The following is a 142,109-nucleotide window of genomic DNA, read 5'->3' as shown; positions in this document are numbered from 1 at the left end:
GCAAAGGGCATTTATTGGCTTAAAAAGCTAGTTTCTCTGCCTCTTGTGCCATCCACCCCCACGCTCCCCACCCCCCCAGGCTTCTGGCTGAGCTAGAAGTCCTTAAGTCTGGCTTTTTCAAATAGAAATCGCAGCAACACCTGAAGGGTACATTCAATTTTAGCTTTGGAGACGAGTCTGAGCTCACTCCCACTCCATCGCTTAACACTTGTACACTCTCCCGTTGTACCTGGCCTCTGGTTCCTTCATCTTTGATTTACTAAAAATAATACAGCAAGTTTTACTTGTTGCCAGGACCTGCTCTCTCAGAATTAGTCACGAAGTTAGAAGTTACCTCAGTTTACCTAGTATTCCGCAACTCAAGTTACTTGGTACTCCTCTTGCAAAGCAAGTAGCCTCAGGCCAGTGGTGTGCTGAAGCCGGCTTGTACAGACTTGTGGGAGCAGACTTAAAATTTCAAGATATTTGGCTAGCCAATTCTTTAACACTGCCATTATTACAATTTATATTACGTAAGCTTGCAATTAAATAAACTATATTAAAAAAATGAAGGTACTGTTGTCAACCCTACTGAATGGTCTGCAAGGGCCCTTCTGTCCAGTGTCCTTGGAGCCAATAGAATGAAATCTAGTTCGGTTCAGAAGCAAAGGAAAGCTTTATTCTTTGATCAAAGAATGGAGAGGTACGAGCTTGCGCTCCAGCTTAAAAGCTGCCGCAAAAGCCTTTGGCAGGACTGCTTTGTAGGGTCCTTGTCATCAGGGACGGGGAACGGGCGGGGTTCTTGCAGTCCCACGCAGGCGTGCTGCTCATGCTCCAGATCACAGTGCGGGAGGGGAGCGGGGCGGGCGGCAGAGTCTCTGCACACCTCCCGCGGCCACCATCTTGAACTGCCGTGTCCTGCGCAGCTCCTCTGCACGCCGTCCCCCAAACTGAGGTGTGGGGTGCAGCCATTGCTCACTAGAACTCCGGTCTGAACTGCTGGGTGCAGGACCTCTGCATGCGGTACCCTGTGAACGAGTGAAACTAGACTAAGCACAAAGGAAAAGAAAAAGGTTAGACTTGATTTTATTTCCCAGATTCTAGTTTTATTTCCCAGGAATTATTAATGGGCTTTGCTGGTGACAGTATTACATACTAAAATCTGTAACTGCCTAATGATTTTACTGCATTTTACTATTGTATGTGCTTTTGACTGCATTTGTATGGTGGGCACATATCTTCCCAAGTGTTTCATTCAGTCACGTCACAGTGGTAGCTTGAAATTGGCTGATTAGGAGTATACTGCAAACGAGGGCCTTTCTCTCTCCCTTTATTAAACATTTACCAATGTACCACAGTCCTAGTCTATCCTGAAGTGAAGTGTTAAGACTCTAAGGATTACTAGAATAACAGGTTACTAGAATTGCTTACCGTCAGAACATCATTAGGTAACACTTTCCCACCAACTCAGCTCTGTAACTACTCACACAGTAAAGGTGAGACTAGTGGCATCATTATTGAGAGATGTATTGGAGATAAATGGACTTGGCTTTGGGCTTGGGTCTAAGTTCAGAGAGCCCCCTTTTACTTTGTGTGTGTTCGTGTATGTGTGTGCGATTAGTATTAGATATTTTTCTTGATTACATGAACTTTTCCATCAGTTTGTCAGTAGGAAAGAATGCCTGGATATATATTAAGCCCACAATAGTAACTGGAGGAAAGATATAGCAGTCTAAGACCAAGGGAGTTTGAGAGAGAAGGCATGTAAGAGTGACTCTTAAACTGAAGATGATCAGGCCTAAGGGGTGGCTGTTGATTTTTTGTAGTTTTAGCAGACTGTAATCTCATGGCCTCCTCCATCCCCAACCCATATTCTCTCTGTCTCACTTGTCTTCTCTTCAGTATGGTATTCCAGTTCCCTGAGGTCAGGGACAGTGCCAAATTGTCTTGTTAAGTGTAGTACTCCTTTTAATAACTCACCCACATTGCTTCAATACTTGTTTGGCATCAAGAGCCCAAAGTATCTTTGGTGTCTATTGTCTTACCATGTGGTGCATGCAGATAGAGGCACATTGTAAAACAAACCCCTAAATCCAGATGATTCTGTTAATGAATAAGAAGAGCGTTTATACAGAAAACTTAAAATTGTATATATGTATGAATTACAATGTAGTTAGAGTCAATCAAAACCCATAAATAGACTACAGTCCTGCTAAGATTGTATTGTCAATTCTTCTAGGTCAATTGCATTCAGTATAACTTTCAGATTTTTCAGGTAGTGGCAATGCATCTGGCTCAGTCACCAAAACTCTCACCTATTTCCCTCACCAGATACTCATCTGAGGTAGTCATGTTAACAACACATAGAAATGCCTGGTCAAATTTTGAGGGAGATGGGGCAGGTGACAATCTAGGAATAGGACTGGAAGTCCAAAGAAGGGAAGAGTTGTTCTTTGGTGTTTGTGAGTCTTAGGCAAGGAATAAATTTTCAACCTTGTTTTTTATAGAACTATGCTTTAACTAAATATTGTAAACAGCCTTATTGAGGTATAATGGATATATAATAAATTGCATGTATTTAAAGTATATGGTTTGGTAAATTTTGATTCACATACATGCCTGTGAAACCATCACTACCATCAAGATAATGAGCAAATCTGTCACAAGCTTCCTCATGCCCTTGCTGTGTGCTGTGTAATTTCCAGGTGTTGTAAGTAATAAAACTTAATTTTTTTCAAAGTTCCCTAATGACTATCGCTGAAGGTCTTTTTGCGATCATAAGAAACCCAGGGGCTGGTCCAATTATAACATTGGTTATGGGCTGAGCTTGGCACAAAACACTGCTGAACTGTTTTTCAAAATGATTGCACCATTTTACATTCCCAATAACAGTGAATGAAGGTTTCAATTCTTGCACATCCTTGCTAACATTTTGTATGGTCAGTGTTTTTAATTTAGAGCCATTCTAACTGCAAGTGTGGGTGGCATTTTATTGTGGTTTTAACTGGCATTTTCCTAAGGACAAATACTGTTGAACATCTTTTTGAGTGCTTATTTGCCATCTGTATATCTTCTTTGGTGGAATATCTGTTCAAATATTTTGCCCACTGAAAAAATGAATTATTTGTATTCTTTTTTGGATATAGGTCCATTATTAGATACGTACTTTGCAAAATTTTTTCTCCTAGTCAGTGGCTTGACTTCATTCTATTAAGTGTCTTTCAAAGAACAAAAGTTTTAAATTTTAATCGGGTCCAATCTGTCATGTTTTTCTTTTGTGGATTGTGCTTCTGGTGTCATAGCTAAGAAATCTTGGCCTAACCCAATGTCACAAACTCCTTCTTCTGGAAGTTTTATAGACTTAGGTTTTATGTTTAGGTCTAAGATCCACCTTGAGTTAATTTTTGTATATGATATGAAGTAGGAATTGAAGAGATTTTGTTTGTCTGTTGTTGTTTTTTTACACGTGGATATCCATTTATTCCAGTACCTTTCTCAATCCAGTTGTCCTTGCGCCTGGCTAACAAACTGGTTACCCATTTTTATATATTGGTCTAGACTCTCTATTCCGAACCATGGATCTCGTTACTTTTCTTGATGCTGATATTATACTGTCTTGATTCCTGTAGCTTTGTGATCAGTTTTGAAATTATTTTCAACTTTGTTTTTCTTTTTCAAAATTGAGTTGGCTATTCTAGATATTTTGCATTTCTGTATAAATTTTAGAATAAACTTGTCAGTGTCTACAAAACCCTGCCTGGATTTTTTTTTTTTTTAAGTGATTTTTATTTTTATTTATTTATTTATTTATTTTTTTAACATTTTTTCCCTGCCTGGATTTTGAATTGACATCTTAGCAAACTGAGTCTTCTCATGAACAAGTTATATCTCGTGAACAAGTCTTCTCATAAACATGTTATATTTCTCTGCTTATTAAATCTTCTATAATTTCCCTCAGCTATGTATTGTAGTACTGGTCTTGTACATCTTTTGTCATATTTACCTTTAAGCATTTCACATGTATTGATGCTATTGTAAATAATATTTTTAATTTAAATCCCTGATTGTTCATTGCTTGCATATAGAAATACGATTACTTTTTATATATTTATCTTATAGCTGCAAACTCGCTAAACTCACTAGTTCTAGTAACTTTTAAATAGAGTCCTTAGATTTGCTACATAGACGATCATGTTAGAGTATGGTTTTACTTTTTCCTTTACTGTCTGGACAGCTTTTCTTTCCTTTTTGCCTTACTGTGTGGCTAGAGCCTCCAGTACAATGTTGAACAGTAGTGATGAAAGCAGATATCCTTGTCTTGTTGCTAGTATCTTAGGGGGAAAGTATTCAATCTTTTGCCACTGAATACAAAATTAGCTATAGATTTTTGCAGCTGCTCATAAACATGGGAGACATTCCTCCCATGCCTGTTTGCTAAGAGTTTTTATTAGGAATGGATGTTGGATTTAGTCAAATGCTTTTTATGCATCTGTTGAGATGATCGTGTGGTTTCCTTTTTAAATTGTTTAATATTTGAATTATCCTGATTGATTTTTTAAAGGGGGGAGGTAATTAGGTTTATTTATTTGTTTTTAGAGGAGGTACTTGGGATTGAATCCAGGACCTCATGCATGCTAAGCATGCGCTCTACCACTTGAGCTATACCCTCACCCCCACCCCCAACCCATTGATTTTTTTAATATGAAATTAACCTTGCTTTCCTGTGATAAACCACATGAGGGCTATTGGTCTGTACTTTTCTTGTAATACACTTTTTTGGTTGTGATATTAGAGTAATGTCGGCCTCATGGAACAAGTCAGGAAATATTACTCTCTCTTCAATTTTCTGGAAGAGTTTGTGTAGAACTGGCTTTTTCTTCTTTTTTTCCTTAAATGTTTGATAAAATTCACTAGTGAAGGTATCTGGGCATAGCGTTTGCTTTGTAGGGAGGCTTTTAACCACACATTCAATTTCTTTGATAGATGCAGGACTATTTCACTCATGTATTTCTTCTTTAGAGTTTGAACTTTAAGTTTATAGTTTAGAGTTTAATTTATGGTTGTCTACCTTCAAGTGACACTATACTATATACTATATGAACCTTGCAATAGTATACTTTCATTTCTTCCCTCCTGGCCTGTATGTTCTTTTTATCAAGCATTTTACTTTTATAATGTTAAAACCCCAAATGCATTGTTATTATTTCTGTTTAGGCAGTCATTTATCACTGAAAGAGTTTTAAATAACAAGAAAAAAATCCTGTTTAGTTACCCTTGTAGTTATCATTTCTGTGCTCCTCATTCCTTTGTGGAAATCCAGATTTCCATCTGGTATCACTTTCTTCTGCCTGAGAACTCTTAAATTTCTTGCAGCGTATGTCTATGTACGTGGTGTAGTTTCTTGTAGTGTGTAGTGTGGTAATGAATCCTTTCAGTTTTCACGTGTTTGAATATATAGTTATGTTGCTGTCACTTTTGAAAGATTTCTTGCTGAGTATGTAATTCTATGTTGACAGGTTTTTCTTTCAGTATTTCAAGGCATTGCTCGACTATATTCTCATTTGCACTGTTTCTGATGAGAAGCCTGATGGCATCCTTATTTTAATCTATACACAAGGTGTCTGTTTTTCTTCTAGATGCTTCTAAGGTCTTCTCTTCATTACTGTTTTTCTGGTTGTTGCTGTTTTTGGCTTTTTAGCTATTTGGTTATGCTGTGCCTTGGTTTTTTTTTTTTTCATATTTCTTGTATTTGGGGTTCATTGGGATTCTTGGATCTGTGGATTTATAGTTTTCTTTAAATTTGAAAAAATTTTGGTTGTTATTTCTCCAACTATATTTTCAGTTCTCTCCTTTATCCCCCCGTTTTTTAGGGACTCCGAGTACTTGTGTCTCAGGCCGCTTAATATTGTCTCGCAGCCCACTGATGCTCCTTTTTTTCTTTTTAAATTTCACTTAAAAAATTGTCTTTTCTCTGTTTCATTTTGGATAGTTTATATTGCCGTACTTTCAAGCTGACTAATCTTTTCTTCTAAATGATATAATCTGCTGTTAAATCCCATCCAGTGTGTTTTTCATCTAAGACATTGTAACTTTTACTCTAAAAGTTTGATTTGGGTCTTTTTTTATACCTACTATATCTCTACTTGACCTACTGAACTTACAGATTATCGAATACAGGTGTAATAACTGTTCTAATGTCATTTTATGCCATTTCTAACATCTGTGTCAGTTCTGGGTTGGTTTTCATTGGCTGATTTTTCTCTTCAGTATGGGTTGCATTTTCCTGAACCTCTGCGTATCTAGTAATCTTTGTTTACTTTCTTTCTTACTTCCATGGAGGTTCTGAGGATTGAATCTAGGACCTCCGGCATGCTAAGGATGTACTCTACCCCTGGGCTATACCCACCACCCTGGTAATCTGTGTTTTGATGAAGAAGAATTGAATGCCAGATGTTGTAATTTTTAATCCTCTAAATCTTGAGCTTTGCTCTGGAATGCAGTTAATTTACTTGGAAACAGTATGATCTTTTTGAGTCTTGCTTTTAAGATTTGTTAGGAAGGACCAGAGCAGGGGTGAGTCTAGAGCAAGCTTTTTCAACCTCAGTGCTGTTGACATTTTGGACCAGGTAATGCTGTTTTCAGGGGGCTGTCCTCTTGTGCACTGTGGGATATTTACTAGTGTCCCTGGCCTTCCCACTAGATGCTAGTAGCAACTTGCCCCTAGTCCTGATAAGCCAAAAACGTTTCCAGACATTACCAAATGTCCCCTGGGGGAGAGGAGCAAATTTACCACTGGTTGAGAACCATAGATCAAGGGCTAATTATTTCCCACTACTGAAGAAAGACCTTTGTGAATACTCTATCCAGTGCTGTATGAATCATGAGGTTTTCCAGTCCGAGCTGTTAGAACAGGCTCTCTTCCTGGCTCTGTGAGTGCCGGGCACGGTTTACTATCATTCTTTCAATAGTTGCCTCCCCAGCATCTGTAGGGTAGTTTTCTCTCACGCAGGCACCAAGCAGTACTCTGAATACCCTCCACAGATCTCTAGAGTTTTTCTCTGTGCAGATCTCTCCTCTCTAGCACTCTGTTCTGTGAACACTAGCCATCTTGGGCTCCCCATACTCTCAGCTGCACTTTCGCAATTCAGGGAGTCCAACGGGTTCACCTGGGTTCCCCTCAGGCTGTGTGGCAGCCTGGGAACCCCAAGTTCATTGCAGGGCTCTTTTGTCACTTGTTTCCACTCTCTCAGGAATCACTGTCCTTCATTGTTTGATGTCCAGTGTCTTGAAAATTGTTTTCTCATATATTTTGTGTGTGCGTTGTTGGTTATTTTGGGGGGTGGGGTGGGGACAGTATTCTTTGAAGTGAAAGGATGAATTTAGTCCTTGTTACTGCATCTTGGACAACAAGCAGGTCCTTTAATTTTTAACCTTAGACTGGGTGCTCTAATTCCTGGTAAACTTTTTTCCCCAGTCTGGTAAATTTTTACACTGCATTTTTTAAAATTGCAAATTTAGACTTTGTAAAACAGAAGTCAGAATAAACATGAATGAGTAAGCTATAGTGGACGTTAGATATCCTCAAGAATCAAGTTTCAAGACCTTCACTATGCAATATCTCGTAATAACCTATAATGGAAAAGAATCTGAGAAAGAGTGTGTATACACACACACACGCATGTGAATCACTTTGCCGTACACCTCAAACGACCGCAACCGTAAATTAACTATTCTTCAATGAAAAAAAAAGAGCTTCACATATCTCCAAATTTTCCAATATTACCGTTGAGGGGGAGCAGAATACATGACGCCAAAGAATACCACTTTGGCATGTGGATTATTTTGAGCTGATGACAGACAAGGCCCGAAGACCCAGGAAGAGCTGCTTACCTTCCCGTTAACTGCCTAAAAGAATTTAGGTTGTCACCAGAAGAGAGCTAGTACCAAAGATAAGTTTTATGTCAGAGAGACATATCTCCATGGCATAGAAAACATTTGTTTACCAAACATTGGCTCTTTTAACCTTCCTGAGAATCGTCTTCCTCCCCTTTGAAGCTCCAGACCCCTCCTCCTTCTCCTTAGCTGAGGGGAACATATAAGCCTCAACTGCCTGAGTATCTTAGGGTTTCATGTCTTTGTACTTTTTCAATTTAAATAATGGTGTTTTAAAAATATCTTTGTGGGGGGAAGGAGGAGGAAGTGAGGTTTGTTTGTTTGTTTGTTTATTTTAATGGAGGTCCTGGGGATTGAATGAGGGACCCTGTGCGTGCTCAGCGCGTGCTCTACTCCTGAGCTATATCCTTCCCGTTTAATAGTGTTAACATGTATCCCGCTGATCACCACTTCACTTCTGAATTTTAAGTTAACTTCTGAACTTATGCGTAACCTGTATGACAATAAGATGCTGCCTCGTGTAATATTTCTTGCTGAATTTCTCTCGGATTTCCTGTCACAGGACTCTTCCTCAGGGAGGATGTATTCTTGAATTGTTAGCCTCAGGGCAATGCAACAAAGTGAGATGCTGGATGGGTGAGGGTACGGAGTGGGAGAAGGGTGACTGAAAGGGGAGGCTGGAAAGCAGACTGCAGGCTCATTTTCAGGCAGATGCAGTTCGTTTGCATCATGACTATTTTGCGTGGTATCTAGAATTGTGTGGTTCTTGAAGTGATTTTAATCACATAGGGGAGAGGGAGAGTTCTGCCTCGGATGGCCAGGTAGGTGTTGTCATTTCCGAACCATCGTGTAGACCGTCACATAGAACTAGCCATACAGGTCCCCTTCCAGTTCCAGGGACACCCCAGGCTCTTTGCTGCCTCAGGGCCTTCGTGTATATTGTTCCTCGCCTGGCAGTTCCCTTTCACCCCGTTCTCTACCTGGCCAACTCCTGCGAATTCTTTGGTGTCAGCATAATTGTCACTTTCTTAGTGAAGCCTTCCTTGGCCAAAGTGTTCACTGTGTCAGACACTATGCTAAGTGTTTTATATACAATGTTATTTAATCTGAATTAGGTCCTCATTAAATTCTCCCATAATATCTGGAACTTTTCCTTTAACGCTCTTATCATAGTTTGTAATGACATACATAGTTGTGTGCCTCCGTCAGGAGACTGTAAGCTTTCTCCACGTCTCTTTGGCTCACCCTGCACCCCTAGTGCCTAGTGTGGTAACTGACAGGTCATAGGCGCTCAGAAAACAGTTGCTGAATGAACAAATGGATGGGAAACATTTAGAAAGAAGGCTGGGGCTTTTCTGTTCCCCTCTGTCACCCCTCTTTAGGTTATCTCATGAATTCCCATGGATTTAAACACCATCCTTACACTGATGCTCCCAACTTTTTATGTCTAATCGAAAGTTCTCTTTACTTAATCATTAGGGTAATTGTGTGAAATAACTGTTATTATCCTTAGTTTATAGATGAAATAGCTGGGGAAACGTACATGTTCCAGTGCCATCCTCACATGTAGGGCTTCACAGATGTTACAGTGCATCCCTAGGAAGGTTCTCTGGTCTTGTTCTCACTAGAGAATGCTGGATCAGTCTTTTTCAACACTGCTTTCGTTGAATTCAGAGTTAAAGACTCCCGTAAGATTTGTCATCTGGATTGGTGGATTCCACAAAACTGTTAAAGATTCTGGTAATGAGTAGGATCCTCTGCACTGGATAAACAACATTCTTTACAGAATTCTGATTCAAGAAAGCTTCTTTTGCCTTGGTAGGCTATGCGTAATTAAAATCACCATTTACAAATACTTAGAAATGCCCAATACAAATTTTAAGGCACCAACATATGACAAAAACAAATCTCCTGTAGTTGTGGGGTTACTGTAGGTCATACTTCCTTTACTCTTGGATAAAGCCATTTAGGATTAGACAGTAATCCAAATGCCTTAAGAATCTTGAAAAGGAAAGCTACAATAGATCAACAGTGACACTGTTCCCTGTGTGCGTTACTAAATCCCTGAACAGTTGAAGTCTGAGTTAAGTCTTGAGGGACAAAGAGACGTTGGACCAGAAATGAAGCAGGAGAGGACATTGCAGGTGCAGGGTATCCAGGAGTCATTCTCCAGGCCAGAGGACAGCATAGGGTCGCTCAGATTCAGGGAACTACCAACAGTTTCTGTGGGGTTTGGGCATCGGTTAGGACAGGGATGTAGGGAGAGATGAGGCTGGAGAAGCAGGCAGGGCCTTTAAGATCCTGAAGGATCATTACCGTCCGTACTTCTGTGCTGGGGGTTTACTCTGTGGGCAGCGGGAGCCAAGGAGGACTGTTAGCAGGGAGTGACATCTGATTGCTATTTCAGAAAGTTCATGATGGAAGCTCTCAAAATTGCATTGGAATCAGAGATACACTTGAGATTCTGTGAAGGTGGGTGGGAGTGAAGGGATCTGGTAATGGATGAGACCGAGGGGATGGGAGAGAGGAGGACTCAGGAAGTCACCAGGTTTCTGAGCTTGGATGGGGGATGGTGGAAGGTACCCTTCAAAGTGGGAAAAAAGAAGTATGCCTGGGGGCAGAGGGAAGAAAGGTGGACTGTGTTTTAGAGATACCTGTGGAGATGTCCAGTGAGCAAACAGAAAAGCCAGGAACTTGAGAGAGAGAGCGCCTAGAGAATACCGTTTGATTTAATGGCAACATGCTAGAGACCTCCGCAGGAGCTGTCTAGGGGAAGTGACGCTGGAGGCCAGACTGGAGGGCGCCGGGAGAAGTGAGTGGGAGGTGAGCAAACGCCTGTGGACAGAAACAGACTGACTGCTCTCCAGAAACCTTACCCCTGAGGAGAGAGGGCAGCAGCTAGGGGCGAAGAAAGGATAATTTATTTTTTTTAAATAAGGGTCCTTCTTTTTGGGTCATCTTTTTTTTTTTTTTTTTTTTTTTAATACAGAGAAAATATCGACTGTACATGCCAAGAAAATTCTACAAGACAGAAGCTATAAAAATAAAAGTAAAAACTTGTCAGCCTGCTTTTTGACCAGACTCCTGAGCTGTGGGCCTGGCATCTACCATTAAGCACTCTCCACATCTGGCCCATTTCTGTTTGTAAACCTGCTCAAGCCTCTTTCACCCAAAACAACAAGCAATAAGGATAGTGGAAACCCTCACTCCTGTGCCACTAACCCATTGCTACCCCTTCTTTTTTCTACCACAGCCAAGGTTCTCGCACCCACACACCCACACACAAACCCCACATTTTCCAACTCATTATATTCTGGCCTGAGGGACTATTGAATTGTCATTCACAACTACCAAATTCAGAGGATATTTGTCAAGCCTTAACTTTTACGATCTTTTTATGGCAGTTAACAGCATTGATCACCACTTTCCTTTAACTTCCTTTTTTCTTGATTTCTTCAACATTAACTCATCCAAGTTTAATTCCTGTGTTTCTGGAAATTTGCTTTTTTTGTGAAATCATTTACTTTCTCATTAAATTTTGGGGCATCTGTCCTTGGCCCTCTTTCCTTTTCACATGGCATGATCTGGTAACCTTAATTACTCTTTAACTACATTGTGGTAAAAGGCTTGGATTCAAATTGGACTCTGTCCCTTCCTGGGTGACTGAGTGGTTTTTTCAAACAATGACCAAGTCTCCAGTTTTCTGATACCAACTGGATATTCTATAATTTAATTCAATTATGACTCCAACTATCTGGAGTCACTATAGATCCCATGGATTAAGGGCTCAGGCCCACAAGACTGCCCCCACTTCAGATGCCAGATGCAAATAGGGTGCCCAGGTTACCTCTACTTCTGCCTGGATGACTATAAATTCAGGGATTCTCATGCCCCCCTCCCTGCACTCCCTCATACCAATTCAATAATTCACAGAACTCAGGAAAGCGTATACTTATATTATTTTAATTTTATTAAAATTTTTATTATAAAGGATACAACTCAGGGACAGCCAAGTGCAAGGTGCGGGGTGAGGGTGAGAGGGTGGTGGGGGTTGGTGCAGAGCTTTAATGCTCTCTCAGCACACTCTCCTCCCAGCACATCAATTCACCAACTTAGACTCTCCCCTAAACCTTGTCAGAGTTTTTAATCGAGGCTTCATTATGTAAGCACAGTTAATTTCACTGGCCATTGGTGATTGAAGTTAATCTCCAACACCTCTCCCCTCTCCAAGGTCAGAGGGTGTTCTGAAAGTTCCAACCCTCTAATCACATGGTTGGTTCCCAGACCTGAAGATGCCTAGGACTCTGCCCCGAGTAACTTCATTAGCATAAATTCAGGTATGGTTGAAAAGGGCTTGTTATAAATAACAAAAGACACTATCACTCAGGAAATTCCCTTTATATCTAGGGTATTAGACTCTTTTTCCATGTCTGGTTGTTCTTTCTATCTCCTTTGAAAGTTCGTCCTTTTTTATTAAGCCATTAAATGTTGGAGATCTTTAAAATGTGTTTGGTTCAGTCATTCATCTATTTCTTGAGTTTATTCAACAAAGTGTTTATAGAACCGTTACTATATGTCAGGTTCTCTTCTAAGAGCTGGGATATAGCAGTGAACAAAACATACCAAAAAATTTAAAAAGTCTTTTATGGATGTTATGGTGCACCCCTCAGAAGGTTCTGCGAATGGTTCTCATTGTAGAATGCTGGCCTGGTCTTTCTCAGGATTACTTTTGTTGAGTTCAGAGTTAGAAGATGATCAGAACCAAGGGGGAAAAATTACTAGAATGGGATTGGGTTATAATTAAATAGGTTAGTCAGAGTAAGGCCTCCCTGAAAAGATGACATTTAAACAAAGACTTGATGAAAATGAGGGAGCTAGCCATTTGGGTATTTGGGAGGACAATAAGTGCTAACGTCCTGAGGTGGGAGTATGCCTGGTTTTTCAAGGAATATCAAAGAGGCTACTATGGCTACATCAAAGTGAATGAACGGGGGAATAATATGGAAAGAGCTAATGAAGGCCAAATTACATAGAGCTTTGTGGGTCATTGTAAAGATTTTGACTCCTACTCTGAGTGAGACAGGGCACCATTGGAGGGTTTTGAGTAGAGCAGGGACATGATCTGACTTACAGGAAGTAACTTCACAGTGTTACTCAGGCCATTAGGTAAAGAAGAGGCAGAGAGGGGTCCTCTCTTCCCTCTGCCCACAAACCAATTTCTTTGCTATCTGATCTTGGAAAGCAGTTTCCACTACCCAAGCCCAGACATCTGGATGGGATCCTGACCCCTCCTTCTCTCCTGTGCCGTACATCCAGTCAGTTAACACTAATCAGGGAGGCCAGTTAGGGAGTTATTTCTGTAATCTAGATGAGAGAGGATGTTGGCTTGGACCAGGGTGGGAGTGATAGAGGTAGTGACTCCAGAGGTAGTTGAAAGTAAATGCAACAGGATCTGCTGATGAATTGCAAGTGGGATGTGAGAGCAGGAAAGAAGTTAGGATGATACCAAGGATTTTGGCCTGAGTAACTGGAATTGCCCACAACTGAGATGGGGCAGATAGTAAGAGGAGCAGGTTTAGGGAAGAAGATCAGGGATTCAATTTCAGATGCATTAGGTTTGAGACAGATAGACCCATGCAATAAAATAGAGCACAAAGACACAGACCACGTGTACATGGATACCTGATGTACAACAAAGGTGTCATTGCAATATAGCAGGGAAAATACGGCCTTTTCAACAAATGGTGCTGGATCCATTGGACGGCTGGTGGGAAAAATGAGCCTTGACTCTATTACATCCCATACACAAAAGTCAATTCCAGATGTATTGTAGATATAAGTATGAAAGGTACAAGAATAAAACTTGTAAAAAAAATAACATGGAAGAAGATCTTCATGACTTTAGAGTAGAGGCAATATTTCTTAACAAGATACAAAAATCCCTAACTATAAAGGAAATACATTGATAAATTGAACTTCATGGTAGTTACAAATTTTTTATTAATTGAAAGATACCAGTAAGAGTAAAAAGGCAAGTCTCAGAGTCAGAGCAGATATTTGCAAAAACATACATCTGATGAAGGACTTTAAGTGTATAAAGAATTCCTACATGTCAAAAAGGAAAAGTCTGCACAAGACTTGATCAGGCACATCAAAAAAGAGGGTATCCAAATGGTTAGTAAGCAAATAAAAGGACACTCAGTTTTCTTAGTCATTAGGGAAATGCAAATTAACTGGTACACATCTATCACAACAGCTACTAAAAAACCCTGACAATACCAAATTTTGGTAAGGAAGTGGAGCAGCTGGAATCCTCACGTTCAGCTAATAAGAGTTTAAATTGATAACAACCACTTTGGAAAACTGTTTGGCAGCAGCTCCAAAGACTGAACGTGTCCATTCCTTGTGACCCAGCAATTCCACTCCGAGGGAATATACCCAACAGAAGTGAGTGAAGGAGACAAGGAAAAGGCTATCCAGAGTAGCCTCTTTTACAGTAACCCTGAAGTGGAAGCAACCCAAATATCCGCCAGCAGCAGAACGGATAAATTGTGGTGAACTCACAGTTTCTTTACTGCAATGATAAAGAACGGACTTTGCCTCACACAGCAGCCTGGTCAATGTCACAAACATAATGTTGAGAGAAAAAAGCTAGACACACAAGGGTAGATTTAAGTTTCATTTATACGACCTTCAAAAACAGGCCAAGCTAATTGAAACTGATAGAACCCAAGATGGTGTTAACTTTCGGGAGGTAACATGGTTACTGATAAGGACAGGGCACAAGGGAGTCTACAAGGATGCTGGTAATGTTCCGCTTCTTGAAATGGGTGGTGGTTACGTGGATGTATCCATTTGTATAAACCCACTGAGATGCACTTTAGATTTGTATTATATTCTTAATATCTTGCAGCTCATTGCAGCTTTGATCTCTTTTGTGGGTACGTCTTTCCAGCATACTCCATTGTTTGTAGGGATGTTATTCTGTTCTTTACTCCTTTTTCTTTTTTTTTTTTTTTTAACATAACTTTATGAGGATTCAGCCTAAATCCTTTTTTTGTTGCTGATTTTTATGTCGTTTTCTTGAACGTTTAGAATGAGGCAGGAAAGCTTTTCTAACTTCACAGAGCTCCCTCTGCATTTTGGTATAATGTTAAAAATATGAAGCCTGCATTCTGAGATTTGTGGGATCTGTTCTGTACTTTGATCAGGACCTTTGTCTCCTCTCGCTTGTCCCTGTCCTGCTCAGTTTTCATTTTACTCCCTGCTTTCTTCTCTCCAGCAGGGGGCCCCGTGCTGGAAGGAAGCCCTGGGAAATGAGTTCTGAGAGTTAGTAGGGGCCAGACTGCCCCAGCCCTCACCCCTACTCCCCACGGTCTTTACTGGGGGCCCCTTGCACTCACCTAGTATTGGAGAGAGCAAACTCTTTTCCACTTTTCAGCTGCGCCTCCGTACCTGTTGCTGTTTTGGAGTTCTGTTCAGGGTCCACCAGCCACTGTCCCATTTCTTTCTTCCTTCTTACACTGATGCTGATATCGTGCAGGTTTGGTGACTGTTGATTTGTCCCCGCTTCCCTTTGTTTTGGGGTTCACGGGGATACTTTAACATCAAGGCTTCATCGTGAATGTCCACAGGGTTTGGTTTTGCTTTCTAGTTGCTTGTCTGTTTTTATGTGAGGATTCAGAGACCCTGAAAAACTGTGCTGATGCCACCATCTTCCCAGAATCTCCTATGTGTGTATTTTCCTGTGTGTGTATATGTATTAAATAGACTTGGTTTTTTAGAGACGTATTAGGGTCACAGAAAAGTTGAACAGAAAGTACAGAGAGTTCCCACATACTCCCTCTCTCCCAGCTGCCCTGCTATTAACATTGCGTTAGTGGTACATTTGTTAAAATTGACGAGCCAGTAGTGTTGCAGTAACTAAAGTCCATAATTTACATTTGACTTCACTCGTCATGTTGTATAATTATATGATATTTGACAAATGTATAATGTATGCTGTCTTTCTGGAGTAAAAAAGGAGAACCACCCTCTGCTTAGAAGCAGGTGACCTGTTTCTAGTGCTGAGACCTGAAGACATGAATTCACACAGAGGTTCTCACAGAGGGGATTCTACATAATGCCTTGAATAACATCCTCAATGACGCCCTTCTGTAAAGACAGGAAAGCCTCACAGGGCTCCCCCGTGTGACATCTCGCAGTATAAGCAATGGGACCGAAGTCCAGAGAAAGCAAGTCGAGGGGAACGGAAGAGACTCACCTGGGGACGCAAAACAGTATAGTACAGGCACACTGCTTTCTGATAATCTGGCCTAATTCAGAAGGCAACGCACACACAAACCTCGTTTTATTGTGCTTCACGGATGTTGCTTTTTTTTTTTAAACACATTGAAGGGATGTAGCAACCCTCCGCTGAGCACGTGTTAGTGTCATTTTCCCAGCAGCGTTTGTTCACTTCTTTTCTCTGTGTCACATTTTGGTAATTCATGAAATATTTCAAACCTTTGCGTTATTTAATATATTTGTTTTGGTGCTCTGCGATCCGTGATCTTTGGTGTTACTATTGCAAAAAGACTACGACTTGCTAAAGGCTCAGGTGATGGATAGCATTTTTTAGCAATAACGTATTTTCTGGTTAACGTTTTTTTTTTAGACATGACGCTGTTGCACATTGACTTGACTACAGTATAGTGTAAAATGCCTTTTATATGCACTGGGAAACCAAAAAGTTCATGGGACCCACTTCATTGTGATATTTATTTTATTGCAGTATTTTCTTTATTGTAGTGGTCTGGAGTCAAACCTGCAGAATCTCTGAGATTTTTTCTGTGACTTACATATACTTCAGATAATCCTACATAAAATTTTTAATAGATACTGAGAAGCAACACCAGCATCATAGAGCTGTTTGCTTATTAGATATTCTTTCTGCAGTGCATGACTTTGTTATTATTATTATTACTGGCTTGAGAAACTATAAGCCTGGGTTTTAAGGCTGATATTCTGTATGAGGATAGGTGGGTTCTAAGCATGGTTAATAGTCTGTCGTGTGAAACCTCCGTAGGTGAGTGCTCTGCCAAGTTTCTAGGGCTGCGAGACAAAAGCACTATGAGTTCTAAGGGGCTTCCTGGAAGACAGGGTGCGAGTCACACCGAGGAGGCTGCTTTCTCCTGAGGGGGCTGGCGGCTGCAGGAAGCATGGGCTCCACCTGAAGGATTTCGCACTGCAGCGCAGCAGCCAAGGAGACCACAATTGTCTTTAGTACGGAGGGTAGGCCAAGACACAGCCGGAGAGACAGAGACAGAGGGATAGAGGAAAATAAAGAACCTAAGACTACTATTTAAGTTTTCTTGATTTCTGGCATCACAAGGGATATAGAGCTCTTGACAATACAGGTTTGTCCTTAGAACGAGGTAATGAAAGCTCCACTTGCTGAGGGGCCCCCTGGTAGTAGATGCCGAGCGAGGGAGGCACTTTATACCCATCATACCCCATTTAAGCCTCTCGCAGGAACCCTCCAAGGCCTACTTGATATCTCCATCTTAAAGGTGAAGAAATAGCTCCTTGAGATTAATGGACTCTCCCAGGATCACACAGTTAGTTACAGAGCAGGAATTCAAACCCAAATCTTTCTGGCAAGGTTCATGCGTTTCAACCAAATCACAGCAAAGTACACTCCTGGGCTTTTATAAGTCACGCTGAAATCTCTCGTTTCACAAGTATGGAGAATGCCAAGGCATAATCTCAATATCATTCCTGGGAACATACACTTATTGAAGCCTGTAGTTGCTCTATCTCATTGCTGGACCCAGGCGTCTATGTAAAGGTTAAGTAAGGTCTGGTAAGTCCCATTAAAATAAAAGAGAAAGCAGAAGTTTGTATTCTACGTCTATGAGTCTGTTTTTGTTTTACTTGTGGTTGCCAGGGTGGGAAGGGACAGACTGAGAGTTTGAAATTTGTAGATACTGACAGGCATATGTAGAAAAGATAAACAAGATTATACTGTATAGCACAGGGAAACATATACAAGATCTTGTGGTAGCTCACAGCGAAAAAGAATGCGACAATGAATATAAGTATGTTCATGTATAACTGAAAACTTGTGCTCTACACTGGAAATTGACACAACATTGTAAACCGACTGTAACTCAATAAAAAAAGAGAGAGAGAGAGAGAGAAAGAAAAAAGACAAAGCAGGTAGCCTTGAGGGCCTGCAGGGGGCATCAGAGGCCCACTGAGCCTTAAGACTCACTTTAGCACAATTCACAACGAAGCCAAAGGGCACTGTGACCAGGGGTGTCGCTCAGTGTGGGGATGTGGGGCAGGAATAAAAAGGAAGTGAAGCTGACGGACGGACGGAAGGAGGACCAGATGTGTCAGTCTGCTCCCTGCTGTTTTCCTACCACATTTGTCTTCCTTTTCTTTTTACATTTTTTTGCTTTGTTTTCGTGTTCTTTCAGCTTCCTTCCTAATCCTGTCCACCATAATTGCATTTTGCTTCTTACTTTAACTTAGCTTCTTTATTCCTTATAATTCACTCTCCTCCCTACTCCTTTTCCCTTACCTTTGGATTATTTCTCTTAAGAACCTCAAACTTATCTTAGAATGTACTCATTTAAAATTGTCTCTATACATGTAAACTAAAGATAACATAACAGCAGCACTGATAGTGTAAATAAATACTACCAAGAGAGGAGAGTGCTACGTGCTGATAGGTGCTCACTGGGGTTTTTTTGGGGGGAGGGTGGCACTGAATTAAAATTACATGGAATTGAAAAGAACAGCAATACCTATGCCTTAGTTTGGAAAACAGGGAAAGTTTAACAAAGGTGCTTTCAACTGAGATATATTGAGATTGTGATTTTTTATGTTTTAGAGAGAACTTTTCAGTGATCTAACTTCACATAACTACTTCCTGCAATCCAAAAATATTTATGAACTCAGGCAGCCTCGCACACACATACATAAAAGGTAGTAAGCATTAAATTCTGTTTAGACTCATGGACTCATAGGTTGTTAAAGCTGAATGTGGCCTCAGAGAGCATCTAGTCACCCCCCTTTCTCCTACGGGGTGACTGGGAATCTCCTTGAGACCAAGGACAAGGTCCCATTCTTTGGCTCCGTTAAGCCCAGTCCAGACCCTCGTCAGTAGCAGGTGTTCTAGAAAGACTGGAATGAGAGCACTTGAGGCCCAGAGAGATGACCGATTCTTATAGCTTCATATAGCAAGTCTGTTGTGGAGCCGGGCCTCAGACCGGGGTCCCCTGACCCTTGCTCGCTGGTCTAGCTTGTCCATCTCAAGTCACTGCAGCACCACCTTGCACTCTTCATTTGCCCATTTGAATTTAAACCCAGCTGTGGGCTGTGTTTGTGCATCTGTCTGTATTCTGAATTTTGCTCTTTTCATTTAATAATACTTTATATTTTCAGGTGCATTGGTTGCCTATCGCAGATGATCTATTGCAGATATAACAAATACCGCAAATTTAGCAGTTTAAACAGTACAAATATATTGTTAGCTTAGAGATCTGTAGATTAGAAGTCTAACATGGGTCCCACTGGGCTAAAATCAAGCTGTCAGAAGGACTGTTTTCCTTTCTAGAGGCTCTGTGGAAAATTTTGTTTCTTTGAGCTTTCCAGCTTCTAGCAGCCACTCACATTCCGTGGCTCATGGCCCCTTTCTTCCATCTTCAAAGTCAGCAGTGTTGCATCTTTCTGTACCTTTCTTTGATAATAACATCTTCTTGACTCTCACTTTTCTGCCTCTGTCCTCCACTTTTAAGGACTCTTGTGACCACACTGGACACACCATTGAGCACACCTGGATAATTCCTAGTTTAAGGTCAGCTGATTAGTAAACTTAATTCCATCTGCAACCTTAACTCCCCTTTACTATGTTATCTAAGACACTCATAGGTTCGGGGATTAGGACGTGGACATCTTGGTCGGGGGCATTAGTCTGTCTACTACATCAAGTACCAGCGTAGTTAACATACTTATCATCTTTTTGATTAGATAAAGAATTTGTTGTTTGCATAATCTGTCAGTTAATGAATCCCCCCCCCCTTTTTTTTGGTGCAGGAAAGGTAATTAGGTTTATTTATTTAATTAAATGGAGGTACTGGGGATTGAACCCAGGACCTTGTACATGCTAGGCATGTACTCTACCATTGAGCTATACCCTCCCCTCTTTGAATTCCCTATTAATAGTGGGTTCTGTGAGTATGATCTTTCCATCGCTTATGGTCCAACATCCCCTTTCACAACAAATACTTCGTAATGCTTCCATTGCTTTCCTGAAACAAAATTCATAGATAATATAACATCTATACACATAACTTTAAAAAGCAATCTAATATCCAAAAAGTCATATAAAAGAGAAATAAAAGGGAAGTAATTTATAACAAAAAAGTCTCAATTACAATATGTAATTACTCAGGCATAGCTCCCTTAGAAGACATGGTGATGGAATAAGAATCTTGCGAGCACACTTAGCATCACTATGATCACAGTAGCCGCAGACACTGGCTGATGTGGGTGTGCTGGTGGCCCAACTTGTTGGTCATCTAATGTTACAAAATGTGAACAATTCTTAGGAAGGTTCTGAACAGCATGAAATTTAGCTTGACTTGATTTACATGATAGTTACATTCCTGGACAATTCAGTAATATTTAAGCTGTGCAAAAAATACTTTGCATTCATATGTAAAATGGAATGAGGCTCCAGGTTCAGATAATCAAAGTTTTTCACCTGCATGAAGACTGGAAGGATATGTGAAGTTGTGTAGGACCCGGGGTAGTTCATCGTTGCACGGACCCATGAATTGTAGAACATCTAGTATCTAACCCCAACCCTAACCTTAACCCACTGAGTGCTGGCAGTGCTCGCCAATCATTCTGACAACCACGTGAAACCTAACCAAACCAAAGTAAAACAGAACACCACATTTGTAAATTCCCCAGACACTTTCTAGAGGGGCCATCATCCTTGATGAGAAACCCTGTTGATGGGGTCAGCACTTTGGGTTACCAGTGATTTTCTTTCTTTTTCATTTTTTTAAAATTATTTATGTATTTATTTTTTTACCAGTGATTTTCACTGAGAGAGATAATAGTACATTTAACATTTATTGAGTACTAATTATCTGCCATCCACTGTTGTAAATATTTAATCATTTAAGCTCATTTAATCCTCACAACAACCTTATGATGTAGGGTCTAGAATTATTCCCAGTTTACTAGATGGGGGACTTGAAGCTTATCAAGTTTAGGCAATTTATTCAAGAAAACCTAGCTAGTAAGTAAAGAAATTGGAAATCAAACCTGGGCAGTCTTCTGCCAGAGCCCGTGTGAATAACCATTGCTCCCCACTGCTTTATGGTAGAAGCTGGTCAGTCTTTAATGACTTTAATAGTGGTTCCATTAAAATTTACCAGAGTGTCCTAAGCTCATCTGACCAAGCCTGCTGCTGGGAAGTTGATCAAGGTAGTCGACTCCCTTTCTAGCTGTCCCGCCTCATTTCTTACTTATATGCACACACACAGACACACCACAGTCACATTTTTCTTCCCCTCTGTGGAAGGAATGATGATATCATGGCTCCTGCAGATCTGTGGATGATGATAGTAAGGGCTGGTGACAATGAGTCAGGGTCCATTCACTGGAAAGATCATTATGTGTGTGTGTGTATTGTATTTTCACCACGGATGTAGTAACTTGGCTACAGTTGCTTGGTAACTATTCACTGTTACAAATAATTTTTAAAAATTGAAATTGGCTCTGGTAAAAGTCCACACAGACTTTTTCCACCCCTTTTGCAGTGTCTGGTTCTCACTACTGTCATGGGAAAACAAAAATCTGACAGCCCTCTGTGCTTTATCTTTCCCCTTACTCCTCCCTTGTGTTTGGCAGCCACCCTAACAGTCTTTATGTCAAATTTTGCAAGTTCAGACATTTGAATGCATGGCATGGAATTGCTTCACACTACCTATTTTTAGATATTTATCGGTAAAACTCTAACACTGCTCCTTCACTAAAGGGTAAGTATTAAATAAATTTTGTGTTTGGAGTGGTCAACATGCTACCACACTGAATTTGAATATTGTAGCACCCCTAGTCTGAGAAGTGGGCTTGATGGAATCCCAGGACTTTAGGCCCGAGGTACCAGCTGAGCCCCACCCCTCAGCTGGAGCGCTTGGCTGCCTAAGGGCAAATCCTGAGGTGTACTTGCTGTGGGACCTCGGGTAAGTTCCTCAAAGTCTTCAAGAGTCAGTTTTCTCATCTGTGGGTGGAGATAGTACTAGTCCCTACTCAGTGTTGTTCTGGGGGATGAAGTGAGGTGATGGGTGCACAACAGCCAGGCCAGTGGGCACCCAAGCGAGTAATAACGTGGAACATTAGCTTATTATTATGAGTGCTCCACGGTCACCAAACCTTCAAAGGTCAGAAGCAGGTATGCAGGGGGTGTCATCAGTGGCCAGAGGTTGTGAATTATCAGCCTGGACACATTTGGTCATCCATGCAGTCCATCCATGCATGATCTTGCTTGTTTCAGCCCATGTCTCCATCTTACTGGAGTCATAAATCCACTATCCTCCCATATCCCAAACCCCCTTACCTCGCTTAAAGCCAGTCAGAAGTCTGTTGCCCTGTCCCTTCGTGCTCACAGCCCCTTCCTCAATAAAAGACCCTGCACGTTTACACTTGGACACACAGGCACCTCTTGTCTGTGCAGGCCTGCTGTTGGCTGTAGCAGCGCACTTATTAAAACTTGTCCTTTGTTCTTAAATTTTTCCTTGCCTTTGGTAAATTCTTTTTACCAACCTGCATTACCAGCCTGCCACTAAGTGTCCCCCAGCAAACCTAGGGACAGAGAATAAAAGGTAACTTGCTCAGTCCCAGAGCTAGTAAACGGCAGAGGTGGGCTATGAGCCCAAGCAGCCCAGCTGCAGGCTCTGCATTCAGATGGTGAGACAAATTTCTGGCAGTCACATTTTGCTGACCTCTATGGGGCAGGCCTCATGTGGTGACAGGCCAGCTCACTTGCTTATCGTGGCACAGCCGTTTTGCATCATGACACAGCACAATGCTGTAAGCCCACAGGACCTTCATGTTACCGTCAAGGACCCGAATTAGAGCTAAGAAAACTGTTAGTCAACAATGACAGAATACTTAAATCAGTACCTAAAAAGTGATTAAATTTAACGCTCAGTTTGCTTTTGCATTTAGGTTCAACCAACCCTCCACTCTTGGCTGCGCAGTAAACGAATGTGTTCATTGCCTCCTTTTTCATCTTGAGTCTCAAGTAATGGCTCTGGACCCAGAGCTAATAGCCCTTTCCTGAGTTCAAGCGACTCAAGCAGCAGATGGGGGTGCCTGGCAAACGAGGGCATAAGGCTGTCCTGGGTGTCCCCGGTGGCCCTCTGTTGGTTGGCTAGTTTCTGCGAGTTGTGTTTCCCGAAATGGTGGTGGGCTTGTGCTGATCTGTCCCCAGCAGAGCCCCCCTTGTGATGAGGGCTGGGATTTGTGAGATGCCTGGCCGAAGTGGGCGGGACCTGTGGTTGTGCAAGAGTGAAGCTGCCAGGTGTAAGGAGGGGTTTAGGTGGACTGGCATCAAACACAGAGCTTTCTCTATGCATTTGTGAGTCGAACATACCCGTCCCGCTAGCCGGGTCTCTGCTATAACCACAGTGCTTGCTTACTTAGCAGTTAACTGTCAAATTAGAAGTCCATCCTGTTTCAGTCTTGAAAGCCTTCATATAATTTGACTTTAGTTGGCAAAACAAACCAACCAACAAAAACACAACCAAACAACTTGTGAGGATCCTTCGGTAGTCAGATAGAGCGGTCGTGAGTGTAGGTCCTTTGAATCAGGTGGCCTGAGTTTGAGTCCTGGCTCTGTTAACTGACTGGTTGTATAACTGTAAGCTCTGGTGTCTCAGTTTTTTCATCTGTAAAAGAGGAATAATAATAATGAGCGTCTCACAGTAAAACATCAATAATTATCATTATCTCTGCTTTCCGTCTTCCTCAGGTAGTACAGTGTTGTCTGTGACTGATGGCTCACAGCAGAGACATATTTTTGTTAACAAAATTAAGAAGTTTTTTTTGTTAACAAAAAGTTAATGTAGGCCTCTCTCCCTCTTCGGAGACGGCCCACATTCTGTCTATGGAATGTGTACCTACTTTTAATCTGAGCACCCAACCCTGACACCTTGTGGCCTTTCTCTTGCCTTTCAATGTATCTCTCTGAATAAATCTATCTTTACTCAAAAAAAAAAAAAAAAAAGTTAATTGTGCTATTTTGGGTCTCTTTCTTCACTTTTTGCCTCTTGCACTGCTGTATGACAGCTCTCTGGTACCAAATGGCCTTTTCCTATGATTAATATTTTAAATCTATAACTGGTCAAACAGATACCAAAAAAACAACAAAAAAGCGGTAGTACTTAATCTAACCACACCCAAGTGAGGGCAGATGCTGGGCTGTTGCCATGGTGATGCTGAGTATTTTGTACAACACTTGGCCTGGGGGACAGGTGATGAGTCATCCTCACAGCTGGGTGTGGGGAGGGCAACTGCTTTCAATTACAACCACAAGCCAGACCAACAGTTGAGCTGGGAGACTCCCCTGTTTCCCGCAGTAAATCAGAGACATCTCAGATCTGGGGCTTTGGCTGCACACATGGTTCATTCGTCATGTGAACATGTTCTCTTATTTTCTTCCTCTGGGTAGAAGAAACTATAGGTACCCTTTTGCTCTTCCACGTATATCAAGAAACTGCAAACTTAGTTCTTATAAAAATAAAAATAAGGTCTGTTTTCCCATGCAGTCTTGACACAGCTAAACCTAGGAAAAGGCTTCTCGTGAGCGGCTTCTCTCACTCCCTGTCTCTTCTCACGTGCTTATTGTCTGTAAGTAAAGCATGCTGAAATGTAGTATTCGGCGGTTTTTTTTAGTAGGCGTTAAGCACATGGGAGGATATTTCTCAGATAGAAATGTTTGAACCACTACAGGCATCGTAATTTCAGGATGGAAACACTGTACCAGATATGACCCCTCTGGAATTTACTAGCTGGCTGAAGTCAGTAAATCAGCATCACAGAAGCTAAGAAGCAGAGTTACAAGCTATCTATCCCCCAATAGGGATGTGCCGTGAGCCTCCACTAGTTAGTTTAAGTTACCGTTGCTCAGTCATCAGTGACCATGCATCGCACATTGGGCAGGAGCAGGGGTTACACACGCCCTCTAGGAATGACATGCTAATAAACGGCAACCTCTCAATCACCCAGCAGGTCTTGCTGAGCTGTTGCTGTGCCCAGGGCCTTCATGCTAGGCCAGAAGCAGGGATAGAAACACTCTAAAACACAGCTTTTACCTTCTGGGAGTTTCTGATCTATGTGAGAGAAGACAAAAAAGCGAGGGGGAAAAAGCAGGAAAAAATAACTAGCAATAATATGATGCACAAGGTAATACAGAATGGATCGTGTCAGCAATGGGCGATACGCGTGTGGAAGAGAGCAAGATCACCAGGGGCTGAGGCGAAGGCAGGTGAGGTCTGAGATGAGCCTTGAAGGATGGGTAGAGGAGCGGGAGAGGGCGCTCAGGAAGGGGACATGCAGCGGATGGGGCTCAGCCCTGGAACCTGGTCTAGGTAAGGATGTTAGCACAGGCCACAGGAGGGTCAGAAACTGGGGACAAGACAAGGCGTTGGTGTGCAGTGTTATTAGCATATAGTGGTGGGGGGTGGTCAGCAGCACAGAGTGGATTTTGGAGCCAAACAAAACTACGAGAGTCATGTAGAATCCAAAGAGGGCTATTTGAAAAATTGAGTGTTATGGCCCTGTCAAGCAAGGGAAAGATGAGAAGAAAACAAAATTTGGTCAACTTAAATCATGCAATAAAGTGCAAAAGTTTACAATGTAATTCCATCAAGTGCAAAAGATCTGATGAATTGGCATTATGACATTACAGCAACTTGAGAGCCAAGTGGAAGTTCTCATTAATAGAAAAAAAAGGAAAAAGAAAAGTGAAATATACCAAATCTACAAAGGCAGTTTTAAAATATTTAAGAGCATTTAATTAATTTGTGAAGGCACGCCTTAAAAGTGACTGTTGAATTGTGCTTGATTAATAACTAGAATATGATGATCTATACTAGAAATACTGGGCTTTAAAATTTAACTTTAATAAACCAAATATTAATCTTAAAAACCAAAGCATCTGTAAATAGTTTTTTTCTGTGCACAACTACTGCTTTGGAGGAAGCCAACAACCTCACTTGATGTGGGGCAGGTTTTGGGAACAGACCTTCCGGGGAGGAAGACTGTGGCTGCCACTGAAGAGCAGGGATGGCTGCAGACCCAGCATAGTGTGCAGGGGGTCCAGGGTGGGCCAAAGGTGGGGCGCACCAGGAGAGGGGAGGGACTTTAGTCCCTCGAGGCATGGAGAGGAAGAGGAACCAGTGACAGCGTAGGACCGGGGCCGGAAATGGAGTCAGCTGTCAGACGTTCTAAGTGGCAGAAATTCTTCTCTCTCAAGGTAGGTGAGCACAGGGAAAAAGAGTTTCTTTTAAGGAAGGCAATGTGGAAATCCAGCTAAATATTTTGTTTTTGCTTTGCATCCGATGAAACCCTATATAATCATGAATAAAAGTGATACTGGTCTCTTTGTTGTATTGGATGCTAATTATCACTAATCTGGATCTTGAAGTAGAATTCAGTGTGCTTTACTAAGAGCTGGCCGAAATTCAGAGACTTGGTGTAAAGCCCATGAGAACAGGAGAGCTCTGAACAGACAATACTGATTTGGGCCCCGCTGCAGACCAGTTGAGTCAGAACCCCTGGGGTGGGGACCTGGCATCATTGTTTTATGCACACCCGGGACTGGGAACCACCAGTGTGGTGGGAACCATGTCGTGAACTGGAAGCCCGAAGACCCGTTTCCGAGTCCCTGCTCTGAAATAGTTCACTGTGTATTCTCAGGGAAGTCATTTTAACTCCCGGTGTGTTTGCTTCACTAAATAAGGTCGGCCCCTAACTGGATCCCACATTCTGTGACTCAGTGAGGACAAACTACCTTCTTTTTTAGCCCAGATACTGACCTGTCCGTAACCACAACCCCGTGGCCCACTCATCCTGGAGGAATTTCATACAGGAAAGAAGAGGCTAGCAGTCACTCCAGAGACAAGCAGGGACTTTTATAGCTGATCAGGAAAACAAGTGAGAAAAGAAAAGAAATTACAGCAACCACAAAAGCAGAATCACCTCCCTTGGCTTGTCTGCATCCGTGTTTCTAAAGTGAACTCGAACAGGCGGAGAACGACTGGCTGGCAGGTGGAGGCGGATGTCTCGCACTAGTTCTCTATTGCTGCTGTTAACACATTACCACAAACTTAGCAGCGAAAACAACACAAATGCCTTACCTTACAGTTCTGCAGGTTGGAAGTGTGATATGGTCTCCTGGGGCTGATAGCCAGGTGTCCAGGCTGTGTTCCTTTCCGGAGGCTCCGGGGCGGACTTGTTTCCTTCCTCACGTGGGTGGTGGGCAGAGCTTAGCTCCTTGCTGCTGTAGGACTGTGTCCCCGAAGCCTTGCTGGCTGTCAGCTGAGGGCTGCTCTAGAGACCACTCACACTTCTGGACTCATGCCCCACTTCCTCCCTCTTCAAAGCCAGCAACGGTAGGTTGAGTCCCCCTTGCCCTTGCAATCTCTCCTCCTTCTGCCCTCTCTTCTCTCTAACCCAGCCAGGAAAGTTTCTCTGCTTCTAAGGACTGTTGTGATAAAACTAAGCCTATGCAGATAATCCAAAGTAATCTCCCTATTTTAACCTTAATCCCATCTGCAGAGTCCCAAGGGGGAGGAATAGCTCAAGTGGTAGAGCACATGCTTAGCAAGCATGAGGTCCCGAGTTCAATCCCCAGTACGTATCTCCTCTAAGAATAATAAATAAATCTAATTACCTCCTCCCACCAAAAAAAAAAAACCAAAAACCCAAAAACAAACAAACAAACAAACAAAAAACCCATCTGCAGAGTCCCTTTTGCCATGTAAAATAACATATTAACAGGTTCCAAGGATTGGGATGAGGACATGGGAGGAACATGGGAAGAGCAGGCCTTATTCTGCCCACACTATGCCTCCAGGTGAAGATTTTTTTAAAAAGATAAGAAACAGGAGTGGGAGCTCCTGGTACAGGCTAGGTCTAAGGTTTATTTTCAGAATCACTGCATATTGATCCTGCAGGGGATGGAAATATTTGTCTGATGTAAATGGTTTCCCAGAGTAGGTAGAGGGGAATCCCAGACAGTTTGAATGTTAGATCTTGTCTTTCTTTTTAGTTCAGGGATAAGAAAACAGCATGTCTAGTTCTATTAGTGTGTATTCTTTGAGAGCCGATACCAAGGGCTGAAAACACCCTCCCCTCCGGGCAGAGCTTTTCATCCCTGTCCCGCGGAATTCTCTGCTTTTCTAGGGATCCTTTTTAGAAGGGAAGTCTGGTCCTGTCGGTCATGCGTAATCTGCTTCCAGCTCATCTTCTTCAGCACTAACAAAATTAAGGATTGGAATTTGGGGCATTGACAAAAGTGAATGAAAGAAACCGCAAAAAAGATGAAAATAATTTCTCTTTTTCAGATCCTCCAAATACTTAGGATCTGAACTCTAAGTTAGGCTTTGAACTCTAATACAAGAAGGGCAAAGATGTATTCGTTCAATAAATATTTATTGGGTGCCCACTGTGTGCAAGACATGACCAGTCCAAAGATCTCTGAGAGGAAGCAGCAGGGCGTTGTTCTAATCAAAACAGGCATAGAGCCAACTCCGTGTTCCTGTGAAAGGGCTGGCCTTGTTGATTTGGAGCGTGTGCACCGCCCACAATTGTTTAATGACAGACAGGAATCTGAGTCTCTGGAGAGTTATGTCCCTTAATTATACAGTCGATTAATTATTCAAAAAGTTGTTTCCACCTTCCAGCAGGAGGAAAAAAGATACTGTCTTTGACTTTTTCTTAGCTTTCTTAGGAGCATTTTTTTCTGGCAGAGAAAGGAAACAGATTTTGTTTTGAAGAGAATGGAAATACTGCATTCCAGTGCTTTCCACTCTGCTGGTTCTGATAAGTGGAATTTGGGAAACGTTGCTGGAAAAAAAAGATTTTTCCTAGTCTTCCATTAAAACGTTGTGCGTGATTTTTCTCTATGTTAATTTAACAGTGTTTTTTATTTGAAACATTTCGGTTCCGGATATTGCAGTGTACCAGAGTGGAAAGAGCACAGACAAGAGGTACAAATGGGCCTGGATCCAAACCCAGCCTTGCCACTCCTAGGTTATATCTTATTTTGTGAGTCACTTAACCTTTCTGAAGTTTTGATTTCCGTATGAGGGAAATGAGATAATATCCACCCATATCAGCCAGGGTTCTTGGTTTATAACAACAGAAACCATCTACACATTTAATTGCACACATAAGCAGATAAGGATTTATTAAAAGGGGTATTGGATAACTCACAGAATCTTGAGAAAGAAAAATGCACAGGAACAGGGGAGGCCAGGCAGCTGCCAGGACCACAGCGGAAGGATGTTACAGAGTCATCTGGTGGAAGCAGTGATGCCCTGTAGCTACAAGGATGCTGCTGACACTGGGCACTGGATGCTGGCTGGTACTCTTGCCCTTTCTGCTCTTGGAAACTCAGGATGCTGTCCTTCTGCCCTGCCACCAATTCAGTGGATGCTCTGCAGTCTCTGACTATCATCACTAACTTCCAATTTAATGTTTGGGGCAAGGTGTGTCTGCTTGGAGAATTTAGGTCATCTGCTATTCTCTAGCAGTGAAGGAGTCTGAGAAAGCAAGTATGTAGTATTTCAGCTTCAGTAGTGAAAGGTGGGCTCTCCCTATCCACCCAAACTCCAAGACTAGAAAATTCCCAAACATAGCGGGGTGATCCAGATGCCAGGAAGCAAAAAATACCCACTCCACTGCACAGTCCTTGGAATGGAATTCCCTGTTCTGTTCATATTGGTCTGATTGCTTTGACCCTCAGATCTTCCCTTCATTGGGTTCTTTATTCCACGTGACCACAGGTAAGAATTTAATTAGCAGAGATATTCATAGTTCCTGCTTCTCTGGGTCACTAGCTTCTGATTCAAGTCTGGAGCAGTCTATCTGATAGGTGGCCCAGGTCTCCTGCTAACTCCTAGATGTAAGGGAGCCTTAGAAAGTGATTACCTGGCTTTCCAGCCTGTTAGAGGGAGCCAGACTGCCTCCAGCAAGACTCCTAAGATAGGGAATTCCTCAAATGTGTGCGGGGAGTTCCTTTGCTGAGCAACCTAAAGCCTGTCCAGGGTCTCCTACACTTCCTTATGAGGGTGTTAGGGAGATTCAAAAAGATGATATATATAAAGCATCTAAAATGGTACCCGGTACTTATTACATCTCAATCAACATTGTTTCCTAGCATCTCCCTGGTTACAAAAATTAGTAAAACTGAGCCATGAAGGATAGAACTGTGAATATATAGTTAAACTCAAGCACTGAAATTACGACATGTGATTTAGATCAAAGTTTACTAGGCAGGCTAGGGAAAGTTATATTAAGACATTGTCTTCTGATACTTAGAAAACTTCTGTTTTTAGTATAAATACTGATATTTTACTTGAGAAAAAATGTAAACATAGTTGTCCCTTGGTATCTATAGGGGAATTGGTTCCAGGACCAGAGGTACCAAAATCTGCAGTTGCTCAAGTCCTTGACATAAAATGGCATAGTACAGTCAGCCCTCCGTACCTGCAGATGGGGAACTTGCAAATACCAGAGGGCTGACTGCATTCACTTTTTTCCTAAAAGTTCTTTTTCTTTTTCTTTTTAATGGAAATGTTGGGAATTGGACTCAGGACCTCGTGATGCTAAGCATGTGCTCTGCCACTGAGATATTACTCTCCTCTCTAAAAGTTTTTTTTAATAAAACCAGTTAATCTGTTTTTATCTGGTTCTTATTTTAAAATGACGAAAAAATTAAACAAAATTTAAACCTATCTTCATCCATAGAAAGTTGTTTAGACTGGACATGGATTCTCTACTGTGTTGATTTCTCATTTGACAGAAACTCACTCCCGCTTGCTGTTCCACCTGGGGGTCTGAGTTGGTTCTACACGTTTGGTTTTAACTTATGAATATGTAATTAAAAAGTATAGCAAAAATAAGAAAATACTGTTTTGACTCCCCAGCTGAATCTGAGAAATTGTTCATGAATTTTCTAGTCATAAGGCGCATTGAAATTAGAGTTCCCAGAATCATATTTATTGGCTTGGAAATATTATCTTCCTCTTTTGGCTTCCATAGTCAGCAAAAGAATGTTACCACTCAAGATTCACTCTGCAAGACTTGTGATTCCTTCACATGTATATACATGCATTAATTCATCATCAAACATTTATTGAGTTCCTAGTACATATTGGATATTTTAGGCTCTGAAAATACAGTGATGAAAAGACTTGGTCCCTGAACTTAAGGAGTTCACAATCTAATAGGTAAGATAGATGTTTAAAGCTAGTAATTGTAGTGTAGTGTGATGGTCAATGTACGTACAAAGAAAAGTGGTAGCGCAAAGGAGGAATGGCTAACTATAGTTGGGAGTGGGGGTGGATTCACAGAGAAGGAGCGACTTGAGCTGAATCTCGAAGAGTAATATAAATATGCCCCAGGAGAAGGGCAGAGGGTATTTGAGACAGAGTCACGGCATGTGCACGGGTGTGAAGGCGCAGAGTTGCCTGATGCTTTAGGGGAAGTGCAGGTAGTTCGGAGCATAGTGTGGGAGGGGGGTGGCAGGAGATGAGGTTGGAGGGGTAGATTAAAGCCAGAGCTTGGTGGGGCTTGGATGCCATGCTGAGGAAGTTACACTTCATCCTAAATGTACTAGAGAGCCATTGATGTGATTTAAATAGGGCAGGTCTGAATTTAGAGCAGTTATTCTGAAAGGAAAGTGTATAATCAATGGGAAGTGGAGGTGGAGGCTGGAACAGAGTGAAATTGGAAGCCAGGAAATCAACAAGGGCAGAGAATATTGCTGTGGTGTTTGTGAGAGAAGCTAGCAATGGCCGTCTTTTTTTTTTTTTCTTCTTTTTTTCTTTTTGGTGAGGGGAGTTAATTGGACTTATTTATTTTTAGAGAAGGTACTGAAGAGGTACTGGGGATTGCACCCAGGACCTCGTCCATGCTAAGCGTGCTCTCTACCACTTGAGCTATACCTTCCCCCTGCAATGGCCATCTTTGATTCCATCCCCCTTCACTATGATGAAGGTCTTGTAGCTGTACTAGTAAGGGTTCAGTTTCCTTTGGCAGGATGGCAGGGGCAGTGAGCTGACCACTGAAGACCTGTGCTCCCCTGTCATGGGTAGAACAGTTGTTGGGAAGCAGATGCCCAGCCAGGAGCTCCATTAGCAAGTCCCTGACCTTGCAGCCTGGTGGGGACGTGTGACTGGTTCTCAGCAGAGGAACGTAAATGGAAGGGAACGTGTTTACATCAGGGCCAAGGCAGTTAAATATCGGATGCGAGCTCCTTTGTTTTCTCTGTCTTCCCTCTTTGCCTCCTCCCCCTTGCTGACCAAAGTCCCTGAGTTACCGCTTGAAAGAGAGCTGCCAGGCCTGATTGGACTTTATTGTGCAGTTGACTCAGCAGTTAACCTGCTCTGATACAGCCTGTCTGTTCTGTTGCCAAATTACAGAAATTTGTTATTAGACTTTGAGGACCTGCTGCTCACTTATTAGGGCTAACTGAAAATCAGTTCACGAATTGTGAATTACTTTGACAATGATACTGTCCATCGACCTACATAATTTGTGCCCTATTTATGGAATGCTATCTCCATGATATCTGGAGTTGGAGCTTGGTCCATTCTGTGTTTGACAGAATGACTCAGGCGACAACCAGAAGGAAGTTGAACAGTGTCATCTCATGCTGCTTCTCTGGACTGTGTCCTGCCAGTTTGGCTAAGTTATGCTGTAGCTTTTTGAGCCCTGCTTTAATTCTTTCCTTTTGATTTCCATAGATATTTTTTGGCAACTGTCATGTGTCAGGCCTAGTCATAAAATTTTACTTTGTACCTAGATCTGTGCTAGATTATTCTGGTGAAGTAATGAATAAGTGCTCCTGAAATTTAGTGAGTATTGGTGGAGGCAGAGAATTAAGGAAACTTTTACAAAATGATATGATAAGTGCTACATTTTAGAAGAACAGGATGCCTTGAGAGAAGATAGAAGAAACACACATTGTGAACTTGGGAATTTAGGAAGGCTTCCTGGAAGAAGTGACATTTAAGCAGATATTTCAAGGTTGAAAAGGATGAAGAGTAGGAGAAAGAGTATTCTAGAGGGGGAAGATAGTATATGCAAAGGCTTAATTAAAGGAGTGAGAGCATTATTTGGATGCACCACAGTTTATTTATCCCTTCACCTACTGAAGGACATCTTGGTTGCTTCCAAATTTTACCAGCTATAAATAAAGCTGCTATAAATATCCATGTGTAGGTTTTTGTGCAGACGTAAGTTTTTTCAACATCTTTGGGTAAATACCAAAGAGCATGATTGTTGGAGCGTATGGTTAGAGTATGCTTAGTTTTATAAGAAACCTCTAAACTGCCTTCCACTTTTGCATTCCCACCAGCAATGAATAGAGTTCCTGTTGCTCCACATTCTTGCGAGGATTTGGTGTTATCAGTGTTCCAAATTTTGGCCATTCTAATAGGCATAAAGTGGTAGCTAATCTTGGTTTTAATTTTAATTTCCCTGATGACATATGATGTGGAGCATTTTTTTCTTATGCTTATTTGCCATCTATATACTTTCTTTCGTGAGATATCTGTTAAAGTCTTTGGCCCATTTTTTAATGGGCTGTTTGTTTTCTGATTGTTGAGTTTAAGAGTTCTTTGAATATTTTGGATAACACAGTCCCTTATAAGATATGTCTTTTGCAAATATTTTTTCCCAGTCTGTGGCTTGTCTTTTTTCTCTTTTAACAGTATCTGCTTATAGAACAGAAAAATTTAATTTTAATAAAGTCCAGCTTGTCAATTCTTTTTTTCATGGATTGTACCTTTGGTGATATATGTAAAGAGTCACTGCTAAACTTAAGGTCATCTGAAATTTCTCCTACGCTATCTTCTAGGGGATTTATAGTTCTGCATATTACATTTAGATGTGTGACCCATTTTAAGTTGATTTTTGTGAAGCATGTAAGGTCTGTTTCTAGATTTCTTTTATGTATGTGGATGTTCAGTTGTTCCAGCACCATTTGTTGAAGAGACTATCTTTGCTCCGTTGTATTGACTTTGCTCCTTGGTCAAAGATCAGTTGACTATATATACATGGGGGTCTATTTCTGGGCTTTCTATTCTGTTCCGTTTATCTATTTGTCTGTTCTTTCACCAGTACCACACAGTCTTGATTAGTGTAGCTTTACAGTAATTCTTGAAGTTGGGTAGTGTCAGTCCTCCAACTTTCTTCTTCAATATTGTGCTATACTGGGTCTTTGCCTCTCCATATAAACTTTAGAATCTGTTGTTAGCCACAGAACAACTTGGCTGGGACTTTAATTAGGATTGCATTGAATCTATAGATCAAGCTGGGAAGAACTAACATCTTTTTTTTTTCCTTGAAGTATAGTTGATTTATAATATTATGTTAGTTTCAGGTGTGCAACATAGTAATTTGATTTTTTTAGATTATACTCCATACAAAGGTATTGTAAAATATTGCCTATGTTCCCTGTGCTGTACATTACAGCCTTATAACTTAATTATTTTATATCTAGTAGTTTGTTCCTTCCAATCCCCTCACCTGTTTTGCTTCTCCCTCCACTCCTCTCCCCTCTGGTAACCACTAATTTATTCTCTGTATCTGCGATTCTTTTTCTGTTTCATTTGTTCATTTGTTTTATTTTTTAGATTCCACTATAAATGAAAATATACCGAATTTGTTTTTCTCTGTCTGACTTATTTCACTAAGCATAATACCCTCCAGGTCCAGAAGAACTGACATCTTGACAGTATTGAGTCTTCCTATTCATGAATGTGGAATATTTCTCCATTTATTCTAGTTCTTCTTTGATTTCTTTTATCAAAGTTTTGTAGTTTTCCTTTTACAGATCTTGTACATATTTTGTTAGATTTGTACCTAAGTATTTCATTTTAGTGGGTTGCTATTGTAAATGGCATTGTATTTTTAATTTCAAATTCCACATGTTCATTGCTGGCATATAGGAAAGAATTTACTTTTATATATTAACCTTGTATCCTGCAACTTTGCTATAAGCAATTATTAGTTCTAGGAGGTTTTGTTGATTCTTTTGAGTTTTCTACATACATGATTATGTCATCTGCAACAGACAGTTTTATTTCTTTCTTCCCAATCTGTATACCTTTTAGTTCATTTTCTTGTTTTGTTGCATTAGCTAGGACTTCCTGTGTGAAGTTGAAAAGTGGTGGTGAGAAGGGACATCCTGCCTATTCCTGATCTCAGTGGGAAAGTTACTTAATTCTCACCATTAATTATGATGTTAATTGTAGGTTTTTTGGTAGATATTCTTTGTCAAGTTGAGAAAGTTCATATCTATTCCTAGTTTACTGATAGCTTTTATCATGATAGGTGTTGAATTTTGTCAAATGCTCTTCCTTCTTTCCTTCCTTCCTTCCTTCCTTCCTTCCTTCCTTCCTTCCTTCCTTCCTTCCTTCTTCCTTCCTTCCTTCTTCCTTCCTTCTTCTTTCTTTCTTTCTTTCTTTCTTTCTTTCTTTCTTTCTTTCTTTCTTCTTTCTTTCTTTCTTTCTTCTTTCTTTCTTTCCTTGTTAGTGGAGATATTAGGGATTCTTTTTCTAATTTCCTAAAATGGAAGCTTAAATGATTGACTTCTTTTCTTTTCTAATATATAATTCAGTGCTATAAATTTCCCTCTGAGCACCTCTTTCACTGCATCCCACAAATTTTGATAAGTTATGTTTTTATTTTCATTTATTCAAAATATTTTAAAATTTTGCTTGAGGTTTCTTTTTTGACACATGCATTATTTAGAAGCGTTTCATTTAATTTCCATGTATTTTAGGATTTTCCAGCTATCTTTCTCTTAATTGATTTCTAGTTTAATTTCACTGTGGTCTGAGAGTGGACACTGTATGATTTCTGTTCTTACAATTTGTTAAGGTGTGTTTTATGGCCCAGAATGTGGTCTATCTTGGTGAGTGTTCCACGTGAGCTTGAAAAGAATGTGTAATCTGTTGTTGGATGAAGTCGTCTATAGACGTCATTTATATTTGGTTGATTGATGGACCTGCTGAATTCAGCTATGTCCTTATTGATTTTTTTCCTGCTGCATAATTAATAACATTGTTGCTATTATTATTTTGAGCAACTTATTTTCAGGCAGATCAGTTAAGGATAAGAAAAATAAAAGCTGTAATATTATCTTTGTTTATTCCTTTTCTGTGCCCTCCCTTTCTTCCTTCCTTCCTTCCTCTCTTTCTTTCTCCTTCCTTCCTTCCTTCCTTTCTCTCTTTCTTCTTTCTTTCTTTCTTCCTTTCTTTCAATCCCAGTTTCTGACCTATGTAATTTTCCTTCTCCCTAAAGAACTTATTTCAACATTTTTTGCAAGGCAGACCTACTGGCAACAAATTCCTTTACTTTTTTATTTTCTGAGAAAATCTTTATTTCTCCTTCACTTTTGAAGGGTAATTTCATAAGGTACAGAACTCTAGGAAGGCGTGTTTTTTTTTTAATTCAGTTATAGTCATTTTACAATGTTGTAGTCAAATTCCAGTTAGAGCACAATTTTTCAGTTATACATGAACATACATATATTCACTGTCGCACTTTTTTCGCTGTGAGCTACCACAGATCTTGTATAGATTTCCCTGTGCTCTACAGTATAATCTTGTTTATCTATTCTACATATGCCTGTCAGTATCTACAAATTTTGAAAGGTGTTTTTTGAGAATCAAGTCTAGTCATTCTTCTCATTAGAGACCAGCAGTCCCTGCCTGCAAGGCAGTATCATAATTGTTTAAGAGCCCGCACTCAGGAGCCAGACTTTCTGGGTTCAAATTCCGGCTTTGCTATTTACAGGTCCTGTAACCTTGAGCAAGTTACTCAGCCTCTCTGTGCCTCCATTTTCTCCTGTGTAAAATGGAGACAAGAAGAGAATCTATCTCTAGGATTAAGTCTCTGGCACCTAGGACAATGCTTGGCATATAGTTGGCACTATATAAATATAGACTATCATTAGTCCTGCAACTCTTTCTTAATTTAAGTTTAGGAGTCTGAACGGAGAAGGAAAAAATCCTGGTAGACAGGTTATATGCCAGGGGATATTACAAAGCCTCGTAGTTCACTTTCCAACCGGCAGGTCCCCCCCTTCCCTTAAGCTACATGAAGCAACGCTTTGTTGAAGGAGCAAGAGCTTTGGAGTCAGAAGGACTTGGGCTCGGTTCTTACTTCACCACCTGCTCTGTGGCCTTGAGCAAGTTACTTGGCCTCTTTAAGCTTCAGTTTTCTCCTCTGTAACACGAACCCAATTATATCCATGTGGTGAGATTGTTAGGAGGAATAAAGGAGATGATTTTAAAAACAAGCATGTTGGTGCTCCGCAGCCACACACACACAGGCCGAAGCAAGGTTGTTTCTTCTAGCCAACTCTTGCTCAGGAAGGAAAGTCAGACCTTTGGTACCGAGTTGGCCAAACATTAACTAAGGGCAGCCTCTTTCACTAGATCTCTACCAAGTGGCACCACATATGTGTTCCTGTAAAAGCTGTTTCCGCTCTGGCTTATCAAGTCATAAAACAAGAACACTACTAAATTTCAGTCATTTTCAGGGCACTTCCTATGGGGAACTTAAGCTTTCAAAATACTGTGGGCAAATGAGCATCACAGTTTGGGTTCCAAGCAGCTAGGAGTCAGAAGACCTAGGTCCTCCTCTGTGACTGTGAGCAAGTAATCCAACTTTCCCGGGTCAGTTGGAAAGTGGGGAAAACAGTACCCATCCTGGAGAGCTTTGTTAAGTTTTAAATGGCGTAATATCTAACCTACACTGATTCTTTCTTGCTTTTCTCCTTTTAAAGTGGATTACACATCCCTCTTCCCCTCCTAGCTTAATCCCTCCTCCTGTGCTCTGGTTCTCATTCCTCCCTGACGTCTCAGAGATTTTACTCCATCAGTCATCTACTCTCTCCTAGATCTTCTTTCCATCATTTCTTCTGCCGGCTCATTCGGTTGCCAGTGTTTAGGTTCTTGCCTCATCGCAGAAAGAATTCAGAGACAAGACACGGTGGTTAAGGAAGTAAGGTGGGGATTTATTAAGGGATGGATAGTACACTCTCAAGGGGAAAGCAGGCAGGCTCAGGTGAGCGGCTGCCCTGAGTTTCTCTTGTTGATTGATTACATAGAGTGTAAAAAATGAATGGGCAGAAGATTCACTGGGGAGGGAAGGGTATGGGGAAGAACATCTTTTAATGAGCCTAGAAGATTGTCTTGGATGAGGTTATTAGTAGACTGGACATGGCTGAGGAAAGAATCTGACTTCTGATTTCTTCCCTGGCTACTCAGTAGTTATTTGGCTAAAGGCATCGACTTCAGCGTCAGACCTGGGTGGGAATCACAGCTCTACCACTTAAAAAGTTGTGTGACTTTGGACAAATTAACTTCTCTACAGCGCAGTTTCTTCATCTGTAATATGGGGAAGTAAGAATACTCAACTCGAAGAATCGCTGTGAGGATTAAATGAGATAAAGCATATTAGGAACTCTGCCAATAGAAAATGGGCAATAGATGGTACCCAGTCTTATCAATATGTCATAAAGTTGACAATAACAGGAAGGATTTAAGCACAGGTCTGCTTGACATTAACTGTTGGACCAACTACCTCCCAAGTGTCCTCATCACGGTGCTCAAAAGCCCCTCCCTCATGGTTCTGTGATGATGTCAATGGACGTCTCAATCTTCTGTCCGCTCAAGCGCTCCTTTGGCTCCTCCCTCTCCCTGTTCCCACTGTGATGAGTGGTCAGTGCTGAGAAGGCGGAACCAGGCCCAGACTGAGAGTTGGAGGCCAGTGGGGGAGGGAGAAAGAGCCCAAAACCTGGTCCGTGAAGTGTAAGTGGAGGCCACAGGAATGGACAGGGTCACACATACCTGACCCACAGTGTTGGTGGCAGGTCCCAGCAGGGAATATGCAAAATGTGTGGGCTAATGCCAGGTCCCAGTTAGGATTTGGTTTAGACAAATTCTCATATATAATGATTCACGGCAGTTGGGCTTCTTTTGGAAGTTTGCCACCCAGCCCTGAGCCCCAGGGGTTAAGCTTGCATAGATTTTAAAAGTGCATCTAATACTTCTATTTTCTATCCATTTAAATCAGGCATTGAGTCTTGTTACATTTTTGAAAGACCTTTTTTTTGGATTTTTTTGGGGGTAGTTAGGTTTATTTAATTTACTTGTTTGTTTTTAACAGAAGTACTGGAAATTGAACCCAGGACCTCATGTGTGCTAAGTACGCGCTCTACCAATGAGCCGTGCCCTCCCTCGTTCTTCAGCCTGAGAATGCGTGGCGGGAGTGCTGCCCCCTAGGAGGCTGCAGTAGTGTGAAAGGGCCTCGATTTCTCAGGGTGGTCCTGGAAAGTCTATGTTAATGAGAGAAGTCGGGATGGTTAACATGTAAAGTGCGGGTGTGCTTCAGTTGTAAAGGTAAAGTGGGGCTGTAAATAAGAGCAGGAACAAAGAGGTCGGACGCTGGGGGATGGGGGAGTGAGGAGTCCAGAGGGTTGGGGTAAGTGGTGGGGGTCAAAAGGCAGAAAGGGTGTCAGGATGCTGGAAGCTTGCCACGTGGGGCCGTTTGCATGGCATGGGCTTGCCAGTGTGGGCTTCTCAAATAGGCCCTCCAAAGTGCTGTCAGAGGAAAATGAACACCTGCGTGTGTGTGTGTGTGTGTGTGTGTGTGTGTGTGTGTGTGTGTGTGTGTGTTGGGGGATATCCAAAAAGTGCAGCCAAAAGGAACACCCTGTAGGGGGGAAGCTTTCTTAGAAGTCCTATGTTTTACACTGACCATCTATTTCAATACGAAACTCTTTTAAATGACTCCATCAAGTAAAGTGAGCGCTCCAGAAAACTGCTCCCCGCTTAGGCTGTAACTTGAGTAAACTCTGCCACTGCCCCTCACCAACCCCCTTGGCCGCAGTGTGAGAAGCACAGGCTTAGGGGACTCTGGAAATGAGATGTTTGCATCCACCTCATCCTCATATTCCTGCCTCGAGTGCTCTAGTCCAAACCTTAACTTCTCTGACTCAGATTATTATAATAGGCACATAAAACCTTTTAAAAAAAGTTAAGCTTTAATTATTAAAAACAATACATATTTACTAAAGACAGGAAAATTCTTAAAAATATTTTTTAAAGGCAACAGATTATTTTTTAAAGTATAATTTTATAAATTTTTTTGTATCTTTACATGGATTCAAACTCTAATGATACAAAAGGACACATAAATAGTCTCCTCCCAATTCCTGTTCCCCAGGGGGGCCTGTTCGTTCTAGGAAGCATCCAGTTTCATCAGCTGTTTGTATATTTTTCTGGAGGTTTTTTTTTTTTGCATATTTAAGTCATTATGCACATATATTCCCTCCTGTCATTTCCCCACAAATGGTAGTTTAATAGATGTACAGACGGACAGATGCACACTATTCTGTACTTTATTTTTCACTCTAGCACTGTGTCTTGGAGACCATTCCAGATCAGTACATTGAGATCTTCCTCAGTTTTTTCATGAATGCCCAGTTAGCAGTAGACTCTTACTTGGGTCTCTCTCTAGTCTCTCCCACATCTGTCATTTTTGTGTCACCTTAATTGTCCTGAAATACACCCCTCCTTCGCTGAAGCACCTTGATCAAACCTACCTGCAGCCCACACCCCCATTAGCTGCGGGAAGTCCATGCCCTTACCCCGCCCGACAGCCCGCCCGTCTGGGGTCCCAGCCGCCCAGGCCTCTCACAGCTCCTCCACTCGCTCCGTTCCTTCTTGCCTTTCCCACATTTTCTGTGTGTTCCTCTCTGCTTTTCCCAGCCTGCCCTGCCCAAAGTGGATCTTCCTCCCGGTCCTTTCTGGCCAACGTCCTTCCTCCATGAGCCCCCAGCCCTCAGAGCTGGCCCCACCGGAGCTGCTGCTTTACCCCACTGTTTATCCCACACGCTGTCGTGTGCTGTTGCTGCGATGCCCGCAGCTCTCACCCCGCCAGACTGTAGACCCTTTGCTGGCCAGTGACCGCATTCTCTGTGTCATTCGCTTTACTTCCTGCAGCGCTTTAAATCACACCGTTGAAAGGAAATTTCAGCTTTTGTAAAATTTGTAAGAAGGCCAAGAAAACTGGCTCTGTGTGCTGACTCACCCGGGATGGGTAGGACAGGGCAGAGTCCTCCCTGCAGAGACCAAAGCTGAATCATCTCCCTCCTCCTAGAAAAACAGGCTCGAGGCTAAGTGCTATTAATGCTCAGCAGAGCCTTGATGGATGTGCCCAGAAGAGGGTGAAAGGAACAGGCTGAACCTTTGTGGGAAGAACCTGCAATGCAGGGGCTGCTCATTGACTAGTGGCTTTGGGTGACGTGACAGATAGGATTTTGACATTGAGCAGTACAAGGTCTGTGTCCAGAGAGCTAACTGAAATATCTTTTTCCACGTTTAGTCAATCTTATTGAAAGGATGATGTATTAATGTTAAAGGAAACTTTAGTAACATGACCACAAAAAGGGATTGCCTTTTCATAACCCCTTCCAGACTTTGCCCTAAAAAAACACCGGGTAGCTACAGTCAGAGTGAACATACCATTTTGCAGCTCAGTGGGAATCTTGGTGGGAAATAAAATGAATTCGTGTTCTGTGGAGAGAGCTTTCTCAACCGGACCTTGCGGCCCGACATCTTCCTTCTCTGTTCTCAGGGCTTCTTAGAAAGATAAACAAAAATCCCCACCTGGCTTTATCTTCTGTAAGCTGGAATGCGATTGGAATGAGGGAGCTGTAGGAAAGCGAGCAGAACATTCACAGGAACACATTTTTCTGCCGATTACCTCCCCCCTACCCCACCCAGAGGCTCATCTCTGTCTCCCAAAGGAGTAGAGATAACCCAAACCTTAGATTTGTATTGTTTAATCCAGTGACCTCACCCACCGTACTTCCCTTGTCATTTACTGTTTCCCAGTTACCATTCTCTCATCACCTCCTACCTTCCCTGTCCCACCTACACGCGCTTCCTCACGTGAGCACACTCCACTCCCGCCTGCTGACCGTGCCCAGATGCTCTTTGCTCTGGATGTTCTTCTGTGCTGTCATTACCACGTCCGGAGATGCAGAAGGAAACGGTGAAAAACCTTAGAAGGTCTAGGTTCAGACTGCCTGCACAACTTACGGACTCTGTGCCCTGGGCAAATCGCCTGTACAGTAATAGCACCCACCTCGTAAGTTGCTGGGAGGAGCAATGTGTTACTGTTTGTAAAGCACTAGAACAGAACCTGGATTGCAGTAAGAGCTCAGTATGTATTAGCCATTATCCAAATTTTTTCTAATCTTCAAAGGCAAGATTCTACTTCTTACACAGAATCTTCTCTGACTAGTCTTGCCCCGCCCACAGTGATCTCTTACCCTTTTGAATGTTTAACATGTTTGATATTTAATTTACTCCTACTTTGACACAGCTGCAGAGTAGAAAGAAAGACGGTATCTGAGTTCAAATCTTGACATTGCCACTAACTTTGAGAGCATTACTTGAGTCTTAGTTTTGTCATCTTTGAATGGATATCATAATACCTTAACAGGGTTATTGTGAGGACTAAATATAATGCTTAAGAAGTATCTCATATAGGTCTTGACTCATGGTAGACCCTAAATAAATACACATGCTCTTTTTAAAAATATTATTTGGAATTTTGTTTTCTAGGTTGTAAAAGTAGAATTACTGTAGAAAATTTGGATAACATAGCAGTGTGTAGAGAAGAAAATAAAAATAACCCCATAAACCTCTTCCTGGAGACAGCTTTTTCCCCAGCTAGCAATTCTTACCTTGGAAACTGAAACACAGGTGGGTGTATTTCTTTTGGTCTTTTTCTGTGTGTCTGTGCAGACATGCATATTTAAAAAAGAAAGGAAATCCGTTATATACCAATTTTGCTGTCTGTTTTGCTTTACATAGACAAGTCCCCATCTTATTTAATATTCCTCAAAGTCATGGTTTTTGTGAGTCATACAGTATCTCATGTACATCTAGACTTACTTAACCACAACTGTATTGTTGCACAAAGAGGTTGTATTCAGGATTTAACTCTTCTAAAGAATACCGCATCAAATATCTTTGTATGTAAGGAAACCATAAACAAAAATAAAAGACAACCTATGGAATGGGGGAAAATATTTGCAAACGTTGTGCATGACAAAGGATTCATTTCCAAAATATATAAACAGCTCATATAGTTCAATATCAAAAACAAACAAAAAACCCAATCAAAAAATGAGCAGAACACCTAAATACACATTTCTCCAAAGAAGACATACAGATGCTCAACATTGCTAATTATTAGAGAAATTCAAGTCAAAACTATAATGAGGTATCACCTCACACCAGTCAGAATGGCCATCATCGAAAAGTCTACAAATAATAAATGCTGGAGAGGGTGTGAAAAAAGGAAACCCTCCTACACTGTTGGTGGGAATGTAAATTGGTGCAGCCACTATGGAAAACAATATGGAGGCTCCTTAAAAAATTAAAAATGGAGTTACCATATGATCTAGCAATCCTATCCTGGGCATATATCTAGAGAAAGTCTAATTCATGTACCCCAATGTTCAGAGCATCACTATTTATAATAGCCAAGACATGGAAGCAACCTAAGTGTCCATTGACAGATGAATGGATAAAGAAGATATGAGATATATGTGTATATATAATGGAATATTACTCAGCCATAAAAAAGAATAAAATCGTATCATTTGCAGCAACATAGACGGACCTAGAGATTATCATACTAAGTGAAATAAGTCAGACAGAAAAGACAAATACCATATGATATCACTTATATGTGGACTCTAAAAAAAAGATATAAAAATGAACTTATTTACAAAACAGAAACAGACTCACAGACATAGAAAACAAATTTAGAATTACCAGAAGGGAAAGAGTGGGGAGGGATAAATAAGGAGTTTGGGATTAGCAGATACAAACTACTATAAATGAAGTAGATAAACAACCAGGTCCTACTATATAGCACAGGAAAGTATTTAAATATCTTGTAATAACTTATAATGGAAAGGAATCTGAAAAAGAACACACACACACACACACACACTCATATATGTATAACTGAATCACTTTGCTGCATAGCTGAAACATTGTAAATCAACTATACTTCAATAAAAACAAAACCAAAAAACTAAGTATCTCTATATATGAATCTTTGTCACTATCTTTGATTATTTTGTTAAGATAAATGCCTAGGAATAGAAACACTAGATCCAAAGAAAACGTACCTACTGCCAACATTTGCCTCCTTGGAAAGCTGAATAAATTGTATTCTTACCAACAGTGACTAAGGGTGTCCATCACATCTTACCTTTGCCTCTTCTGTTGTGTTGCTGTTTAACTTTTTACTGTTTCATCTATTATCTTTCAACCAGATTGTGAGCTCCTTGAGCAGGCTCTGTTCTCTTTTTTATATCTTCCAACAGAACTTTTCTTGGTGTCATTCTCATAGTAGTCCTTGTAAATACTTGCCAAATGAATGCATTTCTGTTCACAACTATCCCTCTGTGTTTTAGAGCCGGGGAAGGTACGTGGACAGTCACTTTAAATTGGTCATATTGAGAGAGGGGTCTACATAATTGCCCTTGGTCTCGCACTGAGATGAGGTGGGTAGAAAAGTATTAAATCACAGGTAACTGGCTCATGTTCAGGGTCCAAGAGAGAAAATGAGGTTATTCAGGGTCAGCTTTGCAACGGGTTTGAAACTGACTTTCTGTACTGCTATCCATTCTTCCTTCCTAACTGGGTGCGGAGAGGGGCGGGATCTGCTTTTACAACTCAGCCATGTGGCAGAATGATTGGAATTTTCCGGTTGGTTCCTCTTGATGGCTTTTGGCATAACTGCAGCTTTGCCCCTGGGGAACCATTAGGCTTCGGCCCCTAAAGCCTAGATGGCTGTTTCAGCAGGTCAGACTGTGGGAGCCGTGTGTTTTTGTTGGCAAGAAGAGCCATGTAGGATTTCAAACCATAAATTCCCATTTTTTTTTTCCCCTTGTACCAGCTCCCTACTAAATGCTTTGAGCCATGGGGCTAAAGTGAGAAGTGTGTTATTGTTCCCTTCCCTTCCCAGCCCAACACACACAGACACACGCACACAGACACACGCACCCCCCCCCCCCCGCCAAATACAGTGACCCAGATGGTTCCCTGGCACTGGGCACCTATCTGAATGCCAGAGCGTCTGAGGCCATCTTCTGGGAAAATACATGACTTTAGAAGTGTTTTGAATCCACATACCCACTGTGAAGCTGGGCTGACACTTCCTTTCCCCTACCCTCCAGAACTCTCCTGGGATGGTTCTCTTTCTGTTTTCAGTTGAAGAGGCTTAGATATGAAAGCTTGCTATGGGTTGGGGAACATCTAAGCTCATAATGTCCCAGTGTTACAATTTCACCTGCCCATTTGTGAATTGAACATCAATTTTATAACACCTGGTAAACACAGTTTTCTCAGGAGGCAGGCTGTGTAAACTAAAAGGGCAAATCCAGGCTGATATGCGTTCTCAAGGAGAGAGACGGTTTGCCCGACCGTGATGGGGCAGCTTGCTTTTCTGTTCCCAGCAGCTGTCAGAAGTTATCTTTTAGGGCCTCTTTCCCTCAGGACAGTAGTTTCTTTAATCTATGGGTTGGAAGACTTCTCTTAGGATTGTCACTGTGGCAGATATGGTGGACCAGCATGCCAACTCCTAGTCTGCAGAGGCTGGAAAATGTGAAACTTTCATTTCCCAGACACCCTTGCAGTTAGGGTTTGATGTAATTGAGATTCTGCGAATTAGATGCACGTCTATGAGATATGGATATGGGAACCATTTTCCCCCACTTTATCCTTTTCTACTTTATTACTTCAAATTAACAACCACAATAAAGCTCAAAAGAGTCCGGTATTTACACAGGAAAAAAATACAAAATTTCCCCCCAAATTCTTCAATAATTTTTTCAGTTTTTTAAAATTACAGAGTAATAAAAAGCTTTGCTCTTTAATTTAAAAAAAAAGGAAAAGGGAAAAGGGGAAACAGGTGAATAAATTAGGAAATACACACAAGGAAAGAACAAACAAAAATAAAGATGGGTGTTAACTAGGAGGGATGGATAAATCCAGTGCCCAGCCCCAACCCCAGGCTTCTCCTCAGAGGCAGAACGCAGAGAGATGGGAACCCCAGGTGAATGTTAGGACCAGGGAATTAATTTATAACCCAGGAGCCAGATACTTTCTGGAAGCAGTCGCCAAAGATTCTGCCCTAAGTCCAGGAAAGGGGGACCCCAGGCTGATGACAGTCTCGGGGTCAGTGGTGACAAGGACCCTTTGTGCCCTTCTTGAGGGACAAGGAAGTCACCGCCCACCCCCATGCATGTCCCTGTTAGGGGGATGCGAACAGGAAGTTGGCCTGGCAAGTGGGTGGCCCACCTGCTGTCGTGGGAGGTACAGGTCAGAGATGCAGGGAAGGAGAGGCAGGGCGATGGGTGTGCTTGTTAGTGTGGACTCTGCCGTGCATTGTGTGGTTCTGGAGCTGCTAGGCTTAGCAACGGCTTCACAGTTCAGCAGGGAGCTTCCTGAGCCAGCAGCTCCCTCGGGGGCCCAGTTCTACAGCATGGATTTGGGAATCATTCCTGGAGTCCATTTTTTAGCTCCCCTCCGCCATCTAATTATCATGTAGTAATCCCTCTCTTTGTAAATCTGCTGATGTAACCCTAGAGCTGCAAAGCTATCAGCTGTCTTACGCTGTTCATTTGTTGGCTATGACAAAGCACAACGGTTGGCATTTTATTTCTGACCTTGATTTTATTACAGATATCCTTCTCCAAAGCTAGCTTTGGACTCTCCTGTTTCCCTTTGCATGCTTTTCTGTGTGATGGTGGATGACCTTACACTGAACTCTTCCCCAGAAGTATGTTGTTTCCATCTTCACTGACCAATTTAATTGGGACAATTTCATGTGCCAATTCACACATCATCTCTCCATAAAAATACAGAGTATTGTATTATTAGTAAGCCTAGCTATTATAATAACAGCAGTGGAGTGCATGTGTGCCGAAACTTGTAACAGGCGCAGAAAGGGCTGGGAGAAACATTTTGCAATTTATCAAGACATAAACACCGGCATTTCACTTGCACACAAAAGCACTACACCATTGTATGGCTCACGCCTCGCCTACTTCCTGACATCTCAATATAGTCACAGCATCTCACGACAACTCAAAAAATGTTAATGTGACAGTTACTGACGCATCACACTAGACTGTTTTTTGATTAGTTGTCTTAAATGGACTTATTTTTACCCTAGAATTTTTGCTGAAACTGCTATGAAGAATGGACTCAGACGTCTCAGGTATTCAACGTGCTGGTTAGAAAGGCGCTGATTTAACTGGGCAGGACTATGCTCAGTAATTACAGAATTAGAATAGATTCCTGAAGTGCCTTCTCTTAATCCTTGGAGATTTTTCTCTTAGCTAGACACAGCTGCAGGCAGATCCATTCAGAAGCCTGAGTGGAGAGTGCTTCCCATTTCGCGGGTTCTGCGGACGGAGCTCCGCCTCGCGCTAGGCGCCCAAGGGCGCGCGGGCCCTCTGTGAAAGGAGGCAAGGGACAAGCATTTCTGAAGAAGGAACAAACGTTCTGTCTTGAATTCAGAACTAAAAAAGGATTTGGTTTATTGAGGGCAAGAGGATGCAAGCAATATAAAAATCAAAAGCTTATCTGGCTTTAAGTGACTTTTCTCTCTCTGCTTCTCCAAGGGGAGTTGGGTTTTATTTGTACATTTTCTAAGGGTCCCAATCTGCTCAGGAAATCCTTATACAGGGGGAAGCTGTGGGGCAGATTCCTTAAGCGACCCTTTGGGAGACTTCTTATCAGGGCAGGAGCGACTGCTCAGCGCGGCCTACTTCTTTCCCTTCTGCTTCATGTGCACCACAAAGTAGTCATTGCATGCAATGGTGAGCCCGGCGATCAGCGAGAAGAAGCTCTGGAAGCCCACTTTGCCGTCCCGGCACTGGTCCAGGTCCTTCATTATCTTGTCCACGGCCAGGGGGTCTTTTTGATTCTGGAAAAAAAAAAAAAAAAAAAAAAAAGGCAAGAAATATCAGTCAGTGGTTGCAATGACAGTCTTCTTTGAGTTTCTTCTCCTAATCATTTGAATTCTTGGTTTAGGTCATAAGTGACATTTGGAGGTCTCCTAAATGTACTTTACTGCTTTGAGGGAGCATTTCAGTAAATTCATATTTAAAGCTGGGCAGGAGGTTTCCGTGGCATTCTTTCATGCACCTATAGAGACCCTGGAAACAAGCCTGTTTCCAGAAAGAGGAGATTCAGTGCCAGAGGAGGGAGACCCAGGACTCTGAGCCCTCAGTTCACTGGGAACCCAGCACGGCCTTCTGACTTGCTTTTCTTACAGTCTGTTACCACAGTTTTCAAAATCATAAGATTCTGCCTAAGAGTCACCCCAAACTCCCCCATCTTATAGTTTAAATTGACATTCTCTTAATAAGCTTTCATTCCTGATAGCGTGGTTAAGTCCTTTAAAAAGGAAACTCCTTTTGAAAGATCTCATAAGATTATTTGAGGAGTAAGTTTCAGATCATTGTCCTGTGGATTTTAAAGAGGTGCTACTGATGCCATGGGCTGTGTCAGGGTTGAAGAGGACAGGCAGGTGGTCCTCATCTCTTGGCACCGCTGAGGCCAACCTAGTGCGGCTCCACATAGTCTTGGCGAGATGACCTGTTGTAAGTCTCACCGCTGCATGAGCCTCTGTGTAGCAACTAAGAACTGAGGTTGGACTAGAATGTCTCTAAGGTCACTTCTATTCTTAATAAGTTGGTCAGTCTACGCCGTCCTGTGCTCTTTGCTGGGTGTTTTACGTTGGACGTACTTCAAAAGCAGTCTGTGTGATGGAGTCATAAACTCCCTGTGACGCTCGACGCGTGGAGCCGAGATGCGCAGGCAAGATCCTCCCCATCCCTCTTTTTCGGTCTTGCTTCCGTGGTGATTGGCTCGATCACTCCCTTTTGCAGTGATGATGCTTAGAAGTGGGAAAGTGCAGTTTCTCCTGTCGGGTCTGTGCCATCAACCAGAGGGAAATACGGCTCTTTACAGGCGTGAAAGGGCTCACGTAAAATATTTATGAATTCCATTGATTGTATATGGGTGAGGGGACTGACACTCAAGCGTCCCAAGTGTGCTGGATGTTTCTAAACTGCACTCAGAAATCCCTTAAGTAAAGGAGTGAAGAAGCAGTGGCATTTCTTATACGCCCTAAGCCATCAACTAGACCCTGTTCTGTTCAGCTACCTCTGCTTTTGGTGGGTTTCAGCTAATTCTGGCCTCAACCCCAGCTTCCTGGCTGTGGTCAGAAGGAGTGAAATTTGGATGACATAAGGGGTCAACTTTAGAAACAAAACACTCTGTCAGTGCAGAGAGTGTGGGTGTGCCTGGGATTATGAGCCCATGCTTGGAATAAATTACACTGCAGTGTTCAGTACTTGGTGCTACATACATCCTTTATGTTTCTCAAGCCACAAAGCCTTTAGGAGGAAGGGTCTGAGTCTCATGTGATAGTCATCCCGGCTTCTGTGCAGCAACACCGTTAGCAAGTGCTCAGAAGCAGACCAAGAGCACCTTTGTTTGTGTAATGGGCAGGCTCCCAGCGAGCACACTTGGTCCTTGAATTTTATGCTTGCCTCGAAGGATCACAAAAAGTAAAAGCGATCTTGGAGATAACCAGGCCCAGCCCTCTCATTTTACAGAGGAGGGAAGCTATGCCCCAGTGTCAGGGCAGAGCCAGGTCTTCTAACTCCCGGCCTGGGGCTGTGTCTCAGAACCGTACAAAAGCAGAGCAGCAGTACCCTCTAGCTCACGTGCTAGCTGCAGCCCTCAGAGACGAGTTAAGCTATTTATATGTTTATTGACTGGTATTGATGACATGTAAATCACTTGCACTACAAAGCCCTGTGTTTACTGAGGCGGCAGTTGGGGCTTGGCTAATGCTGTTCAGCACGCAGGGGACAAGAGGCAGGACCCTGCCTTTGCCCATCACCTCCTTCCCCTCTTTAGAGCCGAAAGCGTGATTCCACACTGAGCACAGTATCGATCCCTTCAGGTGACTCTGGCTGTGGCAGGGAGAGAAGGGCCTGCATTTCAGTCTGGTTATTTTTTAGGCAATGTTTCACCACCAGTGAAATGCAGCAACCACCTCCTGAGGGCTCAGGTGTAAAAGGACAGCTGTGCCTTGGGGCCTAATGTCCTGAGTGATGTGTCTGAGCAGGTGGCTGATCCTGGTCTGCTCCTCACGGCGCCCTCAGGCTGTCAGAGGTGAGGCATAAACTCAAACTGTGCTCCTGTGTTTTCACAGCGTTTTCAATGTGAAAAGCAGTTATTTCTGGAGCAATGCTTGGCTCTCATCCAACAGATACTTGACACCATTCCTTTAGATTAGAGCTGGAAAAAAATTTTCTAAAAGCCTTTATCTGGAGGTATTTAAGAAGGGAGATTCAAGTTGCTCAAAGTGGATGTGACCAGGATGTGGTACCTCCAATGCCAGGCTGGTGGACCTTGAGGGCAACCAGGCAGCCTGGTGGATTATTCTCTGGTGAAAGGCCTTCTTTCCTGCAAGTCTGCCTCAGTGGACACAGATGGCTCCAGATGGAATCTTTCTAACAAACCTCGTCTTTGGTGATTTCTGTGTAGTCTCATTTCATCTCCAAACTGTAAGCTCCTTGAGCACAGGGGCCGTGTCTTCTTTACCTTCTGTCTCCCTCCCAGTATCTTACAAACAGTAGGCACTCAGTAATGTTTACTAAGTAAATGAATGAAAACACCTTTCTAGTAGTGACTTCCAGAGGGAAGGGGTGGAAAGAGGAAGGGAGAGGAACCAGGGCCCAGAAGCATCGATCTTCATGCCTGGTTCTTTCTGAGCCTTTCCACACTTACTTCCAAAAATCCAGGGAACTCCTTTTCCATGAGTACTCGCAGGTCCTCCTTTGTTAAGTAGCCTTTATCCCCAGCAAATCTGTGAAATGTGAACATCATGGTTTCCATGGCGTGTTCCATTTGAGACGGCATTTTGGTGAGGTCTGTTGAAGCCTATTAAAGGATGTAAAGAAACGGAATTTACATTAACTTTTAAGCCACAGGCACTGCCGTTCTTTTGAGGATGGCTGGAGGAAGGGAGATGACCTCATCCATTCAATCCTTTCCAGCTGTAAACGCCCATGACTATAAGGACCGAATCACCCCAGGTTTTGGGCCTCCTGCTGATGGAAGGAGGCACCCCAGGTATTGATGTTCTGAATGAGGGATTTATCCAGGTACCTGCTAATTTTGGATAAATCACCTAATGAAGGATAAAAACTCTGATCGTTTGAAAAAGCAGGATCAGGGACCCCCCTTTTAACTGACAGAGCACCTGCTGAAAGAACGGGTGTTTCACATTCCTCTTGGCACTGGTAAATGGGACTCTATCTTAGATATGGCTGAGTACCAAGCCCCACACAGTCAGGCCTGCTTAATATGAAAACTCTGGCTCTCCAAGCTTAACCAGGTAACCTGGTTCAGTCTCACTCTAGGGTTTAGAAATCTGCTTACAAAATGAATCTTGCCTGCTGGGTACGTATTCTTTACTAAAGTTCTGAACTCGTTAGCGATTGTAACAAAGATACTTGCATATTAGGTGGTAATGTGCAGATGCCCTACCCAAATAAAAGCTTCCCCAAAGCCCATTATCTACTTCCTCGGGAAGGAACAAGTAATAGTATGCCCTAATTCTTTTGAGGACTTGATATATTCTTGGCAGCGCTTGACAGAAGAGCTACTTTTACAGACCGGGGTACAGTGGGGAGAGGAAGAGCTTTTCATTGTGAATAGTTTAAAAGAAAGGAAAGGGAACACGTCAGGTCGTTATGTTCAAGTATAATGACTGGTGGCGTACATCTCATCCAGACCCAGTGCCTGGTACTTAATAGAAGCTCAGTGAATTCTGCTTAATTGGAAGGCATGCTTTGGCCAGAACAAAGTAGCTTTGGCTAACACCACCTAAAATCACGACTGCAGAGGAAGCAGGTCAACTTGAATGGAGACTGTAACACCACTCAAAAACAAAAACAAAAACAAAAAGTCATGGCGGGGAGGGTATAGCTCAGTGGTAGAGAGCACTGTGCTTAGTATGCACAAGGTCCTGGGTTCAATCCCCAGTACCTCCACCGAGAAATAAATAAACTAATTACCCCCCACTCCCCCCAAAAGCCACAAGAATAGTCTTTGAGCCCAGGTTGGAGGAGGGGCTGGTGCCTTCTCTGAAGAGCCCCAGCAGGAACTGGAGACATGCTTTCAGTCTGGTTCTTGTTGCTGACATACACGTGCTCAACACAGATCCCTGAATGCTGTCGTTCAGAGGAGAATGTGGGATTGAGCAATTACACTGAGTCAAAAATCCCACCCCCAGAAAAGTACAGGAATCAGCACGCCAAAGAATGTGCTACTCTAGAAGAATGCAGTAAACCAGAGTCAGGCATGATTCATCTGGAAGGCAGTTCTCTTCGAGAGAGCAGCAAATTCTAGGTCCACTGTGGGATGAATTCCAGGGGAACCACACCCTTTTCCCTCTCTTCCCACACAGCCAGGATCTGGCTTCACACGGCAGTGGGCTTGGAGGGAGTCAGCCTTGCCTGGATTGGCTCTGAAGTCCAGCAACTCAAGAGAACTGGACTGAGTCACCTATGGGAGAAGGCTGTGGCATCCAACCCCAGATCTGAAGTAACTCAGGAAAGGAGGCAGCCACCACGCGAGTTTAAAAATACCTGTGTCCCCGCTCAGAGTGGCAGAGCACTTCACAACCGATGCCCAAAGATCCCAGAAACTGGAACTGGCTGTGGGCACCGAGATCACTTCCATCACAGGGCAGCGCCGAAGGAAAATGCATTGCGAAGCCAGAGAAGTAAGAAAGGGACTGCAGGACGTTAAGGACCCCTAAACGGGGAACCAGGCTAATTTAGGGGCTTCTGAGAAAGTTGTAAGGCTGAGGAGGTCCTGGCCACCCTTGAATATCTTCTTCAAGAGAGTGAGGCCAGCCTTCCCTGAGTGAGCACTCGGGTCTCGGGTCACTCCAAACCCAGCCCCAGGTTGTCCATGCCCATTGTGAAGGGCCAGGAGCGCTCCTGGGCCACCGGAACCCCCTCTGCAGCCTCCCCTCGCTGTTTATTCAGCACATGGGCTGTGGATGCAGCAGCCAGCCGGACTCCCTATTTGTCTGCAATAAGAACGCAGAACAGGGGCCAGTCAGGAGATGTGAGGTAGTGGGAGTGAAAATAGCTTTGAAAACCGGAGGAGATGACCAGTCTCATCAGGAACCAGCTGACCAGCGCTATGAGCAAGTTACTCTGTTCTGAAGGGGAAGCCAGCACACTGGTTTTAAAATAAGATGAAGGAAGAGGGGGAAACGTGATGAACACTGCTCTCCGGGCTAGCAGATGAGCTGCGCAGCTCTCCCACAGGGCTCGGAGGCCCACTGAGTCCGCCCGCCTGGCCCTCCCACCTTGGGCGGGGCCTGCCGGGCTGGGGGCAGCACTGACCGTAGGTTGCTAAATTAGCTGCACTTGAGGGTCTTGAATCCAGCATTTCCAACCCCTCTGCCACTGCCGGGCAGGGTTGGGACTTGGAAACACACACTGGATGGCGGCGGGCCTGGGGCTGAGAGACAGCAATGTCCTCTCTGTCCCCCAGACAACCTACTCCTGCACCTGAAACACTCAGTCCATGTAATCATTTACCTGTGTCTCTCCATCTTAGGTTTAAGTTCCTCTAGGTTAAGAACTGTGAATTATTCTGTCTTATCCACGAACTACTAAATAAACGTTTGCTAACGAGAGAATGAATGAATCAAACAATCCCTTTGGCTGGAGCTGAGGTGCAGGTGTGATTACCCAGGTCTGGGCTGAAACCCTTGCCGCTCAGAGCTCTGTGGGAGGAGGTGAGGGCTGGGAAGGGCCAGGAGAGCGGCGGCCTAGGAATGAACAGCAGAGTGCATTCCGAAGCAGAGGAGAACACTGTGTGTCCTGCTGAACAGGTCAGGCCACCCACAGGACTTTTCTTTCTCTTCTCACTCTTGCTGTCACCTCGAGTTTTGGTTCATCCCACTTTACCGCCCTCTCACTGGGTTTCACAGGATCTATCTACCTCATTGTTCATCTACTTTTTATTGAATCATTTTATTCTGATGTCTGTCCACAGGTCTGAAGAGTGGAAGCTCAGATGTCTTTCTCTGTGTAGTTTTCTCTACAGAAAAGAATTCTAGGCTCTACAAATTTAGTCACAGTGTTGAGAATTCAGTTTTCCATTTTTGCTTTTCCTAGACTGAGCAACTATTTTGCATCACCCAGTTATGGAGTTAAGCACACGTGCACGTGCACACATAATACACCGGCGCTCCCCACCCGCCCAGCTCCATGGTGCCTGCCTTTGGGGAGTTCACCAGCTATGTCATACTGTTTAAAATTGTATCCTGAATTCTAGTTACTGTGTTTCTGTTTCCTTCCCCACTAGATTGTGTGGGCTCCTGGAGCAGGGTCCAACTAGCTAGCACCCTGCCCTCAGAGCTTGCTCAATGAATCAGTAAAAAAGGAAATGGGAACAATATAAATTTTGATCCTCCTGGGAGTAGCAGGGAAGCAGGAGGCCTCACAAAGTGTCTACTCCTAAGCAGTACCAAATGTTTGCTCTGGACTCATGCCCAGATCCAGGCCATAATTTCAAAAAGGAGGCTTCTAAAGAGTAAGAGGTCTGATTCACTTTGCTCTTCTGTGTCATGTCCATACCGCAGTTTTCTTACAGCCCACCCAGAAAGTAACTGGCAGAGTGTCACTAAAAACAAACATCTGTTACCTAAAATGTGTTTAAGGTTTCCTTCCTTTTGCTTTGGCGATTTTAAAAAGAAAAAGAAAACTGAATTCCCTTTAGGGATCAAATTCTTTCAATGGATCTGATCCAGGCTGTCCCTCCCATCTTTCACCGGACATAAAACTCACCCACCAAAAAAGTGGGCAGCAAAAGAAAAGTTCCAGATGCAATCGAGGAGGAGAAGGAGGAGGAGGTGGAGGAGGAGGAGGAGAAGAACCTCCGAAGCCTTCTCTACCACAACAGAGTACATTCAGTTTTCCTTGAAGAATTGTCAGGCATCAGCCAGAATAGGCAAACAGCCATTGCAACAACTGCTGTTAAATCCATTGGTGGATTGGGTGGTAATTATTTAATGGAGGGCTAGGAAGTGCTGAAAATAGTTAAAAATAAGCAAATTCATTCTTTTTACATTTGATGTGCGATCCCCAATATTATTGAGTTTCCAGGAAAACGAGAAGCTTAAGAAAGATCCTAAAACTTCAGTCTAGCTTTCCCAGCACTCTGAGTGCTAATTTACACATTATAACTCTGAAAGGATTCTGTTGTTTCCCTCAGCTTTAAAACACTGGACTGTATCAAGGGCACACCAAGTGGGTAGTGCTCTAAAAGTCACATTTTTTGGAGCTGTCTGTGGAAAGCAAGAAGCCACCCAGTCTCAGCTCCACACAGCCCAAGGCCTGACCTCACTGGAGTGGCTGCTGGACAGGCAGACCTGGGAGGAAAAGGCCCATCTGATGTGTGCAGGAAAAGCCAGGGAAGAGCATCAGCTGGAAATCAAGGTGCTTTCTGCCCTGCAGACCCACAAGAAAGTTTGAAGAAATAAGAATCTCCAAATAGTGGATCAAGGACCACGATGAAGAGAGTAGTTTCTGGCTGTCAAGGAAGGACTACATCATTTGGAAGAGATGATGACATGGAAATCAGACAGGAATCTCTAGGGACAGGGCTGATGAAGAAATTTCATATGAGTTATATGAACTCATTCCTGCCCTAACCCCTGGCATTATCTTTTGCAATTTGCTGCAACACATCGGAGGCAAAGATCACTGATAGGTTTCCATGAGCCTGGTCTCACCTGAAGGGCAGGATGTAAAAATCGACTGCTGCAGGCTGAAATTCAAGCTGCAGGGGAAAAGAATCTGTAGCTACTGGGGACCTCTTAACGGGAAAAGCTATCTCCCAAGTAAAGCTGAGGCAGCCTGCCAGCAGGCATACAGGCGGATAACCCAGCAGCGGTCCTGCCATGGCCCTGCCAATCTTAATTGCAGCCCTCACCCACAGGTCAGTCAAGAAACCTGTCCTTCAGATTGCTGGCCAGTCCTGGTGTGACTCACTTCCTCTTGGAAAATGCTCTCTAAGATGGCACAGTTCCCATTTTCCTTCAGGGTGTGTTCTGCCTGAACCACCAGGCAGAGAGAAGCTGGAACCATCAGCGCCACACCCACATGGTCTCACAACTGAGTCACAGGCCTCCACTAGGTGTATCCGGGAGCCCTTTGTGCTAACCACGCCCTGCAGAAAGCTCCCAGCTCGAGGGAGGGGAAGGGGTGGGCCTAAAGTATTCCAGAGTTTGGCTTAATGTATTCCAGAGTCTGGCCCAGGACTAAGCGGTGCCCCGCCCACAGCCGGCAGCTCTGCTTCATATCCCCGCAACCTCCAGCACACCCCCCCCCCCGCCCCCCGGCCAGGGTTTCAGTTAGGTGGAGCCCGGATGAGGCTGGAGAGTGCAACATCCTGGGCTGGGGGTAGCCAAGCGCCATTCCTTTGGCCAAGCTCAAGTTGTGACCAGGTGCCAACGGCTCACTGCACTGGGCCAGCTTATTCTGGGTTGGGATATCCTTCATGAAGCCTGCTCTTCCTCTATCTCTGTATAGTTCCACTTGTTCAATTCAGATAGCAAGAAGGGAACCCTTTCTGTACAAATATCACTTCACATACCCCACTGTGCCCACCTCCACCCCGCAAAACTGCTTCGTAAAGAAAACAAATGGACCTTCTTCCATCCGTTGGCAGTAAGAACCTTCCCGTCTAGCAGACAAACAACAGGAAGCCCAATCTGAAGCATCGGGGAGTGGGCCTCAGGAGTGTCCTTTAGAAAAGGAGCCGCCAGCCCTCCCCGAGGAATCGTCCAGCTAGAAGGAGGAGGAGGCTACGAATATCTGGACAGAGGGCAGCCTGCAGCCGGAGCCCACAAAGAAACAGGCGGGCCAGAAGCGGGGGTTTGGATAACTGGGGAAATTAGTAGAAAAGTGAGCGTAAAGAAAAACAGAAAGGTAGGAGACAGCAGCGCCCAGGACACCAGCACGGAGGTACTGTAGTAAAGGACAAGTGCCCCCTCCTCCCGCCCCCGAGGATGTGGGGGGTCGCGCCGCAGTGGGACAGGCGCGCTGCTCGCCACGCCGGGGTGTGGCCCAGAGCGCGGAGCAGCGGATGCCCCCGCATCCGCAGTCGATTCCCGACCAGCACCCCGACCCCCGGCGCCGGGGACGCCGCGCGACGCCGGCCCCGCGAGCCGGAGCAGCCGATGTGGAGGTTTCCCCAGAGCGAGGGGTCTGGGGCCGCGGACGGCCCGGGACTGGCGGGCGGAACTCACCTAGGCAGGAGGCGCGGCGGGGACTCCGGGCTGGCTGGGACGCGCGGCCAGTGAGCAGATCGCCGTGGGCTGGGCGCCTTAGTACGTGGGGGCGGGGAGGGGGGAGGCAGGAGGAGCCTGTGCCGGCGTCGGGGCCTCTGCTCACCCCACCCCTTCTCCTCCCTCCTCTTCCTGCCCCCTCCCCCCGCCCCAGCGCTCACACCCCAGGCGCAGCGCACCCACCGCTCTCCCGCAGTGCAGAGGAGCTCCTTCAAGCCTCCACCCACCCCCAGTGAGAGCAACATTGTAAACGTCTCTTCCTACTCGAATGCTCTCGAATGTGTTAGGACGTCCCCACCCTCGGCCGTGCCCTTCCTCTTGGGTTTGGTTTTGGAGAGCGAGTGAATGTGGAAATCAAGGAATTCAGCCGTTTTGCGGGTGGAGTGCGCTGGCCCAGAACGAGATTTTTAGCGGCTCGTCTGTAACCTACAGGTCTAGGAATTAGTTTCTAGATGACACTGGAGGGAGGGGCACGTGGAGTCCTAAAGACCGCGAAGGCGTCAGGCTTGGTCAATCTCAGATTAGGCCTTAGGAGGCTAGTTCGGAGGGGCTCCGGGGCCTCACCCCCGGCTCGGCGGCCGGCTTGCGGAGAAGCAGAGTTCCTGCCTCGGCCTGCCCGCTGCCCGCGGTTGGGGAGGGAGGGTGCTGCCTGGCTTGGCCTCAGGGCGGTACAAACCCTTTGTTGAACTGGGGATTTACCCCTCTTAGTGTGACTGGTTTCACTTAGTCGAGAGTTCAGTTTCAACTATAGTTGCTATTGTTAACACCAGCTTCAAAATCTCCTTCTTGTCCTGAAATAGGCCTGCTTGGGTCTCAAAGCCCGTTAGAAGAAATTTGGAGAAAATGGAAGTGTTTCCTAGCTGACACTATTCCCTGCGCCCCCCCCCCCCCCCCCCCGCCTTAGACGTTTATTGTAGTTTAGGGTTAACTGCAAACTACTAGCAGCTGTTGGTGAAAAAGGGCCCAGGGCCAAGTCCTGGGTTTTCCTTTGTTCCCAGGGGAGGTCCTGGGAGGAGTGAGTGATCCCAAAGGAATGAGCAGACTTGGGGAATCCTCCAAGTGCCATCATGTGACTAATCTTGGCTCCTGCCAGGAAAACTCGGCTTGTATTGCAGCTCTCACTCTGCTGAGTTCCTACAATCCTGTTGCTACATGTTCGGGGGAGGTCCTGCGCAATCTTCCCATAGGCTCCCTAAGTTCTTCCTAGGCCCCCGGTTACAGTCAAGAGTGGAGAAAATCCTGGATCCCTTTAGTTCCAGGAAAGATGCAGCTGGATTTAGGATCGGAGCACCGGAGTTTGCATATGCTATACTGCTTATCTGATTTCTTCATTTGATTCACAAACATTTAGGGGCTCTTAGAGTATGTGTTAGGCCCTGGGGATTCGAAAATCGGAAAATCGGTCCCAACCCTCAAAGAGCTTCAAGTTATGTTGGGAGATAGGTGAACAAGCAGTGAAAATCCAGTGAGCTCAGTGAATGGTCAAGGACACTATGGGACACTGTGAGAACATTGAGGAGGGGGTCTCCAAGTTCCTGTGGAGTGATTGCCGAACAATTCCTGGAGGAGGAACATTTAATAGATATTAAAAAAAAAAAACAATAACATTTATTGTGAGTTTTAAGTCTGATTATTAAAAAAGGTTACATTCCTGCTGTGCCAGCTGCTGAGGGCGCAGCGGTCAAAGTGCAGGGTGGGCGCCGGCTCTGCCCTCCGCAGCGCTTTTCACTCTAGGTGCTGGGAGGGCCACGGAGCTCTGAGTACCTGCTGTGCCTGTGACCTCTCTCGAGGGCAAATGGTCCCAGGCAGTTCTTTCTCCAGAAAGTAGTTACATACAGTGTACAAACGCGCATACGGTGGAGCCAGCTCTGTTTTCCTAGTGACAGCTGGTCAGACCAGGGTCTAGCCCCTGAGCCAGAGCTGTCCAGCAAGGATGGGGAAGTGGCTGGGGGAGAGGGGAGATGTGGGGAGAGAAGACTGAATGTCCTTCAAAGGCATGGGGACAGAGGCTTTGGACAGTGTGGTTCCTGGAACAAAGAGGAGGCAGTGTGCGTGCTCACCACCAGGCCCACGGCGTGCTCACCACCAGGCCCACGGCGTGCTCACCACCAGGCCCACGGCGTGCTCCAGTGTACAGAACGCTGGGAGCAGGGCGCAGCGTTCTGTCTACTAATGAGGCAGTGTTGGGTATTTTCCCATTTTTCCATGCCACTAGCAAGAAAACCTCTTACCCAGTGATTCTCAATTCTTAGGTTGGTGGTTGCAGCAAAGAGGGCAGGTTGTCCACCAAAAGTGTGTGTTCTTCCCATCATAGTGTAGAGGTGTTGCTGAGAAGTGGCTGCCAGGCCAGAAATTATGTTCCTAGTGCCCCTTACATCTACGTGATACTCTGGGACCAGTCACTGGCAGAATGGGGCTGGAAGCTATGTATGTCACCTGCAGGCCAAGGGGGTTAAGAAGTGACTTTTCCACATTCTTTCTCTCCATTTGCTGGACTCTGAAACGCTAGGGGTGGAAGAGCCACAGTTGGAAGGAGCCTGGGTCCCTGAGTCACTGAGTGGAGGAAAACCACTAGCTGACCAGGAACATCTTCACTGGGCTAGTTATGTGGGTGGGAAAGAACCCAGGAACTGGAGAATTTATTTGTTACAGCATAACTCTAATGAATAGAGTGGCATTCTTTTGAATGCTAGTATTTTTGGCAGCATACTCAAAAAGACTAAGTGGCAAAACTACAACGAGGTATCACCTCACACCCGTCAGAATGGCCATCATCAAAAAGTCTAGAAATGAACAAATGCTGGAGAGGATGTGGAGAAATGGGAACCCTCCTATGTTGGTAGGAATGTAAATTGCTGCAGTCACTGTGGAAAACAGTATGGAGGGTCCTTAAAAAACTAAAGATAGACTTAACATATGACCCAGCAATCCCATTCCTGGGCATATATCTGGAGAAAAGTCTAATTTGAAAAGATGCATGCACCCCAATGTTCATAGCAGCACTATTTACAATAGGCAAGACATGGAAGCACCGTAAATGTCCATTGTCAGGTGAATGAGGGGAGGGTATATATAGCTCAGAGGTAGAGTGCATGCTTAGCATGCACAAGGTCCTGGGTTTAATCCCCAATACCCCATTTAAAAAAGAAAAAACCTAATTACTCCCCATCCCTCCCCAAAAAAAGCACTGGAAAAAAAAACCCCAGTTGAATGGATAAAGAAGATATGGTACATACACATAATGAAATACTACTGAGCCATAAAAAAGAATGAAATAATGCCATTTGCAGCAACATGGATGAACCTAGAGATTATCATACTAAGTGTGGATTCACTAACATGTGGAATCTAAAATATGTCACAAATGAAGTTATTTATGAAACAGAAACAGAAAACAAACTGATGGTTACCAAAGGGGAAAGGAAGTTGGGGAGAGATAAATTAGGAGTTTGGAATTAGCAAATACAAACTATAATATATAAAATAGATAAACAACAAGGTCCTACTGTATAGCACAGGGAGCTATATTCAATACCCTGTAATAAACCATAATGGAAAGAACATGAAAAAGAATATATGTATATATATATATATGTAAAACTGAATCACTTTGCTGTATACCAGAAACTAACACAACATTGTAAATCAACTATATTTCAATTAGAAAAAAAGATTAAATGGCACATACACTAATTACACTATTATACTGATCACACTTCAGGATCATGGTGGCACTGTTCAAGTCGAATGATCTACTGCCTTGATAACTCTCTCTTAGATACTCAAAGGGCAAAGTTCTGGCAGGTCTGGCAAGTGCACAGTTTCTTTGTTTCTTCATACTCATCAGGTTATGCCCTGCACCACACAGAAACCATGGGCAGCCAAGTTCTGTCTGCCCAGACACTGTGTTAATGGCCTGAATCATAACTGTAGCAATAGGAAACTTTATCCATCAGTTACAGAGCCCTCGTAAGGAGTCACAGAGGTCCTCTGTGGCAATTTGGTTGAGAATTACTGATTTACAGTTCCCTCGTCAAGACTTTTGCTGGCAACCCCAAAAACAAAACAGAAAAACAGACCCCCAAGTGTGGCTTTACTAGTGCAACCTAAATAGGGAAATATAATTTATTAAATTTTCCCCATATTGTTTAACATTTACAATGTTATCAGTTTCTTACTGTCACATATAATAATTATATATAAAAGGGCTGTTTTTGAATAAACATCTTTGCCCACAGGTTTATTTTCTTAGGATAGATTCTTGTCAGGGACTACCATTTTTGTTTGTTTATGTGGGTCTTAAAGGGTAAACAGGGGCTGACAGGAGGGAAAAGCACGTATCAGAGCAGGGAATTGCGAGGTATCTTATCTGTTCCACGAATTGCCCCACTTCTGCATGGGGAGAGCGCAAAGTCCCTTAGGGCCTTAGATGGCGATGAGTCCCTAGAGGTGCCTTTCTTGGGGGAACCTGGGATGCCCTGAACATGTTCCTGAACCAAACTTGGGTCTGCTTGCCTGTGAGCAGTAAAGCCAATCTACTGACATCAGTTTGTGCCGAAGGAAAGTGCAGCATTAATTGTAAGGCTGAAGACAAGGAGTCTGGGGCAGCAAATGCTCAGAAAACCCAAACCCTCTGATGGGTTTCAGGGAAGCAGTTCTAAAGGCAAAATGAGGGAGGGGAGTTACAGGGTGTGTGATCAACGCATGCACAATTCTCTGATTGGCTGGTGGAAGGTAAAAGGGTGGTGTCACAAAGGTTTACGTTGTTGTCGGTCTTCATACCCCAGTAGGTCTGGGGGCCCTGTGCTCACGGTCAGCAAGTAGTTACCGTCTCCCATTTGGTGGGGGGTTTTAGCATCTGTAAAACAACTCAGGAAATGAGCATCAGATACTGTTATCCAGGTACTTCAGGAAGGAACTCAAGATTCTGTGACTGTCATATGGCTGATCTACTGTTTAAATTCTTATTAGTTCTTCTGGCCCAACTGCTGTTTTTGTCACTACATGTTCACATCCTTTCAGTCACTTACCAACTGAGTGGCTCTGGGAAAGTCATCTCACCACGGTGAACCTGTCTCCTAAAGAGTGAAATAGGGCTAGACACCCATCTTCTGGGGTGGTGGCAGAGTGAACCAACTCCTGGCCGTGAGGAGCATCCAGCTTGGCCCCAGCACACAGCAGCTTCTGGACAGCAGGTCAGCTTCCGTGTGATCCCTGGCCGCAGAAAAGAAGATTTAAGGGGGCTAGGCTGGGCTGCCTCTGTGGCCCAAGGTCTCTGGTGTGGGATTTGTGGGTGAACACCTTTGAGCAGACCTCCTTCTGGGCACTGGGAGGGCTCCACTGAGGCTGCGTTGGCTATGCTGACTTATCTCTTTGAACAGCAGAAGCTGAAGGCCTTTTTTTTTTTTTTTTTTAAACACTGGAGGACTCTGAGCTTGGAGTGGAAACCGTCTGCTTTCTTCTGTAGGTGAGCTGCACATTCTAGTGATTACAACTTACTAAATATTTACAGAGTGCCTACTAATACCCAGAATGTTCTGGGGGCTGGAGATGTGTCAGGGACCAAGACAGACGAATTTCTGCCTTCATGGGCCTTACAGTCTAGTGGGAAAGGCAAATAAAATACAAGTAAAGCAGAAAAACAAAACTAATATAAAATTTTTGGCAAGTTGTAATGAGTGCCTTGATGGGAAAAACAAGAGTTCTGAATGAGAGAACTGAAGTAGAAAGTCAGGGAACACTACACTGATGAGGGGACGTTTAAACCTGACTTAGAGGAAGAAGAGAAACTGGCTGCAAATAAGGGAGAGGCTAGAAGGAAGCTTTCTGGGTGGAGGCAAGAGTGTGTGCAGAGGCTGGGAGGTGGTGAAGGGCTTGGTCTGAGATGGGGATTGGAAACCACCAGTGTGCCTGCAGCAGGGGAGCACGGGGGAGGGGGCTGGACATTCAGAGAGATGGTATGGCTACAGAACAGAGGGGTTAAGAGCCCAGAATTGGGAGTGACTCATATTTTCTCTACCACTCATTCGCTGTGTGATTTTTTCCCCTGATTCTTGTTGTTTATTGATCATTTTTGTCGACACCATCTTCACTGGAGACGCCCTCCACTTAACATGCACGTCTGGTCCACCCTCATTTCACATCCCAGCGCAAGTGGTCTCCCTTAGACTTCATGACTTGCCTTCTTCTTTTCCCTCTGGTATTGTCTCCCAGGTTGGCTTCTGGATGTGTTCTGGTAACTGTTCTAATTTTGTCTTTGTAACTTCCATGGCATCTCCCTCAGGTAAGTTTCGCTGAGTATATTCCAAGTAGACATCAGCTGTACTTCCAGTGAGATGTTCTAACTCTAAGCATCTGTAAAGTGTTCTCATTTCATGCTGAACTCTGTGCTTCTGGAAAATGTGCACTGATTTGAGAAGAGTAAATCGCTCTGTTTTCCTTGGAGGTTCATGTACTTTGATAGAGATATCACGTTCTTTAGCAGCAAGCATGGCAAAACATTCATAACTGTCCAATACAGCCTTATCATGGCCTGTTACTGAAACTGACAGGCGCTTATATAATGTGTCTGGTTCATCAGAAATGGTTATCATAGGCTTGGTCAAATCCTTGGGAACATCAATGTGTGAGTTTGAAAACTGTACCCGCTTCCTATTGGAACTGAGGATGAAGCCACTATTTTTGGCTGTACTGTTCCTGTACTGATTACAGGAAAATTCCTTGAATCCTGCCGGCCCAGGGCCAGCTATGTGATCTTGAACACATCACATCGACCTTTCCAAACCTCAATTTTCCCATCTGGAAAATGGACTTAAAGGAGTACCTACCTCCAGGGATGTTGTGAATATAAATGAGAAAATGCATGTAAATACTTGGCAGAGGGCCTGGCACATAGTAAGCACCCCACTCGTGTTAACTATAATTATTATTAATAAGTGGGGGGTGGGTTGGAGCCAGACAGACCTGTGTGGGGTCCTGGCTCTGCTGACGATTGTTTTATGCCACGGGCATGTGAGTCTCTGTGCCTTCTGTTTCCTCATCCATGAAGTGGGCTTCAAATGCCTGTCCTGGGGGGCAGTTATTATGGGGATTATATGAAGTGATTTATGTACAAGGCCTTTCAATTATTTTAAAGTGTTTTCCTGAATATATCCAGCCTCTTAGAAAACACTCAAAAAAAGAGACAGACAAAGCCTTGAAAATTAGTCACAAGTTTATGGGTCTGCTTGTGTTATGGACTGGGTGGCCAACAAAAAAACCCCTGGGAATTCTAAACCTCTTTTTCCATCCTTTAGTCATGAGGAACTCTGATTTTTCATGTCTTCTCAAAGAAGGAGGGGAAAATGACGCTGTACTTTGAGTTAGGTAATCATCCCAGAACAGAACACCAGTTTGTCTGGACCCCGAGAATGCTTACCGTTGGAGAGAGCTCTGCAAGATAGAGCCTGCCCATCGTGGGCTGTAGTCTGCCAGTCTCATATGCAGTTACCTTTTCTTTTCTAAAGCTTGAGAGGAAGTGGTGTTTCAGACAGAAATCCTGAGGGCTGTATGAAGGGGAAAGTTGTTTAACAGATAGATACTCTGTGTTCATGGATATTGGAATGTGGCTGGGGAGGGCTTAGACCCACAGAAATGTGACTCTGTGGGGCCCTGGTGACTCAGACTCCCTGTGACAAGCTGGCTGCTTGGTATAAAATGAAGCTTTAACAATATTAGCCAGCAAGTAGCTCTGGGGTTTCCCAGCAATCCTGTTTCAGGGCTGGAAGCTAGGAGAAGCTGCTGTGTGGGGGTGATGGGTGGTGGTTTGTACTGGGAGAGGGTGTGTCCTTGCTTCCTAGCTAATGCTGTGGGGCCCTCTGGCGGCTGCAGAGAGAATAGCTCTGCAGTGGGATTTGCTTTCTCCTGAATGGTCCTGGCTGAGTATGGAGCAGGAAGCCTTTGTCTAGAAACCCAAGGATTGAAAATGGTGCTGGGAAGTGTACTGAGCTGGCTTGAGACAGATGTTGCCATTCTCTCATGCCTTTGGTAGCATTCTCAGGGTTTCAGTAGTGGAAATGGTAATGTTCTGTGTTTACGATAAAAAAAAAAGCACGAAATTAATGAAAATAGAGACGTTAGGTTCAACATTGCTTGGTGCTGTATAGATCAAGACCTCAACTGGGGCACAGAATTTAATCAGTTTTATTGGTTAGCTTTTAAGTGAATTCAGTCTAACAGTTTTGATCACAAATATTTTGAAAGCCAAAGTGCCTGGGTATTAGAGGATATACTTGCTGTTAATCAACGGGGGCATCTTCGAGGTCTATACTAGTCATATCATGTAAGAACAAAAAGTGTATTCCAGGTCTCACTTACTAAAAATTAACACGACAATTTCATAGTCTACAAATCTCTGTCTCATGTGTTATCTCATGTGTCCCTTATAATCAGCCCAAGGAGTATTTTAGATTGATTAGTGTTATGAGTATAACATTTTATTGTGCTTTATATATATTATTCCTAAATCTCACAGAAGCCCTGTAAGACAGATGCTAAGTTTGTTTTCAGATGAGGAAGAGAGGCTCAGAGAGGTTAAATAGCTTACCTGAGGGCATATATATGGCCCTATTAGAACCCAGATAAGCCTAGGCTCAAAGCCTCTTTCTTGCCACTGCACCACTCTGCCTTTCTCTGGGGAGAGCAGTGACAAGGACAGCTGCTTAGGAACATAACCATAATCTAGGCAGGAACATGGGATGTTCACAAATAGCTCTGATAGGAGGTAGTGTGTGTGCCAGTGTTGTGCAGGTGTAGACAGTAAGATCAGTAGGAATTCAGAAGAGCGGCCCCTTCACTAAGACCCTTAAGAATAACTACACGGGAGATACAGGATTTGAAATGAGCCTTGAAGGCTGGGTCGCTATCCCTTTGATAGGCATCAGTGGGGCATGTGGAACAGGTGCTGAGGGGAGGGCAATCCAGGGGAAGGAGGAGCACAAATAAACACACAGAGGGGCGAATGGGCAGGAGAAGCAGCAAACGCAGCTAGGAAAAGGGTCTGGGTGAGGGATAAAGGTTGATTATTGATGCCTTTTTTTTTCTTTTTAGTATTTAATGAAAACAGTGGTAAGAGGATTAGAATATTGGGGTTTGATTTCAGGTTCTCCCATTTGGCCCAGGACCTGGCCCCACCCACCAGCAGGCAAACACCAGCTCCAGGACTACCAGGGCCCTGCATCCAGAGATCTTGGGATCTAGCTCTGCCCACCAGTGAGCTAGCACTAGCCCTGGGACCCCCTGGACCTCAGCCCCACCCACTAGCGGTAAGACACCAGCTCTGAGACCCCAGGGCCCTGCAGCCACAGATGCCAGGACCTGGCATTACTGGAAGTGGCCACTAGCCCTGGGACTCAGCTTCACTGATTGGTGGCTGGGCACCAGCCCTGGCATCTCCGGGATCCCCCACCCACTAGTGGGCAGACACGAGCCCCAGCCTACCTTGGCAGGACATAGCCAACATATCAGGAGGCTAGCACCAGTCCCAGGAATCCCCCAGGCCCTGGCCTTCACTGCCAACTGTCCAGCACCATCTCTGGGACATCTTGGGCCCCTCAGCTAGTGGACTGACACCAGCTTCAGGGCCCCCAGGGTTCTGTAAACAGAGAACTCAGGACATGACTCTGTCCACTGGACACCAGCTCCAAGATACCGTGGACTCCTCAGCCAGCTGCCCCTGGATCCAGCTGCACTCACCAGCACCAGCTTTGGGATACCCCAGAACCTGCAGTGATCTGTGTCAGGAACTGGACCCACCTACCAGCAGGTCGACACTAGATCCAGGAACTCTGGCCTCACAACCATCCATCCCAGAACCTGGCTTTGCCCTCCAGTGAGCCTGTACTAGCCCCAGAACCACCCCCCCCCCTTCACCGGGGTTCCAAAGCCAGCTACCTCATGGCCCAGCCCCAACAACCAGCAGTTGGCAGCCTCCACCCAAGGCAAGGCCTGGCAGCCAGCTGGACCAGGGGTCAGTCACACCAACCAGACTGCCCACAGTAGTCAGCCAACACAACAGAAAGACCCAGGCAACCATCCAAGGGGCACCCCTAGAGAATATAGCTCTCTGGTGGCCAGAGGGGAGTGCACAGCAGGGACTCATAGGACATTTTCTATAAAAGGCCACTTCTCCAAGGTTGGGAAATATAACCAACCTACCAGATACACAGAAATAAAAACAGCAAATTAGGTAAATGAGGCACCAGAAGAACATGTTCCAAACAAAAGAACAAGATAAAACCCCAGAAGAACTAGGTGAAATGGAAACAGCAATCTATCTGGTGAAGAGTTCACAGTAATGCTCATGAAGCTGATGGAAGAACTCAGGAGAATGGATGGACACAGTGAGAAGTTTTTAATAAAGATTTAGAAAATATAAAGAACCAAAAAGAGTTGAAGAATACAATAATTGAAATTAAAACAAAATACACTAGAAGGAATTGATGATAGATCAAATGATACAGAGGAGCAGATCAGTGAGCTGGAAGACAGAGGAGTGGAAATCACTGAAACTGAACAGGAAAAAAAAAAAGAAATGAGGACAGTTTAAGAGAACTCAGGGAAACATCAAGTGTACTAACACTCACATTGTAGGGATCCTAGAAAGAGAAGCGAGGGGGCAGAAGACATATTTGAAGACATAATAGCTGAAAACTTTGGGAAAGGAAACAGACACCCAGGTACAGGAAGCATGGAATCCCAAACAGGATCAACCAAAGAGGACCACACCAAGACATGTTGTAATTAAAATGGGACAAATTAAAGATAAAGAGAGAACATTAAAAGTGGCAGGGGAAAAGCAACACACCACACACAACGGAACTCTCCAAGGCTACCAGCTGACTTTTCAGCAGAAACTCTGCAGGAGAAGGGAGTGGCACGATACATTTAAAGTGATGGATGGGAAAAATCTTCAACTAAGAATACTCTACCCGGCAAGACTCTTGTTCAGATTTGATGGAGAGAGCAAATGTTTCACAGACAGGCAAAAGATAAAAGAGTTCACCACCACCAAACCAGCTTTACAAGAAATGTCAAAGGAACTTCTCTAAGCGAAAAAGAAAGGGCTACAACTAGAAACATGAAAATTACAAAAGAAAAAAAATCTCATCGGTAAAAGTAAATATTACAGTTAAGGTAGTAAATCAACCACGTACAAAGTGAGTGCGAAGGTTAAAAGATAAAAGTAGTGAAATCATCTGTATCCACAGTAAGCAGCTGAGGGACACACAAAACAAAAAGACAAAAATATCATGAGAAATGATCATCGGGGGAGGGATTGTTAGAATGCATCTGAAATTAAGAGATTAGCAACTTAAAATAATTATGCATGTACATAGATTGCTATATATAAATCCCACAGTAACCAGGTTCTCTGATGCATTAGCTTTGAGCCTTAGGGCAAGTCCCCTAACTGATACAGGAAAATGGGACATGAGAGGATGACCCTGTCCCAGGTCTCAAGCGGGTCCCTGGGACACGCCCCAGGTGAGGGTCCTTGGCTTTGCACAGGAGAGAATTCAAGAGTGAGCCGTAGGTGAGTTAAGGTAGGTTTACTTAGGGAGATGTACACTAGAGCGCAGGCTGTCTCAGAAGGCAAGAGAAAGGCCAAGAGGTGCGGGGTTGGGTGTTTAAAGTAAAAGTAGATACACACTCCATAGACAGAGTGTGGACTGTCTCAGAAAGCAAGAGAGAGAGAGCGCGAACGGGACTGCGAGGCATGGTGTTGGGCGTGGTGTTGCTAGTTCTTATATGCTAACAAGTGAGGACTGTTCGAACTGCTATGGGGAAGAGGCAGGGATTCCCAGCAATTGGGCCACCGCCCTCTCTTTGACTTTCCATGGTTAGCTTTCGGAACGTCATGGCACCTGTACTTCCCCAAGCTAGTACATTACAGTGTGTATTATGAAGCTCAAGGTTCACTGGGGGGCGAATCTTCCGCCATCTTGGGTCTCCACATCTGTTGGGAGTTGACTTTTCCACCATCTTGGTGCTAATTGCTGTGTCATTCCTTTAATGGCTGTTTCCTGCCTCCTTCCTGTCTCATCACCTCTTCGAACCTATTTTTTCATCTTCAAAGTGAGTATAACAATAACCAATATTTGGAACACCCATTGCATTTTACAAATCAGTATTCGTTCAGGTACTGAGTGCCAACTATATGCCTGGCATCATCTAGACGCTGAGGATATAGAAATAAAGACATAGTCTGTGCCTTCAGTAAACCCAGCCTAGTAGGGGAGGTGGGCAAATAAAGCAACATGTAAGGTGAAAAGTATCGTGGCCAAGGTGTCTCTGGTCGTTGCTGGAGTGCAGAGCGGAGAGCAGAGATGGGGAGTTAGGGGAGGCTTCCTGGAGGAAGAGCCACTTGAGGCTAACCTGAAGGAAGAGTAAGAGCCAGGTGAGGAAGGTGGGGGGATGAGGGAGTAAGGGAGAGGCATCCAGAGAACTGTGGATGGTTTGGAAGGTTGAGTGGACACGCGGATATGTATTCAGAGGTTTCAGAAGATCAGGACATAGAAGCCATCAAGGGCCAGATCACAAAGAGCTATTGGTGCTGAGGGAAGGAGTGTAAACTTAATTTTGAATACTGTGAGAAACATTAAAAGTTGAATACTTATATACATTTTCTGATTATAAAAGTAATCTGCATCCATTGATAGAAAAATGAAAAATACAGAAACATATAAAGAAAAAGAAAGGGAGCATCCAGAGATAACCATTGTTCATATTTTGGTAAATATACTTGACTAATGTGTACGTATAGGTCCATTACATCTTGGCTGCTTAAAATGGGGTTCATGGAGCAGCAGTGTTACTGAGCAAAAGTCCACGTGCCCAATGCACAGTGCAGGCCAAACAGACCGGAATGTAGGAGTCTGGAGCAGAGGAAGGTTTATTGCAGGGCCGAGCAAGAATGTGTGGTTCGTGCTTGAAAAACCCAAACTCCCCTATGGTTTTCAGGGAGGTTTTTAAAGGCAAAATTTGGGGTGAGGGCTGCAGGGTGTGTGACTTCTGATTGGTTGGTGGTGAGGTAACAGGGCGGTGCTCCAAGAATCTTGTGCTTGACCTGAAGTTCCCATCCTCCACCTGAGTGGGGGCCTTAGTTCCTGCAGAGGAACGCAAGCATTGTTATGTATATTCCTTAAGGAACCAGGACTCTGCCCCAAGGCTGCTCTGTTGTTTCTTGACAGTTCCTCCCTTGGCTCTGCATCCCCTCCCTTCCCAGATTAGCAACTGTTTGAATCTGCCTTTTGGAACTCAGGGAGGGCCAAGGAGGCTGAATGAAACCTATTTCCTACTAAAGAGAAATGGGGGACACGGAAAGGATTTGAGCGGCATCACCTGGGAGCTTGTGAGAAATGCAGACCCTCAGGGAATCAGAATGTGCAGCTGGAGTGCGACAAAGCTGCGTGGCAGTGCGATCTGCAAGGGGTTCAAGGAGAGGGAGAGCCAGGCTGATCAGAGTGGGAAGGAAGGCTTCTGGGAAGACAGGAGATTTGAAGTAAGTTTTGTGGAGTATGTGGAATTAGGTCCAAGAGAGGGGAGAGAAAGGACAGATGCATTAGTGGTGAGGATACGGTTTGGAAGTGTATTAGAGTTCTCCAGAGAAACATAACCAAGAGGATGCATACAGATACGTATAGGAGGAAATTTATTATAGCAGTTGGCTCATGAGGGGACAGAGGTCGTTGAGAAGTTCCATGATGCGCTGTGTGTGACCTGGAGATCCAGGAAAGCTGGTGGTATAATCTGGTTCAAGTCCAGAGGCCTGAGAATTTGGAGGACTGATGGTTCAAGTCCCCAAAGGAGTCTAAGAATCAGAGCCAGGAGAGTCCAAGTCTGAGAGCAGGAGAAGATGGATGAATTCACCCTTCCTCCGCCATGTCTGATCCCGGTAAAGCCATTGCAGCAGCGGCGGGAGAGAGCAGCCTGACTGCCGGGAGTTGAGGAGGTTCACGGGGCTGAAACGAGGTTGGGGGGTCTAGCTCTTACCAGGCTACCTCTGCTGCCCACTTGGTATTGCATGGACACCTTCCCCAACCTTCACACTTGGTTTTCTTCCTCTGCCAGAAGTTCATCTCTTTATGGGCTGGACTTGCAACGTTCCTGAATCGTCTTTGTTTTGCATCTCTACCAGAAGCCCTTGGTGACGCCACACATTATGTTTAGGGATAACGTTGACACCAGGTCGCTGTGAGGCTAAAACATGAAACTGACAGCGGCAGCACCTCTCGCCTCGGGGGCGGCCTTCCCAGCCGGGAACGGCGGGGCGGGGCGGGGGCGGCCTACCCAGCCGGGGAGGGCGGGGCGGGGCGGGCGCGGCCTTCCCAGCCGGGAACGGCGGGGCGGGGAGGGGCGGGGAGGGGCGGTGCGCGGGGCCGCTGTTCTCCCGCCCTCGCCCCCCTGGCGCCTCCAGTCTCGGCCCAGTTCCCAGCCAGTGCGGACTTCCCTTTCCCTCCCAGAGTCTCCTTTCTTGACTGTGGCCATCCAGGAATGCTTTCCTCCGGTGACTGAGGGAGATTCAGATTAGGGAGAGCAGAGAAACAAAGCGTGAGTTCCCGCCGGGGCTGCACAGGTGTGGTCCTCTCGGCGTCTCTGCCCGGATTCTCAAAACATCTCGCACCAGGTTCGCGGAGAGTACAGTAGGGTGGTTGTGAGGCTGGAGGGGGGAGGGTGGTTGAGTGAGTCACCCAGGTCCTCCTGAGGTGCGGGGGCGGGGACGGGTCCTCTCCCTCATCCCTGGAGCTGGGCCAGGAATTGGTGGTGGAACATTTAACTTCACGATCCTTTATATATTTGCGTGACTATGTAGTTCATTTCATATTTCGTTTCATTTATACATTATATAAAAAAGAGCTGTCTGCGTTAGTGTGGGCACTTTATTCTCTGCTTCTCTCCGACAGGACTACGTGGTAGCGAAATACTGGTCTCACCTTTCTACCATGTGATGAATACTCTCCAGGCTCTATTTCTAGGCTTCTCTGCCCTGCTCAGCCTTCCTGTTGGGTTATCTTATGGGGGGTGGGGGTGGCCCTGGCAGGGGATCATAAGGTGGAAGAGAGAGAAATGTGTATTTATCCCCCTGGCTCCCTCCTGCCTCTGTGCTCTGACAGTGGCTATTTCCATAAAGAAGGTCACAGCATCTGTGGGGACTCCTCTCCTTTGCCTGTAGCTCTTGATGGCTTCCAGTAACAGCTCCCTGCCTTGACCAGTCAGGCCTGGCAGGGCTAACAGCTTCCTAATTTCATTAGTCCCGGGTGCCTCGCTATCCCACGTGTTTGTCTTATGCCCGCGCACACCTTTAAGTCTCTTCATTAAACTTTCTGAGTGACCCTATGTTTCCCTTGGGGATCCAGTGTCCCAAGTCTGATTTTATAGCATTATCCACTTTTTCAGACCCGCTATATGCCAGGCACCACATTAGGTACTAGGTTCGAAGTGTGGGAAGACAGAGATGTAAAATCAGTTACAATACAGAGCGATAAGTGCTGTAACAGAGTTGAGAACAGTGCTGTGGAAGCACAGAATAAGGGCATCAAACCAGAATCCGGTAGGGGAGGGTGTAGGGAAGGCTCCCTGGGGGACGTGACACATGCTGCTCTACGGGACGAGTAGGAGGAGGTGGTAAGGGCACAGAGGGCTTTCAGGGCAGCAAGAGATCATGAAGGCACAGAGGCACAGCACTTAGTTATCAGTTCAGGAGTGCCTGGCAAGGCTGGAGAGAAGCGGAAATGTGGCTGGACAAGGGGGCGGGGACCCATCATGAAGGCCATCGGGTGCCGGAAGAATATGCATGTTACGAGGAACCAGTGCCTGGTTTTAACCATGGGAGTGACACCATCAAGTTTGCCTTTAAAACCTCTGTAAAGAGTGGAGGAAGGTGTGGGAGAGGTCAAGCTGGGGCAGGGTGTTTATTGGGAAATGGTCAAGGCTGTCTTTTCTGAAGGGTAGGGACCAGTAGTTGGCTGGTTAACTTAAAATCAGTTAAAATGGATATTCATAAGAATGATATTTTAAATATTTACATGTACGTTTACCAGTATTTTGCTTTACAGCCTTTCTTGCACAAATTATACTTGTAGTTTTAGTTCCTTTTTTTAAAATGGAGAATTTAAAGATACTTGCCAGACAATCCAAATGCAAAATGCTTCTAGATTTTTATGAGTTTTTCCCCCATTTGTTTACAGTTGTCTCAGCTCCACCTGCATCAACTACAGCGATCTTCAGTGCATTTTCCTAAACATCTTTGGAAAGAATTCACTTTGGCTTTCAGAAAGACAACTATCTTTTTGCACAGAGTCCTTTTATCCACTCATTGTTGACCCCCCACTAGAAAGTCAGCTCAATGAAGAAGGGACTTTGTGACTGTATCCTCATGACAGTGCCTGTGGTAGGGGGTGAACAGATATTTAATGAGTGAGCAGTGACAAGTTCCCCATCAGCCTGAGTAATTTAGAGGTGATTCTGGTGGTATCACTAGTCATGATCATGTATTCACTCAAGATGCATTTTTACCGTTTACTCTGCAGCTTCTGCTAACTGCTTCCATCAATCTAATATATATTCTTCCCACTCTTTTCCCTCCTTTGCACAAATTTACCAACTCTCCATTGTGGGCTTTAAAAAACAATACTATTTTATTATAACAAGCAGGAGTGGCCTGCATGGGGGGTAGGTGCACTGGGCTCAGGGTATGTGTGGGCTGTGAGGAGTGGATAATTGGGAGGCTGGAAGGAAAGAGGCTGAGTCAGGACACCAGGCCCCAAGGCTCCTCAGATTTACTTCTGGAAATGGGTGGCCTTAACGAAGGAGTCATGGCAAGCTATGGCCAGGCCACCAATAAGATTAAGAAATTCCTGGAAATCTAGCTGCCCATCACTGTTGAGATCCAGTTTCTTCATCATGCGGTCCAGGACACCAGGGTCCTTCTGGTTCTGTAAAGATAATAGTTAACAACAATGATATTAGTACCTTTATATTGCACTTTCTAAGATGCTTTCAAAAATGTTGCCACGTTTTATTCTCCTAAGAATGTGAGGTACAAGGTAGGGGGTATTAATGTTCCAGACACAGAAACAGACTGAAACAGGTGAAGTGACTTGCCTAAGAGGAAGACCTGGGACTTGACCAGCTTTTCTGGCTCCCAGTCCAGGGTTCTTTCTGTGACAATCAGGGGTTATTCAGTTTTATAAAAGCAGTGGGAAACTTTTCCCAAGTGTTGCATGCAACTCCAATTACAAAGGTACAAAACTCCAAGTACAAGAGTGGAGTGATCTGAGATGGAAAGATGCAGGCCCTGTCTAATCAGCCTCGTCCTGCGCTCATTCAAGCCCCCAACACACACACATGCTTAAATCCACTGGCTAAATATGGCGACTCGATTAATTTAGAAAGTCCTTTAGTTGGACATGTGGCTAGTGGCTACAGGTACAGAACATTATTTCCATCACTACAGAAAGTTCTACTGAACAGGGCTACCCTAGAGGCTTTGGGGCGGAGGAATAAAATTTGAAAATGCTTTTGTTATTCCATTTACCAATTACTCCATTTTATTAGCCCTTTTTAAATAAAAAAAAAATCACTGTTCCCCATGTCATGCAGTTTGATAACTTTGATCTTTCAAACACATTTGATTCAAAGAAGAGGAGAAGAGGCGGCCCTTTAATAGTCACTCAGTGCTCACGCAGCCCCAGGGGCTCAGCTGCTGCTCTCCATCCCTGGCCACTCAGCCTGGCTCTGGTTTCATGCTGTAGGTGGTTTGGGGGGGTGGGGGTGGGGCCAGTACCTTTGTGAAGGCAGCCAGTTCGGTATTCATGAATGTCAGGAACTCGGTCTTGGAGAGTTTGCAGCTGTTACCATCCCTTCCGGCATACCTTTGGAAAACAGCAATCAGAGACTCGATGCACCGCTCAGTCTCTGTGGGGCTGGATATTTTTGCCTTTGGAGAAAAAAATTCAGGCTCAGAGAAGGGCAAGATGTCAAGGGCTGGATGCTAGAGAAACACTCTAGAGGATCTCATCTCTTCATTGGGTCAAAGTTTCCTAAAAGGCTGGGTCATTTTTTAGGGGGCTAAGGGGCCCGAGATAACCACGAGAAGTCACATTCTGTTCACTTCCTTCCCTTATCTCCTCATGTTTATTCAAAGTGAAAGGGGTGAGGGTAAATACAGAGCATGCTGACACCTGCTTAGATGACATGAGGGTGTCATGGCTTATTGATGTTTCTCAAATTGGGGGTAAATATATGTATAGCTATATACCTACACATCCAGTACACAACAAGCATGTCCATAGATTAAAAAAAAAATCCCTGTTTTCCAAAAGTATATAGAGGCTACTGTGATGAATGAAGTGGCAGTTCTTTTTAAAGCAATACTGAATTCCCTGGACTCATGCATTTTCCAGAAGAAAACTGAAAGCGTAGATATTATTGTGTATGAGGTGGGAGATCTGAGAATTTTTTGCATGTTCAAAAGCAGCTTTTATATTTGAGAGTTAGGAACCATTACTTTTACATGTGAGGAGATTGAGGCATGAGAAGAGAATTGACATAGCAGAGCTACTCCTAGAATCTCAGCCTCCAGGTCGCCTTCTGCAGTCCTGGCCTTTGTTCTATTCTCAGATGCCACTAATTCCCACAGGAATGGCTGGTGGCACCTCACTGGTCACGGCAAACTAGGAAAGTTGATATGGGGGCTCCTGGGGAGCTGAGCCACAGCAGTGGTTGCACCAGAAGGACTGGGAGATTAAAATCCTGTTCTCGGCTCTGCTTTCCTTACAACGGAATTCTTCAAGGAAATTCTGTCATTCCCTGTCTGTCGATCATTCCAGCTGGCACCTGGGGCCCCAGATGTGAGAAACTGGTGGGCTCCCTCTAGTGGATAAGAGCCGCAACTGCAGGCTCTCAGGAAAACTTTCCGGGCCACACCCTTCCTTCGAAGCTTTATCTCTGCGCAGTAACAGTGATCTATATTTGGATGTTTGCAACGTAGCATTTAGCCATTTATTTGTCTTGGGATGGACTTCTTGGAGACCAGAGCTGGAGGATTTCAGGCCCCATAATTAACATGCTAAAGATTGTTACTGATCTGAGCCCTTAGTGCTGGTCCCCTTCGCTCTTTCAATCTTTCCATGTGCTTTTAACTGCCTAGCCAGGTGCCTGCTGCTCACTGCATCCTGGAGCATCTACAAAGCCCCTTCCAGAGTTGGGTTCTAAAGAACTCTTCTGGAGTGGATTCTTCCCCAACAGTCACATTGTTGAAACTTTTTCTTGAGAAAAGTATTGATAGGTTCAGGGTTTTGAGGAGAAACAAAATACCACAGCCTAGAAACAGATGTGTTTACACAACTGCTTTTCTTATCAGGACTAAAATTTCATTGTCTTACCAATGTGTCAGATGACAGGAACAAGGTTGGCTGGGAGGGCACACCATATAGGGCAGAAGTTTCCAAGGTAGGAGCAAGGGCTTTGTGACCTTTTTCTAGACCTACAGAAGTGTCCTTTCCCCTTCTTGCTTTCGGAATTCAGATAGCTTTGATTTTCCAGTGTTCTTCTGCTCCCTCCCCCTGCTTAGCGTCAGTCTTGACTGTTTTTTTTTTTCCCTTGAAAACTTGCTACCAGCCACATGGAGAAAATTAAAACCCCTGCATTTCTCCCCAGAGGTAATTTTCCAGAGCAAAAGAAAGAAACAATGATCAAATTACTTAAGTGGAACTGTAAACTTTGTAGTCCTGGAGGGGATTTTGGAGATGGTTCCCCCACAGAGAGGCCCAGAGACTGAAAAGCCTTGCCCAGGTTGGAGCAGTGGCTGAGGGGAAAAGAGAATGAGATCTCCTGCCTGGAAGCCACTGCTCCCCATTGCTGCATCTCATAGTTGTGTATGATGGGAATTCAGACAGGAAGGAGAAAACAGTATGATACATGGATGCTGTGAAAGAATTTTAAAAATGCATGCCAAACATTCAACATTAAAGAAAGAAAAAAAAAAAAAAGGGAGAGAGAGAGAAAGAGAAGTTACATCTAACAGAAAACCTGAAGTATTGCGGTTCTCACTCTTAATTAGTATGCTTTTCTTCCCAAGGAGCCCTGGTGACAAGCACCTTCCTTCAAGGCAGTCATTCCAGGTCTTCACCACCTGGTGGTGCTGGGTCTGCCTTTTCAAAGTTCCATGTGACTTCAAGTCTCCGTTTTTGCATGGAAAGAAGAGCCTGACAGACTAAAGCAGGGGCTGAAACAAGTTTTGTAAAGGGCCAGATGGTATATGTAATGTATCTCAGGCCCAAGTGGTCCATATGGTCTCTGAGCCTCTGCTTTTGCAACAGGGCTGCAACCACAGAGAAAAATCATGAATGGGCGTGGCCGTGTGCCAATAAAACTTTATTTATGAACGCTGAAGTTGATTTTCATATAATTTTCATGTGTTACAAAGGATTATTCTTCCTTTGATTTTCTTTAAACGATTTAAATATGTAAAATCCATTCCTAGCTCCACGGCGGAGCGGAACCCCCATTTGGCCCGCTGGCGGAAGTTTGCTGACTTCCTTCACGAAAGAGGGGCCAAGGAGGAGGCAGATTTTGGAGGTGGATGAATGGAAAAGACGGAGAGAATTCAAAGTGGGGGTGGCAAGAGCTGAGAGGAGAGAAACAGGTGACGGAGTGAGCGCCTAAAAAGATGGTGGGCTAAAGGAAAAGGAAAGGAGGGGGCTTCGTGGGGCCGGGCTCCTCCCACATTCCTGGCCGCCGGCCCGCCGCCTGGGACGGGCTTCAGTTTCAGCCTGGGTCTTGGGCGTCTGCGGGGAGTTTGCCGAAACTCTGATTTCCCCCAGGGCTCAGACGGCTGGTTCTGAGACGTGCTCTTTCTGGTCTCTGTTACTAGACATAACCAGCGCCGCTTCGCAGAATTCCAGCCCGCCTTTACTTGTCTCCCGGGCTCCGGGGACACCGGCGGCGAGGGGCTTCCCGCACCGGCCGGGCACCCCGGCCCCCTTCCCGGCCGAGCGAGGGCTCCGGGCGGGGCGCGGCCCGCTATGCGCTGCCTCTAACCCGGCCCTAGACTTTCGCCGGGAAAACAAAAGAACTTGCCGGTGCTACGTCGAGGCTGTTATTACAGCTATAATTTAAGGTTTCTTTCTCTCATCCTCTCTTCCCTAATTCCTTCCCATAGATTCATTTTTCCTGCTCTGTTTCCTGCCACGTCAACAGAAAAATCCAAGACCAAGCCTGGGGAAAAGTATGCTGTTGCTTTTTTCTTTTCGTGTAAAAGGAAGACAGATAAAAAGCGCGCCTTACCATGTCGGCGAGGAGCGAGGCACGGGGCTGCGAGCGGGAAGCGGCGCGGCGAGCTCTGGGCGGCGGGCCGGGCTCCTGCGTCCCCGGCGCGGCCCCACCCGGCTCCGCCCCGCGCGGCTCCCGCCTGACTCACGCGCCCCCTCCTCCGCTCCGCCCGCCGCGCGCATCTGGGCTTGTCGCCGTCGCCCTCTGCCAAACACACGGCTTCTCCTTGAAACTCACACAAAACCCTTTGTCCTCGTCGAGACTTAAACCATCTCTTTCTCCTTGTCCTGTGAAACTGGAAGATTTTGGACTTTTCTGAATTAAAAGTTTTGCATAGCGGGGTTCGGGAAGTCTGTCCAAGTCCGTGGACTTGTCGGTATACGAGCTCACGAACTCCTGCTCATTCAAGTCAGACAGGCGGAAAGACCCCTTTTAAAAACGTGCAGCGCGGCATGTGGGCCGTAATCGCAGAGTAGGGGTTCCCCGGAAGCCAGGCTGTCTATTCTTTAACACTGGAAATAGTTAACAGACTACACTGGTGATTTGTGCCGGCCGACCGGAGCCCTGTTCTCTTGAACCTCTCTCTTAAACCGACAACAGTTTAAAAAACAAAATAAAACAACCCCCTGACCCCAAACTGTTGCAATTAAAAATTGACCCGTGGGAGTAGGGCGTTTATCTGTGTGCAGTTGGCAACGGAGTTGGGAGTTGTATTAAGAATCCGAAGCTCTGGGTTCTAATCAGGGGCCTACTACTTTACTGCAGTACTTTAAGCAAAAGCCCTCACTCCGTTGAGCCTCCAGTTCCTTATCTGCAAAAGTAGGTGACGTTGCCGTTCCTATTTAGATTGTTACGATTATCAAATAAAATGATGGCTTTGAGAAAGCTTCAAAAACCGGAGTAGATTCTAATGAAAGACAGCAGCCTTCGGGGCGTTGTGTGAATGGCTCCCTGGCATCCCCTCTGCTCTTGCAGCCTCAGCTAGTGACTTCTGAGCAGATTTTCATTGCTCCTCAGCTACTCCAGACCCACTTTGTTTGTTTTTTTTTAATTGAAGTGTAGTCAGTTACAGTGTGTCAGTTTCTGGTGTACAGCACCATGTCCCAGTCATGCATATACATATACATAAATTGGTTTTCATATCAGGCCCACATTTTCAGTTGCTCTTGAATCCACTGGAAAGTTTCACCTGAGCCTCAAACTCAGTACTTGAAGAGATACTTGTTTTCTCTAAATCCGTTTCTCTCCCACCCTGCCCCCTCTGCTAACTGTACTGCCAGTCTTCTCTTCTCTGGACTTGAGAACTTTAGAGCCCGCTTTTGGCTCTGAATCCCTTTCTTACCCTCAAATCTTATCAAGGGCCAAGTACTTACTGTCAGGTTTATTTTTACACTCTCCCGAATCTGCCCCTCATATTTTCTGTTCCCACCTCCAGTGTTCTAGTTTAGGCTTTCATTTCCTCTTTCCTCCAATTTCCTAATTGGTCTCTTGCCCTCCAATCTGTTTTATTGACTATTAAAAACGTATTTTCTAATGTACAGCTCTGATCAGTTGCCTGCTTACAAACACAACAAAACGAAAGAACCAAGCAAGATGGCTCTCCAATGCCTTTTATATCAAATCCAAACTTCTTAGCCTCTGTCTGGTTTTGAAAAACCTCTTTAACCTTAATTAATGAATGAATTCTTCAGTTCACTCATTCATTCAAAAATATTTTTGGAAAACTACACTAGGTGCTAAGCCCAGTGTTAGGCACAAGAAGTACAAACATGAATGTGATACAGTGCCTGCCTTGGAGGTGATCTGTGGATAGATTTTAGACCTGTGCTGGTTTGGAGGGTGTTCTAAGGGTGGCTGCTGGGGTCCACAAATACCCTAAAGGTATTTGTGAAATTTTCTGCATAAGAGAACTTTTTCTTGGGAAGTATCCATAACTTTTATCTGATTCTCAGAAAAACTCTGATCAAAAATATTAAAGAATCTTTAGTCTAAATGATGCTATACCTGCATCATGGGACCTCCCATACCACACTTCTTTAAGGGAAGCACCTCATTTACCACCTCTGCTGAAAAGGCAGCCCAGTTGGTGAATTTTTGCATGATTTGACTCCAGGCCCACTGTCACAGCTGATTTGATTGAAGTTAGCTCTGGACTCAAGGACTGCCTGTCCATAGAAAGGTAGTGGGTGTTTCATGACATGACATGAGCTGAGCTGGGACCATTCAGCTTTTTGGGAAACTGAAGTTAGAAACACATGGTGAGTTGGGCATTTGGACGAGGTGAAGCTGTGCATGGAGAGAATCATGAGGCCATGGCAAATCAAAACCACGAAGAAGCAGACACCATGGAGTAAGTAGAAGCTATGAAGTTTGGAAAGAATGTGCAGAATAGAGGGGGAAATAAACCAATTGCTAATTGGAAATGAATAAGTAGCTACTTGGATATTAGCTGAGTTGTGTCAGTGGTGATGCCCTGAGCCGGAGGAGCCTGCATTCCAACCTTCCCAGTGTTCCTGTTCTCCCTGCACCCGGTTGTTTAGTTTTCTTGAATTCCTGTAAGGCATCTGTTCTTTCAATAACTCCCCTGTCCTATGAGGTAGCTTGAGTGAAACCAAAGAAAAGAGCTAAATCAAGTAGGCATGAATTGTCCAGAATCAGATTGGGGGATCGGCCCCGCCCGGCTAGGGCTGCCTGTGGTGGCAGCTCCCCAGGGTCATGATGAAAGGGGTTTTCAAAGGAGGAAGAGTTCCGGGAAGGTGGCAGGCAAAGTAGATTTGGCAAAGTAGGTAAACAGCGTTTCAAAGTGAAGGGCTAAAGTGGGCAAGGAGCTGAGGCTGAGTGAGGGCTGGTAAATTGATACTAAGAGACAAAAATGAGATACAGATGAGTCAATTTATTCAGGAAACAAATGTGGGGACTCCCAGGGTGCAGGGTAATTCTTACGTGAAACCTGAGCTATGTTCAGGGCTGGGCAGGTTCTCAAAAGGACACAGTAGACAAACATGAAAACAGGGTGTGACCCAGGCACAATGACAATGCTGGGAGGGAAGTGAGCAGTTAACTCTGGAGAAGCAGAGAAAGTGTTATGGAGAGAGTGATGCTTGAGTTGGGCAGTGAAGGAAGAGTAAGAATTCACCAGGTGGGTGGGCACAGTGGCGACGCAAGGTGAAGTCATTACAGCACAGGGTTTGCGACAACGGACTGGGACTAGATTGTGGGGTTCAAAATCAGTGCCACAACATATTATCTGTATGCGCTCCAGCAAATCATTTATTTGCTCTGGGCCTTGGTTTCCTCATCTATAAGGTGGAGAGAATGGTAGTACTTACTTCACATGGTTCTTGTGAGGATTAAGGCATAATCATGGGGGGAGGGTATAGCTCAAGTGGTAGCGAGCATGCTTAGCATGCATGAGGTCCTGGGTTCAATCCCCAGTATCTCCTCTAAAAATAAAGAAATAAACCTAATTACCACCCCCCCAAAACCCAAATAGACCAAAAAAAAATATATAAAAAGACATAATTATGTAAAATGCTTCAAACAGAGAGCAGTGTCTTCAGAGGTAGCCTTACGTAATGGCTTGTGCAAAAGTGAGGAAGCATGAAGCAGATGTGTGTTCAGGGGGGAGGCTGTGGATGGTCCGTAGGTTTGGGAGGGCTGCAGAGGAGCATCCTCCCTGATAACCCTGTTGGTGCATGAAGCAGGGGGCGAGGACATCTCTGATAGTGGCCACAGGGCTTGAGTAGGAGACTTGAGGAGGTTCTCAGTGGTCTCAGAGGGAACTGGAAGGGGGAGCTGCCTGGCTGAGCAGTGCAAATGCTCAGGAAGCTGTAACTTTGCTGTGACTCTAATACACACGGTGGTGTGACTGTGTGGATACTTGGCTTTCTCCAGGGGTGCTTAGAAGTCTGGTCACTGGATCCAAGAGGGAGAGTGTGGTTAGGGATTCACAAATGGGTGTGACAGAAGGATAAGGCTGTGAAAGAGTTGAGGGTGTGAGTGAGAAAATAATCCACTGGAGTGGGCATTGAGTACAGGACGAAAAAGGAAGAATCAAGGACAAGGAAGATGGGTGGGCACAAAAATTTTCTCCATGAAATCAAAGGACAAGTTAAATGGAACAGGGGGATGGAGAGAGCTGGGGATGAAAGAGGTTAGCAGTACAAGATAATCTTCCAGTGGGTTTAATAATTTGTAGATAAAGCTCTTGTGATGGCAAAATCCAGGCATGGCCAAGGGCCTCAAACTGATTGCCATTTACATGGAGTAGGCGTGAAGGAAGGAGGGCAAGAAGCTGTGAGGGCGGGGGTTTGGGTGGGGCATCCTCGCCGATGCTCAGCTGTCCAGGACGGTGGGAGGAGTTAGCCGGGAGCGCAGGACTGTGAAGCGGGTTATGATGTCTGACGTGAAACTGGTACAAGACACCGATAGGTTGTGGCAGAGGGTCTCAGAGTGTCATCTAGCCATTTCCTTTTGTGTATTCTATGCTTTAACAAACGGAGCCACTGTTTATCACCAAAAAAATCCTTTGTGTTTTCTTACCTCTTTGCCATTGCTCAAGCTTTCTCTGTTTCTGAAACATCCTTCATTTCAGTTCCCTCTGATGAAATTCTGTGGCTCCTTCAGTGAAGCTCCTCCTTCATGGAGCTTTCCTGATCTCTGCTACCCCTACGATATCCTCCAATAATATTTTCTAAAAAAAATTTGGGAGGGAGGATTTTAATATTCTGCTATATATTTAAGGGGTTTATGCTAATAAATGTTTGATCTTTTCTGATTGTGACTGAGTTCCTTGAAATTATGGATCTCTCTTGTTCATCTTTGTGTCATTCATGGCAATTTGCACACAGTGAGACCAGTGGATGTTCATGGGATTGAACAAATAGTGTAATTTCAGAGGAGGAGCTGTGTTTGGTTTAATTATCTGTGACCTAACATTCAGGACTTAATGTTAAATAACTTGTTCCAAGAATTGTTTGACTCTTTGTCTTGTTTTTTGTGTTTTTTTGGCGGGGAGGATCTCAAGCTATTACTGTTAACAGTTTTAAATGTATATAAATTAACTTATTCAACAAATATTTATTGAGTAGCAGATTCTGTGCTAGCAGATCCTGAGGATACAGAGATAAAAAGTCATGGCTACTGCCTCTGAGAATCACCAAATCGAATTCTGTGAATAAAACAGGAGTGGGATCCTTCCAGAGACAGCCGTCTGCTTCAGAAGGTGTGCACTCAGCCTCTTGAGTGGGGCTCTTCCCATTTAAGTCCTGTGCTCGGGATTTACCTCTTGCAGATAAGCACTGTGGGAGAGACCCTTCGTTTTCTCCCATCATCCACAGCTCTTGCCCAGAGCACTGGGGCCACATTTGCAATATTAAGGAATGACTCCACAATCTCTGAGGCCACCGTGGTGCAAATGGAAACGCTGGACAAGGAATCTAAAGGCCTGACTCTGAGTTCCTGCACTCTCCTGACTAGATAAGCTGTTTCTTATCCTGAGCTTCAGTTTTCTCTTGTGTGAAATGGGGACAGTAATTAAGGAGATAATAAATATAAAAGGACTCTATATGGTGGCATGTCATACAGGTGTTAATTACTACTTGCAGTATTGCTGCGTGGATTAAATGAAGGTGTGCTTTGCAGACTGCACTTGGCAGATCCTGGGCGTCATTACTGTTGTCCCTTCCGGCCCTCCCCTCCTCTCACTTCCCCTTGCCTCTGCCCTAATTGCCGGCCCTCATGAACTCCCTCTCTTGTGCTTTTGTGATGGTACCTTCGGAGCAGCCACCGGCAGGCGGTCCTGCGCAAGCTGGTGGGAGTTCACTGCTTTCCGCCATTGTCTGCCCACACCTGCACCTTCCTTCTTACTCTTCTAGACGTCTGTCATGCGGATGGCTGGAAACCATCGCAGTCCTCTGCATAGTTGTTAGCCTCCAGCTGTTGTTGGGCAGAGTTGAGAAATTCTCTTTCACAATGACCAACAGCAGACTGTTGCACATATATTAAATTTCTGCTCCAAGGAGGCCACACTGTCAGATCCACGTCTAATCCATTGTGATCTGAATGTGTCATTAGAATATTCTCAGTGGATCTGTATTGCTTGGTTTTTTAATCCAAATTCTTTATCTTGGAATTCAAGGACCTGCAGGGTCTAATCCCAGCTATTTTTTCATTATTCCCTTTCATTCACTGCAAACTCTGGTCAAGTGGAACTTGTTGCTGTTGCCCTAGGGCGGGCTGATCCTCCCGCTGATTCTCACTGGTTTGCCCACAGCAGTTAAGAGACTGCAGTTCTTCCCTACCAGTCGCTAAAAGTCATTTCTTCTTGCCTGAACCCCTGAGTGCCAGTCACCTGAAGCCCCAGGCACCCCAGTCCCGCTCCTGGGCCACGTGATCCCCATGATCCAGTACCGGAAGGGTTAACGCACGGCGTGGTGAGGGTCTCTCAGACTTGCTCTGCCTGGTCCCCTGGCCGCTGTTCTGACTGGTCAGTACTGGGTCACAGTTTGAACACCTTCCAGTCTTTGGGGACCCCAGGGTTTCCTACTTGCTGATTTTTTTTTTTTCTTGTGATACCTCCTTTCATCTGGAATGTTTTCCTCCGTCTTCTCATGGCCAAATTCTACTGACATGAAGACCTGGACCAAAGAAACCTTCCCCAGGAAGCTTTTACTCATCTCTTCCAACTAAAAAGGGTCTGTCTCTTCACGGACCTATCCTAGCCCTTTATCTGCACTTTTCTTGTGGCGTGTGCTACAGCCTGTCTTGAATTATAGCTATTTAAGTATGCACCAGTTTTTTCGTGTTAGGCTGTCAGCTTCTTGGGGGCCAGATCTAGTATAACTCCTTTTATGGGGGCACCACCCCCCAAAATTAAAGGGCATTCAGAGTCCTTCTCCTTCTCATATGCTGGGTCCAGGACAACGGTGTGATGGGTTAGTAGGAGGCATGAGGACTTTTATGTGACAAGTGAAGGATTTAAAGGTTCTTGTCTGTATTGTGGTCTTTTTTTTTTTTTCTGATGGTTTGACATTTTTGTGCAATCAGACTTCCCTCTGTTTCACCTCTCCCTGGATCCCATACCCCCAACCCCATCTCCTAGAAGGCCTTGGAGTGGGCAGGTTAGTTCTGCTGTGTTCCCAGGCTTTAGGAAGAAGATATATGAGTTAGGTCACTTTTGGGTAAAGATAATAGGAAGTTGGCTTAAGATAGTTTAAGGAATCATGAAATTATTATTATCCTTGTAACAGGAGGCTCCGCGGCAGGGGAGGCTCCCGGCTGATTGATTCAGCAGCTCTGTGGTGTCATCAGGGATGGGGTTTTTCTGTCTTTTTATCCCGTGGTCCACGTTACCATTATAATCACAGGTGGCACATCCAGGGTGTGTATTTCCTTGTTCACACCCAGGAGAGAGAAGTTGCTTCTCTTTTCCAGAAACCATGAGCAGGCTTTCTTAAATCTCATTGCCCCAAATGGCTTCGGCCTGCCCATCCCTGAACCAACAGATGGTCAAAGGGATAGAATTACCTCAGTTCGCTGAGATGAACTGTTTGGGGGTGGAGTGGGTGTTGGGGAGCTGTGTGGGGGAGACTGTATTTTCCAAAAATGGCCATAATGGTATCTGCCCTCCTACATGGCCTTCTTACAAGGTGACTTTCACAGTCTTTTCATGGAGATGTGGGATCTGTTTCCTCTCCTTGAATCTGTGTGGGCTTGTGGTGACTAATTTGGAAGTGACACTCTGTGAGCTGTGAGACTTGACGTTAAAAGGCGACGTGGAGTCTACCTGGGTTTCCCTTGGGATGCTCACGCAAGGCAGCTGGCCGCCACGCTGTGAGGAAGCCCGCACTGCTGGGGCTGGACCCACGTGCAGACGGACACAAGCCGGTGCCCAGCAGCCAGAGTGAGCCGTCCTGGAAGCGGGTCCTCCAGCCTCTGTCAGAGTGCCCAGCTGACACCGTGGGACACAGAGAAGAGCTGTTTTGTAAGCCACTAAGTTTTGGGGTGGTCTGTTAACAGCAACAGGCAGCTGGAACAGGGGCACACTATGGAAATGGTTCTGCTTCCGCAGTGTTTTCCCTGGTGTCTCACTCTTTTTGTCACTGGGTTTGTTAGATATCCGGGGCGAGGCCTAAGGTGAGGACGTTGAGAAGGTTTGAGGCCTAAAAGGAATTTTATTGTTGAGTTCAACTCATTCACTAAGTCTGAGAATTCTATATGGGATTTTGGGTTTAAGCTTTATAATAATATACAGTAATTTTGCACATCTCCCTCGAAAAGTTGTAGTGGAAGATGGCTGGTTGTATCTTGGATGTTTGGGATCCAAGGAAAGTAATCATGACTAGTATCTACTCCCTTTTTACTTAGAGTGTGGCTCGCTCTGGGAGGAGTAAGCCTTGTTAAGCTATCTTCTTAGCTGTCTTACCTACTCTAGGAACCAGGATCCTGACTCGCTGTCAGAAGGGTCCACTCAACTCAAGTAAATATCCCCCAAAGGAATTTATTTGTTTTAACTGAAGAAGAGAATGGCTGAATTCACACTTTAGGAAGTGTTTTTTCTTCTATATAGTTTTTGAAGTGTTCATTCCACCATAAATACATACATAATAGAGTAACAGTATAGGGCGTCATTTTGTCGGTAACAAATCCTGTCTCTCTTAGGGATCTGACCAAACTCCTTAACTAGGTATGGTTAAGGAATTATTGCCATCTTGACCGTCTACTTTGTCATCTCGGGTTTGCTTATTTCCCTGAACTTTCACGTACCTGCTCTTCGCCTTGCTGCCCCCGTCATACGATGCAGATCGGTCCCTTCCTCATCCTCAAAGCTCTTATTGTGAAGTCCTAGGGTTTGTCGACAATTTAGTAAAGTTCAGACCTCATGCACTGTCTTCACCAACTAATTTGCGGTTGCAGACTTGAATGTTGCCAAAACATAGGAGGTTTATCCTCTTTGCTGAGTGCACTTGGCAGCGTCTGCTGAAGTGGCCTGTTCCTGGAACTGGCTTTCCTTTCTCTGCACACCCTTTGCCCTGCAGCCTGGTAACCGCTGGGCTTCTGTAGAACATTTGAGCCTCTGGCAAGAAAGAACAAATTCCAGATTCCAGATGAGAGAGTCTCTCTTCTCTGTCCCCCACTTTGGTTGCCTCCTGAATTATAAGACCACATGTCCCTGTGGCTTTGCTCCCTCTGGGTTTTCATTATTTCAAGGTTGCTGTTGTTTCGAACACTGAGATACTCAGTAAATATTAGTTGGATGAATGAATGATTTTCTATGAAATCTTGGAGCTGACTGCATTAGATAAAGAAGCTGAAGGCGTTCCTGCTGGCCTCTGGCCCTCTCCCCATCCAGCAGAGCTGTCCACTGTCCCCACAGTACCCTGTACAGATGTCCTTGGCTGTTTCAGGCAGTTATTCATCTCTATGTACATCTCTTCCTGCTGAGAGTATAAACTCCTTGAAGACAGAGGCCATATTTTAGTTCAGTTTTTAAAAAAAATCTGTAGCATATGATGCAGTTTTGGCCTTCAATATGTAAATGAACGGATGTTTGAATGGACGATCAAGTGCATATGGTGGCTGCATGTCTTACATTTTTCTCCCATGATAGTGAATTTCAGCCTTTCTGTTCTCCTGCTTTATGATCAGACCTGTCAGATCAAGTGCTTCAATGCTTTATAATAAAGTATTTTCCTTAGACATTATGTGTATATATGCCTATATATGTACATTTTCATTTTTTCTTTTTAAACTCATAGTTATTATTAAAAAAGAAATACAGATTTATTACAAAAAAATTCCAATAAGGCAGAAGGGTTTAGAGTAAAAAGCAAAAAGCTTCTCATTCCTTCCTCTGTAATCTGTTTCTTGAGGTGCTTTCAGTATTCACTTTGTTTGATTTGCACATATGGAGTCACTCTGTGTACACTCACTCACCACTTATTTTGTTTTCACTTAATGATCTTTTTATATCAGTGCATGTATTTCCACCTTGTATTTCTTAATGACTGCATGGTATTCTATAATACAGATACAGTGTCAAAAGTCTAATAGTAAACTTTTATTGAAAGACAATTAAATGGTTTCATGTTTTTCCCTAAGAAATGTCCCAGAAATCCTGCAGCCATGCAGGCATATCTGAGGAGAACCTCTGGGAAGTAGTCAGTAGTTTCCAGGTTATAAGCATGTAAAATTTTGACAGAAGTTGCAAAATTGTCCTTCAAGGATTAGTGGTTTTTCATAGAGAAAACAAATCACTTCTTAGGTCTGTGAATCTGCAAGCCTGCTGAGACGTAAAACATCGGACGGGTACAAAAGGGTGACATGCTGTGGTGCAGCCTCCTGATCGTCCTGGATGTGAGGCATTTCTGGAGCCCATGCGGAATGCTGCTTTGGCTCTGGCTGGCTTCTTTGAGCCGCTCTTTACTCGCTTCCCGCCCAGGCCTTGGAGCTCCCTTTGCTCCACTTCAACACTTGGCAAAATCCCCCCGTTGCTTAGTTACCCCTTGATCAGGAGCCAAAGCAAAAACACGGGCCAGTCCCAGGAACAGGAATTACCCGTTTCTCCGTCAACCCCCTCCTGCCAGAGCGGTCTGCAGCTTCCCAGTTATTATCCCGAGTGTGGCCTCTTCTTGTGGCTTGTGGGTGCTGTTTAGAGGAACCGAGAGAAGCAAATGCACTTCCAGAGCAAGACAGTTTGAATTTTTAAGTGGCAAACTTAGAACACAAAGAAGGCATGTTAAGGAGGCTCACAACGTGGGGATGGGAAGGTTACTTAGTCGGGGAATATTTACTGAGCACGTACCCTGTGCCAGTTCAGTGCGCCAAGCACAACGAGGGGGTGTGTGGGAGGAGGGGTGCTGGGTGTGAGTGTGGCCGCGCGCCTGCTGGGCCGCCGGTGCTGGTTCCGTGTATCGGGGGTGCAGGGGACCCTGTCTTTAGCCTGCCCTCCCTGGGGAGAGAGGCCTGCTGCCCTGTCTCTCCCCTCCCAGCCCAGCTGGCCAGTGGGAGCTCTCACTGTGGGCAGGAAACTGTAGTGGTTTTGATGATTCAAGTGGAAAAAATTACGTTTGCTCTGGCAGGATTTGGGGCCGAGGGCAGGGTAGAGGTGCAGAGCCACTACTCAGGAAGTGACTCAGAAACATGTAATGTCTGAGCTGCAGTTTTCTTTATCTCTCTGGAGAGCCTGTGGGTGGGTCTGGGGATGGGTCCCTGAGTGGGGCCGCGGTGGGCTCAGTGGTCTGGCTCTCTTAGGCGCCCCTCGATTTCCTGACCTTGGACACCCCCGTAGCCAGAACTCTAACAGTTTAGAGAAGTGAGCACCACCTGTTGTCACAAATATTTGGTGGTTGTAAAAATGTCAGGAAAGCCCTGGCCGGAGGCTGCCGGAGAGAACTGCCGCTGTGGTACCTCAGGCCCTGTACCTCCTTCACTGCCCGCAGCCTCAGAAGGTGGCAGCCCTGTGCCTTCAAGCGGGCCCCGCAGCCAGGGCTGGCATTGCTGCGGGTCACAGAGCTGGTGGTGGGAGGGTGGGGTGGACACACCTAAGGCATTTCATGAACACACCTCATTCGTTACAGGTTTCAACTAGAAGACGTTCTCGAATTGCAGGAATCACACGAGACCTTAAATCCTTAGCATACCAGGAAAAGTAATCATTACCATTTACCATCCGGGTCCAACTGCACCCTTTTTACCTGTCTGTCTGTCTGTCTGTCTATCTTTTGAATCATTTTGTAATTTGTAGAAATAAGAATTAGTAAAAATAACTTTATTAGCAATTATAATAAGAATTTAGATTTAGAAAACGCAAATATTTCATATTTACCTGGATTTGAAGATACACATACATATGTATTTACTGATTTTGTGTGTGTGTGTTTTGGTGCATGTGTACATACGTGTACGTGGATGCGCACACACACACACACACATATTTAGGCACATATATATGTGTACCACCTTTGATCCATAACAGCAAAACAGTTTCATTTTTAGATTTATGAACACCAGATGATCCACCCAGTGACTGCTTTTATTTGTACATCACCTGTTTCTTGCCAGTTGCCTTGTTACACACACCTGTCTTCAGCACTGATACGGCATATCTAGCAAGTACATTTTGGTGCATAAACATTGTAAGAGATGAGAAGATAATGTGACTCGTCTTTTTAGCAGAATGGGGGTATTCAGGCTCATGCATAGCATCGTGTGACGCGGTTCTTCCAGCCGAAGTGCTCACTAGATGAGAACTCCGTGCTTGCTTTTGCCTGCAGGAGTGCGCCCTCCACTCGCTGGTTCTTGCGATCTTATTTGGACGCCAGGACAGCTCCTCGTGTTCTCTCTGAAGCAACAGTCTTCTCTGTCAGGGCACGCTGTCTTCCCCTACCAAGCATTCAGCTTCGGGATAGACACATACAGAGGTGTGAGGAAGGCAGGCGGCAACCAGCCAGCCAGCCAGAGCAGCAGAATAAACCCTGTTAACCACTGAGGTGACAGCATTTCACTGGGACTACGTGTCACCCTCCCACACGCTGACCCCTGAGTTGGAGTAACTTCACCTCGGCTGTTGCCCTCTCAAGACTCCAGGTATGAGATTTCACTTATGATCGATTTCCCCTTGGTCACGGAGAGCTGGCTATGGGCCTTTTTCTCTTTAACTTTTGATTCATCTGATAGTTGTGAGCTGTTTTCTTTGGCCAGTTTTTTCTCTTTGCCATTAAGAAAGAAGAAAATGAAAAATGAAGAAAATGAAAAATTCTGAATTCTCAACCATGTTCAAAAAAAGCTGAAAAGAAATACAAATCTATGCCACACATAAAGACTTTCAGAAATAACTTTTTGAAAGAGGATGCAGTGCTTTGGGTACCGCCTAGGAAACCTGAAAGATGATGTAGATGATGTCATGGTGATTTATTTCACTCTCGCAGCATCCTCTAAGCGTTCCCATCATTCTTTTATCTTGAAATGTTTCATGACAACAGAAAAAAAAATATGATCACTAAGACCTCAAAATGTAGCTTGGATTTCTAAAAGGATCCAGTGGATTCATATGGTAATTACAAGACAGAATGAGTTTTATTGTACTTTAAAAAAAAAAGTCAGTCAGTCTACCCTTTGTTCTTTAGACAAACTCTAGGAGAGAATAAAAGTTACGAAATATAAATCTTTGCAAATAGATGGAACTTCTCAAAAAAGAAACTCAAAATGTAAAATGTACGTTTATTTGAAGCTTACAACAAAAACCAGTATTTGTCTGACACCATAATTTCCTTTTTTCCTCCCAGCGTCTGGAGGCTTTGCTGGGGAAGAGATCAACCATGTACACAGAGGTGAAATGGCCCTGCTTCGAGTGTGGCAGGTGTCATTTGTTCAGAGCCCGACACCATGGTTCTGGAACAGCTGACATGGGCATCACCTCCTTATTTGCTTTTTCACCCCATGGAGTCCCTGATCCCTCATTTCTCTGTCTGTTGAATGTCTTTAGGCCTCTTTTCCTGACCTCCCAGGCTGGACCCCATGAGCCACCTGAGCAATTCAGTCAATGACAGTCTCGCTTCCCTTTGGTCATGTCTTGAAGTGGTTGTCTGTCCAGCAGGCCCCCGGAGACCCTCATTGTGGCCCCACTGCGCCCCCTCAGCTGTGGCCGGGCTCGTGGGGAAGATCCAGTAGTCATGGACTCGGCTCTTCCCGCTTCAGCCTGGGTACTTGTCAGCTCTTTACGTGTCTCTGATCCGTAAATTTCCTCCTCCTGTCAGGGACCACTCCACATTTGATGGTGCGTTTTCTCATCTCTCATCCTCCCACCTCTGCAGACAGGCTTCCCTCCTAATTCCTGGAGAAACACAGGCTCTTAGGCACAGTTTCCCTCAGCTTCTTCCATCCACAAGCAAATCTGCCTCCACATCCATCCTCACCTCTTCTCCCTTCTCGGGGGCCTGGGGGCCGGACCCCTTCTCTCCCGGGCCAGCACCCCTTCTGCCCTTGATCCTGCCTCTTTTGTATACCCTCTGACTTTGGCTATAGTTTCCCCTTAACGTTTCTTTAATCCTTCTCTCTAGGGGTTCCTTTCTCAGTGTATAAATACACTGAAGTCTCAATGTGAAAAAAAAAAAAGTCGTTCTATGCCACATACCAGGCAGGAGACAAAAACACACCAGTTATTTTAACAAAGAATTTAACAGAGAGACTTAAGTAGGTATCCGAAAGGGTAAAGAGTACCCTCGGGCACACGGGAGCAGAGTTTCAGGAAGCAGCCTTTACCCCCACGGCTAACGTCCACGGGGAAAGGCTGGAATACTCTGAAGGTTGGAGAGGGGCTTTGAGACTTAAGCTTCTGCGAAGAGGTGCTTCTTGCTGGTGCGGGGTCTCTGAGAGCTGGTTCTGTGAGGCTGGAAAAACTGCACACTGGAACAAAGTCCAAGCTAGTTCAGATTCCTCCTGCAGGGCTCCTCAGTTGCACACCGCATTCCTTTGTGGGGAAACCGCCCTGCGGGGTGAAGGAATGGAACAGGCTCAGGCAGGCAGGACCGGAAGCCGCGGAGAGGCTGATTCCTCTCCTCTTCTGGTCTCCCTCTAGGGTCCCCATTGGCAGAGCTACCTCGGATTCAGCTGCAAAGTGGCGTCCCAACCCCGGCACCCCGAAGCGTGCATGGAAGAGGAGCTCTGAAGCTGACAGACACTAGCTTAGTAACTGGCGCCCCCGCTCTCCCCTCCTGTTTCCTACACACCTGTGCTCAGTAGTCTTCCAGCAGCACCTGCTCTGTCTCAGCTGCCGCTCTTTTGTTTCCATGGCCTTTGCTATCATCGTGCCACTGAAATTGCTTGGAAAAGGCCTTCTAATGACCAAGTCCCTGCTCCTGTGCTTGCTTCGCATGGCTTCCCTGAGGGAGGCATGTGCGGACCTGGCCTCCACACGCTGGCTCCCATGATTGCTCACACGTCTCTCCGTGTGCCTCTGTGCTCGTTTCTTCTGCTTCTTCTTCCGGGGTCCCTTTCATTGCTTTCCTCTCAAATGCCCGTGCGCTCCAGGCTCCGACTCCCTTTCTTATTGTGCACACCCCGCTCCCCTCTCCCACCGACGGGGTGGGAAGGAAGCTCATTCTGTTTCATGGTTTTGAGTATTATACATAAGTTGACCTCAAAAATCTTTTTTTTTTTTTTTCAGGGAGGGGCGTGGTAATTATGTTTGTTTACTTGTTAGTTTATTTTTAGAGGAGGTGTTGGGGATTGAACCCAGGACCTTGTGCATGCTAAGCATGCGCTCTACCACCTGAGCTATACCCTCCCCATGCCAACTGCCAAATCTTTATCTCTACACTCCACCAGCCTGCTGGCCCTCTCCACCAGGGTGTCCAACAGCCACATCAAATTAAATATGCCTAGAGGTGAACTCAGTAGCTTTGCCTTCAAATATGCTTCTCCTCCTGTTTTCTTTCCCCTTGAAGATTTTATTAAGTCAATTAGAAAAATGTCCATATTGAAGTCCATTTTCTGTTCTAAGTTATTTTGATAGTTTCAAAATTTAAAGAAAAACAATGAAAAACCTCTTCAGTAAAATTTTATGATTTCATAGGAATGCGTATTTTATAAACAAAGCTTAGGAGAGCCTATGATAGACTGTTGCCAAACAATGCAATCACAAATTAGTACATCAGTGATTTTTTTTTAAGCACAACGTGGAGCTATGCCTGTCTTTCTTTTGAATTTTTAAACATCTGCCTTCCTGAATTTTAATTTTTATGTCACACCATGTCACTTGGCTTTCATGAAACCTAAGATGATGCTGTTTTCCTTCGAGATTTGCCATCGCTTTCACAGCGTCAGTTACTTCTTCCTTAATCCACAGTGTAGCACTTTGTTTATTGTGAGAGATGAATCTGTCATGCCTGAAAGAGGAAGGAAAGTCAAGCTCTTCTCAAATACCGTACTTTGAGCGGACTGTGCCACCACAGATGCAACCCAGCCACGGGAGGGTTTGTGGTCCTTCAAGCACAGGTTTGGAGTCCACTTTAGCTGGCGCCCCACCCGGACCCACCCCGTCCACCGCTGAGATGATATCAGCTGCTTCTTATTCAGCACCTACTGTCTGCCGGGAAAAATCCCCATGTGGGATCAATGTTTTTTACACGTTTTCTCTGATCCTCAGAGAGTTTAAAAAAAAAATCTCACAAAGTCAAAAAGGGACAGAAGTGGGGCTGGCTCCGATGCCGTCCAGTGCTGCCGCGCTGCCTCCTGTCTCAGCCGTGGGTGCTCTGCGGTGACGTCTGGGATCTGCTTCAGGGCGACTCATGTGTGCTCTCCATCTGGCCGAGGACGCCTCTGGCAGATTCTGACGCATCATGTGTGCCCGGTCTCCACCCCAGGGCTCCCGCCGCTCTGCCCCAGCACCCAGCGCTGTGCTTCCTGCCCTCCTTGGACTCTGTTTCTTTCCTTTCTGGCCAGGGTATGCACTTCCCTCCTGGACCCCAACCACAAGTCCTGTCTCCCCAAGTCCTGGAAATGCAACATGCACTTACTGAGCCTCGCTGTGTGCTTTCCATTGTGCTGGGTGCTGGGAAAAGGCATGGCACTGCCCGCTTTGTCGCACTATCACGTCCACTCTGCTCACTGCTGTATCAGCACCAGGAGTCCTGAGTGTTACACCTGGCCCCCTTAATTTTCTCTTGTAAATTATTGGGTACCTCTTGTCTGTCGAGTCATAGTTGGCATGCTTTAGAATAATTGCTCAACTGCTTTCACAGTTCTGCATAGTTAGGGATTTTAAAGATGTTAGGTGAAATGATAAATGTTAAATGCTTCTCGTGTTACTGCATAAATTGAATATGTGTTCATTCAAAGACTCAATTGTAAATACATAAACAACATCGCTGTGTAAGGCTAACTGTGAATTCACTTGGCACCCAGCAAAGCCATTTATTTATACTACAGTAAACTGGTATTAGATGCCCATCTGTGTTCAAGGTAGGTTATATTTGGAGTATATTTTTAAAAGTTTAACTTCCCTTCATTACTTAGTTATCCAGTATGTTTACTGAGGGTCTATCTGTGCCGGACCTTATTTTAGGGAGTGAAGACTCAGCAGGGAACAAAACGAGGTCCCTGCTCCCACAGAAACCACGTTATACACCAGTGCTGGGAACCTGCCGCATGATGTAGGAATCGCAGGGAGGAAAGAAGGAAAGTGCACGCAGGTCTGTTGTCCAGGTTGATTCCTCAGGGCACGTCCTTCCTGGTTGTGCTCTTTGCCTACGTAGACTTTGCTGTTTTACTCAGAAGCAGGGCAACACTTGATTATTTAATGTGACTTTACATTGTAAATACCTTTGCATGTCATCGAATAACCTCCTGCCCGCTGGTTTCTAATGGCTGCACGGTGTAACTGGAAGCTATTTGGTCGGAGTGTCTAGCCGGCCGAAAGCATGCCATCCCTAACTGTGACAGCGTCGACACTCAAGTACGTTCCGTGTGTTTAGGGGGGTGGGTCTCAGACTTCAGTGCGTAGAACTTACCCGGGGAGCTTGTTAAAATTTCAGATGCTTGGCTCCACACTCGGAGACTCTAATTCAGGAGGTCATGGATCGGCATTTCAGTAAGTCTCACTCCCCAGCCAGGGGTTTGTGAGGTGGGTGGTCCCAGAGCCCACTGTGAGAGTCTTTGGTGTGACTTCTGGGAGAAACATGTATAGTCATAACTGCTTTCTCCACTTCATGGAGATCTTGGGTGTTCCCCTCAAGGTAACGTGGTTGAAGCTACACTAGATATTTAAGAGACTGAATCAGAGAGTTGAATTTGGGTTGGGGTAGGGACTGTTGGAGTCAGAACTGAGGAATATGCCACACCAAGTCTAAGGGACAGCGGCAGGTTTGGAACTGGGACATGAAACTGAAGGCCAGCACACAGGAGTCCTGGGATCAGAATGGAAGCAGTGAGGAGGGGACTAGTCATGTCTGTCAGTTAATGTCAGTGGTGCTATTCTGTGCTGCCCTGGTGCTGTGGGAGGCTTGGTTAATGGGCACATCAGCTTGACTTAAAGGTATAGAGTCAAGGGTGATGAAGGCTTGCAGAAGCCCATGACATGTATTGCCCGTGGGTCAGCCAGAGGTTGTCTGACTCTCAGGACTGAGTGAAATGAACTTGAACCAGCCCCACACTAAATCTTGGCCAGCAGTAGTCCCAAGTCTTCTGGGGGATCTCTGTGCCTCCCTGAGGCTCATATTCGTGGGGCTGCCTCCTACCTGTATTGGCTTTCTGCCTTCTTGACACACATAACTCAGCCTCTTTCTTTTTGCATGTCCACTAGAAAACCACTCACACAAACATCTGTGGTTTTCTTTTTTGTTTTGTTTTTTTAGATTTGGGGCCCTGGGAAGGATTACATCCCACCTCGCACAGCCCCACCCCCCACCTGTGGACTCCTCCCTGCTCTTCTCTCTCTCTCCCCTCTTGGAAAAACCTGGACTCCTCTTTCCACGACTAGCAGTTCATCAGCCATCTTTTATCCCTTGTGCCCACCCCCTGGGTCTTGTCTTCCACCCTGAGCTCATGTCCAGACATTTTTCTCAGTAACCCCATTCCAAAGAGCTATTTTGCTGTTATAATAAAACTCACCCCCCTTTAATGCACATCCCTGGGCCTGTTCCTACTCAGAGGGTGAGGTGAGGAGGGGCAGTAATTTCTAGCTCTAACGTTACCTACTTAGGAAGCTGCAGGGTTCAGCAAGCAGCCAGTCCTCAGTCTACAGCCGTGGTCATTAACAAACGAATACTCGTTCGTTAGCACTGCACAGCTCCACTAATGGAAGTCAAGTCTTTTTTGTGATTTCTACCTTAGTCTTTCCTTCATGCAGGAGCTTTCTACATTTTCCAGCAGGTAGCTGCCAGGGGAGCTCCTCTGGGTAGTGATTTTTGAAACACTTGCCCTCTAGAGCTGCCTGTGATCATGAACAGAATCACAGATGCTGAAAGAAACACACAGCCTGCAGTGGACACCACCTTTCCAATCAGATTTTGTAGATGAAAGTCACATTCTAAGACCTATTTACTCACATGTAACAAGATTCCTGATTCAGATGTGTCTTAAAATTGAAATGCACGTTTAATATAGCGCTCTGTCTACCCCTCAGCAAAAGTGCTGCTTTTTCATCAGTGGTGTCTCTTACATCCCACAACATTTTAGAATAAAGGAAATTCTGTGGGAACACCTATCCATCCATAAACGATCTGGGTTTAAGAAGCGTGCAGCCCTTCCCACCCTACAGCCTCAGTTACAGATGAACAGAAGGGGAGAATCTCTTGTCGATTTGCAGTTCCAAGAAGGAACACACGTGTCACCTCTCACTGTCAGCCCAGGGCCAGGGAAGTGAACTGAGGGTTCCTTTCCGCATTCCTTACTGCCAACTGATGAATCTGCTTGGGGCGATTGCAGTCAGTCACCACAAGGTGGCGCACAAGCCCCAGGCAAGAAGTTCTGAGGCCCACATGCCTCCCAGACGCCGTCCTTTCTGCATGGCCTTGAAGGATCTGCTGACTTGTTTACCATGGGTGGGCAGGTTGAGCCAGGTGAAGAAAAGACTCCGTGGAGCAGCAGGAGGAGGGTTTGGGCCGCATGAACTGGGAGAGAAGTTAGGATTCAATCATTAGAGTAACAATATCTATTGAACGAATGCCTTCAACTGCCTAGATGTAGGGGACAGGGGCGGGGTAGCAGACAGACACAGTCCTCACTCCCACAGAGTTTGCATAACTGGTCTGGTTCCGGGGAAGGAGCAGGGACTTTGGAGTTGTGACGGGCTTAATTCATATGTCGAAGCCCTGGGCCCCAGACCCTCAGAACGTGACTATCTTTGGCGATAGGGCCTTTAAAGGGGTGTGATATTGTGATTTGTAATAAATAAGTATTTGGTTTTCATCCCCATTTCTGGCGCAGAGCTCCTAAAACACTTGGAATTTCCTAAGTGCTGAAATCCCTAATGGTGTCTTTTGTTAGGTTAATGAAGTGACTTTTGAAAAGCACCTAGGGTTGGGGGCTGGTTGCCAGGAGAACCAACCACGTGATTAGAGGGTAGAAACTTTCAGTCCCACGCCCTGACCTCTGGGGAGAGGACAGGAGCTGGAGGTTGAATCAGTCATGGATGATCAATGACTTAATCAACCATGCGCATGTAAGGAAACCCCATAAAACCCCAACTCCATGGGGCTGGTAGAGTTTCTGGGTTGGTGAACACGTGGAGGTTCCCTGAGAGAGCCCTGCCTGGAGAGACACGGAAGCCCTGTGTCCTTTCTCCATACCGTGTGCGGTGCGTCTCTTCCATCTGCTGTCCCTGAGTTACATTCTTTTGTAATAAACCGGTGATCTAGTGAGTAAATGGGTTTCCTGAGTCCTGAGCGGCTCTAGCAAATTAATCGAACCCGAGGAGGGGCTTGGGGAACCTCTAATTTTACCTCGTGAGTCAGAACCTGGACTTGGTGTCTGAGGTGTAGTTATATCCCATCTCCTGTCTCTTTCCCAGCCTCACTTCTGGACAGAGAGTCCGGATTTGAAAATATCTTCTTCATAAAATACTAAATTCTCATAGTCATACTTGGATATAATCCTTGAACTGTTCTTTATTTCCATGGACCATTCTCATTTTAATTACCGCTGTTATTGCAGTATTTTAATCACTTTAGCTTATGGTAACTTTAATACATAATATAATACAGTGTAATAACACTATATGTACTATGTAATAGTATACTATAGTATAATAACAGTGTAGTGTATAGTAAGCCCTCTTACTGACATCTTTTCCCCAATTTTCCTGCCTACTCTTGCCTGTAAATTTCCTGATAAATATTTTTTATGTAGCTCTAAAACTATATCATTTTTATACAGTTCCTATTCAAGGCATAGACTAATAAGGGGATAATTGGCATCCTTTAATCGCTGAGCCATCCCATCTAAGAACAAGACGTGTCTTTACGTTTTGGAGTCTACTTTCCATCCTTTGGGTTGGTTCTATATGGTAGACACATTTCGTATTAATTACTCCTAAGTGCATCATGTTACTGTTGTTATAGTGTTGGTGGGTTTTCTTGTTTGCTTATTCCATAACTGCATGTTACTAAACTTTCTGTATCTAAATGCTTTTTCAGTCTATTCCCTTAGATTTCCTAGGTAGAAATCTTAACATCTACGTGTTAAGGTATATGTTAATAATAATGTATACAGTGTTTCATGATATAATATATATCTATACATATGTCATGGCTTATAAACGTATTCATAGACCCATACACATCCCATATATTTATTATGTTATAGTATCATATATATGTTGTGGTATCTTGTATATATATTATGTTATGGTATATAAATAATGATCATTCTGTCTCTTCCTTTCTAAATTCATGTCCTTAATTTCTCTGCTGGTCCCCTTGCGTCGGTGCAGACTCCTTGTTCTCATGTCACTTTCTCAGATGGGCTTTCTGATCTGAGCTGTTCTCCTGTTCTTCTATTTTATGGCATCTGCTGTTTTCCTGCATAACTCTCCTTATGCTTTATAATTCTAATGTCAAGCCTCAGGAGGCTGCAAGCTGCCAAGCTGTTTCTCCATCATGTAGACGATGCCTTGCCCTCGCCTGTCACATAGTGGGCGCTCTGTAAATACTCAGGGAGTGCGAGAACTTCCCTAATTTAATGATGTGCTGTGTTTCACTGTTAAGCACGATGCCAGCTGTTGATTTTACAACTTTCCTTTCACTATTTTAAATTAAAAAAAATGGATTAAACCCCTCAAACCTTCAGAGAGATGATCGCGCAGTTCTTCCCTTCTGCCAGGTTCTAGGATGCGGGGTGTAAATGAGTTTCCCTCCGTGAACTGGCTTCCTGAGGCGAGTCACATGTGATGGTGCGCGTTATGCCTTCATGGCATCCAGGTGAAAAGGAACACTGCCCTTAGCTGGTATTTTGTTTAGGGCGCTTTGTCTTTGTGTATAAATGGGGTTGATCTGTAGTTTTCGGGCACTTTGAGATTTTTGATGTTGAGGTTATGCTACCTTTGAAAAAAATTACAAAGCTTTCTTTATATTTGTATTCTCTGATTTGGTTTAAATAGTGTAGGAATTATTTGTTCCACGAATGTTTGAAAATCTTCACCTGTGAAACAGTTTTGCCTAAAGCTTTTGAGAGGGTAATTATTTGACAATCTTCTCAATTTTTTTCCGATGGTTACAGTTATACCTTTTTGGGAATCAGTTTTTCTACAAAAATCATCCATTTCCCTCCTCCTCCCTGGACTTTCTTTTCTTTTCTTTCCCTCCCTCCTTTCTCTCCTTCCTCCTTTCTTCTGTCTTTCTAAGAATAAAGTTGTTGCAACTCTATTCTGTATTTGTAGTCAAATATTTTTGGTTTCACCAAGTACATATTGTCTTTTTTCTTTCTTAATTATTTTAATGATCTTCCAAATAAACTTGGATTCTTTCATTTATTAGTTACATGGCTGTTCTGTTTTCTAGTGATGAACTTCTACTTATTTCTTTGCATTTTCCTTCTTCCTGCTTTTCTTATCTGTTTTGTGTCTTGAATTTTAAGTTACTGAATTGAATACTTAGTTTATTCCATTTTTATTCTTTTTTCATTAAGTGAATAAAATGCTTAAGGCTGCAGCTACAGATTTTAATATTTGGTGACATTTTATTGTTACTTAAAAAAAATGTCATCTTAATTGCAATTTCCCCTTTCTTTTAAGAAATTCTTTTAAAATGACCTGAGTTATTTAAAGAATGCTTTTAAATTCCAAATATACTTGATATATTCATCTATTATCAATTTCTAGTTCTATAGCATTATTGTCAAAGATGCGACCTGAATTTATTGCACACAATAAAACACAATAAAAAGTTGTGTTTGGTTAACTTTTACAATTTTTTTAGGAAATTTCTTAAAAAAAATTTTTTTTAAATGGAGGTACTGGGGATTGAACCCAGGACATCATGCATGCTAAGCATGCACTCTATCACTGAGCTATTTCTCTCCCCCTACTTTTATAAATCTTTTAAAAAAAATAATTAATTTATTTTTAATGGAGGTACTGGGGATTGAACCCAGGACCTTGTGCATGCTAAGCAAGCCCTCTATCACTGAGCTGTACCCTCCCCCCCATAAATCTTTTATAGGTGCTTAAAAATCTGTGTATTTTCTGAACTGTGTAGAGTTCATACATACCTCTTAGATCATAAATAGTTTAAAAAAAAGTATTAACTAACATATATTGAGCCCTTTCTGTGTGTCAGCGCTATATGAAGCATTTAAATACATTTAACACATGATCTCAGTAAGTAATACTATTTTTATTAAATTCATTTTACAGATAAGGCAACTAAGACTTAGACAGGTTTCTTTGCCCAACATCGTAAAGCTAGTGTGATGGAGCCAGAAAACCACCCCAGACTGGCTGGCCTACAGAGTGCATGCTGTTCATCACTACTTTAAACAAACTTTCTATGAACTTACTTATTTTCTATTTTTCTGCTAAAGCTGGAGAGAGGTCTGCCCACACTCCTATTGTTTTCCTGTCAGTTCCACTCTGTGTTTCCTTATTTTTATTTGGATGCTGTATTATTAGGCGCATTTGACACATTACTTCCCCCACTAGAATGTGGGGGAAGGCCTTTTCTTGTTTTCAGCTCATCTTCAACACCTGGCACATAGTAGCTGCTCAGTGACTGCGTGATAGTTACATTTTCATGGTGGGCTGTACCCTTCAATAATTAAAAACGGATTCATTTATTGCTTCTTATGTTGCATTGTACTGGTCTGATTTTAATGTTGTGACCTTTGCTTTGTTTGTTCGCATTTACACATTCTATTTTGTCCCTTCTTTAACTTTCAAACTGAGTGTTTCTGTTTTAGAGGTTTCTTTCATAGCAGCATATAGCAGGAATTATTTTTTGCTGTGTTTGGACTCCAATAGTGGAACATGGATGTTATTTTGGACATTATTGAATGAGTTGAGGAAAGAATACATGTTTTCTGGGTGAAAACACAAACCCTGTTTTAGAGGCTGTGACATGATGCTTCATCTCAGTTTCAATCTGAGGGTCATGAATTTAAAAAAGGTAGAAAAAAGAAAACCAAGGAGAAATTAATGCTTGCTAAAGATTTATTGTTAATTTTTAAAAGGTTTATAATTTGACTATGTAGGCCCTTCAGATAAGCTTTTAAAGTTATGATTCATTCATGTCAAAATCATAGGGTTATTGGAAGATAATATACAACATTTAATTCTTCCTTCCACTGTAAGCCATTCCTAAAAGATGTTAGAGTCCCAGGAACCAAAAGTTGAGCAATTCTACCTGTTACACGTTACAGCTAGATGTCTGAGATTGATGGAGAAAGAAAAAGCCAAGAATGCCTAAATCAACCAGCTCAGCCAATGGGGAGGTTGCATTTCTTGGAGCAGCTGGAAGGACCTTCGAATCTCATCCTCAGAGGAGCTGGACTCATATGAAACCCTATGGCTCTCCTCACACTTGCAGTTGCCGGATTTCCAAATGTGATAATGTTTGTCTTGCTGGTCGTCAACACAATCTTCCCATCTTTCTTCCTCGTCTTGGTACAAACAGGCTTCTTCTGGATCCCAAATTGGGGAGTAGACATAACTTCCTCCACTCCTGTGATCCTTAAACATCCCCAAATCTGTATAAGCGAGCCTGTTTCTTGTATTTCCTATTTCTGATGGGTCATGTAAGCAATAACATAACCAGTTACCTTTCTGTTTGGGAAAAAAGTATACCTCGCAGGTAATTGGCCCAATTTTTCCGGTGGAAGCAGATCCTGGAGGATGTAGATCTTCAGGCTCAGCTTCTTTCTTCTTGGGGAAATGCTTCTGATCTTGTTCCTTCCCCAGCTTCTCTTTTGTTTCATAGTCAGTTTCCCTCAGAGATATCCCTCCTCCAGAGTTCCTCTCAAGATTGCCTCTAAGATGACTCTCATCCTTTCCTGAAGGTGGCCTTTGCCCTCTAACCTCTTGTCTCCTACCATTCCTGGGTTCTGGTCTCATGTTTCTTACTTCACGTCCTTCATCGTCATTGGGTTCTGGGCTTAGGTGTCTCTCTTGGTGTCTTCCATCATTCCTTGATGTGGGGATATGGTCTCTACATTGAAATCTTTCACCTTCCCTTAGAGCTGGTCTCTCTCCACTAACTTGATTTCTTCCATCACTCCTGGATTCTGGTCTCTGCTCCCTAACTTGGTGTTCCCTATCATTATCGGGTTCTGGGCTCAGGACTCTCACTGGGTGTCTCTCCTCATTGCTGGGTTCAGGGCTCAAATCTCTAGATTGGCTTCTCTCACCATCCCTTGGGGGAGAGATCTGGTCTCTATGTTGGACTCTTTCATGCTGTCTTGCAGCTCGTCTCTGCTCCTCACCTTGACTTCTCCCATCACTTCTGGTTTCTGGGCTTAGGTCTCTCTCTCTTGGTTTTCCAGCATCCCTTGATGTGCGGATGCGATCTCTATGTTGGAATCTTTCATTTTGTGTTGGCAGTGGTCTCTGCTCCCTAACTTGGTGTCCTCCATCATTCCCAAGGTCTGGTCTCGCATCTCTCACTTGGTGTCTCCTATCATCCTTTGGTGCTAGGGTTTGGTTTCTCACCTCATGTCTCTCATCTTCTGTTGGAGTTGGTCTCTGCTCCCTGATTTCCCTAATTTGTCTTCTCTCATCACTCATGGGTTTTGGTCTCTGTTCCCTAAGGTGGTATCCTCTATCATTCTTGGGTTCTGGGCTCACTTGGCTTCTCTCATCCTCCCTTGATGAAGGGATCTTGTCTTTATGTTGGAGTCTTTCATACTGTCTTGGAGCTGGTCTCTGCTCTCTAACTTGACTTCTACCATCACTGCTGGGTTCTGGGCTCAGGTCTCTTACTTGAGGTCTTCCATCATCTCTTGGTACTGGGGTGTGGTTTCTATGTTGTAATGTTTCATATTGTCTTGGATCTGATCTCTGCTCCCTAATTTGGCTTCTCCCATCAATCCCAGGTTCTGATCTCTGCTCCCTAACTTTGTGCCCCCCATCATTCCTGAGTTCTGGTTTCATGTCCCTCTCTTGGTGTCTCCTATCATACTTTTGTGCTGAGGTTTGTTCTCTCCCTCTCTGTCTCTCATCTTCTGTTGGAGTTGGTCTCTGCTCCCTAACTTGACTTCTCTCATCACTCCTGGGTCCTGGTCACTGCTCCCTAAGGTGGTGTCCTACATCATTCCTAGACTCAGGGCCCAGGTCTCTCACTTGGCTTCTCTCATCATCCCTTATTGCAAGGACCTGGTCTCTATGTTGGAATCTTTCATATTGTGTTGGAAATGGTGTCTGCCTTCTAAATTGGTGCCCCTCATCATTCCCAAGGTCTGGTCTCACATCTCTTACCTGGTGTCTCCCATCATCCCTTGGTTCTGGGGTTTGGACTCTCACTCCATATCTCTCATCTTCTGTTGGAGTTGTTCTCTGCTCCCTAATTTGACTTCTCTCATCACTCCTGGGTCCTGGTCTCTGCTCCCTAAGGTGGTGTCCTGCATCATTCGTAGACTCAGAGCTCAGGTATCTCACTTGGTTTCTCTCATCATCCCTTATTGCAGGGATCTGGTCTCTATGTTGGAATCTTTCATACTGTCTTGGAGCTGATCTCTGTCCCCTAACCTGACTTCTTCCTATATTCCCAGTTTCAGGGCTCAAGTCCCTCACTTGGCATCTCTCACTATCCCTTACTGCTAGGGTTTGGTCTCTCACTCCTTATCTCTGATCTTCTGTTGGAGCTGATCTCTGATTCTTAATGTCATATTCCTCATTATTATTAGGTCCTGGGCACAAGTCTCTCGCTTGGTATCTCTCGTCATCCATTGGTGTGATGATCTGGTCTCTGAGATGAAATCCCTCATATTGTCTTAGAGCTGGTCTCTGCTCTCTAACTAGGCTTCTATCACGCCTGGGTTCTGGGCTCAGCTCACTCTCTTGATGTCTCCTTTCACCTCCTGGTGCTGGGGTTTGGTCTCTCACTTGGTTTCTTTCATCTTCTGTTGGAGCTGATCTCTGCTCCCTGACTTGGCTTCTCCCATCATTCCTGGGTTCTGGGCTCAGCTCTCTCACTTGATGTCTCTCATCAGCTGTTGGTGCTGCAGTTTGGTCACTATGGTGGAATCTTTCATATTTTCTTGGAGCTGATCTCTGACCCCTAACTTGAATTCTCCTCTCATTCTTGTCTTCTGTATCTAGGTCTCTCACTGGTTGCTTGGCATCATTTCTAGGTTCTGAGCTCTGCTTTCTAACCTGGTGTATTCCATTATTCCTGGGCTCCGGGCTCAGGTCTCTCACTTGGTTTTTCTCATCATCCTTTTTTACTGGGGTGTGAATCCTCACCTTGTATTTTCCATTTTCCTGTGGTATAGGAGTCTGACCACTAACTCTCAGACTCTCATTCTCTCTTGGAGATGGTCTCTGCTCTCTACTTTGCTGCCTTCCACTATTTTGAATATCTGAGTTCAGCTCTCTCACTGGATGTCTCTCTTCATCCACAGGTGCTGAGGTCTGAGCACTCACCTGTTGTCTTTCATCATCTTTCATCTCTAGTCTTAGTTCTCTAATTTGTTGTGCTTTCCTATCTCTGGCTTGTGGACTTAGCTCTGCCACTGGGTATCTTCTCTCATCATTGCTTGGTGCTGAGGTCTGATCACTAACTTCCTGTATTTCATTCCTTCCTTGGATTTCTGTTCTCCAATCTGTATCCCACTATTGCTTTGTTCTGAGTTATGATTTCTTACTTGGTGACACGGACCAGCTTTTGCTGTTGGGTTCCGCTCCCTACTTTGTTGCCTTGCATTATACTGGGTTTCTGGACTCTGGCCTTTCACTTGATACCTTCTGATATCCTGTGGTTTTTGAAACTGGTCTCTCTCTTGATGGCTCCTCTCATTTATTGGGGTTGGGCTCTGGTTTCCCACTTGGATGTTCTTGTCAACGCTTGGTTGTAGTGTTTGCACACCACCTTGCTGCCTTGGCTGGTCTAGTGGTTCTGGTCTGTGGTCTTGCACTTGACGTCTCCCACCATTGCTTGGAGCCAGGACCTGGTTTCTCACTTGTTGGCTTGCTACATCCTGAGATACTAAAGTCTTGTCTTCTCTTACTTGATGCCACCCAGCATCCTCTGGTGCTGTGCTCTGGACTCTTAGTTGGTGACACTCCGTAACTCTTGGTTCTAGGATCTGATTTCTACTAGGTTGTCTTGAATAATCTTGGTGTCCCAGTCTCTGGTCTTTCACTTGAGGACTCCTGTAATCACTTTGTGTTGGTATCTGGCCTCTCCCATGACATCTCCCAGAGTCCTGGGATCCTAGGCTTGGGTCCCTCACTTGTAGTTGCCCATCATCATTTGCTGTTAGGATTTGGCTTTTCACTTGGTTTCTTCTAAACTCCCAGGTCTCAGGGCTTCAGTCTCTCACTTGGTTTTGTCCAAGACCCCGAGGTTTAGGTCTCATATCTCTTATTTGGAGTCTCTCAGCATCCTGGGGTTCTACACCGTGGTCTCTCACTTGATATCTTCTATCATGCCTTGGTATTGAGATCAAGCCCCTCATTTGGAGTCCTTCACCATCCTGGGATTCAGGGCTCAGGTGTCTTGCTTCATTTTGTGGAACATTTGGCGACTAGCCTATGATCTGTAACTTGATGACTCCCATTGTGTCTCAGTGTTATGATCTCATCTTTCATTAGGTGTCTCCCAACATCCTGAGGTTCCAGGCTGCAGTCTCTCACTTGATGGCTCTTGTTATCTCCTGGTGTTGGGATTTGATCTCTCATGTGGTGTCTGTGAACATCGCGGGATTCTGAGTTCCAGTCTCTCGTTTGATGCTTTTCTTCATGCCTTGGTGTTGGCATCTGGTCTCTCACTTGGTGTCTCCCATCATCCTGGTATCTTAGGCTCTGGCATCTTCCTTGGTACCTCCTGTCATCCCTTGGTATTTGGGTTTGGTCTCTCACCTTCTGTCTTCCAGCATCTTGTGGTTCAGGGCTCAGGTCTCCCACTTGGTGTCTTCTCACATCCTGTGACTCTAGGCTCTGGTCTCTCACTCTCTGACTCTCATCAGCACTGCGTATTAGGATCTGGTCTCTCACTTCATGTCTCTGCACGTCGTGTGACTCTAGGCTCTGTTCTCTCACTCCATGACTCTTATCATCACTCAGTGCTGGGGTCTGGTCTCTCACTTTATATCTCTGCACACCCTGGGACTCTTGGCTCTGGTCTCTCTCTTGGAATTTTTCTTTCTGCAGTTGCCTGCCTTCCAGATCTGTTGCTTGTTGTCCTTGAATTTCAGATCTTCTGTCCCTTTCCTTTAACTCTGGGCGGAGAAGAGGTTTTATGCATGCATAATAGGCTTTTGTCACTCCGAACACAAGTAAAATGAATTCACTGAAATCCACTGTTTTGTCACCATCTTGATCCAGCCGTTGGAGGATTTTTTCTGTTGTCCCAGAATTATTTGAATTCTGTGAGGAAAAAAAAAAAAGAAAGGACGTAGTATATTCATCATTTGCTATTTTCTTCTTATGCCTTCTTTGCTGCCTAGACAATTACTTAGGGGACACATAGCAGTTCTGTTTTCTAGTTCTTTTTGTCCTTTTTATTAGTTACTTCACTGGATAATATTTTCCATGGCAGTATTATGTATAGTTTTATAATTTGAGATGACCATGTATGTAGTATTTATTCCTAACGAGTATTACTAAAATATAACATTATTTTAGTAAATACTCATGAGTCACTAATACCCCCCTCTTTCTCCAGTTCACATTGTTGAGTCTGTTTCCTATTCAGAAATAAAATACAAGACACCAAAGTAGAGTTCTCTCATGTCTCATGTCTGTTTTGCTTGAGAATTTTCCCCAGAGCCTAGAAAGATGCCTGACGCATAATTGATGCTAAGTAAATATGAATGAGTAAATGAATATGTGCCAGAAATGGTTCCAGGTGCCAGGGATACAAAGGGAAAGATCACAGATGTGCAAACAGGCAATTCTGACAGACTGATAAGTGCCATGGGGTGAAATGGGAGCCTGTATAACGAACGCTTAAACCAGATCACTTTGGCTGCAGTTAGGTAATACATTGCAGGTGGTGGCGACAGGAGGGGCAAGAAACGGGGCAGGAGACCAGGTAGGAGGCTACTGTAATAATCCAGGTGGAGAAAGTGACGGCCTGGACCATTGCAGGAGAGAAGTGGCCAGGTCTGAGAGAGAGATTTACTTGGAATTCAGAATAAGCAGAACTTGGTGACTGGATTAGATTTGATAGGTAACAGAGAGGGAGCTGTCAAGGCTGGTGTCCAGGTTCTTGGATTAGACAAATGAGGGGGTGACTGTGCTGTATTTGCTGAGATAGAGAAAGAGAACAGGATTTGAGGGGGGAGTTTTGCCAAGGTTGAATTTGAGATGCTTGTGCAGTATCCAGGGGAGATGCTCAGTGTGTCTGAAGCTCAGGAGAGAGACCTGATGAGGAGAATGAAAGACTGAACATGCAGACGGCGGTTAAAGCAAAGAGAGTTAGTGAAATTAGCAGGGGGAACACATAGAGTGAGAAGAGAATCCCAGAGACTATCAGCCCTTCAGTAATGGGCAGAGAAGAGGAACTTGAAATCGTCCTGAGAAGAAACAGGTGGACAGGTAGGAGGAAGACCAGGAAAGGGCAGTGCCACTGGGTCCAAGAAGACAGTCCCAAGTAGCAGACTAGGTGGGCACGGAGAGTGACGGTCCTTCTCACCTCCAGAGCATTTCCAAACTCTTGCTGGAGAAGTTTCTTAAGTTCTGTCTTGTTCAGCCTCTGACAGCCTCCGACAGCCTCCATCACCCTTTGCATAAGAGTGGAAAACGTTGATGATACTGACGATGCTCTTCAGAAGAGAGGCGTCTTCTTTAGCCAGCTGGAGTGCACCTGGGAGGGGACAAAGAATTGCCAACTTGTTTCATATTCCTGAATTGCTATGATCTCTTCTTTCTCCATCTCTTGGAGGCAGGTTACAATGTAAAGATCTGACCTACTGGTAATGCCAGATGTCTACTTGGCTTTGGAAATTAGTGAAATTTGGCATTTTTTAGTTCATATTTCATTTCCAATGATAGACTCTTACTATAATCCCTAAAAAGAAGAGGGCAGAAGCTGAGCAGGCTCCCTTGGCGCTGTGGCCGTGAATGCCCTGCACAGACGTCACCGGGACCGACATTAGCACAGCCCCTGCTTCCACACCTGAAGCGTCCCCCCTGGATAGTGCTGATGGGAGGGTTCCCGAGGGCTGTCTGCACTGCACTACCTGGCCCAGGAAGTCAAAAGCAGGTCGAGAGCATCATCTGCATTGAATTATCTTTTTCTTTGTACTTAACCCTGTTATGATACATGTCACATTGTATAGTAATCGGTTCTTTCTCTTTTTAAAAAACACCTCTATTGTGGTATGGTTCCCGTACAGTTAACGACACATATTTCAAATGTAGAATTTGATGAATTTTGATGGATATATAAACCAATGACACCATCACCACATTAATCACTTATTTCTTATCTGACGCCTTCAGAGATTGTTTTGTGAACGCCAGGACCATTTTACATTTATTTATTTTACATTTATCCTAGTGCCTGGAATGTAGTAGAAATTCATAAGTGTTTAATGAATGCATACATGAACAAACGAATGATTCCGAGTTTGAGTGATTTGTTGGATTCGATCTGTGGTCCTCACACCTTGTACTTTAGAACCAGGGGGACCTTTACAGAAATAAAGACCCCAGGTCCCACCTCCAGAAGTAGTGACTCAGTAGGTGTGCAGTGGGACCCTGGCCGGATTTTGATGCTCCTGGCTGATTCTGATGTAGCTTCAAGAATCAATGGCCACCTGAACACTGAGGTCTTTTGCAGCCAGAAGTTTCAATGATAGCAATAGTGATGAGTTAATTGGTTCAACAAGCATTTAACTGTTCCTTTTGGGCCACTGCTCTGGTGTGTTCTAGAAATGTGAAATGGATAAGAAACAATTCATTTTCTCAAGGAACTCAATGCCCGGAGGAGGAGATACAGGGTTAGCCCAGTGAAGTCCGATAGCAGACACATAGCAGTGGTTGGAGACAAGGACAGGAACTGTCTTTCAGGGGCTATCCTTCTTGAAGATGACAGAGGAGTATTCTCAAAATAATTTCTTTTAAGCAAAGTCCACTAGGATTTTGCCCCTCATTCTAATAAGAACATGTCATTGTTGGCAATGTCGTAGAATTCTCCAGAAAGGCACAGTTACAACAGCACAGTTTGTCTATGTAAGAGTACCCAGAAAAGGAAACATTTATACAAACAGAAATAGAATCTTTTTCTTGAAAGACTTATCAAGGTTGCCAAGGGAAATGGAGGCCTCGGGCCGAGAGCTTGTGGGATACTGGGTTTGGGGATCCTGGTGCTTATATAGGAGTTTTAATTGCACCTTTTAACCAGACATCTTTTGCAGACAACGCCCTTGGTGTATAATGGACTGATTCATTGCCAACCAAACCCCATTCCACCTGTTTCTTATCCAGCGGGCTTTTAATCTCAGCATTTCCTTGAATACCACTCCTATTTTTGCATTCTTTCTCTGTCTGCAGCCTGGCCCGGGAGGGACAGCTGCATCTCACACCCACTCTAAGGCCATGGCGCCATCGATCAGAGTGTGCTGACAGTGTGCCGAACTTCTCTCAAGAAAAACCCTGTGAACCAACAGTGGCATCAGCTCCTGAAAGTAAAATATGTTGATTCTTACTCTGAGACACTTCAGACCCAAGCAAGGTCTCCTTCACAGCTTGCACCAGCATATTTGATTTGGCTACGTTGGGGCTGAAGTGTCCAATTACATTATATGCTTGCTCTCCTGTAATGATAAACACACGTATGGTCTGTCTTAACTCCCATCTGGCCTGTTCCCCAAGCTGGTGGCTCTGTTCCTCATGACCCCTCTCCCTGGGTCCGTCTGCTGTCAAGGCATCGGCTGCTCACACCACATCAGAGATCATAGTTTTCTCCTCTGATGCTCCTAGCAGCAGACGTCGGGCCCAGGAGAGAATCTGTGGGCTGCAGAGTTACTGGTGGTCCGTTGCAGTTTCACTGCTTTTATAGAATGTTGCCAATGTGGGCCCCTTTCTGTGAGGCTCTATTCACTTGAACTTTGTATAAACCTAGAAGGAAGTTTTAAAAAAAATTATTAAAAACCATTTTCAGTTTTACCAGCTTACAAATTGTCCCTTAGTTTCTAAAGAGATTATTATGGGTAGATGCACTCCTATGGAATCTCTTATGATGATAAAAATAATTTCCACTCATCTTAATTTTGTGGATTTCTCTTAGTCCTATATAATTTTGTTAATGGCTACAAGGTCAAATGTATCAAAGAGACGTCCTTGTGGGAATGACAAGCTAATAAGAACTATGACATTGTTAGAGTGAGTACAGGCGACTTTATTTTCTGGGGAGCGTGATGGTTCCTTTTTCCCTGGTTACACTGGTTTTGAGAATAGCTCCAGGAGTAGTTATTCGTTTGTTTGTTTATTCAGACCCTAGCATATTCCACAGAAGGATTAAAGTTTGCTGAATGTGGAGCCACAGTGTGTGGTCACTAACTGCCTAGTGACTGACTGATCTGATGGCAGCTCCTGGTGGGCTCAGACTGACCCTAAGGACAGAGTGGGCTTGACTGTTGGAAGATGATTTGGGACCTTTGTGTGAAATTCAGGGTCCTGCTTGCAGGACTGTGACATCTTTGATGTCCTTTGGATCTTCCTTCCTCCATCCTAATCTGAATTCTGATAAACATATTCCCATCATTAAGGGTGGTTGTAAAATTGAAAATACATATCAATGGCTATAAACCAGAGTACTGTCTTTATTCATTATTTATAATCTTTGAGAGAAAATGTATTCTTCCCTTTTAAATGTATTTGTTTATTTATAGCCTCTTCAGATAGATTTGAAGCCACTCACAGTAAGATACATAGAGAATAAACTAGAAAAAGCTTTTTTAAAAGTGGAAAATTATAACTAGGGGAAAGGAGAATTCAAATACACCAACCATAAGGGTCAACACAATCGCTGTTACAATTTACAATTCAGACTTTCTGGCTGTGGCTCCGAAAAGAAAACACTGTCAGTTACGTGGCCCTCGTGATTGTAAAGTGATAAAACTGTCATTCTTCTTATGAGAAACGAAAGCATTCTTAGAATTGAATTCTAAAAAAAAAAAATCTCACGTGAGAGTTTATAAAAGGATGAAATGGACAAAATTCTCAACAGCGTTTCAACAGCCAAAGCAGTGATTTTTTTTCAAGTGTCTATTTTTTGACAAAAATTGAGGCTGTGAATGGGGAGTTGTTTTTTAATGGGTATAAAAAAATTGGGTGTGTGATTTTAAAAGATAACTCAGTGAAGGCAACTCTGAAGCACGGATAAACGTGGTCCCTTTATGTGGCCTTCTCAGCATTTAGCTTAGGCCGGGGATAGAATTTGGGCTACCTGAGGAGTGGGGGGTTTGTGCTCCAAACACAGCCATCCATGAGCACCACTCCCCCGCAGGAGGGTCAGGTCGTCCTCCCTGACGAGCACGGCATGCGGGTGCCCCCTCAGCAGTGTGGTGGAGGGTGGGCCTTCATGCCCCACAAACCAGAAGGGCCGGTGTCAGGAAGGGTGACGCCGTGAAAATCGAGGTGCCGAAGCAGTGCTCTCACCTTGATGAGGACAGATGGCCGTGCAGGCAGGTGGGCCATGAGGGCCGCGTCAGTCTTTCTCTTAATTAGTAGAATCCCTGACCTACCGCACTCTGTGTAATCAGTGTCAGGATGACTGAAAGCAGCAGGCACTTCGTGTGGATCAGCTGGACAAGTAGAACGGGTGTTAGATTTAATTACAAGGTGATTCTGATCGGCTTTGGAAACCTGGCTCGCCTGCCCTGTTGAGGGCTTTGATCAGGGGCTGTTACTCAGGGCACGGCCACCTTCAGTCGATCCTCACAATCCCTGGCGGCACCCAGGTGCTGTCATGACTCAGGACAGTGTCTCCAGGAGGGTGCGGGGCTGGAGGGGAGAGGTGGCCTCTGTGCAGCTGTTTTCTTTAGATCACTCCATCTTTCGGTTTGTGTGCTGTCTAGACTTACGGGTGCAGACCTGAATGTTCTCCCGGGGGTCTAACAATGAAGTGAGTCAAGGTCTCCTGTGCCCAGGGGGCCAAATCAGGTATTTGGAAGGAGCTCAGGGTGGGAACTCAGGAAGCCAGTGGCCCAGCCTCAGCTCTGGCAGCTGATGTAGGGTTATTGGCCCACAGGCACCCCTCATGTGCCACAGAGCAAAGGACTCTGTCCCCTCCTTGCGGGGGACACATATAGCAGTGGGCCAGGTGTCATATGATGCACATGCTTAAGCAGAACAAAGGAGTACACAGTGGGTCTGAAGCAGGGAAAGACAGTCCCACAGTAAGTGGTAAGTCCAGTGCAGGCTCGTGGGCTCCTTATCTCCTGGTAAGAAAGTGTTTCTGGGTCCCAGGCCCACTCTTAGGTGGCCAAGTGGAGTCTGAAAGACAGCATGCATGAGACTGCCTCCCCAGCAGAGGCTAGGTGACCTTTCTTCTCTGGGTTTCACTTAGCCTTTCTGTAGACTATGAACTGACCTCTTCTTCTGAAGTTCAGGAATCCCTAGAAAGGGGTTACTAACCTACGTCCAGGACTAATTGGTGAACTTCCTGAGATTTTATGCAACACTTTTAGCAGATGCATAAATGGAAGTACAGAGAGGTTAAGTAACTTGGCCAAGGACACACTATGAGTGAGTGGCGGACCCAGGCTTGATTGTAACCTAGGCACAGTCTGACTGCTGGGTGCACGCCCTTAACCACCACCAGGTCACCTTTTTTCTTCATTTCCTCACTTCTTAGATACTTCCCTCTTGGCATTCCGAGGAAGAAGTGCGAATTTTTATTCGCCTTTGCCATGATAACTAGTAGGAGTAATGCCCCTTGATCGGCGCAGACACACGTGCACGTGTTTCGTGGGGCAGCCTTGCTGTCCTAGGAGTCAGTAATCGATCGTGAAGAGGTGCCACTTTCCCAGAGGCCCCTCCATTTAGATTAGTTCTCTCTGTTGGTTTTTTCTCATGGCGCTTACTGCCGTCTGTAATTGCGCATTGTTTTTGTGTTAACTTTTAAAATGACTCACTTCCTCCGTCAGACCGTATGCTCTATGAGGTCAAGAATTATGTCTGTTCTGTTCATCCCTATATACCCTGGATATATAGTTCAGTAGGTGACTGATTGTTAAATTGACAGATGAACAAAGTGCCTCTGGAGGATCTGGTACCACTCTAGGTCCAACAGCGCATAGTAAGTACGCATGCGTTGAACACTTAACTAATGCCAGGTATTTTGCTGGGCACGTCTACATATATTATTCCATTTATTCTTTTCAAACAAAACTTTCTTATTGAAGTATGACATTCAAGTCATAGTATGTAGCTGGTAAATTATCACAAGGTAGACACTCCCACGTAGCCACCACCCAAATCAAGAAATGGAGAGTAACCGGTGCCCCAGGAGTCCCTCGTGTGTCCACACGTAACCCCTCCCTTCTCTCTAGTGGCATCATCATCCTAACTTCTAACACCTTACATTAGGTTTTCCTCTGTTTGAACTTGAGGTAAATGCAGTCATTCAGCGTGAATTCTTTTGCGTCTGGCCTTATTTTCCTTGACATCATGCTTATGAAATTCTTCTATTTTAATTGAGATTAATTCACATATAACATTGTATTAGTTCCAGGTGTACAACATAATGATTTGATATTCGTAGATACTATCCCCATGATCCCCATGATAAGTCTAGTTAACATCCGTCACCACACGTAATTACAAATTTTTTTTTTCTTGTGATGAGAACTTTTAAGATCTCTCTTGGTGACTTTCAAATACACAACACAGCATCGTTAACTAGAGTCACCATGCTGTGTGTTACTGGCTGTAGTTCTTTCCGTGTTCTTGCTGTAAAACAGTCCTTTATATGAATGTAGTGCACATTATTGGTTTCTCCTCAGCTGGTGGACCTTTGGGTTGTCTTCTCTTTGGGGCTGTTACAAGCAATGCTGCTGTGAGTATTTCTGGACACGGCTTTTGGTGCATTTCTGTCATGTTGTATGTGTCTGGGGTGGAATTTCTTAAGTCGTAGGGTTTGCATATGTTCAGCCTTAGCAGATACTGCCCTCCAGTCCTCCAGAATGACTACCGTATTTACTTGTGCTTCTGCTGCCAGGGTGAGAGTCCTAGGTGTCTGCCTTTTGCACACACTTGAAATCACTCTTTAATCTCAGACGTTGGTATGTGTGAGTGGTTCTCACTGTGGTTTAACTTGCACTTACTTGGCATCTAATGAGGTTGGATATCTTTTCATTAGATTTTTTGATATCTTCTTTTCTGAAGTGCCTGTTTACGTCTCCCCCCCCCTTTTTTTTTTTAGAAATTAGGCTTTTAGTCATTGACTTATAGGCATCCTTTATATATTCTATTTTAAAAAAATTCTGCACAATAACCCTATGAGTTATTATAATGACATTTTACACAAGCAGATACTGAGGTAGGAGAGATTAAATAACTTGTTCAAAGACACGTGGAATATTAGAATATAAGGATTATTTCTTCTCTCCAGTGGTTTATAATCCATTTAGTTGGGGAAATAACACTCAGAGAACAATTAGTCAGTAATATGATCCAGTAAGAACTAAAATATTAACCGGGGTGGTGCAGGCTATGAATGAGACAGTAGTTAAAGGATCAGTGTGAGCTTCCTGGCGGAGGTGGGCGTTATTCTAGGACTTAAGGACAGGTATCATTGAGGAAGTAGAGAGAAAATGAAAATTCATTTCAGAGAAGGTGAACCACCAGAGCGGAGGCACGGAGATGAAAGTAATAATATGACGAACACACCTTGCCTTTGAATAGCTCTTTGTAGGACTACAGGTGTCTTATGCAGGGCTGTATCCTTCGTGAGGGCAGGGTCCATGCCTGTTCCATTCGCCAGGGCACGTTCATTGCCCACCATTATGCCTGGTGCATAGTGACTGCTTCATAAATGTGTTTAAATGAAATGAGTGAATGCATTCAATTTCAGCAATGTTCCTGTCAATTTAGTAGGATAAAATTTAAATAATCTGGAGGGTTATTTTTTTGTTTGTTTGTTAAAAATTCTGTTTTTAAGTATGTAAATATTTGTGTAATTTTAGAGTGAAAAAATAAAATAAAACTAGGGGAAAAAAAAGATTTAAATGATCAAGGAGATGGTTAAAAGACAATTAGATGAGCAAACTCATGTTCTCAGCAAACTTTCTACCGAAAATTGAAATTGTAATCAGAGGAATAGATTATAGAACAGCGAGAAATGAGATGAAAACAGCACTTTGCAAAATTCACAAGTGATTAAATGAGGAATGGAAGCAGGGGGACCAGCTAGGAGACTGTTGCAATATTGGTATTTATTTACTTACGCAGCACAGATTTTTTGAAATCGCAGTACATATTCGGTGCTAAGCCCCATGTTAAGGGAGGATAGCAAGATGTGTAAGTTGTGAACCTTGCCGTCAAGATGCTGCTCATCTGGAAGGGGAGCTAAGACACGCACACAAATAATTGTAATTCAAGGGAGAAAGTTAAAATAGAAGAGAGGCACAAGTAAAGACTATGGAGTTCAAGGGAGGACAACGTCCGCTTTGCTTTGGGCACCAGGAGAGGTTAAAGTGCTACAGAAGGCAAGTTTGTGTCCCCGCTGCGCCATGAGGCCAAACAAACTGAAACCTCGGAGTTTGGAGCAGAGAAAGGTTAATTGCAGGGAGCAAGGAGGACGGGGTGGCTCATGCCCAAGAAAACCCCAAACTCCCTGAAGGGTTTCAGCAAAGCATATTTAAAGGCCAGGTGAGAGGCCAGGTGAGGGAGACGGCTGTCGAGGGTGTGAGATCAGCTCCGGCACAATTCTCTGATCGGCTGGTGTTGAGGTAACAGGGTGGTCAACACTATCAACCCCTGGGTGCCAGAAAGTCTGGCATCCAGATACTCTTGATCATCAAGTAGTTCATTTCTTCTCTTTGGTGACATTTTTAGCATCTGATAAACTCAGGAAATGTACATGAGATACTATTACCTGGGTGCTTCAGAGATGAGCGGCAGCAGAGGATATGAGGGAGGGGTCTGACCCTGGAAGGCCCCCCAGGGTCCTGCTCAGCTGCACAAGTCGTGTCCTACAACAGCACTCCTGCCTGCCTCTGCCTTCCTGCTGCCCTGCCCCTCTCTGTCACACCGTCTTGCTTTATTGCCTGGAATGACCTTGTTTCTTTAAGGCTGTACTTGTCTGTTGTTCGCCCCCCTCCGCCCTCATTAGAACACAGGCTCCAAGATGAAGGCTGTTTTGTCACTGCTGTATCTCGAATGCCTCACCCAGTGTTTGGAATTAACATGGATTTTCCAGTAAAAATTTTGGAACGGTTGAATGAAGTGGCATTGCAGTTGGAGCCCATCGGATGGGCAGGATTGGGACATTCAGTAAAAGGGAAGGGAGAGATTAGTTTAGGTGGAGGGTACCTGAAGTCCCGTAGAGAGTGGAGGATGAAAGATGGCCCTGGAAAGCAGGTTTAAGGAAGAGTCTACAGTAGATTAGATATGGAGAATAAAAGAGACAAGGCAAATGGTGATTCCAAAATTTGTGCCTTTGAAGCCTGATCGAATGAGGACAGAGAGAATGACAGACTAAGGGAAACTGAGGAGACAAGCCAGGTTATTGGGGAGTGGTTGGCAATCTCAGGGCATTTGCAAAGACTGGATTCAGGGTCACAGTCAAGTCTGAACAAGGTGAACTGAGACTCATCAGCTTATAAGAGATAATAGTAACTTGGGCAAAGGATAGGTCCTCAGAGGGAGGAAGTCCAGAGAAAGAAAAGCCTTTATAAAGAACCCACAATCCTGAAAACTGGATGAGAAGCATCCCCAAGAAAGGAAGGACCAGCGAAGTGGGTATTTCAGGAGGGGCAGCCATCAGTGTCTACTGCTCAGAACACGGAGGTGCAAGGTCTTCAGGCTTGTCAGGTGAAGGGCAATGTCATCTTTAAAGCAGGAGTTTTTGTAGGATGGTGGGGAAAAAAATGCCCTGTGTTAGGGACAGAATGGAGGACAGAAAGAGGGAGAGAAAAATTGATGGTTGCTAAATCATAAGGAGAATGTTTAAAAACTGTTATTATTATTGATTTTTTTGATTTTTTTCAATTAGGAGAATAAATAACATAGACTCAGTTTAGAAAACAATTCAAAACTAGAGAAAATTAGAAGGAAGAAAAAAAGTCAATTATAATTCTACAACCAAGAAGTGAACATTGTAGATACTTAGATGTGTTTCCTCTCCATCTTATATATATAAATAAAATATAAACGTTTAAATATATATGAAATATATATTAAAATAAGTATATGAATATATGTATTATATATTACAGACATGTATAGTATATATGTAAGTCCAGTTGATATCATGCTGAAAGCACACAGTGTTATGCTTTTCCACGTAAGCAGTTTTCCATGTGAGTGCAGGTGCTTCACAAGTGCCCCTGTTACAGACTATACAATGACCATCAAGGGGATATTTAATAATTTTCATAACCTACTCCCCTATCATTAGAAATCTGAATTTCTGTACTTTTTATTATTATAAATAGTGGTGTGGTAAACATTTTTGTGAAGAAATTTTAAACTTTAGATTATTTCTTGAGGCTAGAAATAATAATAGGTTTAAATAATTAAAGGTTATTAATTATTTATTTTTCTGATTGCAAATGTATTACATTTTCATTATTAAAAAAACTTGGAAAATGAAGAAAATCTCAAAACAGGAAATAAATGTCATTTGCAGTTGTCCCACTTAGGGATAATTATTGTCAAGATTTTGGTCTCATATTCTGTGTTTATTCATTTATTAATCTTTGAATGGAATCATATTTTATCTACTATTTTATAAGCATTGAAAGTTTAGTATCTTATGATACTAATTTAATTACATAATATCTCACCTTATAATTTCTAATGATTTTTGGCATCCCATAGTATCTGGTAACCATAATTTAGTTAACCATTCCCCAAATGATGGACATTTATTATTTCTGGATTTCTACTATCTTTAATACACTATGATGTATCTTTGTAGATAAATCTTTGTAAGTCTCTCTGATTATTTCCTTAGATTGTTGAGAACTATTTAAAATATTTTTGTGCATATTATTGAATTGCCTTCTGGAAGGTTGTATTCATTTATACACCTATCAGTTGTATTTCAGAGTTTCTGTTTCTCCAAACTCTCAGTTACACTGTGTGGTAATTAAAAACAAACAAACAAACGACCTATACTTGTTCGATAAGCAAAATAACTTTTTAATTTGCATTTTGTTGAAGTTTAGTGGGGATTTCATGAATTTATTGGCCATCTGTGTGTTTAGGGAGGGAATTTAAAGGATTGCTAATCTGCCTCTGAATGTGTGAGCGGGAGTGTTGAGGGTGATTGGGAGGGAAGAAGCTGGGTCCTATTCAGATGTATAAAGTTCTTTGGAACTTCTCCTGGGATAATGAGAGTGATTCATTGCTTTGGGGTGCTTGCTTCCCTTTGTGGTTCCTCTCTGAGGGTGACCCTGCTTATGTTCCGAGGCCTGGGGAGGTGCTGTTTGCTTTGCACCAGCAGGGCGCTCATCAGGCAGAAGCTCCCTGGTGTACTGTTGTAATGCTTGGCTGTCACTGAAAGAGACAGGACCATCTGAGAGCTCATTGGTGAGGGGTGCACTCCGCTGGTCTCCGCGGAGCACTGGGCTTGGTGCACTGGCTGTCTGAGCTTGATTTTGGTGCTCCTTTTGGGCTATGTTTGTTTGCTGCCGTATCTTCTCCTGCAGGTACTCGTACAGTGGAGTCGAACAGACTGCACCCCTTGCCACAGAACAGAGCCCTCGGTCTCTCTGCATCCTCCCTTCAATGTCTGACTTGGGGACTGAAGGATCATGTTCCTTCTTGGCTAGATTCTGTTCTCCTGCCAGCTCTTGGGGGCTTTCATCCTCCTCTTCCTCCCATTTTGCAGGTTCCTCCGTCTCCAGGTGTGTCTTTGGGGGGACTGAACTGTACTCATGCAGACGTTGTACTGGCACCTCCTGGGTCTCTGGTGCTCCATCCTCCTCCTTGGTCCTTGAGCCCTGGACCTTTAGCTCCTGTCTTCTACATTTCTTTGCAGGGAGCTGCTTTGGGGAGAACTGGCCCGTGAAGCCTGCATTCAGGACACCCAGGGGCCCAGTCTCCAGGGACTTTCTGTTTTCATCTCCCACTGCGGACTCCTGTGCCTCTGGGGGTCCACTGGGCTCCACTGCTGGCCCTGGGCTTTTGGTCCCTGAGCCCTGACTCCTGTGCTCTTTTCCAACAGGCCACTCCTGTTCCTCGGAGAGCTGCTCATCCTCTGCTCCAGCTGCCAGCACCGCTGCCCCGTGAATTCTGTTGTTCTCACCTGGGGCTACCTGCTGCTGGTGGTCTGGGTTATTATTGGGACTTCCTTGCACACACTCTCTGGGTGGGTCTGCTTGACGCTGGGAATCCCCTTGCACAGACAGGCCACTTGTCCCTGAGCTGCTGTCCCCATCTTCTGGAGTCAGGCTGTCGGGGGTTTCAGAAGACCTCTCATCAGTCTGTGTGACTGTTGGCTCAGGATCCTCCCTCTGGTGACCATCATCCTCCTTGACTGGCTTGTTATGGATCTTGGTGACCTTCTTATTTTCTCCTCCAGACTGGTTCTCGAGTCGTGTCAACTCCTGTGTTCCTTCTCTTGCTCCTGGCGTCTCTTCTGCTTCAGGGACGTTTTTGCTGCTCACAGGTACTTCTGCTGTGCCTTCCTCATCGTGTCCTGCCTCTTCTCCTGGGCTGACTGCTCCTTCAATTTCAAGATATTTCTGATCTCTTCCTTCTGAGCTTAACTTTTGTGTCTTAGAGTCTTCTTCAGCATTCTTTCCTTTTGCTGATTCCTGGAGTTCCTGATTCTTCACGTCCTCTGTTTGGTCTTCCAGGGCTGGTGGCTGAGTTTTTCTCTCATTTTCTTTCTGCCCTGCTGTTTCATGGACCTCAGGGCCTCTTACCTGTTTCCTTTCAACTCTAACATTAAGTGTTTCTGAAAAATTTCTGCTGTCACCTTGCACTGGCAGGTCTTTGGTATCTTGTACCGGAGGTACTTGGGTCTCAGCTGTTCCACTATCATCCTCAGGATCAGTTGATTTCTGCATCTGAAATGGTTTCTGGGCAGCAGCTTGTTCTGGCGGGTCAGCATGGTCTGAGCTGGGCTCATCTTTTCCTTGCAGTGGTGGCTCCTGTGTTTTAGAGGGCCCCTTAGCACCCTTTTCTCCTCCTACAGCGTCCTGATCTTCAGATGGTCTCTGTGTTGTTTCTCCTAGTGGAGAACTTTGCATTCCCAAGTTCCCTTCCTGTTCTCCAAACTGCTCTCCTGTCTTAGTGCCAGCTTGTTCCCTGGCTGGTTTACCTGCCTTCCTGAGAATCTCCTTATCTTGCTTCTTCCTCCTGGAGGGACTGCTGATCTGTGCTGATCCTACTGTTGGCTTCTTTGTCTCCCCACTGTCTCCTATTGCTGCTACATCTTGGGCCACTTCCTGGCTCTGTTCGTCTCCTTCCAGGTGTTGGTTCTTATGGTCAATGTGCCCGGATGCTTCTCCTGGCAGTTTGTGAGTTGTAGTGTCTCCCTGGGGGTTCACCCTATCGTGTCCAGCTGCTCCCACTTCCTTAGGGCTGAGCTGAGTTGAGGATGCCATTTCTGGAGGAAACACCACTTTGTCTTGAGTTGATGAAGTTCCCTCTGTCCGCTGGCCAGTTCCACAGGTCCCCTGAAGATCCATGTCATCTCGTATCTCCTCTGGTTTAGACACTTGTCTAGGTTCTGAATTAAGTAATGATTCTATGTCAAGACGACAGACTTTCAACAAGTTGAAAATTGCAAGAATAAATTCATCAAAACTGGTGGTGCCATTGCTGTCAATATCCGGAAGATTCAAGTTTCTCTCTGTAGCCTGGATGGTGGCAGGTGGCTGCATGAAAACACAGTGAGAGATCAGCCTGTTTATATGTGGTCAAGTGCCCTGATTGTCTGTATGTCTTCTAAGAATCCTCTGTTTTTGACCCTGTTCTTCATGAACTTGTGAAATTTCCCCAAACAGAAAGAATTTGTTGATTCTGGTTACCGTTTTTCATCAGAAAGCTATGGCTAGGAAGGAGCATTCACATGAATTGTGAGTTGCACTTACGTGCACGCTGGCTCACGACTCCTCTCAGAAACCTACTTTGCTGAAGCAATAGTCCCAGTGAGGAAAGCCTCTTTTTTCTCTATAACAATGACTAAGCCACTGAACAGAGTGGGAGGCTGGGATGGAAACAGAGTTGTTCAAAGTGAACAAGTGCTGAGCGCTGGCAGCCAAATGTAAAACAGGGAGGCATCACTTATGCCCATCTTGCTTGGATTTTGGAGGAAGGGCAAGTGGAGAAGAATTTCCACAGCTCTGTGAGCCCCTCACCTGAAGAATGTCCCCAAACTCGCCCCGGAGGAGCTCCTTCAGCTCTCTGCAGGTCAGCGTCGCCTCATCACCGTCCACCCTGGCGTACTTGCGGAATGTCTCGATTACACAGAGGACATCTCCCAGGAGCTGAGGCATCTTTACAAACTCAGGAGACTGTGAGTAAGAACAAACAAAGCTCACTTCTTAGGATGGGTCCTTTAGGAAAGAGACTGTTGTGAGATCAGAGTTAGCCACCCTGCAGAAAATAGAGACGCTCATGTGTTCAGAGAAAGCTTTACTGCAAAAGGAGGGTGGAAAAGAACTTAAACGTTAAGTACTGATTCACAGATGAAGTGGGAATAGTCACTTTAGCCTCATCTGAGAGTGCCCACCTGTTTTCCTCCCACCATGGCTCAGTCTAGCTCCTTGGCTTAGGCAAGTGTAACTTTTAAGTTAGAAAAGCTTCCAGAGGAAAGAGAAGTAATGCCAGGAAGGTCAGTCTCTGTGTGCAGGCAGGGTACCATGTTTTTACCAAGATGTAGCTCCGTGAACTCACTGGTAAAAGAGTCTCGACCCCTCAGTCATTACCCATCATTGAAATGATTATAGGTCATTTTAATGTAGGTCTGAGTCCTGGTTAAATAGTATTGCTGCCTATGTCGTACAAACAGTTTTTATTTTTAAAAAAGAAATGGAAAAAAAAAAAAAAAGAAAATGATCAAGGAATGCATTTGGAGCTCCCAGTGAGGTATCGGTAATAGTGGTTGACCTAGACTAAGAGTGTGTTTCTTCTGAAATCCGTATACAATCTCACATTAAAAGCAAAACAGCAGCCGAGATTCTAAGTATGCACAAGCAGAGAGTCTGTGAGACTTACCTCGTTCACGAGTGAGAGCAGGTGAATCGTGGGGCAAAGGGCTGTGAGCTGACGGGAGGCACTGAAACCTTTTATTGTCTCTAATTGCACAGTTAGGAAGGAGACACCCTCAGGGTCTAATGCCCTGATTCATCGCCACCAAACCCAGTCTCCCTTCCTTCTCTACTCTCAGTTTGTCTTATTTTTATTTCCTTTAGGCAGCTTCAGACTTATCCAATCCAAAGGAAGGGGAAAGAATATTTGTTTCATTTACTGACTTTTGCAGGTTGTATCTTCGGGGGTGGAGTTGGCTTTTGTTTTTTTTAAACCTAAGGACACAATTACATTTTTATTTGACAAATCATAGGGCTGGCAGAGATCTCAGGAGTCATCTGATTCCTCTCTCTGCCCATAGGATGGACTGTATTTGACCCAGCCTGGACAGATGGGTGTCAATCATGTGTTTAAAAATAGAGGCCTCACTTATCCATGTGACAAAGTGGAGATACCAGATGATTCAGGCGTTTCCATGCTCTGCATTACTTGCCCAGAGGCAGAATTAGGGGAAAAAAAATCTCTTGCTGAGTGTGCAGAACTTTGCTTACCTAAGATGTGCTGTTTTTAAAATGTGATTGATATCTACTCCTTAAAGGCATTTTCATAATCTGAGGAGCTTAGAAATGAGGATCCATATTATTGTGTTCTTTCTGTAAAGGGGAAAGGGAAACATAGGGACCACCAAGCCGAGGACAGGTAGGAAGGAGCCTAAGATGTTAATCTGGCAAATGTTTGGATTACCTCTTAGATCTGCATCCCTCTTAGTAGAGAATATTTAATTAACTGGATGGCTAGGTTCAGTTTTTTTTTTAACATTTAAAAAGAGAATAGAGTATATTTTAATATTCTTCCCTGCTTGTAAAAGGATTTTAGAAACAGATCCATGTAAATAAGTGTAAAAGACAAAGACTGAGATAATGGATGGGTGGGAACGGAGACAATTATATGAGAAGACAGAGGCTAAGGGAAGCATTGATGTTGAGCACAACTCTGTTCTCATCTTCCTAATAAACAAGGCAAGTACAGTGTTGCTGAATGTTGGAGTGAAAAAAAATCTGTGTTGATAGTTTCCTCCTATGAATAATATTTCTCAGCATTCCCCTGAAAAGGAGAAGTCTTCAACTGAGAAATGGGATTGTCATGTGAAGGTCATCTTAATTCTGATCAGTCAACACCCCCTGAGTACCAGCTGTTTCTCAGATACTGTGCCAGGCACTGGGTGTTTTAAGATGAGTAAGTTATGTCTCCCAGCCCTGGAGTCAGGAGCCAGTCTCATGAGAAATGATTCAAGGAAGCTGTGTATGTTCAAGTCTGGACTGAAAAGATTTAGAGGCGGAAGAATAGCTGTTTTCAAACATTTGAAGGATTTTCATAGGATGCGGAGTGGGAGGAATAGAAAGGAGCTAATGTTCGTTGAATGTTTATGACATGTCAGGAGCTGACAGGGGCTGCTTACTTAATCCTCACGGCCCTTTTGTAGTTACCGTTCTCTTTTAACAGATAAGGAAGTTAAGGCTCTTATTGTTAAGTAACTTGCCCATGGTCACGTACCCTGAAAATGGCAAAGCCCAAATCAGAATCGAAACCCTTCAAGACTAAATGTCTCTGAGCCCATGCTGTCTCCATTGTCTTGAGTTCCTTATTCTGTGTAATGCCAGAGAATAGAACTAGAATCAATGGTTGAAACTTTCTAAAAAGCAGATTTCAATTCTTAAGACCTTTTTGAGGGATAGAGCTGTCTGACAATGGTATAGGCTGCCTCTAAAGTAATGAGATCCCTGTCACTAAAACTATTCAAACAGAGGCTGAATCATAATCCACCAGCTAGGTTACAGGAGAGGCCTGCCAAAGGAAGAGGAAAGCCTGGAGTGGCTTACAGTGAGGTGCACAGAACTCTTCCAATTCTGTCTATGGTTTTAGGTTATAGTTTCTACTTAGAAAGTCAAGGTTGGATGTTGCCTTGTCTCTGAACAATATGAGGGCTGGCTCCCTAGCCCTTTTATAGGCGTACCTAGTTTTTCAGTGCTTACTCAAGACTGTTTAATAATACCCATACATGGTGGGTAGTGACTCAGAGGATGGCAGGAGGAAGGGAATGACTGGATGGAAAGAAGAGAGGATGATTTTTTGTTTAAAAAAATTATTTAGATTACTATGCAATAAGCCACAAGCAACTCTACCATTACCAAAGAAAAGACCCTGATTGCTATTCTTCCTCTAAACAGACCCCTCTAACAGTTTCTTTGTAAGGTCCTCTCTGCTCTAATGTTGTATAAGGATAGTGAAGAAAGGAAGAGGTAAAGAGAGAGAGACGTGTAAAGAAGTTGTTTAATATAGAACTATGTTATAAGAGCCTCTTACTCTTCAAAGGTCGCAGCTGAAGTCTTGAAGGAAGCCTTCAAGGAAAATCCGTATGATAGCTATTTTGGAAAAGATGGCTGAGAAAGCATTTTTTGATTCTCTATAATACTGGAAAATTTGGCAAGCAAAAAAGAAGGCTTAAGCTTACATTTATAATTTCATTATCTTTTTTATTTATCATAAGAATAGCAGGAGTTTGTTCAAGGAGATGATGGACTGAGCAAATATATGTTCTTAATATTCCTCCTGGAATCCTCTAAAATAAAAATATAGTTATACAGAAAGAGAAGAATAAACTAGAATTGTGAACAGAACTAGAGACTCACAACTGAGTTTCGATAAATTTATGGATGAAAATTGGATGGTAGTGATTTGATATTCTTACATATTTCAAACTGATCACCACGGTAAGTCTAGTTAGGTTATATCACCATACAAAGATATTACATAGTTATTGACTATATTCTTCACATTGTACATTTCATACCTGTGACTCATTTATTTTGCAACTGGAATTTTATACCTCTTAATCCCCCTCACCTATTTCTTTCCTCCCCATACCCTCCTCCCCTCTGACTCTATTATAGACTTTTGCTATGTGGTTACCATGAGATTTATATATAGCTTTGTGTGTGTGTGTGTGTGTGTGTGTGTACATATTTATTTATTTGTTAAGTTGATCTCTTTAGTTCTAAGATGCATTTTAACAATCCTGCATTTTTATTCCCCTCCCTCCATGTTTGCTGGTTTTGACATACTTTACATCTTTTTGTTTTGTGTAACCCTTAACTACTCATTGTAGATATAGATGATTTTATTACTTTTGTTTTTAACCTTCTTACTAGCTTTATTCGTGGTTGATTTATTACCTTTACTGTTTGTTTGCATTTACCAATGAGACTTTTCCTTTCTTAGCTCTCATGTTTCTAGATGTGGGCTTCTCTTTTTCACTTAGAGAAGTCCCTGTAACATTTCTTGTAAAGCTGGTTTGGTGGTGCTGAGCTTTATTAGCTTTTGCTTGTCCGGAGCCCTTTTGAGCTCTCCTTCAAACCAGAATGAAAGACTTGCTGGGTAGAGCATTCTTGGTTGTAGGTTTTCCCCTTTCAGCAATTCAAATATATTGTGTCACTTCCTTCTGGCCTTCTGCTGCTTTTCCTTCACTATATATATATATAAAATATAGTCAGTTTACAATGTTGTGTCAATTTCTGGTGTATAGCACCAAACTTCAGTCACATAGGAGCATACATACATTCATTTTCATATTCTTTTTGACCATAAATTACTATAAGATATTAAATATAGTTCCCTGTGCTATACAGTATAAACTTGTTGTTTATCTGTGTTACATATAATAGTATCTGCAAATCCTGAACTCCCAATTTATCCTTTCCCACCCCCCTCTCCCCCAGTAACCATAAGTTTGTTTTCTATGTCTGTGAGTCTGTTTCTCTTTTGTAAATAATTTTTTTTTAGATTCCATATATAAGTGATATCATAAGGTATTTTTCTCTCTCTTTCTGGCTTACGTCATTTAGAATGACATTTTCCAGGTCCATCCATGTCGCTGCAAATGACATTATTTTATTCTTTTTTATGGCCGAGTAGTATTCCATTGTATAAATATACCTCCTTCACCACTTTTAGTATTCTCTCTTTGTCTTTAATTTCTCATGTTTCCAGTTTTTCATTATTATATGCCACTCTATGATGAATATTTTGTACCTAAATCTTTGTGTATACCAAGGTCAAACTTAAAGAACCATAGTCCCCGCTCAAATGATCCCTCAGAGCCCTTCATAACAAGCATAATTTTGTAAATGAAATGGTTGATGTTTATTATAGGTAGCACACCATTTTGTTTTTGAACAGAAGAATGTTTTTACGTGTTGTGTAAGCGCATAATAGTGCACTGAGGCCCTTGTATAACCACATGTGCAGTGTATTCACGCTCATGTTCCAGGATTTTCTTTCAATGCAATTAGGTGGACTGTTGCATAAATGAATAAGAAAGTGCATATGGGAACTTTAATAGTTATTTGGCCTTAGACAAATTTTGAAACCATTTTGAGTTTGGTTCCCTTACTTGGAAATGGGAAAGGAGGGGGCAATATTGTTCAGAATTCCAGCATTGTAGTGCTGATTAAGTGAAGTAACATATGTGAAAAATACTTAGCAAAAATGTTTGGCTTATAGTGCATTCTGCTGAATTAACAACTCTGGGAAGGCTGGGACTATGTCTGTCTTGCTCACTTAAATCACCAGCCCAGCATAGTGCCTGGAACATGGTAGGTGCTCAATAAATATTTGTTAAGTAAAAAAAAAAAATTAAGAGACATGTACTAAAATGAGAGTCCTGGACCAAAATGGAAAGAACTGGGCTGATTCCAGCCCTATCTCTAGTTCTATAAGTTTAGGTCTTTTATTTCAATAGATTTGATAACCCCATGAGCATGGAAAGGTTTGGACTAGACAATAACAATCTCATTTACTGAGTGCTCAGCTTATACTTTGTACTCATTATTTCCACTCTTCACAACAATCCTGAAAGGCAAGGATTATTGTCCTTGTTTTACAGATGAGGAAATTTAAGATTGAGGAGATTATGTCATTGCTGATGTGGGACTGCTAGGCCTTAGACAAGTTTCTAAGCCATGAAAACCTAAGTTTTCAAAGTCTGAGTCTCCACAATCTGAGTTCTTTATGCTACTCACATGGTCTTCCTGCTCATGGGTGTGATGCCCTCCATGCTCTGGCAGCTCATGGATCTGTTCTGCTCTACTCTGGTCACAAATATATTTGGTGGACCCATCAGTATTTTGAACTTGTAGGAACAATGGTAGGGAAAAATGGTCTAACTATTTCACAGAGAAGTATTATTTCATTACATGTTACTTGAGAACTTATTACTTGGAACCACCCCACCCCTCGAATAAGAAATTCCTTCTTCACAGTCCCTGTTCACTGCCTCTTCTCTTTACAGGGCTACCATTTGCTGATTCATAAGATGTTGGATTTTTAAAAATCTCTTTGGAATCCCCAGCCCACAGACCTATGACCCTTAGTCCCTCCCTGTACTCACTTGCTTTTCTCGCCTGGTTAGAATCTGTGATGGTTAATTTTACGTGTCAACTTGATTGGATGACAGTGCCCAGATATGTGTCAAAATTATTCTGGATGTTTCTGGAAGGGTGTTTTTGGATGAGACTAACATATGAGTAGGTGGACATGGAGTAAATCTGGAGGCAGATTGTCCTCCAGAATGTGGTTGGGCCTCATTCAACCATCAGTTGAAGGCCTGAACAGAACAAAGACTGACATCCTCCACGAGTGAGCAAGAGGGAGTTCTGCCAGCAGATGGCCTTCAGATTGGAGCTGCAACTCCTCCTTGAGTCTCTGGCCTACCAGCTCACCCTGCAGATTGTGTACTTGCCAGCCACCCTTACCACGTGAGCTAATTTCTTTAAGTTTTTTATACACACACACACACACACACGTATAATTCATATATATGAAAATATATAAATATATATATATGAAGCAGAACCTTGACTAATACAGAATTCATGGTCCATTACTTCAACAATGCCATCTCTTTTAGGTATCCTCAGTGCCCTTTTCCTGTTTGTCTTTCAGTTACACCTGCCTGGAAAAAATCTCAGCCCTGGTGTGGTCTCACTCTGTCATTCGCATCTGTAGTACTGAGCATGCCTGAGGAACTCTCATAGCTGAACACGTTGGTGCAGGGATAAATTCATGATCTCTAACTTCAACTGGAAGCCCAGAGTTTTTTGGTGATCACATAGCTTCCATGATTAGTTTTTTGTCTGTGTTCTACAACAATTATTTTAAATCATCATGACTCTCTTCGGTTATTTGACTCTTTACCCCCCCTTTTCACTCAGAAGATGATTTTGCTTCTTTCCTTCATGAAGAAAATAGAAGTCACAAAACAAAACCAAACTAGCAGATGTGGGGTCAAGAGGTAAAAACTTCCAGTCATAGGGATGTAATGTACAGCGTGGTGACTATAGTCAATTACATTGTACTGCATATTTAAAAGTTACTAAGAGAGTAAATATTGTATTGCATATTTAAAAGTGACTAAGAGAGTAAAGTTCTCATCACAAGAAAAAATCTGTAACTTTGTATGGTGATGGATGGTACCTAGACTTACTGTGGTGATCATTTCACAGAGTTTATAAATATCGAATCATTATGTTATATATCAGAAACCAATATAATGTTGTGTATATGTCAATTATATCTTGATGAAAAAAGTCATCAGACCACAATCCCTAAACGTTCTTCCATCAAACTACAAACTTATTGGCATCCATTTACATTTATGTTTTCTTTCTGTTACATCAGGAAAAGCTGCCCATCTAAGCCTGTTTCCTCTCTCTGGATCTTATTTTTTTCCTGCCTTCTCAGGAAATTTGCATGTTGATAATTCCCTCTCTTTTCTAAAATGTAACCTCTCTTAATTGGTTCCTTACTGTTCAGCATTTACACACAGTCAACTTCTTCCCATTTTATAAAATCTCACCTTGTGCCTACAACCCTAACCAACCTCTCTCCTCCCCTTCATAATGAGTATTCTTGAAAGATTTGCCTTATGTTTCCGCTTATTTTCCTTGTAGTCCTCAAGATAATACGAGATCATCACTGACACTGTGTTACCAAATCACCAGGCACTTTTCAGCACTTATCTAGCTTGGCTGCTCTCAAATATTTGATGATAACCACCTCTGCTTTCTTGCAGCGTGATCTTTCCTAGTTTTTGTGACACCACATTCTCCTGGTTTTCCTCCTACCTCTCTGACTGCTCCTTTTAATTTTATTTTTTTTTAGTTTTTTTCCTTTGCCTTTCCCTTAAATGTTGCTGTTCCTCTGAGTTCTGTCCTAGCCCAATTCTTCATCTTCCTCTTTTTCCATATCCTGAATAATCTTATCTACTCTTACTGCTTTGATTACTATTGATAGGCTGATAGTCTTTTTGCTACATTAAATCCAAACCTCTCACCTGAGCTCCAGACTCATAACCAGCTGCCAACTAAATATCACTTCCTGGAAGCCTCAAAGGCACCTCCAACTCAGTGTAAGTAAAACTGAACTTGTCACCATTTCCCCTCACAACAGACCCCTCACTTGTCATTTCACTACAAGTGAAAAAGAGGCTCTTTTGTGCTTCTGTCTCAACAATGGCACCATTGTTCACCCAGTTTCTCCAACTGTACCTCTGGTATTATTTTTTATCTCTTCCTTTCTATTATCTTGCCAATATATCACCAACTTCTGTTGATTCTAATTCTCAAATATCTCTCAGAAATATCCACTTTTCTATTCCCACTTCTGCTATCCTAGCTCAGATGATCATTGGCTCTCATGGGGACTGCTATAACATTCTCCTAATGTTCTCTCTGCTCCACCTTGCCTCTCTCCAGCCCACTCTCCACATTGCTGCCAGGGTGATCCTCATAAACTGCCAATCTAGTTCATCACTCCCCTGCTTAAAATGACAATAATTCTTTGTTGCCCTCAAGATAAACTTAATATGGCTTACCAGGTCCTTATATAACCTCTCTAGCCTTATCTCTTGCCATTTGTCCATGGTATTTTAGGTTCTGGTCAGATTTAATTTGACATCCTTGAACCCACAGTGCTCTCTCTTGCCTCCAGTCTTTTTTATTTTATTTTTAAGTTGTATTTATTTTTGGGGGGGAGGTAATTAGGTTTACTTGTTTATTTTTGGAGGATGTACCGGGGATTGAACCCAGGAACTTGCGTATGCTAACTGTGCGCTCTACCCTTCCCCCCTTTGCCTCCAGTCTTTAAATACCAATTTCACTTTGCCTGGAAGGCTCTTTCTTTTCCTCTTCACAGGGCTAACTTCCTATCTACTCTCAAGTTTTGGCTAAAACATCAGTTTCCTTGGAAAGCTTTTCCTGACCCTACTAAAAAGCATCAAGATACTGCTCTTCTCCTAAACTATGCTTCTCTGACCACAGCATCTGTAGCAGGATGGTCTGAAACTTGTCTGCCTCTGCCATTTCTACCCATCCCCTCCCCGTCCACAGTCAGAGAGGAAACCTGGGGACTGGCTTAGTCCTGATCCACATGTGAAAGCTAATTTGTAATGTGCTCCAGGGAAAAAGGGAGGCATGTGCACTCTTAATAAGGCCAGAGTTATTATTTGATAAGAAATAGAGTCAAAGTACTGCTGATAGGCAGAATAAAATATATACCAGACACAGAGGTTTTCAAAATGAAAATAATCCTCATGGTGATGAGTTGTATTTGAATTCAAATGCTTATGAGAAAACCAGCTGCAGCCTGGAATGGGGATCTCACCGTTGCTTCTCACTACACCTCCCCTGCAACCCCTCAACCCATGAGACCAGAATCCACCTTTCCCTTGACCTACCCCTGCATTCTCATCCCACTGGGGCCACTGACAGATACCAATACCAGAGCTTACTCCAATTCCTAGGCAGAAGCAGAATAAACTGAGGGAGAAGAATCATGAAATTCAGTAATGCCTAACATTGAGGAATTTTCAATATACAAGAAAGGACTTAGGGCTTCATTGTTCAGAAGGGAGGGATGGCCTGTTAGATGGGCAGTAGAGGCCTTGGACAAAAAGAGCTATTAGGGTTTATTAATTAACTCATTCATTTGACAGATATTTATTGAATGCCTATATTATGCATCTAATTCTCACAACTCCTTGAGCCACGTTTCTTATCATGACGTTATGAAGTCTTCACAGGGACTAGGAACTTTTGAAATCCTAGGCAAAAGTTTTGGGAATGTATATTTTTCTAGAGAGACAGTCCATATATTTCATCAGCATTTCCTAGAGCTTTTTGTTTATCATGGAAAGAATATACAAAATAAAGAATTCAAAGTTGTAGCCTCTGTCTTCATGGTATTTACAATTCAGCTGGGTAAATGAAACAAGTATAAAGCCAACTAAGGCAGAGTACTACAATCAATGAGCAGTAAATACAGACAATATCTTAGAACCTCAATGAAGAGAGCGATCATGTGAGTTGGGGTGATTAGGGAAAGATTTAGGGAAGAGGTGGGATTAAACTCGGGTCTTTTAAACAGAGTAGAAAGTGTCCATGTAGACAGGAAGGAGAGAGGCATTCTAAATAGATTAAATTATGCTAATAAGTCTTTGAAGTAAGGACAGTCATAGGATGTCCTAATGACAACAAATAGACTAGTTTGGTTTTAACACATGGTTGGCTCTGGGGGTGTTGGGGGGGCCAGAGTGTAAAAGGTGGACTGTCTCTAGAATGTGGAGACATAAATTCCAAACTGCAGGGCTTAGACTTCATCGTACAGAAAATGCCAGTTTTTAAAAAGGGAAGTGATAACAAATAGGAATCAGATTTTTAAAAGTTTCTGTAATTCGAGTGCTTGCCATTGACATCCTGAGGGTTCAGAAAATGATAACGTATTCAGAAATCTACCTTTTGGGTTAGTTCCAGATTATTGCATGTGACTGTCAACTCTTTACTAACAAGGGAAACATGAGCTTATTAAATATTACATAGATCATAATCTTCAACAGATTACAGTCCCAGTACACTTGCTGAACAAACTCATAATTACTATGACTGAATGAAAATATTAGCAATGTGTAATTAATGCAGAAGATGGAGCAGAGATGGGTTTATATTTAGCTAATGGCCACTGACTTTTAGTTTAAGTGGAACCAAGTTCCAGGACTTTGTTTTCTCAGAAAAGAATGGGATTAATTAAATGGATATGTGAATTTCATAAATTAGAGGGGCAGTAATTTTCGACAGTACTAAGGTCATAGAAAATGGGGTAGGTTTAGGGTCTTCTCCTTCATTGAATAAACCTAGGCTGATAAGAAGGTGCTCTGGAAGAATTTGGGAGATGAATAAGAGAAGTTCAGAAGCTAGAAAGGAAGGATCTTTGAGGCTGGAACTAGGGTCTGATGGTCACCTTCATCAGTTAATTCTTTTCCATGTTTTCTGTTAGTAAAGGTAGAAGCTGGGGTGAGGGGTTATTTCAGTTGCTTTGAGTTTCAGCTGAACAAGCCAAATGTTAGAATTAAAGTAATTTTTTTTAGTCCTGGGAGTAACCTTGGTGATAACTATTCTAGTCTCATAGTTTGAAATATGAAACATTGGAGGCCAGAAAGCTTAAGTGGCTTGCAAGAGGACACACAGAGAGTAAAGGAACAGACCAGAATGACTATTTCAACACTGCACACATATTGCTTAGGATGCCTGGCACATAGGAGATGCTCAATAAATATTTTTCTAATGAATAAATGAATGAACCCCAGGCTTATGATTCCTTATAGCAATTGTTCCCCTGCACCATAAAAACTATGGCAGATTTAATTAAAAAAAAAAAGTGTCTTTGAGCCACCAGGACCTGCTTGTACCCTGTACAATGTCAAGGGATAAAGAGCATCCTATTACAGGTAAGTTTCCCTAGAAACATAACCTCACCTTCCGTGGTATATTAGTTTTTTAGGGCTGTCATAACAAAGTACCAAGGACTGGGTAGCTTAACCAACAGAAATCTCTTTTCTCAAATTGATGGAGGCTGGAAGTCAAAAATCAAGGTGTTGATAGGATTGATTTCTTCTGAGAGTCATGAGGGAAGGATGTGTTACAGGCATCTATCCTTTGCTTGTAAATGACATCTTCTTTCTGTGTTTTCAGGTCATTTTCTCTCTGTCCTTGTCTATGTCCAAATTTCCTCTTTTATAAGGACACCATCCATCCTGCATTAGGGCATACCTAATGATCTCATTTTTATTTGATTACCTATTTAAGTACTGTATCTCCAAATATGGTTACATTCTAAGGTACTGAGGGTTAGGACTTCAACATGCCAACCTTTAGGGGGAACAAAATTCATAACACATGGAGACTAGCTTTTCCATCATGAACATATTAAGCTCTCAACCACATTCCCCAGCAGTAGCCAAGATGATGTTAATAAAGCTCCTAGCTTAGTTAAGCAGCCAAGTGCACAATAGCCTCAAGGTTCTGCCCATGCATGTACTTTATCCCGGTGGAGCAGGAGGGTTGGCCTGCCAACATGTTCTCCTGGCAGCATGCTAAAAGAAGGCCCATAGGGCATGGGCTGGTTGACTTTTTTTTTTAACTACATGTTATTATAACTGATGAAACAACACTTTCTTCTTTGGAAATTGGATCTTTCTTCATCTTGCTAAAGTGCTACAAGAAGTCTGAAGGGCTTTGATTGTTTTTACCGTAATTATTATTGTTAAACTATAGGTTAGATGATGAGTGTGTATTCCAGGAGTAACCTGGGGCTGGCATTTATAAGGAGGCTTTGATATGAGTGCTCATTGAGAGGATCCTGGGGAAGCCAGTGAAGCTCTTTCTAGGGTTTCTGTGAAGAGCCTTAGTAAATAAAAGCATATACTTAAGAGGAAAGTACTTTTGTAGTTAGGATTCACTTGAAAGAGATGATGTTCCAGAGTAGTCTCAGGGGATTCCCAGGTTTTGTCTTTAGTGGGCATTTGCTACTTGTGTTAAAGTCAGAGGCTTGTGGTTTTTGCAGAAAATGCCACCTTACTCTATCAAAATGATACTTGGGAGCTATAGGCTCAGCTTTCTTGTCTCCACCATTGACCAAAATATGAGTGTCTGTAACTTAGGAAATCTTCTCATCTGTGACCTTCATAATTAGAAATGATATCCTGGATAAGTGCCATCTTGGATTTATTCCTAGTTACCAAGGTGTGTATACTAAATATGGATTCTAACAGGTGGCACAGGGGTGTTTGGATCATTAGGTGATAGTCATAAGGTGCTTAATAATAATCAGGCCAAAAGTATGATTAAGTTACCTCATGGATTGTGTTGCTTAAATCAGCAGGTCATCTAAATTTCTGTAATGCTGAGCTGAACTTTCAGGCCATTTCCTATTATTGGCTCATAATTCAGAGACCAAGAAACTGCTGTATTCTCAGAAGGAAATATTAACAAACACTGGGAGCACCACTGCCATGAGCAGTGAGTCACTGCAAGAAAGGGCAAAGAGGGCTGTGGGGTCAAGAATAAAAACACTTGGAAAGAGAATCCTAGCTTGGGGATGGAAATAATACTGAGTTCACCCTAAGAGGGAAAAATGGTTGGGGAAATAGAGTTGGATTTTTTCCCTTTTTAACATTTGGACATAGATAATAGTAATCAAATGCCCTTAAGTGATTGGAAACTTGTGTCAGTTCCCAGACCATTAGATCCTGAGTTACGATTTGATGCACAGTTAAAATAGACAAAAATAATTGTTTGCCAAGCATTTATTACTAATTTTTACACAGTCCAATTATTTCAACATGTCTCCAAGGTAGTATCAGTAGGCCTCAAAGGATTGTGGGCTGACTCTTGTCGAAGGGCCTTCAGGAACTTGCCCCTATGTCCCCAAATATTTCCCTCCCCCCCCCCCCAAACACTCCGTGATCTCTTGTTGGCCCTGCAGCATGACAGATGTCTACAGGATCCTGAGCAGGTCCCCGCTCTGCTAAAATTAACAAAAGTAGTACTATTCTCTAGCTCATGAAAGACTGGGGGAAGAGAACTGAGCACTACAGACTACAGCAGACACAGTTTTAAAGTTTGAGCTCTGGAGTTGTTTGAGAAACACCTTACTTTTGCTTCATGAGGTTTTAAATGTTTATGAAGTTAAGTGTAAAAAAAAATCGAATTCAAATTCTAAGCCTTCAAGCTAAACCTTATTCTTAACATATTTATTCCAGTTCTGGGCCGATTTCACGAGGGGCTCTTGTGGCAAAGCCATTCCCCTTGCACTATCCAAAGGTGGTTGTAAAAATTCAGTCCCCTCACAGAATCTGCTAATTATGCTACAAGAAGTGAGAGGCTATTTGGAGCTAAATATTAATAAAATGTAGACCTGAGGAGAAACACCAACTTGTATATTAAAAATATCAGAACTCTCCACAAGATGGATTGACCAATAAAAAAAAAACAAACTCAATTCCTTTGAATCTGAAATCGACATAATATTCTTGTTACTTTTGAGAGCAATAAATGAACGTGTTCCCCAAACAAGACTCCTCAAACAAATTAAATGGCTTACGGTTTTAAAAATGCACACCACATCTGCACCAGAGAGCAAAGACATCCTGCAGTAATGAACTACGTAAAGAAGGAAAAAAGGCAGGATTACAAAGTACATGAAAGAGTGTAGTTTAAGATTTTGGAAAAAAGAGATATTCTAACATCAGAGGGTCTTCCCACAACCAGAAACATGTGAGTCTTTTGGTACTCAGTGATTCTCACTTTCCTTTGCGCGAAGCTTTGGCAGGTGTCGGCATGTGGCAGCATCTCTTAAGGGCGGTATTGAGATCTCTGCTCTTGGATGTACTCGTAGAGCGGGCTGGAGCGCACCGGGGCACTGGCAACCTGCCGCTTCCCAGGCTCCAGGACCTGCCGACGGCCCTTGTCCTCCTGCCAGACTTGGCAGCGGCTCTGCCACAGGTCTCGCTCTTGGCGACGCCTCTGCTCCTCCTGCTGTTGGCGGCGCAGCTGTTCTTCTTCCTGGAATTTCCTCTCCCGCTCCTGCAGGCGTCTCTGCTCTACTGGGCGCAGTTCTTGTTCCTGCCGACGTCTCTTCTCCTCCGCTGCAAACTGCTCCTCCGCCCGGTACTGCAGGTCTCGCGCCAGCTGGCGCCTCAGCTCTTCCTGCCCCGCGCGCTGCAGCTGCTCTCCTTGCTCGCGGAACTTCCGGTCCTCCTCCGGGACGCGTCGCTTTTCTTCCTCTCTTTCCTTCTGGAGGCTCGGCTCTCCCTCTAGGAACTTCCTGTCTCGCTGCCTCTGGCGTCTCTGTTCTTCCTCTTGCTCTGCGCGCCTCAGTTGTTCCTCCTGGGAGAAGGCACCGTCGCGCTGCTGGCGGCGCAGCTGTTCCTCCTCACGGAACTTTCTGTCGCGCTCTTGGCGGCGCAGCTGTTCCTCCTCTGGCTGCAGGAGCCGCTCCTCCTCACGGAGCTTTCTGTCGCGCTCCTGGCGGCGCAGCTGTTCCTCCTCTTGCTGCAGGAGCCGCTCCTCCTCACGTAGCTTTCTGTCGCGCTCCTGGCGGCTCAGCTGTTCTTCCTCTTGCTGCAGGAGCTGCTCCTCACGGAACTTTCTGTCGCGCTCCTGGCGGCGCAGCTGTTCCTCCTCTTGCCTTGCTGCAGGAGCCGCTCCTCCTCACGGAACTTTCTGTCGCGCTCCTGGCGGCTCAGCTGTTCCTCCTCTTGCTGCAGGAGCTGCTCCTCACGGAACTTCCTGTCACGCTCCTGGCGGCGCAGCTGTTCCTCCTCACGGAACTTTCTGTCGCGCTCCTGGCGGCTCAGCTGTTCCTCCTCTTGCTGCAGGAGCTGCTCCTCACGGAACTTTCTGTCGCGCTCCTGGCGGCTCAGCTGTTCCTCCTCTTGCTGCAGGAGCCGCTCCTCCTCACGGAGCTTTCTGTCGCGCTCCTGGCGGCGCAGCCGTTCCTCCTCACGGAACTTTCTGTCGCGCTCCTGGCGGCTCAGCTGTTCCTCCTCTTGCTGCAGGAGCTGCTCCTCACGGAACTTCCTGTCACGCTCCTGGCGGCGCAGCTGTTCCTCCTCACGGAACTTTCTGTCGCGCTCCTGGCGGCTCAGCTGTTCCTCCTCTTGCTGCAGGAGCTGCTCCTCACGGAACTTTCTGTCGCGCTCCTGGCGGCTCAGCTGTTCCTCCTCTTGCTGCAGGAGCCGCTCCTCCTCACGGAACTTTCTGTCACGCTCCTGGCGGCTCAGCTGTTCCTCCTCTTGCTGCAGGAGCCGCTCCTCCTCACGGAACTTTCTGTCGCGCTCCTGGCGGCTCAGCTGTTCCTCCTCTTGCTGCAGGAGCTGCTCCTCACGGAACTTCCTGTCACGCTCCTGGCGGCGCAGCTGTTCCTCCTCACGGAACTTTCTGTCGCGCTCCTGGCGGCTCAGCTGTTCCTCCTCTTGCTGCAGGAGCCGCTCCTCCTCACGGAGCTTTCTGTCGCGCTCCTGGCGGCGCAGCCGTTCCTCCTCACGGAACTTTCTGTCGCGCTCCTGGCGGCTCAGCTGTTCCTCCTCTTGCTGCAGGAGCCGCTCCTCCTCACGGAACTTTCTGTCGCGCTCCTGGCGGCTCAGCTGTTCCTCCTCTTGCTGCAGGAGCTGCTCCTCACGGAACTTCCTGTCACGCTCCTGGCGGCGCAGCTGTTCCTCCTCACGGAACTTTCTGTCGCGCTCCTGGCGGCTCAGCTGTTCCTCCTCTTGCTGCAGGAGCTGCTCCTCACGGAACTTTCTGTCGCGCTCCTGGCGGCTCAGCTGTTCCTCCTCTTGCTGCAGGAGCCGCTCCTCCTCACGGAGCTTTCTGTCGCGCTCCTGGCGGCGCAGCCGTTCCTCCTCACGGAACTTTCTGTCGCGCTCCTGGCGGCTCAGCTGTTCCTCCTCTTGCTGCAGGAGCTGCTCCTCACGGAACTTCCTGTCACGCTCCTGGCGGCGCAGCTGTTCCTCCTCACGGAACTTTCTGTCGCGCTCCTGGCGGCTCAGCTGTTCCTCCTCTTGCTGCAGGAGCTGCTCCTCACGGAACTTTCTGTCGCGCTCCTGGCGGCTCAGCTGTTCCTCCTCTTGCTGCAGGAGCCGCTCCTCCTCACGGAACTTCCTGTCACGCTCCTGGCGGCGCAGCTGTTCCTCCTCACGGAACTTTCTGTCGCGCTCCTGGCGGCTCAGCTGTTCCTCCTCTTGCTGCAGGAGCTGCTCCTCACGGAACTTTCTGTCGCGCTCCTGGCGGCTCAGCTGTTCCTCCTCTTGCTGCAGGAGCCGCTCCTCCTCACGGAACTTTCTGTCGCGCTCCTGGCGGCTCAGCTGTTCCTCCTCTTGCTGCAGGAGCTGCTCCTCACGGAACTTTCTGTCGCGCTCCTGGCGGCTCAGCTGTTCCTCCTCTTGCTGCAGGAGCCGCTCCTCCTCACGGAACTTTCTGTCACGCTCCTGGCGGCTCAGCTGTTCCTCCTCACGGAACTTTCTGTCGCGCTCTTGGCGGCGCAGCTGTTCCTCCTCACGGAACTTTCTGTCTTCTTCCTGACGGCGTCTTTTCTCTTCTATTTCTTCTCTCAGCAGTTGCTCTTCCTCCCGGAACTTCCTGTCTCGCCTTTTGGCTTCCTTTTGCTGCTCTCGCTCCAGCAGGTCTTCAGCTGGGAACTGCCGGTCGCGCTGCTGCTTGCTCCTCCTCTCTTGCTCTCCTTCTCTCTCTTCCTGTTCATACTTCAGGGGCAACCGATCTTGCCGAAACTGCCTCTCCCGCACCTGGGAATCTTCTAGTTGTCGGATCTTTTCTTCATTTTCTCTGCGTTTGGAGTAAGCCCTGTTATTACGAACTTCATTTTCTTCTTCTAGTTGCCGCTGCCATTTCAGATCCTGCTGCCGATCCTCGTCTCGGAATTGCCGCTTCCTGTCCAGGCGCTGCACCTCCTCTCCGCGATATTGTCTCTCGCGCTCCCGTCTCAGCAGCTGTTCTTCCTCTCGCTGCAGCTCCTCCTCCTTTAAATAATGTCTGTCGAGCTCCTGACGCCTCCTCTTCTCTTCCTCTCTCAGTAGCTGCTCTTTCTCCCTCTGCAGCTCCTCTTCGCGACGCTGCCTCTCGCGCTCCTGGCGCCTCCTCTTCTCGAGTTGCTCTCTCTGCAGCTGCTCCTCCTCCCTCAGCTGCTCTCGTTGAGCCGGCTTGGCGTACAGTGTGTGGCAGCGCCTCTGGCTTTCCTCCTCTAGTTGCCACCTGCAGTTTTGGTCTCGGCGCTGCTCCTCCTTGCGGCGCTGCCTCTCCCGATCCACTTGGAGGCTCTGCTCCTGCTCACGGAACAGCTGCTCCCGCTCCCTTGAGAGTCGCTGGCGGCGCTGCTCCTCCTCCTCCCGCTGTTCGCGTTCCTGGCGCCTCTCCGCCCTCAGCTGCTCCTCCTGCTGCTCCTGGAGGCGTCTCTGCTCCTCTTGCCTGCGGGGCCTGGAGTAGACTTTGCTCTGACGGGCCTCAGCCTCGCTTTCCACCTGCCACCGCCACCTCAGGGTGCGTCTCTCGCCCTGTTCATTGGCCTCTTCCTGCTCGCGCCGCAGCTCCTGCTCCCAGCGCGACTCTTCGCGCCCGCGCCTCTGCCTTTGCAGCTCCTGCTCTTCCTCCAGGCGCTCCCTCTTCAGCTCTTGGCGCTCCGGCCT

General features: G+C 44.3%; 5 protein-coding genes and 2 long non-coding RNA genes across 7 annotated transcripts in view; 1 reads left to right on the top strand and 6 right to left on the bottom strand.

Annotated features, from left to right (window-relative positions):
• Nucleotides 1-38,232: 38,232 nt before the first annotated feature.
• On the bottom strand, nt 38,233-45,247 carry LOC106728734. Its single transcript, XR_004314025.1, has 4 exons — nt 44,402-45,247; nt 42,941-42,993; nt 41,712-42,207; nt 38,233-38,611 (listed from the first exon to the last, which is right to left on the bottom strand). It is a non-coding gene; the product is annotated as an uncharacterized LOC106728734 (long non-coding RNA).
• Nucleotides 45,248-47,791: 2,544 nt separating this feature from the next.
• On the bottom strand, nt 47,792-57,897 carry S100A10 (S100 calcium binding protein A10). The gene is made up of 3 exons (XM_032464255.1): nt 57,646-57,897; nt 51,093-51,245; nt 47,792-48,210 (listed from the first exon to the last, which is right to left on the bottom strand). Exons 2-3 carry the CDS (start codon nt 51,222-51,224, stop codon nt 48,049-48,051), a joined length of 294 nt encoding a protein of 97 aa, XP_032320146.1. The 5' UTR covers nt 51,225-51,245; nt 57,646-57,897; the 3' UTR covers nt 47,792-48,048.
• Nucleotides 57,898-63,720: 5,823 nt separating this feature from the next.
• LOC102507932 (28S ribosomal protein S10, mitochondrial-like) lies at nt 63,721-65,137 on the bottom strand. The gene is made up of 2 exons (XM_032464775.1): nt 65,102-65,137; nt 63,721-64,385 (listed from the first exon to the last, which is right to left on the bottom strand). The coding sequence occupies exons 1-2, from the start codon at nt 65,135-65,137 to the stop codon at nt 63,855-63,857; spliced, it is 567 nt and encodes a 188-aa protein (XP_032320666.1). The 3' UTR covers nt 63,721-63,854.
• Nucleotides 65,138-72,146: 7,009 nt separating this feature from the next.
• Nucleotides 72,147-93,732, top strand: LOC116658740. The gene is made up of 3 exons (XR_004314027.1): nt 72,147-72,349; nt 91,272-91,584; nt 93,575-93,732. It is a non-coding gene; the product is annotated as an uncharacterized LOC116658740 (long non-coding RNA).
• Nucleotides 74,334-89,472, bottom strand: S100A11 (S100 calcium binding protein A11). Its single transcript, XM_032464254.1, has 4 exons — nt 89,468-89,472; nt 79,012-79,128; nt 75,509-75,661; nt 74,334-74,657 (listed from the first exon to the last, which is right to left on the bottom strand). Exons 2-4 carry the CDS (start codon nt 79,012-79,014, stop codon nt 74,502-74,504), a joined length of 312 nt encoding a protein of 103 aa, XP_032320145.1. The 5' UTR covers nt 79,015-79,128; nt 89,468-89,472; the 3' UTR covers nt 74,334-74,501.
• Nucleotides 93,733-119,959: 26,227 nt separating the features above from the next.
• On the bottom strand, nt 119,960-124,530 carry TCHHL1 (trichohyalin like 1). The gene is given in 4 exon segments (XM_006177164.3): nt 119,960-120,699; nt 120,701-123,147; nt 123,631-123,786; nt 124,490-124,530. Coding segments are annotated over 3 exon segments (2,622 nt in total). The 5' UTR covers nt 123,769-123,786; nt 124,490-124,530; the 3' UTR covers nt 119,960-120,662.
• Nucleotides 124,531-137,198: 12,668 nt separating this feature from the next.
• TCHH (trichohyalin) overlaps nt 137,199-142,109 on the bottom strand; it is a 10,439-nt gene continuing 5,528 nt past the window's right edge. Inside the window, exons 2-3 of the mRNA XM_032464774.1 lie at nt 139,299-142,108; nt 137,199-139,092 (exon numbers count right to left, since the gene is read on the bottom strand). Of these exons, the coding sequence (XP_032320665.1) occupies nt 138,265-139,092; nt 139,299-142,108 (3,638 nt within the window). The 3' untranslated portion in view covers nt 137,199-138,264. The remainder of the gene's footprint in view (nt 139,093-139,298; nt 142,109) is intronic.

Source organism: Camelus ferus, chromosome 21 (assembly GCF_009834535.1).
Source record: "Camelus ferus isolate YT-003-E chromosome 21, BCGSAC_Cfer_1.0, whole genome shotgun sequence".
Lineage (NCBI taxonomy): Eukaryota > Metazoa > Chordata > Mammalia > Artiodactyla > Camelidae > Camelus > Camelus ferus.
Note: the sequence above shows the minus strand (reverse complement) of the source record. Positions and strands in the feature narration are given on the sequence as shown.

Excerpts from the sequence above, each read along its gene's own strand:
- LOC102507932 (XM_032464775.1), bottom strand. The coding sequence starts at position 65,137 with ATGGGCAGGCTCTATCTTGCAGAGCTCTCTCCAACG. Across the intron at positions 64,386-65,101 it reads TTGCAGAGCTCTCTCCAACG|TACAGGAACAGTACAGCCAA; the intron begins GTAAGCATTCTC and ends TCCTGTAATCAG.
- S100A10 (XM_032464255.1), bottom strand. The coding sequence starts at position 51,224 with ATGCCGTCTCAAATGGAACACGCCATGGAAACCATGATGTTCACATTT. Across the intron at positions 48,211-51,092 it reads AGTTCCCTGGATTTTTGGAA|AATCAAAAAGACCCCCTGGC; the intron begins GTAAGTGTGGAA and ends TTTTTTTTCCAG.
- S100A11 (XM_032464254.1), bottom strand. Across the intron at positions 74,658-75,508 it reads AACTGGCTGCCTTCACAAAG|AACCAGAAGGACCCTGGTGT; the intron begins GTACTGGCCCCA and ends TTATCTTTACAG.